Source organism: Choloepus didactylus, chromosome 21, assembly GCF_015220235.1.
Source record: "Choloepus didactylus isolate mChoDid1 chromosome 21, mChoDid1.pri, whole genome shotgun sequence".
NCBI lineage: Eukaryota > Metazoa > Chordata > Mammalia > Pilosa > Megalonychidae > Choloepus > Choloepus didactylus.
Window position 1 is genome coordinate 46,052,429 of NC_051327.1, and position 117,685 is coordinate 46,170,113.

Sequence of the window (117,685 nt, forward strand, 5' to 3'; positions counted from 1 at the left end):
GGACAAGGATAATGTTAAGTGAAGTCGTAATACTAGGGACTAAATAAAATTAAATTATTCCTCTTATGCTTTTTTAAAAATTACACTTTAAAAATTATGTGTTGGTTGTCCTAATGTGCTATTAGAGTGGGAAAAAAAAAAGATGCTGAATTACCCTGAGAATTTGAACTAGATAGAAGAAGGCCTGATGGCATCCAGTTTTCAGGCTTGCCCTTGAGTCTTCTTTCTCCACAACGCTGCACTCTGAAGCCCAAGTCCTATCATGGACTATATCCTATTTGTTCCACTTCAAAAAGGTTTTCCAATTCATCATCTCCTCTCTTTTGCCAGTGCTACTCCTGTAATAACAAATCTTGCCATCATTTGCCTAAAGTCCAATCTCTACATTCTGGTTCATCGACCATATCACCCACCAGTTAGATTCCTCCCTCAAACCCCAGACTCCAACACTAAGTCTGCTGTCAAATCTCCTGTTTCAGAGCATCCATAATAAGAGCCTGTCCTACCCCCAGCCCCCTGCCTAGAGATTCAAAGGCTTCAGCCTGGTGTGCGTGGCTTCTCGGTTTGGCCTTGCTCTGTCTCTGCAATCCTCCTAACTTCACGGCTCACCACCCCGCTGGAACCCCATGTTTCAGCCACACTGAACTCTTCTCAATTCCCCTAGTATGCCATGGCCTTGCACACCTCTGTGCCTTTGCACTTTAAAAAAACAAATAAAAATCCCCCCAATTGCCCAGAATTCCTTTTCCCCCTATTCCATCTTCCAAATTTGTACTCCTTATTGTCTGAGCCCAGATCCATTGTAAGCTTTCCCAGCCTCTCATGTGGCACTTGGCATGTATGGTGACAGCAGCAGTGGCACTGTGGACCATCATGAACATCTGATCACATCTGTCTCCCACAGCAGACTGCACTCCTTGAGGACAGACTCTGGCACAGTGCCTGATACAGTAGGTGCTCAATAAATATTACTTGAATGAAGGAACCACTTCCAGTCACTCAAGCTTTTTTATTCTGAGACTCAGGTTTCTTGTCCTCCCAAGGTACAATGTGGACACACTCGGGTGACCATGAAAGTGAACACACCCAATCCTGGCCACTGCCTGTCATTCCTGCTTCCATGGTTATTTCTTTAGTGATAATGGGGGAAAGCCACTAAAAACATTGCTGTTGACTGACCCAGTGCATTTCATCCATACATTTGTAGTAATGAGATTACCATGGATTGCCAGCATGATCGCATCAGATTTTTGGCAGTATCGGGGACAGTACAGAAAGGCTTTCAAGTGTATCTTCAATAATCAGCATTTGTGGTGGCAAAATACCAGTTTACAAAGCATGTGAGATTAATAAGTCACCATATTAGGGCCTCTTTATACAGAATACCGGAAGTGAGGGTTTAACTCTGTTCCATGATATAACAACAGTTTGGGCTTGAGTTACACCAGTCCCTAGGCCGACTGAGCACAAGTGTGGCTGGCTCAACTGAAACCCCCACAAGGGCATTTTCCCCCAACTGTGGGCCAGTGAAGTCTCCCCCCATAGAGAAAGGGGGGTGCACTGAAGTCTGTTGTGGCTGTGTAATTAAGCTCACTAGCATAAAGAGAAGCATTAGATAGAGATTTGGGAGAAAATGCAGTGCAGGTCTTTTTTTTTTTTAATTATTATTGACTTTTTAATTTTAAATGTTAAAAAATTTCAGACACTAAAATTTACTTTTTTTTAGTGTACAGTTCTCTGAGTTTTTATACACACATAGATTCCTGTTACCTCCAGCACAGACAGGATACAGAAAAATTCCAACATCCAAAGAATTCTCTTGGTCTACCCTTGGCATTCAGATCCATCATCACTCCCTGCCCTCAAACCCATGCTCTCATCTGCTCTCTTTTCCTATAGTTTTGCCTTTTCCAGAATGTCATATAAATGGAATCATATAGTATGTAACCTTTGGAGACTATAGGGTTCTCTGACTTAGCATAATGCATTTGAGATTTATCTACGTTGTTGCATGTATCTATAGTTTGTTCATTTTTATTGCTAAGTAATAGTCCACCATGTGGAGATACCACAGTTTGTTTATCCATTCACCTATGATAGGGCATTTGATTCTCAGTTTGGAGCAATTATGAATAAGTTAATATATATACTCATGTACAGGCTTTTGTGTGAATGTAAGTTTTCATTTCTCTAAGGGAAATACCCAGAAGTCATATGTTAAATGTTCCAGGTTTTGTTTTATTTTAAATATTTTCTGTTAAAGTATATTATACTGTAAAGTACACTAATCCTAAGTATACATCTTGATGAATTTTTACACATGTATACACTCATCTAACCACCATCTAAATCAAGATGTAGAACATTTCCAGCACCCCAGAAGGCTCCCTCATGCCCCTTCCTACAAAACCATACAGTCCCAGAGGTAACTACTCTTCCGGCTTCAATCACCATCAGTTTTTACAGCTCCCTTTTTCACTTGTGAAATTAAAAATAGTAGCTATTGAACTGCTTAGTAATAAATTGTAAATCTTAAATTTCTGCTAAGAAATCATTAACCACTTTCTGAATATAACCAAACCCAAGTACTTCCAAATTTCTGGATTTTTGCCATCCCAGGACCTCAATGCACATCTCCAAAATCCCTAAAAAGTATGGGGTGTCAGAGTTTCCTGGCTACTATGACAAATACCACACAATGGGTTGGCTTAAGCAACAGTAATTTATTGTCTCATGGTTTCAGAGGGTAGAAAGCCTGCTTCCTCCTGGGGTCAGTAGTTTTCTGGGCTGGTTTGCCGGCGATCCTTGGGGTTCCTTGGCTTTCCTATCACATGGAAATGTCCATGGTCTTCTCTTGTGGCCTTTCTCTGACTTCCACTGACCTATGAGTTCTTCTCTTTATGAAGGCCTCCAATAGGACTATTAAGACCCATTGTGATTCAGCTGAACACCCCTTACATAAAAATAACATCTTCAAAAGGTCCTATTTACAATGGGGTCACACCTGCAGGCACGCGTAAGAACATTTTTTTCTCTCTGGGAAACATAACTAAGTCTACCACCTGGGGGCAGCAGAGAAGATGAGAATGACAGGGAAAGGCGAATATAGAATGTATCAAGACTGAGTTGAAGTGACAGAGAACCCAACTCAAACTGGCTTTTTAATTGGTTTTGGTTAAGTTTGTTAACTTTCAAGTTGCAATAATAAAAATTCAAAAATCTGATAAAAATTTGCTGTACACATTATATACATGTTGCCAAAATCTGCAGTCATACAAAACATCACAAAGATTTAACTGACTCCCTGCATGATACCATCACACAGAAGGAGGAACTAATTGAGTAACATTCGTCCAAAGATGTTCAAAATTTTGTAATACTTTCCTCTCAGAGACAAGCATCCTTAAACTGTAGTCACCATATATCAGAATTTTCAAACTTTGTAACAGCAGTCAAACAATTTTAAGAAACTTAAACATGCACACACACACACACACACACACACACAATCCCACAAGAATTGGGAATGGAATTCAAACCCTCCAACTTCTTGCTATGCTCCAAAAAGCTGTCATCCATAAAGTAAGTTTAATTTGGTGCTTTTACTATTGGGAGATTGTCAGAAAGAAATGATTTAAAGACAATATCCTTTGATAAACATAAAGACTAATTATCCTTTTCTTTAAAATTATTATTTTTTCTTGAGAAAGCCATCAAAAAGAGTCCTGAGGATGCATGTGTGATGATTCTGGTAGGAATTATAGGTGGGCAGTCATTAATGATCAATGCCATTAAAGTTGTGGAGATTGCATAACACTTGAGCTCATGCACAGAAGATTCTGGAATGCTTACTATCTGAATTCAGAACCCTTAGCAATTGTCTCAAAGGGCTCTTCCTAGGAATATAACAGACTCAGGTCACAGCTTATGGATTTATTTTCATGTGTAACATGACCCTATTATGAAATGGAAGGAGAAAATAAAAGTACAAAGACCAAAACATTAAACCTTTAGCAACTTGTGCTACATCCCAATGTGTCATTTAAATAACTTCATTTTAACAAATATTAAATTCCTTCACTTCCATAGGGCCCATTATGTTTAATTTGTTAAAGCTGGACATGTTCCAGAATGATTATAAATGAAACCTAGATCCATAACATCAATAAAATCTATAAATCCAGTCTGAAACTAAGGCAAAAGAGCTTTAAAAGAACATGGATCACAGAGCACGGGAACAGAAATCAGAAATTGCTAATAAAAGTCCAGAGACCTGCTACAGTTTCCAGCTTTACGGAAAACGTCTAGCAATAAATTAAGGCTTAAAAACCCACTCAAACTGGCTCTTACAAATGGGGGATTTGTTATTTCGTGTAACTGAAAAGTCTAAGGGTAAAAGATCTTTCTCAATTCTGGCACACCTTGATCCAGGTGTTCAAATGATATTAACAAGGCTAGACCTCTCCCCATCTTTCAGGTCTGTTCTGAAAAATGACTTTATTATTGACTTCAATCAGAGGCTCCAGCAGCTCCAAGTTGAAATACTATGGTCTCTCAACACTTCAAGAAGTAAGTTCCAAAACTGAGACTCCAGGGCCTGTGCCCCTCCCTAAACCAATCACTATGCCCAAGATAATGGAATGCTCTGAATGGCTAGGCCTGGATCAAGTGGCTTCTTTCAGAGTTGGAAGAGGGAGTCTGCCCCACCTGAACTGTGACCTGAAAATGAGAGAGAGGGATGATTTCATAAAGAAAACCTAGTGCGTTATTATCAGCAGGAGAAAGCATGTATATTTGGTGTGCCAGTTTGAATGTATTATGTTCCCCAAACACCATTATCTTTGATGTAATCTTGTGTGGGCAGAACTATCAGTGTTGATTAGATTGTAATTCTTTGAGTGTTTCTTTGGAATGCACCACACCCAGCTGTGGGTGATGACTCTGATTGGATAATTTCCATGGAGGTGTTGCTCTGCCCATTTGGGGTGGGTCTAAGTTGATAAGTGGAGCCACATAAATGAGCTGATGTAACAGAAGAAACTCAGTGCAGCTGGGAGTGAACTTCTGAAGAGGAGCTACAGCCAAGAAGGACACTTTGAAGAAAGCACAGGAGCTGCAGATGAAAGACAGTTTGAAGATGGCCATTGAAAGCAGATTCTTTCTCCAGAGAAGCTAAGAGAGGACAAATACCCTAAGTGCAACTAAGAGTGACATTTTTGAGGAACTGCTGCCTAGAGAGGAACATCCTGGAAGAAAGCCATTTTGAAACCAGAACTTTGGAGCAGACGCCAGCCACGTGCCTTCCCAGCTAACAGAGGTTTTCCGGACACCATTGGCCATCCTCCAGTGAAGGTACCCGATTTGGACGCTTTATGGCCTTGAGACTGTAACAGTGTAACCAAATAAACCCCCTTTTATAAAAGCCAATCCATCTCTGGTGTTTTGCATTCTGGCAGTATTAGCAAACTAGAACATTTGGGCAGATGGCAAAAAACAAAAAATATTCACTAGAACAAGTTTCTAGTCTCTGTCCAGGGCAAAGGGAGCTAGTAGCCCCTCTTTAGACCCTGTCATCCTACTGCCATTAGCCCACTGGTGGGCTCTACCCTGATTCTGTCTTATCATCACTTTCCTTTACCATTCATCCTAGCTAAACCATGTCCTGTATCCTCCATATAATCGTCTTTCTGGGACAGTTACAATTTCAAATGTCTTGTCCTAGGCACCGCATAAAATTTATATTTAATAGATTACATATTGTGATTGTTTTTTGCTTTGGAAAATATGGTCATGGTATGCAGCATCCCAAGAAATATGTCCAAGAGAAACTGACATTGCGTCATCCCGCCTCACCCTTCAACCACCAACAAATGAGGTAAGTCTGAAAAAGGGCTGGGATGCTGTCCATCAGGGTTTCTTTACCTGATGAGTTTGTTCTTCCCTCTATCTAAAGCAATGATAAAGCTAAACCTCTAGAATCTGGAAACTTTGGCAGCAGCCCAATTAGTTATGTCTGAGAGAATTTATAAAGCAGTGGTGGATACAAAGACTGCAGCAGCCAGCTCTGCACTGCCTCTAGAGTGAAGACAAAACCAGGATCAGCCTAGGAAAGCGCAGACTGCCCAAGTAGAAGTCTCTGGATACTTCGGCAGGTGGACCACAAGATGGCAACAGCAGCAAAGCTGTCACCAAGTTCCAGCAAGAAAAGCTCAGGGAGGAGGGTGCCTCCAAGCTGAGACAAGAGGAATTCCCATAGGGAATTGTTTGGCAATGACCCAGTAAAACTTTGAGGAGCTATTTAGGCAGAGAGGGAGCCTAGAACCTTTTCAAGTAAAAATACCCTTCTTCATTCCTATTTTCTCCAGGAGCCATGGTCATATTTGGGAAGGGTGTTTGAAGGGACAGTGCGTGGAGGGAGATACCAAAACTTTAACTGGGATAAGGCCCCATCTTTTTGGCAGCAATTCCAAAGTCCAACTGGAAAAAGCAACTGGAGGAAGAACTTCATTATAGCCCGGTGAGGGCTCAGGAATAATTTAGCAACAAGTTGTAATAGTTGACTGTTCAACAGTATTTAAAAACAAAACCAAACCTAAGAAAGTTAAATGGAAGCTAGTGTTCATTTTAGAACAGGAGGAACAGAACTGGAGCGCCTTCTTGAAAATGTATCATCCTCATTTTTCTTTTCTAAAATTCAGGTTATATACATATGACCATATCAGCCCTGGATGAAAGCTGAGGGAATTCTATCAAACTGTAGTTCTGAAAAGGCATGTCTATAGGGCTAACCAAAGTAACACGATTCTAGTATTCATTAAATACATGTTTTTTGAACACCTACTTCATTTTGGGTTCTGTGCTGGGTACTGAGGAGAGAAAAGTGAACAAGGCAGACATTGTCCCTGCCCTGTCTTGTAGCTTTCTAGGGACATGCTTTGATACAAAGTTCATTCAGGCCTGTGTAGGCTTTCTTCTGTCTTCTCCAAGTAGTCAGATTTTTCAGACTGAAATAACATACTTGTCAGGTTTGGGGCAACCCAGCATCTTTTGAATACTCTTCCTATATTCCCACACTCTTCTCTTTGATACAATTCTTGATTCCCTAAGGCAGAGGTCAGTACTTAATTTCCCAGTCTTTCTTGCAGCTAGGGCCTGTTGACCTAAGTGCTGCCAAGTGGTGCACCCAAATGATTCTTTCATTCTAAAGACAGTAACCTGAGGAACATGCTTTATGAAGAATTCATTTTCAAGGAGGGTGGGTGGGGTGGAAGTATCTGGCTTTCTGGGCTGCAGTGATGAAGCTTTTGGCATCCAGTGTCCAGCAGTATGAGCTGCGGTGGCATCTCGTTGCAGCTGTCCACAGAGTGGTTTGTTCCCGTCTGTGGCGATTTTAGGTCTCTTCAGCCAGACCAAAGATACCCGTGAGCTACCTGAGATTCTTAATTGCTGATATTTTTACAACTAGAGTGAATTCTTTGCCAAGTACTACAACCAATATATACTCAAATATTTTGTAATGTACCAGATGCTAAGTTGGCCACTTTGGTGAAAATCATTTAAGACTTGTTACACATTTTACAGATGACAAAACTGAGACTCAAAAAAACACTTAATTCATTCAACAAACATTTATTGAAGGCCTACTGTGTGCCAGGCACTGGGAATAGAAAATTGAACAAAAGAGTTCCCTGCAACTATAAAATAGAATGGAATAATGCATTTTAAGTGTTCCTTTGCCAAAATAAGAGCCACAGTCCAGCAGCTGTCTGGAGAAAAGGACTTCAGGCCAGGCAGGCCCCATTTTAAATATAGAAAGCCCCTAAAAATAGCCACCCTGTTCCAGACTCAACAGGTGATTGGCTCAAAAGGAGGGGAGGGGCACTTAGGCCACAGTGAAGGAGAGCGAAAGGACAGCGCTGTTGTCCTTTTCCACAGCAATGGCGCTGCCTCTGCGGTCCTTGAGCCGGGGCTTGGCGAGCACAGCCAAGGGAGAGCACCGAGGGGCAGGAGGTCAGTGGGCCCCGGGCTGACCCCGTGGCGTCCTGACTTTGACCCCCCCCCTCCCCAACCTCCCCAACCTTCCGTCCTATCCCCCTCCACCCTCCAACCCCCACCCCACCAGCCTCTAGGTCCCTCCCGGGACCCGGAAACAGCCCCCGCCAGCCACCCTCTCCCCTTGGGCCCCACTTACCCTTCTACCGCTCTCACCCCACCTTCCCCTCCGCTCAGCCAGCACCTGGCGCCTCCTGACCTTCGTGCTCGCACTCCCGAGCGTGGCCCTCTGCACTCTCAATTCCTGGCTCCACGCGGGCCACTGTGAGCGCCCCGAGTTCAAACCCTACCACCACCTCCGCATCCGCACCAAGGTAGGGGGCCCTAGGCCTCGGCGCGCGGGCGGGCAAGGGGGCTGCGGCGGGGACGCCAGGCCGGCCCTGACCACCCGCTCGCCTTCTCTCCACAGCCCTACTCCTGGGGTGACGGCAACCACACCCTGTTCCACAACCCGAGAGTCAACCCTCTTCCCACGGGCTACGAGCAACCCTGAAGCCCCGGAAGAACCCCCGGGCGCAATAAAGGTGGTGGGGCCGGTAAGCTCCGACAACTCCGCGGCTGGCTGGCTCTGTGGGCGAGGTCGGAAGGCGCGTGCGCGGTCCTTGGTGGGCGTAGGGGCGCATGCGCGTAGTGCGGTTGGCGTTCCTCGTGCGTCCCGAGGCGGTAGCTTTTCCCGCCTCCCTTACTTGGGAGGTGCTCGAGGGAACAAGAACGTCCTTCATGAACAGGTAGGAGATTCTGGCTGTCACCCCCTTGCCTATTCATAATTAGGTCTCTAGGCTGAGGAGGGCTTTCATCTTCACTGAATCCTCACAGTGACTCTGGGAGGAAGATAGACTTTTGGTTCCCGTTCTCCCGAGGAGGCAACTAAGATTTTCAGCGATTAAATGGCTTAAGTTAGGGCATCTCGTCAAAGGCCCCACCAGAGCCCCCAGGTCTGCAGACCCTGAACTACCACTTTTTGTCAGGCATGGACTGCCTGAGCCTACAGTATATGTGAATCCCAGTTATTTGGAGATAACCCTGATTTTAAACATAGTGTCCATAATTCTACTGTGAAGCCTCATGATGTAATTCTGGATTTAGGTTATTTTGGTCATTCTCTGTGTCCACCTTCAATGGGTCTTCTGTATAAGTGTGTGAAATCAGATGCTCTTTTCTGGATGCCTGGCTCTCCTGGCTTCTGGGGACCCTGTTCAAGGGGCCATTGGCACATACAAACTCTAGACATTTCCTTCGCCTCCTAGGACAGTCTGCTGACTTGCCATTACCAAGGAGTCTGAAGCTTGTGCTGAAACCCCTCATCAATACATACCCATATAGAGCTTCCTTTGACCCCCTTCTCTGATACTATTCACAGCTCCATTAAGAAAAGACCCCAGTCACCTGAGAGAGAGAACTTTTTCTATACCCACAAGCAGGTTCAGCCAACTATTTCTAGAACAGCACTCAGGTCTCTGAATTAGAGCTCTTCCATACATGGAAAATGGGTTATAAACATCTTCATTTAATGTGACAGTTCTTATATGCAGGAAGATTCATGCTGGCATTGTGCTTGTTCCTGTACAAAGAGGGTTGTCGCTGAAGAAGCTGGACAGATGTGTAAAAATGTAAAACTCTCTCTACTCCTTGGGATGGTGGTTGAGCACCTGATAGGTGGAACAGGCCAGTCCAGTTAGACCTGTGTGGAAGTTGTTCCAATAGAAGTAGATTTGTGGGCCGTGAGGGTAGAAATTAGTGGGAAAGTACATTATTAAGACAAAGGCAAATTTGTAGCAACATCTTCAGCCTTGTTATCCAGCATTTGTTTGTAGTGACGTTTGAAGAAGCCAAGCTACAAGGGGAAATCAGAACAGCTGAAAGTCAGGAGTAGGAAGAAGCTGAGAAGGAAGAGTAGGAGAAGGGAACAAAGCTAACTTTTATTTGTGTGCTAGAACATTTATTTATGTGAACAACAGCTATTATACGTTGAATATCTACTGTGTGCCAATCCAATACTAGCCAGACTGCACACACAGTCTGTAAGAGTAGAGCAGAGACTTCCGAATCAGGCAGGCCTCTGCACACCTCAGCCTCATTTCTGCCTTGGATGTAGGCATTATTATCATTTCAAAAATGAGGAAACAGGCTCAGAGAGGGTGAGCAACTTGCCTAGCAGTAAACAGCGAGTAAGTAATAGCATCAAAATGCACCCCCACACCTGCCTGAATCCAGAACCTGGGCTCTGCCCATTGTCCTGCCCTGTCTGTTGGCGGGCTTGGGTTGGATACTGGTGGTGTCAACAGTGGCGTGAAAATACTCACCTTGTACAGCACGGCTGCAATGAGAGCCAGTAGCAGCAGACCTCCTATGGAGCTGCCCACAATGAGGGGGATGGGGTCATAGACCTCGTACTCTTCCAGCACAGTCTTTGTCTGATTTGAGAGCAACCCCATCAGAAAGCATCAGGCCTCTTTCTGGCCCAGATGCCTCCTGGGTTCCCCAACCTTTATCACCTTTCCCTCCTTTCCCCAAGCCCTGCTCCAAGGGGTGAGATGCAGAAGCACTCTTGGGCTTAGGGACAGCTGTCCTGCCCAGAGACCTTCATCCTTCCTCTCCCTCCAGGCCTTCAAACCCCCAATGAGGCATCCCAGATTTAGCATCAGGAGCCCTTTGACCAGCCGCTGCTGCCCGCTACCCAGTCACTACCTGGGCTCTCATAAATGCCTCCTGTCCCGGAAGCTGGGAATACACAGATCTGTTGAACGTGATTTCAGCCACACTCGTGACCAATACCTTCTTCTGCATTGTCTGCAAAAGAGAGGGGGGAAGGCTGGAGAACTAGCTCTGGGGAAGGCTCAGAGTTCAAGAAATGCCCTGGCTCTAGACCAGACACCAACTCATCAGACACTCCCTAAACCTGGGGGAGGGGCTCTGCTGTTGGGCCCTACACACCTGACTGACCCAGCCAAAGCTGAGGTTGCCCTTCAGGACGAAGTCAAGTTCCTCCTGGATGCCGAAGGAGGGGATGTCACAGCGGAACCTCAGGCAGACAGCAATGGAGCAATCCTTGTGACAAGAGAGGAATGAAGTTGGAAAGGGTCTTGACTTGGGAAGTACAGAGTAAGGAATTTGACCTCCAAAGAGAAGTCTGGCTTTTGTCCCAGCTATGGGTGGGTAACCTCTAAATCCTTGGATAGTTTATGCTAACGAGACGGCTCAGAGTGGGACTGGCCCCGTGGGTAGTCTTGGGGTGGGGCCGGCCGTCCATGTGATAGAGGGTTGGGGCTTTGAGCCCACCATCTGGGAACAGAAGGGAGGCTGGAAATCAATTCAATCAATCATGCCTATATAATGAAACCCCAATAAAAACCTTTGAGAGCCAGTAGCAGCAGACCTCCCATGGAGCTGCCCACAATGAGGGGGATGGGGTCATAGACCTCGTACTCTTCCAGCACAGTCTCTGTCTGATTTGGGAGCAACCCCATCAGAAAGCATCAGGCCTTCAACACCGAAGGTCGGTTGAGCTTCCCTCGTTGGTTATCCACACCTCCTAGGGTGACGCATCCTGACTCCACAGAGAGAGAACATTGGAAGCTTCACCTCTGAGACTCTTCTAGTCTCGCCCCATGCATCTCTTCTTTGGAATCCTTATTTGATTCCTCTTTGCTATAATAAAACTATAACCATAAATATAGTGCTTTTCTGAGTTCTGTGAGTCATTCTAGTGAATCATCAAGCCCAAGGGAGAGGTGGGATCCCCGAATTTGTAGCCAGTTGGTTAGAAGCACAGGTGGCCCTGGAAAGCCCCAAACTTGTGGCTGGTTTCTGAAGTGAGAGCAGTCTTGTGGGGACTGTGCCCTTGACCTGTTAGGACAAACTCTGAGTCATTACAGTCACAATTGCATTGCAGAGAGGAACCATGGGGGAAAATTTAGGTCTGTCAGATTTGAGATGGGGAATAGATGAGCAAACACAGGATGGATATACAGCTCTGCATTCTAGCAGTATGTTTCCCTTCACCCCCCAAATGCACAGTTGGTCCTGCAGTGCGGGGCTGTGGCCTTTCTTACCAGCAGGGCACTCTTTGGAATCTGGGCCAGGAAGTCAGAATGCTGGGGAGGTTCCGTCTCTGACACACAGGGGAGACTCTAGGAAGAGAGAGAAACACTTTTAACCACAGAATGATACACGTTTCACTGGCAAGAAGGTATGAGGTATTGGGGGATCTGACCCTGGGGAGAGGGAGGGAGGTGAAAAAAGGAGGGCAGACACCTGCGGAGGGGCCACCAAAGCCACATCCCACACAGCCACGCTGCCAAGCTGGATGGGAACCCGGAAATGGACGCTGATGGCCAGATCTCGCTGACTCAGGTTATTCACCTGCAGAAAATTGAGAGAGCTTTTTGTGCTCCCCAGAGCAGCCCAAATCCCACTTCTTTCCTGACCCCACCACTTGGCTCCTCTCCATCTTTCCACACCAACTTGCAAATTTATCAGCACCATGGGAGGGCAGACATGGGGGTCCCCCAGCCCCTCACGCGGTATCGGTGCTCAGCCTCTTTCCTGCTCCTCTGCTCAAAAGTTGAGAAGTTGAAGTACTTGGTGGATTCTTCCTGCCTGTAGAGAGAGGGTCTGTGGGTGAAAAACAGCCCTGAGACCATCCCCAGTTGTGCCCCAGCCTGCTGCTGAGGGCTCCGTTGGGCCCAGGAGATGACCCAAGGATGTAACGATCATCCTCACATCCCTCTCCAGCCTCAGCTCCAGCTGCTCCCTGCCCGATGTCATTTGCCCCAGTCACTTGCAATTACCAGGGTCTCCCCTCGATATTCCCTGGCTCTCTCACAGCCCCATGACTTTGCTCAAGGGCTTTCTTTTGTTTGGCATGTCCTTATCCACCCCACTTCTGGAAAATTTCACTTAAATCCCAACGCAGACATCACCTCCCATGATGTTTATAAACACTTTCCTACAGAGAAAAGGCTTTCACACTGCTTTCTCCAGTAGGTACGTGGATGGCCTCAGGTAATGCCGTGGCCAGAACAGATAAGCCTAAGGGGGCTCCAGGGGATGCTGGCTGGATCACTCAGGCAAAAATGGAGTGAGAGCCCCTCTGTGATGGGAATGAAGAAAAAAGATGTGGCTATCCCGGGGCAGGTGAATAAAGGTGGGGGAAGATGGAGCATGAACACCAGTCCACAGCGAGGGCATAAGCATGCCAGGCTGCACATGGGCATTCATCTGTCCATCCATCCATCGATCCATCCATGCCTTCATTTGGTAAACACTTACCACATGCAGGCCATGTCCTTGGCCTTGGAGAGTCAACAGGCAACAAGACCTAAACCCTCAGTGTCTAATATCTTAGGGCAATCAAGCAGACAAGCAGAGGGACCTGCATGTTTCGCCAGCACCTAACACACCGAAGCCAGAGCAGCCACGCAAGGACTCCCCGGGCCACACCAGCTCTCCCAACAATGTGACTGTGGGCTCATGGTTACAAACAGAGGCTCTGGAGCCAGACCACCTCGGCCCAGACCTCAGCTCCACCACTTCTTGCTGGAATCACTTGAGACAAGTCACTTAGCCCCTCCGGAGCCCTGTCGTTTCTCCCTCTTGAAAATCGGGGTGCTAATAATACTGCTGACCTCTTATCAGCCTCATGCTGAGGGCTGCCGGGTGCAGCACTTATTAAGTTCTCCACCCATGTCAGAGTTTAGCTTGCTCTTCATATGCTAGCCTTCCTCCCTGCTGCCCACCCCAACCCTTCTCTCTCTGCTTCAGTTTTCTCACCTTAAAATCTTCCAGTTCTAAACCTCCTTTCAAGTCCGAGTAAATAGCCCAGCTTTCCCCAGTCCTCAGAGTCGTACCATGTGGGGCCATGGCTACCATTCACCAACTGAATGACAGGGTCAAACTACTTAACCTCCTGGTTTCTTTCTGGGTAGAGTGAGGATAATAGTAACTACCTCATAGAGTTATTGGGAGGATGAAAAATGAAGGAATACATGTAAAGTGTGTAAGACGTTGCCTGGCACATCAGAAGTATATACGACTGTAAATTCTTATTATAAATGTCAGTATTCACCCATGGACAGAAGGGGAGATTCACACATGGAGCTTGGAAGGGCCATGATACTACCTGACCCCCTCCCCATTTTCTCTAAAAATTCACATGCAGCAGCAGCGACAGCAGCCACCCCTGCCTCAAAGCGATATTGCAAACTGCTGACCAACCTGCCAAACCTTTGAGGTTTTTTCATCTAGCCCAGTGTGAGGGGGCCCCTTGCTCCACCTGCAGCCTGCCCCACCCCAGCTCCGCGACCCGCCTTCAGAATGCAGAGCAGCTGCCGACTCTGTGGCCCACCTCGGCCTTGAGCGCCTGGAGACCTTCTCCGCAGGTCCCCACACCTCGGCTCTCCTCTGAGCTTTCTAGTGGCCTGACCTTCCTTTTCTTCTGTGTGGTGACAGACCACATCCTGTTTAGGCACAAGCTCCCCACTTCAGAGTACCCTGGGGAGCTTTGATCTCAATCTAGCAGCTTCGCTTCAGGCATGAAAGAGAGGATGGCTGCCTGTGCAAGGAAGCCCGCCGGTTGGAGGGAGGGGAGAGGAGGCCCGGATGCATCAAGCTATGTCTCCTGGCGCCCAAGCCAGCAGCCAATCCTCAGTACTGGGAAGAATCAAGAATTACTAGTAACCAGTATGTGTACAGAGCTGAAAGAGCTGGGTTGCTATGCTTGATTGGGTAACTAAGGGAATAATAAGAATGTATAAAATGCCAGAACAAATCTTCAAGGGAAAGAGAGGCCTTATGTCTTGGAAAGGTGATAGCAGATTGTTTCTTTAATCCCCTAGGAAACCAGTGTGAAAGAATCAACTGCAAACTCAATATCAGATACAGAGTGGGTCTTTTCTTTACTTCCTGCCCTCAAAAATATGACCATTAAATTTCAGAATCTACTAAAGTGAAAACTGCTTTGAAATGAAACCTAACAAATTGAGATTTTCACTGTTAAATAAAGATAATCACAATATTTTAAAATAAAAACCTTCCCATCAGTTAATAAAACAGAAAAAAAGAAAGGAGAATTACAGTGTAAATATATGGCTGGTGACCCCATTAACATTCCCATGTGAGGCATCAGAGGGGCCAGCTTGGGTGCCTGTCCTCTACAGATCGGGGTGCCAGCCATGGAAAAAGGGCAGAATCCAAGGGGAGGACCAGGGATTAAGCACCTGCTGATCACTGTGTAGACGGCATATTTCACCGGGAGCTCCAGCTGGAAAGAAGTCTTGCTGGTCACCGGCTTGTTATTCTCACTGGAGAAAAGGATAGGGGCCCGATTGGGAAGGGATCCAGGAGAAAAGTCTCCAGCCGGGGCCTGGGTACACCATCCCTGGGGCTGGCCCGGGCTCACCTGCTTGCAGTAGCTGTCAGAAGTAGCCTGTCTCCCAGGATGGCCTTGGAGGAGACATCGAATGTGACTATGAAGGTGCCCTGAGGGAAGAAGGAAGAAGGAATGGGAAGAGGGAAGGTCATGGGGGAGTGAGCAAAGGGGGATGGGTCAGGACAAGGGAGAACAGTAATGAGGATTTGGGGGAGCATGGACCTCTTTGCCCTCTTGGAAGATGGGGTGGTTGATGCTGCAGCTGCTGCTCCTGAGGCTCTCATTCTCAGTGGGTGCTGACTCACATGCCAGGCGCAGTGGGTGCTGATGGGGTTGGTTGTAGGGGAGGAGAATGGATTTTTAAAAGTTAACCACATGCATATATGGGCTTGATTAATCACTCTAAAATTAAGACATTCTGTTTATTAAAAGAAACTATAAAGAGACTGAAAAGACTAGTCACAGAATTGGAAAATATATATGAACACATATAACTGGAAAAAGACTAGTAACCAGAATATGTAAAGAGCTCTTACAAATCAATAAGAAAAAGATGGACACCCCAATTAAAAAAAAATAGGGAAAAGATTTGGGCAGTTGCTTCTCCAAAGAAGAAATCAAATGACTAAGAAATATATGAAAACATTCTCATTCTCTCTGGTAGACTGATAATGGCTCCTAATCCCTGGAAATCCCTGTAAATGTTACCTTATAAGGAAAAAGGGTCTTTGCAGATGTGATTAAGTTAAAGATATTGAAGTGGAGAGATGATCCTGGATTAGCCAGGTGGACCCTAGATGCAATCACATGTATCTTTACAAGAGGGAGACAGAGGGAAATTTGACTACACACAGAGGAGAAGGCAATGTGAAGACAGTGCAGAGAGAGATTTGAAGATGCTGGCCATAAAGAGCGATGCATCCACAGGCAAAGGAATGCCAGCAGCCACCAGAAGCTGAAAGAGGCAAGGAATGGACTTGCCCCTAGAGCCCTGAAGGGAGATGAGCACTTTCAACACCTGATCTCAGTGTAGCGATGCTGATTTCAGACTTCTGGCCTCCAGAACTGGGAAAGCATAAATTTCTGTTATTCTAAGCTGCTAAGTTTGTGGTAATTTGATATACCAAGTTTGTGGTTGTTTGTTCTAATGAGGAAAGTAGTACAACCTCAGTAGAGAAATACAAGTTAAAACCATGGGGAAACACTATTACTCACCCACAAGATTGAGAAAAATTAAAAGTCTTACAATGCTAAGTGTTGGGGTGGATGGAAAGCAACAGGAACACTCATACACTGCTGATGGAAGTGTAAATAGGTAAAAAAAAACTTTGGAAAATGCTTTGGCATTACTTAGTCAGTTGAAGATACATATATTCAATGGCTCAGCAATTACACTTGTGGTATATACCTTCCAGAAAATTATGCATAGAAAATATGCACCAGGATAGATATTCAAGATGTTCATGGCCAAGAGCAATGCAAATGACCATTAGTCAGAGAATAAGTAAAGAATTTATGGTGTATTCATGCAAAGGGATTCTATACAGCAATGAAAATGTCCTACAGCTACACAAAACAACATGGGTAGATTTCACAGCTATAACATGGAGGGAAAGAGGCAAGACACAAAAGAGTAGAGACAACATGTTCCCATTCATTTAAAGTTCCAATATTGACACAACTGAAGAGTAATATTTAGGGATGCACTCATGGGTGGGTAAAACTATAAAGAAACACAAGGGAATGATTATCACAAAGTCAAAATAGTGATTATCTTTGGGGAGAAGGTGGGGTTATGATGGGAAGGGCACATGGGGAGAGGGCTTCTGGGAGTACTGGCCATGTTTTTATTTCATGACCTAGATAGTGACTGCATGGATAGTTGCTTAATAATTATTCATTAAACTGTATATGCATTTTATGCACTTTTCTGTATACTTCATAACAGAAGAAGAATTAAAGGGAGCCTACTACAACCTAGAACAGGGGAGAGGACCCAGCCTGCTGGAGCCCAGGAGAACTGTTTACCTGCATCCTTAAGAACCGCCGATAGGACAGTCCTGGAGGGTAGTAGAAGTTGATCATGGTTCCATAGGAGTCCTCGCCCTCATTCCTCACAGTTACTGTCACATTGACCTCCAGTGAGCTCCCCACCAGCAGGGTCTGCAGGCTGAAGGGGGAAGGACAAGACCGAGAGTATGACTTCATTGGAAATAGATTTGAATTGGATCGGGTGCAGGGGCAGGATTATGGGACCTCATGACCTATGAGCTTATAATATTCCAATCAAAATAATTTCTTTGTTAGAAGGAGAGGCAAAGGAGAGCATGAGCACTTCTCATCCTTTGAGGGTGGGAGACTCAGAAGCTTGAGTTCTGGATAAGAAAGGAGATAGACCTCACCCTGAGAAGCTGAGGCTGACACTCAGGTCTGCTTCACAGGGGCGATCTTGACCACAGTTCTTCTCAAAGGGGAGCTGCACCAAAACAGAATATTCTCTTCCCATCTCACTTCTTCATCTTTCTCCAATCTGCTCATTAGAAGTACTCACAAACAACAAGTATTACTGAGCACCTATTCTGTACCCAGCACTATACTAGACATTGACAAGGAGTAAGGGTAGAAGGGGGAAGCAGGATGAAGCATAAAGGAAAGATAAGACAAATCCTTGACTTCAAGAAGCATAAAGTCTAGTTGAGGAGTCAAGGCCAACTCATACTAAAACCATTATTCAGCAAACATTATTAAGTGCCAAGAATGGGACAGGTACTACACTGGGTGGGGGATTGGGGCAGGTGGAAACTACAAGTGAATTAGACATGACTCTTGCTCTCAAGGAACCTATAATCTCAAGACACCCCAATGTAGATGCAGATTAGCATGAGGCAATATTATGATGGTAGAATACAGAGCCAGAGAAGAAGCAGCAGATACTGGGTGTGGTTTTCAAAAAAGAAGTAGACAAGATTGGGACTTTGAGGACTGGTGAAGGTCTTTGAGGTGGAGAGAAGAAGGAAACGTTTTCCAAATGAGAGCTACAACATGCACAAAGGCATGGAGGTAGGAATGAGAAAAGTTGAGAAGTTTCTACAAATGAGGTTTATGTTGGGGTAAAGTGGGTAACCAGCTGGGATGTGTGTAGGGCTTTAGAAGCTGGGAGGAGGTGTTTGGATTTGATGTAGTTGGTGGTCAATTAGGAGCCATTTAGGTTCTTAAGCACATGGGGATGTAATAAGAGTCAGCGCATCCTTGGGACTTCATAGGAAGACTCACAGAAGCAGTGAAGAGGTCCTGTGAGCCCACAGCCAGCATGGGACGAAGGTTCCAGGATGAGGCTATGGGCTCTCCCACCAGGGAGAAGTTGAGGCGTAGGATGATAGGGCTCACCGAGTCCTCCACACATTCCTGAGGGACAATGGGCTTCAAGAACTATCTTTCTTCTTACTTTCTGCCATTGTTGCTTCTCCTGCACTGCATCCATTCTCTGCTGTCCAGATATCCTCCACCCGTGCTGGCAAGCAGAGGTCTCCTGCCCCAATTTTCCTGTCTCCAGCCCCAGTTCTCCCACCTTCCCAACTCACTCAGCAGAAGATAGAGATGCTAGAGGCTAGCCTGGGCTCCTCCCTCCCCCCTTCCCAGAATCCAAAGTTCTCACTGGTAAAAGCAGCTTCACGGTTTCACAGTGCTCCCCCAGCCCCAGGGTTTTAACTCGCGTCAAAGTCCAGTTCTTGCTCTCATTGAAAATGGCACGAGAAATCAGACGGCCTGGGTCCAATGCCAGGTCATAACTGATGGAGCTTTTGACATCACCTGAAGTGGAAGGGATAGCCAGAGGATGGAAAGGCAGAGAGAACCTAGGATTTTGTTTTTCATGCAATAAATGTTTGCTGAGCACTTTCTACAGGGCTTGAACTCTACCAGGGGCTGGAGGCCCAAGAGGAGAAGAAGATGAACGTGGTCCCTGCCCTTATGAAGCTCACAGTCTAGCAAGGGAGACAAGTACATGGGCCATGACATTGGAGAGTGGTCAATGCGAGGACCAGCCTTCTAGTGTCCCTGAGAAGGGCAACCTCACTCAGCCCTGGAGCTTCAGAGATGCCTTCCTGGGGAGGGCCAGTGATGAGCTGAGGCCAAGTGAAGAGTGGGGAGGATGTCTACATCATGGGAATAGCAGGGACCAGAGGGACAGGGAGGCTGGCACACTTACAAAACAGAAATATCAGCCTGGCCAGAATGTATGGAGTAAAGGGAGTGGAATGAGGTGAGGCCAGAGTGGCCAAATCAGAGAGGGCATCAGAGGGAAGGATTTGTGGTTTTACAAATGCCAGGGGGAAGGCATTTGAGAAGAATAAAGTAGGGGAGTGAGGAGACCAGATTTGCATTTTCGGACCCCTCACTCTAGTTCCAGTCTGGAGAATGGGTTAGAGAGTGCAAGGATCCAGGGGGAAAACAGCTCCAAATTTTGCTACTTCCATCTAGGTAGGAAAGAGAAGTGGGAGACAGAACCAGCAGGCCTGGGTGTGGGGATAGGGAGAGAAAAGGCCCCCTGGTTCCTGGCATGAGCAGCTGTGTGGATGAGGAGGTGAGATTCAGATTCAGGCCCTGTCAGTCCTGAGGATAGGGCTGGGGGCCCCTGGGGCTGGTGGCGGGGTAGGAACTGGGTCCATTAGGAAGGAACTCACCCAGCCGGTCCAGGGAGCTTTTGTGGATAGTTAGACAGACTGTGGCGTCCCCCGCTGCCAGGGCGGTGCGCTCCTCTTCCCAGCACCTGTACACAGACTTCGCCACCTCCGCGGGGGTGAATCGCATGGCCACGCCGACTTTCAGCACCGGCCGGCTCCTGAGGGCGGAAGTGAGCAGGGGCTGCGGACCGGGTGGGGTTCTAGGTGAGGAACAGGGTCTGGAGGGGAGGGGGCGGTCACCTGAGCAGGAGCACTTGCCCCCGGGCCCCCACAGCCAGGTCCACCAGTCCATCCTGGGTTAGGTCCTGACCCCCGCTCAACGACTGCCCAAAATACTGGAGCCTGGGAGAGAGCGGGGGGCCTGTGATCCGCTGGCCAGAGAGGGAAAAGAAGTGGGAGTCAGGGGATGGTGACTGGAAAGGATTGAGAAAGGCGATCTGGAAAGGAGATCACAGGGCAAGGTGATCAGAGATGAGGGGGTCGGAGTGGAAAGTGGAGCGAGGGACTTGGGGGTCTCCTGCAGAGAGAAGAGGGCTCCTTTGGTCCAACCCCCTTGAGGGCACAGGTTAACTGGGAAATAAAACAGGAACACAGTAGATTTATTTAGTCATTTTCTGTGTTCATTGATAAATATATGACGAATGGAGTCCTTAACCATTTTCATTGTCTATCTTTCTAGAGGCCTGTGGAGTTGGTTTTATCATTTCCACATTTCATAGGCAAAAACTAAGGCTTAAGTCAGACTCTTTCCCAAGGCCCTATAGCTCATCGGGGGTTGGACTGGGGTCTGACCCCAAAGTCCGATGACTCTTCCATTCAGGGGCTCACAATGACTGAAGTCTGTTTAGAGCCAAAGGAGAGAAGAGAGATGAGTTGTGCTTAGCTGGGCCTGGGGATTCAGGGACATAAATCACCAGAAAAGGGAGGGCAATGGCAGCTGCAAAGGTGGAGTGGGGTAAACCTGAGACAGGATAACGAAGTGGGGTAAAAGAGGCTGAAGCCTGGGGGGGGGGGGGGGCTCACCTGGCTGTGGGAGGGGCTAATGCCCAATCCTGAGGTTCCATGAAACAGGTAGACAGCGCCCTGGTTATCTTGCTCCCCCGGGGCCCCGATGGCCACATCCATCAGCGTGTCCCCATTCACGTCCCCCATCACTGTCAGGGCCGCCCCAAAGCGGCCCCAGGGTTGGCGCTGCTCCCCGCGGAGAATGGCCTCACACTGCCACTTAGCACGCTGCAGAACAAAACCAGTGCCAGGTGCCAAGGTGGGCCACCCCTCCACCCCCCACACCCAGACCACCATCCCCAGCCCAGGCCCTGTCAGCCACTCACCCCTCTGGGGAAGGGGCAGACAGACACTTGACCTCCCTGAGTCTGTTCGTAGTAATGGGGTGCCCCGATGAGGACCAGGTCCGTGTTGCCATCTCTATCCACATCCACGGAGCAGAGGGAGGCCCCGAAGTAGGAGCCGATCTGGAGGGCAGAGCCTGGGCTCATCCTGCCTGCCCTCCCACAGACACCTCCTCTGCACCAGGTCCCGCCTCTCCCCAGGCGCCGGGACCTTCCCACACGGGCCCCCAAGCCCATTCATCTTTTCCCTCTCAGCCCTGCCTTCCTGCCCGCCCTCATGTTCCCCCCACCCCAGCTTCCTCCCCACCCTACCTGGGTCCCTGTGACTTCAGCCTTCGGCACCCATTGCCCAGAAGCCTGGGTGAAGATGACCGCCTTCCCGGTGTGCTGGTGGCGGGGAGCCCCCAGGACCAGGCTCTGTGCCCCCTTCCAAAGGGCCAGCTCGGTGGAGTAACCTGGGGTGGGGGGTCGGCCTCAGCACAAAGGCTCCGATCCCCTCCCCCGGGCTCCTGCCCTCCCCGGGCAGCTCCCACAAGCCAGCCTGTCCCACAAGCCAGCCTTTTCTCACCCAGGTAAGAGTCCTGCATGTCCACGTTCTCCTGAGACATGTTGATGAAGATGGGGCTCATATTTGGGGGGTACAGGAAGGCACCTCCAGACCAGCCGAAGCTCCCCACAGCCCCCAGAACTGGTCCATCCTGGGGAAGAGGATTCCAGGGCTGAGAAGGCTGGAACAAGCAGACGGCGTATTCCAAACAAATCCCTGTCCCCAGTGCTACTCATTATTTGCATTCCTCCTTTTCTTCATCCCCAGCCTTCACCAGCAGCCTCAATGCTCTCGGACTCTCTCAGTCTATCCCCACACTTCCCACCACCCTCACAGCTCTTCCTACCCCCCATATTACTCTCCTCTGCTTCATCTTCCCTTGCCCCAGAAGTAGATTTCCTCAAACCCAGACATGCAGCCACGCCTGCTGGAAAACCAAGGTGGCTCCCCGTCACCAAGCCTCCGAGGGTGGCATCAAGGACCTTCCCAATTAATCCCTGTGGAGTTACCTCTGTTCCTTTTGGCCTGGAACATCTCTTTCCCCTGCTCTGTTTCTAGAACTCACTCTTCTCTCTGGAAGAGGGGTCACCTCCTCTGTGAAGTCTGCCTCAGCTCCCCCAGAGTTGAAAGGTGTTTCCTGCTCTGCATTCTTTGTTGTCTTTTAAAAAACTTTTTATTATGGATGATTTAGAACATATACAGAAGTAGAAAGATGAATATAATGAATCCCTCAGTACCCATGGCCCAGCTTCAGTGATTAGCTCATAACCATCCTTGTTTCATTTCTATCAGCCACCTCTGTCCCCAGAGCATCTCAAAGTAAATCCCTCAGGACACTTTGAACAGTCTGTGTTGTCATTTCTTTGGTCTGTATGTCTGGTCCTTTGCACCTCTCCAGCCCTCTCCTTCCCTGCTCCCCATTACTCACTCTGCTCCAGTAATGCTGGCCTTTTTATCTCTCAAACACAGTAACCTTGCTCCTGCCTCAGAACCTTAGCACTTGCTTTCTCCTCTGCTTGGAGCAATCTTTCCCCAGATTTTTCCAGGGCTGGCCCTTTCTCATCACTCAGGCTCAGTTGTTACTCCTCAGGCCTCCTCTGACCACCTGCCTTTCTCTATCCAACACCCCATTTTAATGTCTTTGTGACACTTTGCATAATCTGAAAGTTGTACACTAGAATGCACATGCTCCCTGAGAGCAGGCACTTACCTATCCTATTCTCCGCTGTGCTCCTGACATCTAACATGCTGCCTGTATGTCTCTCCCCTACTAGACTGTGAGCTTGAGGTCTGCTTTCTGGTTCACTTCTGGGTCCCAGCTCCCAGCCCAGAGCCAAGCCCTGAGTTGGTGCCTGAGACCCGTTTATCCAGCACATGCTCTACGCACCATTGTGAGGACTGAGCTGAAGCCCTCTTGCGACATCTCATGCTGGAAGGAGCTGCTTGTCCTCGACTGGGTTCCTGTGGGGGGGACAGGTCACTTAGGCATCTGGAGGCTGTGAGACCATGAGGACTCAGAGCAGAAGGCAGAGAATGTGTTCAGGGGCTTGGCTTCCAGGGAGCAGTTTTTGGTGAACATGAAGATGGATGGGCTTTCAGGATTGTGGGGGCCATTGGGTCAGGAACCTTTTCCTGACCAGGCCCTACCCTCGATGGCAAAGATCTTCTCCTGCAGCTGTTTCTGGATGCTGCCCAGGGCTGCAAAGTTGTCCACCTTGAACACGTGGTCCTTTGGGGGCGCCGAGCCAATGGTGTTCAGCTCCTGCTTAGCAGCAGCTTCCTGGAAAGCAACTCCCACCTGCAGAAGAGAGGCAGCTGAGTGGAGGAGCCCGCAGGCTTTCTGCCTGGTGAGGCACAGGCTGAGTTTGGGGGAGAGGGAGTAGTGAGGAAGAAACCTCACCCCGATGGCGTAGCGGATGATGCCGGCTTTCTCAGCCTGAGGTATGACATCCTTGTATTCCTGGGGGTCTCTGTATTTCTGCCCATCAGTGATGACAATGAGGATCTTCTGGGCACGTTTGCGGGCCCCGTTCTTGCTATGGAATAGTTCTGTCCTGTCAGAGAAGAAAGCCAGATGACTCTACTGAGAAGGGATGGATTCTGGAAAGAAGTCATTTGCAGTCCTAGAAGCTCAGCTGGAGATGTTGGAACTCCTGGTACCCAGACTCTCTCAGTCTTGTTAAGAATCAGTTCAGCCTGTTTTGAAAGTCACATTGGCAATAATGACTAAAGCCAATAATCATGGTTTATTTATATGCTTATATAAAGTTACTTATATTCTTTGTTCCTTAAAGTCCATCCACTGAAGATGGTGGAATTGGGAGCTCTAGGTTTCAGGTTCATCCTCTAGGGCAGCTAGTAAACAGCCAGAAACTGTCTGAAACAACTGTCTGGGGGCTCTGGAGACCAGAATAACACTGTACACCATCCAGGGAAGAACAGAAGGAAGAGACTGATAGACTGTGGTGACGCTGCAGAGGCTGGTGCCCAGGCCCCACCGGCATGGCAGCCTACCCTGTGGCCACTCCCTGGCTGGAAATAGAAATCCTCTTTCCCAAGAATGGGGAGGGGGGCACAGCTGGTACTGATTGTGGCTTTTGATTAGTGAATTTGGATTGCTGGGTTCCAGCTCTGAGGACAGTTACATTCAGCCTGCCCAGATAGAAAGCAAGTGGCAGCCTCTGTTTCAGTCCCATCCCCAGCAGTGGGGGAAGTGGGACTGAATTAGAGACACAGTGCTTTCTTGGGGTGGCAGGGGACAGTTTGCTGAAGGGTGGCTCTTCCCTCAAAAGGCAGGGGTGGAATGGCCCAGCGCAGTTTGTGATTTTTGATTAGAGAATTTGGACTACTGGGTTCCAGCTCCGAGGGCAGCTGCAGTTTCAACATGCCCAGGACAGAAAGCAGCCTCTGTTTCAATCCCACCCCCAGCAGGGGAGGAAGTGAAGCTGAATTAGAGACATGGTGCCTTCTTGGGGACAGTTTGCTAAAAGTTGGCTCTTCCCCAAGAAGTGGGACGCAACCCAGTGCAGTTTGTGGCTTTCAATTGGGGAACTCAGATTGCAGGGTCTGGGACATGAGCAACACTTTCAATCTGCCCTGGCCCAAAGCAGCTGGCAGCCTCTGAAGAAAGAGCTAAAATTTAAGACCTAACTGTACACTTGGAGGGACTAGAAAAAGAACAGCAAACCAACACCAAAACAAACAGAAGGAAAGAAATAACAAAGATTAGAGCAGAAATAAATGAAATTGAGAATAAGAAAGCAATAGAGAGAATCAACAAAACCAAAAGTTGGTTCTTTGAGAAAATCAATAAAATTGACAAAGTCTTGTTGAAGAGACTGTTCTGTCCCAGTTGAATGGCTATAGTAGACTTGTCAAAAATCAATTGACTTTAGGTGTTAGCTGGACTGACAAAGAAACAAAGAGAGAAGATGCAAATAAGTAAAATCAGAAATGAGATGGGGGACATTATTACTGATCCCACAGAAATAAAAAAAATCATAAGAGGATACTATGAACAATGTATGCCAACAAATTAGATAGCTTAGATGAAATGGACAAATTCCTAGAAGCACGTGAACAGCCTACACCAATTCAAGAGGAAATAGATGACCTCAACAAACCAATCACAAGTAAAAAGATTGAATTAGTCATCATAAACCTCCTAAAACAAAGGAAAAGCACAGGACCAGACAGCATCACAGGTGAGTTCTACCAGTCATTCCAAGAAGAATCAATACCATTCCTTCTCAAACTCTTCCAAAAAATTGAAGAGGAGGGAACACTACCTAACTCATTTTATGAAGCCAACATCACTCTATTAACAAAGCCAGATAAAGATGCTACAAGGAGAGGGGATCCAAGATGGCAGATTACGAGAGACAGAGCAAAATTCTCCTCCTTGAAAAACACTGAAGGACAGAAAGTGCTCCAGAACAGTGGCTCCAGGGTTCCACTGGCTGGGCAGGCACTTCTACACCCATAGTGACTGTGTACTTGGAGAAACTAAGAGGCTGCATTCAGAGACAGGTGAATGTTCAGCCTGGAAAACCGCTGGGTAATGGGCAGCTGGAGCCACAGACAAGTGTGACGGGGAGTAGCCTTCCATGCCCCAGGCACCCTCCTCAGTCCCTGGCATGGGTGATAACCCTTCGCAGATCCACAGACAAGAGCACCCTGTGCCAGGGATGGGACTTTGGAGCAGGCAGGTGATCATGGAAGGAGGTAGTTTCCATGCCCCAAGCAGCCATCTTTGCAGCTGGCTGGGAGACACCCTTTCACAGCACCGCAGCCAAGAGCTTCCTTGGGGGAATTTGGGATTCAGCAGGCTTGTGATAATGCCCACTCTTCCTACATGGAAGCCCACAGTGTGCACAGTCTAGAGACAGGGGTGCCACACAGATGTGCCAGGAGCCCTCCCCCAATCCCAGGGACTCAAGGGCCCATGGCAGACAGGGACTACAGGGAATCTGAGCTGGAGGATGAGATGTGCAGGTCTGTAGCCCCAGGGTACTCCACTCGCAGCCCCAAAATGGCCAGGACCACTGTGTCCTGGAGTGGACTGTCTGCCAAACTACACAGGGCATGCCCCCCACCCACAGGGTGGTCCCCACTGGACATGGAAAATTAGTGCACTGATTGGACCTCCACATGGTTTGGGCCCCCAGTCAGTGCACAGATGAAGTTGGGGAGAACTGGATTGAGGGTAAGAGGTGGCTCAGGGACACCGTCTGCTGGTAGGTCAGGGAAAGTGCACTCCACCAAGCTGTAGCTCTGTCAAATTACAGATAAATTTTCAAATAAGCCTGCATATCCTAGAAGAACTCTATCAAGATAAGCAAATGCCAAGAGGTCAAAAACAACAGAAAATTATAAAGCATATGAAGAAACCAGAAGATATGGATAACCCAAATTAAGAAAACCAGAGGAGACACAGAACTTGGAGCAATTAATCAAAGAAGTACTCACAAACATCAACATCATGGCTCAGGATATAAAGGACATGAAGAAAACCATAGAAGAGCATAAAGAAGAATTTGCAAGAGTAAATTAAAAAAATAGCGGATCTTTTGGAAATAAAAGATACTGTTGATCAAATTAAAAAGATTCTTGAGACACATGATACCAGATTTGAAGAATCAGAGGAACAAATTAGCGAACTTGAAAATGGTGTGATGCAAAGTGAAAGCACACAAGAACGAATGGTGAAAAAAATAAAAAAATTTGAAATGGATAGCAGGGAAATGGTGAACAACATGAAGTGCACAAATATAAGAATCATTGGTGTCCCAGAAGGGGAAGAGAAGGGTAAAGGACTAGGAAGAGTATTCAAAGAAATTGTTGGGGGGAACTTCCCAACCCTGCTAAATGACCTAGATATGCAAATCAAAGATACCCAATGAACTCCAAATAGAATAAATCCAAATAAACCCACTCTGAGACATATTCTGATCAGGTTGTTAAATGCTGAAGAGAAGGAGAAAGTTCTGAAACCAGCAAGAGAGAAGTGATTCAACACATACGAGGGAAGCAACATAAGACTAAATAGTCACTACTCAGCAGGCACCATGGAGGTGAGAAGGCAGTGGTAAGACATATTTAAAATTCTGAAAGAGAAAAATTGTCAGCCAGAATTCTTTATCCGGCAAAGCTCTCCTTCAAAATTGAGGAAGAACTTAAAATTTTCACAGACAAACAAATGCTGAGAGAATTTGTTAACAAGAGACCTGCCTGCAAGAAATACTAAAGGGAGCTCTAGCAGCTGAGAAAAAGAAAAGAGAGAGAGAGTTCTGGAGAAAGGCACAGGACTGAAGAGTTTTGGTAAGGGTACCTTAACGGAAATAGAGAAAGGGGAAAAAAACTGAAGGAAAAGATGGCTGATTCAAGAACTGCCTTCACAGTAATAACATTGATTGTGAATGGATTAAACTCCCCAATTAAAAGACATAGATTGGCAGAATGGATTAAAATATGAATCATCAATACGTTGCGTACAAGAGATTCATCGTAGACCCAGCGACAGAAAGAAATTGAAAGTGAAAGGATGGAAAAAATATTCTATGCAAGCTACAGCAAAAGAGAGCAGGGATAGCAATATTAATTTCAGTTAAAATAGACTTTAAATGCAAGAATGTCATAAGAGACAAAGAAGGACATTATATACTAATAAAAGGGACAATTCACCAAGAAAAAATAACAATCATAAATGTTTATGCACCCAATCAAGTTGCTCCAAAGTACATGAGACAAACATTTGGCAAAACTGAAGGAAGCAAGAGATGTTTCTCAATAATTGTGGGAGACTTCAATACAGCATTCTCTCCTATAGATAGATCAACCAGACAGGGGACCAATAAGGAAACTGAGAACCTAAACAATGTGATAAATGAGTTAGACTTAACAGATATATAGAGAGCATTATATCCCAAATCACCAGGATATACATTCTACTCTAGTGGTCATGGAACTTTCTCCAGAATAGATCATATGCTGGGGCATAAAACAAGCCTCAATTAATTTAAAAAGATTGAAATTATACAAAGTACATTCTCTGATCACAGTGGAATACACCTGGAAGTCAATAACCATCAAAGATCTAGAACATTCACAAATATCTGGAGGTTAAATAACACACTTCTAAACAATCAGTGGGTCAAAGAAGAAATTGCAAGAGAAATTGCTAAATATCTAGAGATGAATGAAAACAAAAATACAACATATCAAAACTTATGGGATGCAGTGAAGGTGGTATTGAGGGGGAAATTTATAGCTCTAAATGCATACACTAAAAAGGAAAAAGAGCTAAAATCAAAGAACTAATCAGAAACAGAAGAAGCTAGAAAATGAACAGCAAACTAATCCTAAAGCAAGCAGAAGAAAAGAAATAACAAGGATTAAAGCAGAAATAAATGATATGGAGAACAAAAAACAAAACAAACAAACAAACAAAAAAACAATAGAGAGAATAAATAAAACCCAAAGTTGGTTGTTTGAGAAGATCAACAAGATTGACAAGCCCTTGGCTAGACTGGCAAAGTCAAAAAGAGAGAAGATCCAAATAAACAAAATAATAAATGAGAGAGGGGACATTACTGTGAATCCTGAAGAAATAAAAAAAAAATCATAAGAATATACTATGAACCACTGTATGCCAAACTAGATAATTTAGCAGAAATGTATGAACAAACTAGACTGACCAGAGAAGAAATAGAAGACCTTAACAATGAAATCACAAGCAAATAGATCCAATTAGTCATCAAAAAGCTTCCTACAAATAGAAGCCCAGGGCCAGATGGCTTCACAGGGGAAATCTACCAAACTTTCCAAAAAGAACTGACACCAATCCTACTTAAATTCTTTCAGAAAACTGAAGAAAATGGAACACTACCTAAATCATTTTATGAAGCCAATATCACTCTAATACCAAAACCAGATAAAGGTGCTAAAAGAAAGGAAAACTACAGGCCAATCTCCCTAATGAATATTGTGCTGGTTTGAATATATTATGTTCCCCAAAACGCCACTATCTTTGATGCAGTTTTGTGTGGGCAGGAAATGTATTGGTGTTGATTGGGTTGGAGACTTTTGATTGGATGTTTCCATGGAGATGTGATCACTCAACTGTGGGCAAGATCTTTCATTGGATAGTTTCCATGGAGGTGGGGCCCTGCCCATTCAGCGTGGGACTTGATTAGTGTACTGGAGCACTATATAAGCTCAGAAAGGAGCAAGCTTGTTACAGCCAAGAGGGACACATTGAAGAATGCATGGAACCTGAGAGAGGAGCTGTGGCTTACAGAGACATTTTGGAGATGAACTTTGAAAGCAGACTTTTGCTCCAGAGAAGCTAAGAGAGGACAGACGCCCCAAGAGCAACTGAGAGTAACATTTTGGAGAGCAGCTGAAGCCTAGAGAGGAACATCCCAGGAGAAAACCATTTTGAAACCAGAACTCTGGAGCGGACACCAGCACGTGCCTTCCCAGTTAACAGAGGTCTTCCGGACACCATTGGCCATCCTCAATGAAGGTACCCCCTTACCTTGGGCACTTCATGGCCTTAAGGCTGTAACTTTGTAACCAAATAAACCCCCTTTATAAAAGCTAATCCATTTATGGCATTTTGCTTAACAGCAGCATTAGCAAACTAGAACAGATTTAGATGCAAAAATTCTCAATAAAATAATTGCAAATCAAATCCAAGGACACATAAAAAAAAAAAAATCATACACAGTGACCAAATGGGGTTCATTCCAGGCATGCAAGAATGGTTCAACATAAGAAAATCAATCAATGTAGTACATTACCAAATCAAAAGGGAAAAATGAAATGATCATCGCAATAGATGCTGAAAAAGCATTCAAAAAAATCCAGCATTCTTTTTTGTTAAAAACACTTCAGAAGGTAGGAATTGAAGGAAACTTACTCAATATGATAAAGGTCATATATGAAAAACCCACAACCAGTATAGTTCTCAATGGTGAGAGACTGAAAGCCTTCCCTCTAAGATCAGGAACGAGACAAGGATGCCCACTGTCACCACTATTATTCAACATTGTGCTGGAAGTTCTAGTCAGAGCAATCCAGCAAGAAAAAGAAACAAAAGGCATCCAAATTGGAAAGGAAGTAGTAAAACTGTCATTATTTGCAGATGATATGATCTTATATTTGGAAAACCCGGAGAAATTGACAACACAACTTCTTGAGCTAATAAACAAATTTAGCAAAATGATGGGATACAAGATTAATGCACAAAAGTCCGTAATGTGCCTATACACTAGAAATGACTTAACTGAAGAGTCACTCAAGAAAAAGATTCCATTCCCAATAGCAAAAAGAGTCGAGAGGCTATTCTGGAGTTTTCTCTTATGCAAGCTCCAGCCAGACATCACAACTGGCCACAGCATGCCATACCCTTACCAAAAGTAGTCCCTAAACACCTAGGTCCCTACCTGATACTCTATAAAAGATACACTCACTAAGTTTTATCTTTCAGAAACTTAAATCCACCAGAGTGTTCCTATACCAGACAAGTCCTAAAACCTAGAGGCAACAGCTTCTTTAAGATCAGCTATCAGATGTGGCCCCTTCCTCAAACTGTTTTCACCCCCTTTTAATATGAACAAGTTAGGGTGCTCACTGCCTAGACACCCCTGAAGATAGAGAAAGAAATAAGTGAGAGGAACGAGTAGCAAAAAACAAGGTAAGATTGAACAAAGGTCTATGAATACTGAAACTTTATATAAATATAAAGTTGCAACTAAAAGAATATATATATATTTGGTTGCTGGGGATTTGGAATGACTGGAAGGAGGTAAATGACATGGTGGAACTGTAGCCTATGGCATCCCTTGGGATTTGCTCTACGGCTGCTCGTTGAATTATGCCTTGAAGGTCTTCACCCTTCTGTGTGTACCTTGTATTGCACAATAAGGAAAGAACTGAAATTGTGGAACTGTAACCCATAACAATTTTTGATATTGCCTATATGACTGATTGTTAAGCTGTGCATCGAGAGATGACACCTTTCTGTATGTATGTTACATTTTAAAATAATGAAAATGACTAAAGTTGTGGAACTGTGACCCATGCCATTCTTTGAGATTTGCTCTGTAACTGCTTGTGAAATTGTACATTGAAAGTTATCACTGTTATGTATATATGTTGAAGTTCACAATTTTAAAAAATGGGGAAAAAAGGACATGACTAAACATAATGTGTTATTCTTGGTTGGATATTGGAACAGGAAAAAGTGAAAAAATGGACAAAATCCAATTAGAGTCTGTAGTTTACTTAATAGTACTGTACCAATGTTAATTTCTTAATTTTTACAAATATACCATGATTATGTAACATGTCAACAATAGGGAGAGCTGGATGAATAATATAAACTAATGGTATTATTTATAGCAAAGCATAAATCTAAAATTATTTCAAAATAAAACATTTTTTAAAAGTAAAAAAAAAAAGGTGCTACAAGGAAAGAAAATCACAGACAAATTTCTCTAATGATATAGATGCAAAAATCCTCCACAAAATAGCTGGCAAATTAAATCCAACATCACATCAAAAGAATTATACACCATGATCAAGTGGGTTTTATCCCAGGTATGCAAGAAAAGCAATTAATGTAATACACCACATTAACAAATCAAAAGGGTAAAACCACGTGATCATCTCAGTTGATGCTGAAAAGGCATTTGACAAAATCCAGCATCCTTTCTTCATAAAAAAACTTTGAAAGATATCAACAGAATGAAAATTCCTCAACATGATAAAGGGCGTATATGAAAAACCCACAGCTAGCATTGCATTCAGTGGTGAGAGATTGAAAGCCCCCCTCTAAGATCAGGAACAAAACAAGGATGCCCACTGTCACCACTGTTATTTAACATTGTGCTAGAAGTTCTAGCTAGAGCAATTTTAGGCATGAAAAAGAAATAAAAGGCATCCAAACAGGAAAGGAAGGAGTAAAACCTTCACTATTTGCAGATGACATGATCCTGTATTTAGAAAGCGACCCCCCCCCAAACAAAACAACCAAGACAAAACCACTGGAGCTAATAAAAGTTCATCAAAGTGGCAGGATACAAAATCAACAAGAAAAAATCAGTAGTGTTTCTATACACTGCTAATGAGCAATCCGAGGAGGAAATCAAGAAAAACTTCCATTTAAAATTGCAACTAAAAGAATCAAATATCTAGGAATAAATTTAATGAAGGACATAAAGGACTTGTACACAGAAAACTACAAAACATTGCTAAAAGAAATCAAAGAAGACCTAAATAAATGGAAGGACATTCTGCGTTTATGGATTAGAAGTCTAAGTATCGTTAAGATGTCAATTCTACCCAAATTGATTTACAGATTCAGCACAATCGCAATCAAAATTGCAACAGCCTGGTTTGTAGAAATGGAAAAGCCAATCATCAAATTTATTTGAAGGGTAAGGGGCTCCAAATAGCCAGAAACAACTTGAGAAAGAACAGAGTTGGAAGACTCACACTTCCTGACTTTAAAGCATATTTCAAAGCTACAAGAGTCAAAACAGCATGGTACTTGCATAAAGATAGATATGTCAATCAATGAAATAAATTGAGAGTTCAGAAATAGACCCTCACACCTGTAGTCAATTGATTTTTGACAAGGCTACCATATCTACTCAACTGAAACAGAACAGTCTCTTCAACAAATGGTGCTAGGAAAACTGGTTATCCATGTCCAAAAGAATGAAAGAAGACCCCTATCCCACACTTTATACAAAAATTAACCCAAAATGGATCAAAGACCTAAATATAAGAGCCAGTCCCATAAAACTCCTAAAAGAAAATGTAGGGAAGCATCATCAAAATCTTGTGGTAGGCAGTGGTTTCTTAGACTTTATACCAAAAGCATAAGCAATGGAAGAAAAAAAATAGATAAATGGGACTTCTCAAAATTAAATACTTTTGTGCTTTAAGAAAGTGAAAAGGCAGTCCTCTCAATGGGAGAAAATATTTGGAAACCACATATCTAATAAGGGTTTGATATCCAGAATATATGAAGAAATCCTACAACTCAACAACAAAAAGACAAACAACCCAATTAAAAATGGGTAAAAACTTCAATAGACCCTGTTCCAAAGAGGAAACCCAAGTGGCTAAAAAGCACATGAAAAGATGCTCAACATCGCTAGCTATTAGGGAAGTGCATATGGAAAGCACAATGAGATATCATTTCACACCTACTAGATTGGCCACTACTGAAAAAACAGACAGAAAACTACAAGTGTTGCAGAGGATGTGGAGAAATAGGAACACTTATTCACTGCTGGTGGGGCAGTTTAATGGTTCCTCAGGAAGCTAAGTATAGAATTGTCATATGATCCAGCATTCCGCTACTAGGCATATTCTCAGAAGAACTGAAAGCAGGGACATGTACAGACATTTGCATACCAATGTTCATAGTGGTATTATTCACAATTGCCAAAAGTTGGAAACAACCCAAGAGTCCATCAACCGATGAATGGATAAAAATGTGGCATGTACATATGATGGGATATTGTACAGTGGTATGAAGGAGTGAAGTCCTGATGCATCCGACAACATGGATGAACCTTGAGGACATTATGTTGACTGAAATAAGCCAGACACAAAGGACAAGTATGGTGTGGTCTCACTGATGCCAACTAATTATAATGAGCAAACTCATGGAGTTAAAATCTAGAGTATAGGTTACCAGGAGATGGAATGAAGGTAGAGAATGGGGAACTGATGCATAATTTGTGCAGAATTTTTAATAAGGTTGATTGTAAATATTTGGAAATGAATAGAGGTGATGGTAGCACATTATTGTGAGTATAATTAACAGAATGAATTATTAGTGTGATTGTGGGTGAAAGGTGAAGTTTAGGGTCATGCATGTCACTTAAAAGGAAAGCTAGAGGATAAAACATGGAACTGTATAAAACAGTGAACCCTGTTGTGGATGATGACTGTGATTAATAGTACAAATATAAAAATGTTCTTCCATGAACTAGAACAAATGTACATCACTATTACAAGGTGTTAATAATAGAGTGGTATGTGGGGAAAATATAAGTAATGCAAAATATGGACTATATTTAACAGTAATATTTTAATATTGTTTCATCAATTGTAAAAAAAAAGATACCATAACAATACTAAGTGTCAATAATGAGGGGTATAATGGCTATGGGATTTTTCTTTTTGGATCAATGAAAATGTTCTCAAATTGATTGTGGTGATAAATGCACAACTCTGTGCTTACTCTGAAAGCCACTGATTGCACACTTGGATGGACTGTATGGTGTGTGAATAAACTGTTAACAAAAAAAAGTCCATCCACTACTAAATCTCATTCCTAAGAGGAAGCAGTATGGTTCAGCTTTGGAGTCAGACTAGCTTTGGGCAAGTTAATCTCATCTCCCTGAGCCTCTGCTTCTCTCATGCAAAATGAGGATAGTAATTGTGTGGTCATTCGTCTCCAACATTGGCTCCCAATGAACCACACCTGGTTTCCTTTCCACCTTGAACCTGGCTTGGCATGTGACTTGCTTGGACCAATAGCATTGCAATGGAAGTGACCCTGGCCTAATATGCCCAGGCAACATATGGAGTGACCACAGAGAGAGGGAGAGGCCCAGCCATCCCAGCTGAGCCCAGCCTTCCAGCCAACCCCAGGTATGGGATTCCCACCAAGCCACCAGGTAAGGGAACGAAGGTATCCTGGTGCTCCAGCCTGAGCTGCCATCTGACAACAGCCACATGGGAGGCCCTATGAGAAAATAGCAGAAGAATCCTCCAGCTCAGCCCAGGCTTGTGAAAATAAAGTTATCATTTTAAGCCACTAGGTTCTGAAGCCACTTGTTAGGCACCCATGAATAACTGAGACAGAGAGTATCAGGTTATCCCAAGGATGATATGAGTGCCATGCAGGTAAGGATTAATTATATGGTATATTATATGGTATATGGTCTATGTATTAATTATATGGTAGCTATTACAGAAGATTGAAAATTTAAGGATATGCTCATATAACTATGAATGTACGCATAACACATACATGTGTGGATAAATTTAGCACAGCAATCTCTATAATGCCAAAAATAAAACAGAAAACAACCTAAAGATTCAGAATTAGGGAAGTGGTTTAGCAAATCCTGACCCAGTCCCTTGGTGGAAAAGAACACAACCATTCATATAAAAACAAGGAAGACTGCAAATACAGAACAGGCATATACTACTAAATTGCTCAATGAAGAAAACAGGATGAAAATAGTTTCTGCTCTGGTAGTGACTATATACGATACAACCGAATAAAAACAAGGATGAAAATGACACGGTGTTCCACTGGTGGGATTTATCTGTTCATTTGCTACAAAACTGTGAGGTGAAGGCTAGGGGGGCTGTGGGTAATACTTATTTTTTCAAAAGTTTCCCTAACATCCTTGCCATTTTATCTCTTTTTTTTTTTTAATGTTATTACTTTTAAAAAAGAAACCCAGTCAGTGGGAGGTGGGGGTTGGAGCCGGGTCCAGCTTTGAGGTGGCTTGGCTCTGAGGAGTGGGGAGACCACTGGGAGAAGCAGTGGCATTCTGGGGGTGGGGAGCAGGACGGGAGTTGATGAGACCCACCCCCTCCCCACACCTCCTTTACCTTTTTCCTCCCCAGCCCCCCCCCCCCCCTCCCGGGACAAACTTGTCCAATAACCTGGGAGAACCTCAACAGGCGTGGAAGGTCCCCATATGGGGGACTTGAGATGGGAAGTGCCCCCGTTAGGCTTTAAACTCAAGGGACAAAGGCTTTCCTAGTCGCCCAGTACTAGGGGGCCGGCATTCAAGGCATAAGAGCACCGCCCCACCGCCCCACCCCTCTCCCCAGAAGTAAAAAGAGTGTCTGGCAGCAGCCTCCCTCGCTCAGCTCTTCTCCAGAATGACCGACAGTGCAGTGCCCATGGGGTACAGAAGTCAGGGCACCCAGACATTCAGCTCAGTTCCCTCCCACAGAACCCACAATCTTCTGTCCTAGCCCCCTGACCTAAGTCATTTTCTGCGTGGACCGCCTGGCGTCCTCCACGGTGCTGGAAGGCACTTAGTAGGAGCTCAGTTAACATAGAGAGAGGGCATCCATGGGCCAGGAGGGGGTGAGTGGGAGAAAGGCACAAAGAAGATGCTTGGCCAACTTAAAGGGTACAATCCCAAATCCCCGGGGTACCCAGGAAGCAAGCGGGGAGCCGGGATGGGAGTCCAGTTGGGTCTAAACCCAAACCCATGCCTCTGACTGCCCAGTGAGCTCCCAGGCTCCAGCCTCTCCGGGACCAGCAAAGGGGAAACACGACTGCAAAGGCGACCAGTCGCGTGGCAGGAAGATCTGGCAGAGTGCGAGGGGGCAGGAACGCTCCAGGGAAGAGCCTCTGCCTGCGGCCCCCACTCGCCCCTTTTTTATCCGCCTTTCCCCCAGGAGGCTCCCTCAGCCTCGGATACCCAGCACTGGGAGGGGATGTAGCAGCCGCCTGAGCAGGCAGGACGAGGAGGCACTTACACTACTTTCGAGATGCCGGTGGCCGTGTACGTCAGGCCTTTCAATTGCACGATGGGGTCCAGGAGGCGCCGAGGGCTCCGGGCTGGCCTGGAATCTGGGTGAAGGTGAAGTGGATCTCGAAGAGGTTCGAGTACTGCATCAGAGAGAACTGCAGAGAGCCAGAGAGGGGCCGCGGGGCCCGGGGGCTGCTTGTTTGTTTCAATAAACTTTTTATTTTGGAATAATCTTGAATTTACAAACCACTTTCCTTGAGTTTTTGAGCCCCTATAAATAATATACTGAAACCCAGAAAAAAAATTGGCCCCAAAATACCAAAAGAAAACTGGAAAATTGAAACCAAATAATCCTTCTTTCCAGTCTACAAAGCATCATACAGTCAAGGACAGTAAGTAACTATTAAAGTTAGATTGTGAACATTTGACATGACACCAATTTGTTAGTTATATTTCCTCACTTCTCAAGAATTTGTATATGCCCACTAGTTGCTAGGAAATGAAATAATGAGATAAAGAAGTCATGAATTACATGGAAAAAGTTAACAGACACCATCAATTACTTGACTGAGTTATCTTCAGTTAAATTTCCTAAGCAAAATTATTTAAAAATCCTTCAATGTTTTTATTTATTTTTGCCAGATATTTCACAGGTAATTTAATGTATAGCAGTAAAAATGATAATCATAATACTTTCTCACATTCATAAATCTTCTCAGACTTATTAGAAATGAATTCATTTGATTTCACAACTGTGACATAAAAAATGTACGGATTTTATCCTTCCTTTAACAGAAATCAAGACATAAAAAGGCTAAATGATTTGTTCAAGGTTGCATATTGAGTCAATGACAAAGTCAGAACTAGAATATAAGCTTTCTGTTTCTTGTTAGCTCTCTTTCTATCACATCTTTATATGTTATAAACCCAACAATACAGTTTTGCAATTTTTTTGCAGTTATCTTTTTTTTTTGTTCTAGTGCCATATATACAGCCTAACAATTCCCCTTTTAACCACATTCAAATATGTAGTTCAGTGCTGTTAATTACTTTCACAATGTTGTGCTACCAAAACTTCTCCCAAATAGAAATTCTTCATTTTAAGCCTCAATTCCCTATTCTGTACCCCTGCCCCATCCCCTGGTAACCTGTACAGTAGGACCTGTTTTTATATGAACTTAGCACACCCGAATTCAGACATATACAATTGGCAATAAAATAAATAAATAAATAAAGGCAGAGAGAGAGGGAATTAAGATTTTAAAAATTTACTTCTATCATTAATTTCTTTTATTTATTGTTGCCAAAGTGTTTATTTGCCATATATATATTTATATATATATATATATATATATATATATATATATATATATATATGTATGTAAAGTGTGTGCTAGGTATGTTCATATAAGAAATACTTATTAAATAATGGGGTTTGATGTTATGCCTGATTTTCACCTTACGGGAAGGGTCTTGGAACTAGTGGTTGCATAAAACAAGGTCCTGTTGTATTCTAGATTCTCCTCCCGCTGCTTTATAAGCAGCACGAACATTGTATTTCCTGTGGGGTGTGGCTGCATATCAAATGCCACGGGGTTTGTGGAGTTTCAAATCGACCCTGTGCAGGGACCACCCCTTGACCGTGGACACGAGCCTCAGGGAGGCACCCCTCCACTGAACCCCACCCCCGGCAATGCCAGCCCCTCCCCCCATGCCCTCACCCCGGCCTCGGGTACCCCGGCTTCACCTGGGTGTTGGTGCCCTTGAACTGGTCCATCACGGCTCTGACAAAGTTCTTCATCTGCTCAAAGTCACTTTGGTCAATGCTTCCGGAGCCGTCGATCAGGAAGGCAATGTCCGTCTCTTGATTTGGACACTCTGCAGGGAGGGAGGAGGAAACCCGGGACACAGCCCAGAAACCCTTCCTGCTCAACAGAGTCAGAGGGCCCCTCTTTCCCACCCATTTAGCCACCCATCCCCCTCCACAGAGGCACCCTAAATCCATTGCTCCAGCCCCTTCTCCTCTAGGCCAAGTCCCTGTTGCCCCCCTCCTCCCACGAGGCCTGGCAAAGGGGAGAAGCAAGTAAAGATCAGAGCCAGGTGGGCTCCTCATTCATTTACTCAACAAATAGTTGTTGAAAGCATCATTTGTCGGAGGTCAGATTTGGCAAAGTGGTTCAGAGTGAGTATTCTGGGGCTGGAGTGCCCAGGCTTAACTCAGGCAAGTTACCTAACATCTTTGGGCTTCAGTTTTCTCATCTGTAAAATGGGGGTGATAACAGTACCTGCCACGTAGGTTTGTTCCAAGAACCAAAAAAATCGCTATGTGTAGGAAGTGCGTTAGCCAGGGCCTCGCCCTCTGCAGGGTTGACCACTATCTCCACTGCCATCATCAGCCCTTCCTCTACGTGCAGAGGACACTTCTGCAGTGGCACGTGGCGTGGGGGTGGGGGGAGGAGACGATGGCTCTCCCCTGAGTCCCTTCTCAGGAATTAATCACCCAAGCAGGAGGGAGCTGCCTAGCCCAGCTTTACACCTCCTGCACCGGGAACAACTCATATCTAAACACTGACTCATAGTCTGAAGGGCCAGCCTGGCTCCAGGCTCCCCATGGGATTGGCCGAGGCCTCTGAGTCTGTTACCCAGGAAATCTGACCTAAGACCATGGCTTTCAAAAAGATCTCCTCCCTGCCCTCGTGGAGTTCACACTGTAAAAAGAAAGACCATAAGCTCATAAGTAAGAAACTTCAGGCTGACTTGAGATTTACATCAGGGACTGTGGCTTGTGGTGCTGGGTTCTTGTCCCCCACCAGCTACCCCACATCCGGCGTTGCTCCCAGGATGGTGGGTGGCCAGAAAGCTGGAACCGCAGGGCTGTGGCAACCTGCCTCCTGCCGCTGAAGGGTAAAATGCTCCCCTTCTTTCTCAGTTCCCACCCCTCCACCCCCATCATATCTGCTTAACCAGCTAGAGCTTCCCTCATTGTGAGAAGAAAGGGGAGATCACTTCCCTTCCCTACTTCCTCTAGATTTCCAGACCAGGCTGAGAACCTCTTTCTGCAGAAAGAGCCTCCCCACCTTCGTAGGAGCTTCCCCATCACATTTTGTATTTGTGCCCAGTTTGTCAGCTGCTGTGTGGAATTTCCCCCAGTGCTCTCCATCAGGCCCGCTCTGTGGCGAGTCCCATCATAATGCCACTTCTCGTTCTCAGTCCTTTTGTGCAATCCCTGGGCTTCCAACAGTAGGTGCCTGGAGGCACTGAGCTCCTCTTGAGAAACAGACCAAGCCAGCCAGGCAAGGCTGACTGAAGCTCTGGGTTCTGCCACTTTCTAACCATGGGATCTCACCTCTCTAAGCCTCAGTTTTCTCTGTCTGTAAAATGGGATCACCATTCCTGCCTCCCGGGGATGCCTGGGAGGATTCAATAAAGCAACACATGCAGGCATCCGGCATGCCTGGCTCACAGCCCACGCTTAGTGGACGCCAGGCCCTTTCACTTCCACTCAAACCTGCCTCTCCTGCCGTGGGGTTATCCTTTTGCTTCCCATTTCTATCAGGAATCCCACCTTATGAGAAGGCATTTACCTCCTTGTGTTTAAATGCCACCTCCCCTGGGTCACTCATCCCCTAACCCGGTTCACAGACTCCTGGACACACTCCTCCTACATTCTCTTTCCATCCCCCCAACTGTCTCCGCCCTCACCAGTCGGTCTGGGGATGTATCCCAGGGCCCTGGCACTGGTGACCTTATTTGGAAGAGGGCATTTGCGGATGTGATTAAGTTAAGGATCTTGAGATGAAGAGATAATCCTGGGTTATCCAGAGGCCCCTAGATGCAATCACAAGCATCTTTATAAGAGAGAGGAAGATGGAGATTAAAGACAGACAGACAGAGGGGAAGGCCATGTGACGACGGAGCAGAGAGTGACACAGCCACCAAAAGCCGGAAGAGTCAAGGAATGTCATCTCCCCTACAGCCTTCAAAACAGAGGGTGGTCCCGCCGACACCTTGCTTTCAGCCCACTGAAAATGATTTCAGACTTCTGGCCCCTAGAACTGTGAGAAAATACATTTCTGTTGTTTTAAGCCACAGGTTTGTGGCAAATTATTACAGCAGCCACAGGAAACAAATACAAGGTGTTTCTGCTGCCGCTTCACCTTCAAGCTTGAAAGCTCACCTTGCCTGGGGTCTTGGTCGCTCTGGTCCAAAGCACCGTTCCCAGTCAGCACCCTGAGTCACCCCCACCCTGGCACTCCCTAGGAGCCCTGAATCACCTGTGATGCCACAGATGAGGTCATTCATTTCCACCTCATTCCTCATCCAGACACACAGTCCTCAGCTGGGAGCTTAGTAATAGCTCTCATATATTCTGTACCAGGCACGTGGCTCTAAGTACTTCATATATATGAAATCCTTTACTTCCCATAACCACCCCTATTAGCCAGCCTCATTTGACTGGTGAAGAAACTGAAGCCCAGGGAGTGAAGTCACATGCCCAAGGACCCAGAGAACTTGAACTTGGGCACCACCGCTATGCAAATGGACTCAGAGAGATAACCACCACCGTGCCTGCAGGCTCTGCTCTCTGTTGCAGGCATCAGTGCAGGCAAAACTGTACATTGCATTTTCCACAGCCCTAAGGTTTGCTAGTTTGGAGAGCTGTGAAAGCTCGCAGAACTGTCTCCCACCTGGATTTGTCATCCTCACCACACGCCTTCACTTTCTTCCAAAAGTGTAACAAATGTCCCTGCACCTGTTGGCAACTGCAAAACCCTCATGCTTCCCCTCTCCAACCCTGGCAGCTGGGGCTCCCCTCTGTCCCATCTGAATCTTCACCCCTCCACCAGCTTGGGGCTCCTGCCCCTAGCCACTCTCTCTGCCTGGCCAGAACGGGCTCCCACCCTCTCTTGGGCTTGCTGAGGCTCTCTGAGCCCCACTCAAGCCTCCGGGAAGGGGCCATGTGCCCTGGGAGTTGAGTCGCAGGCCTCTTGCACTGCCCTCCCTGCAGCGCCCCGCCGTGCACAGAGTCGCTGTTTCAGGTGGACCTACCGGGCAGGGTGGCTGGGAAGGTCCGGATGAGCTGCAGGTGGGAGCCCAACAGGAGGCAGGAGCTTTTTGCATACATGTTCTCTCCACAGGCTCTGTGCATGGTTGGGCCACAGGCCTGGGGGCAGAGGCCTGCGTGGGCAAGGGGCCCTCCCAGAGCACCTGCTCCTCTTCTACTCTCTGCCCTTCCCCTCAGGACCCTCCTGAGACTTGGGGCAACTCACCAGCAGCCAGGAGGAGTTGGTGGCAGCTGCCAGGGACAGGCCCAGGGACATGTTCACGGCTTCTGGGGGGACTGAGGTCAGACACACATGGTCACACTCATGGGCACACCCTCATTTGTGGGGAGAGTCTGGGCTGGAGGCTGAGAAGGGACGCTCAGTCCAGAAGGGCGAGAGTCCCGCTTCCTGGGGCGCGACACTCACTGTGCAGAGGGAGGGGCTGGCATGTTCCCGTGGTGGCCACACAGTCGTACAGCCGTCCTGTTTGGTTGACCGCCACCACCTCCAGAGGGGCTCCCACCACGAGTCTGGGGGTATACCATGACATACAGTCGCAGAGGGGTGGGAGCAGAGGGCCCTCTGGGGTGAAGAAGTATCGGGAGATAGGGAAGCAGGACTTTGTGACTTCTTGACATTTGCCACTGGGGAGGTGCTCAAAAATCAGGGCCTATGTTTAACCCATATATGCCTGAGGAACATTCTGGGGGTTTTGTTTATTTGTTTTTGTGTTAAAATTCACCCAAAATAAAGCTATTCAAAACCAAAATGGCATTTCACAACCATGGGGAGGTCCAGGTGAATTCTAAGGTACCATCCTTCTGGGGGAACTGGATCCCCCCAAGTTCAAATGAAACGTTTCCTGAAGCCATAAGCTACCGCAACAAATAAGTGATTCTGTAATTAATTGGACAATTTCAATATAGTGCAAAGGATTTACATTGGACTATTTAAAGCAGCTGTAACAGAATCCACATCTATATGTATAGTCATATAAAGGCAATAATTTATTTGCAAAATTCTCCAAAAGGAAAAAAATTTTAATTTTGGGGAAAATTTTGTCACTACTCATAACCCCTCCCCCCATGACAAAACTAGTCAAATAAGTTTCCTTCCAGAGATCCCTTGCTTTAAGGAAAGTTGAAAACCGTATCGTCTGTCCAAGACTTGGCTGATGAAAACTGAAACAAAAGGTTGAAGAAGTTGTGATTTGGGACCTGCTGGTACAAATGAGTGAACAAACTTGTAGGCTGAGTGATTGGCCAGCTTGCTTTCTCTTTACCCCAACCCATTCCCGACATGGAGGCTCAACATTTTCAGCTGGGGGGTTACTGGTTTAGTGGGAATAATAACCATCATCCAACTGTATATAGTTTACTTTATTGTACATACTGGTGAATGGTGGTCAACCAGGAGTTTTATATTCCTTAAAAAAAAAAATGGGTGTGGAGGTGGCCTGAAAATGAATCAATGGCGATAGAAGTTGGAACATCGGCTACCTTTGGATTTGCTGCTGGGTGTCAGGTGATGGGGGTAGAGAGCTAGGGACCCTCTACAGTGTGGGAAGGACAGGGAATATTCTGTCTTGATCTAGTGGTGCATCTGTAGATTCATAAAATTAATTGAGTTGGAAACTCCAGGCTCCAGGCTGGTGCACTCTAGTCTGTTATGTTTCAAAACAGACAAATGGAGAAAAGGCAAAACCCTGGCAACCTGGCACAAACTTCTGTCTTCCCTGGCCCGGGAAGGATAAGTGTGCCCTGGATGCTTCCTCTAGACCAAAGGAAACCCTCCTGTCCCCTCAGGCTCATGCATGGCCAGCGCCCCCTCTCCTGTGAAGTTTTCTGAAGCTTCCCCTCCTGGGCTGGACCTCTCCCCTCTCCTGTTGCTGCCAGAGGTGAACTCCTTGAGTGCCTGTCTCTAACACATGAGAACGGGAGCTCCTGGAGACAGGGCTGGGTACAGAATTTAGGGGTCCCCATGCAAAATTAAAATGTTGGGCCTCTCATTCAAAAAGCAGGAAAAAAGCTTTCCCCTTTCCTCTGCTCTCTCTTTCCTTTTCAAAACCTGCCATGGTGCTTATTATTTTCTATTGAGTGTCACACTCCTGAGGGCACAGGGGTACCACATGGGACTTTGCAAACCCTCACAAGGGCCCCACCTAGCAGCTGCAGGAGGGGCACCACTGGACTCTGATCTTTCTCTGTTCATGTTTAGCACTCCCCACCCCGCCCCAGATTGGAGGATGCAGGGGTAATGGAGAGCAGAGAGGGATGGGAAAAAGTGAAGCAGGTGGTCAAGAACTCACCCTGGGGAGGTATGGGGAGGTGGGGGACCACGTCTCCAAAACCCCAGCGAATCTCCCTTGTCCCACCACTCTTTACAAATCCAAAGATAAAATTAAGAATGTCACGAGGGTGACCAAAGAGAATCAAACCCTCCAAGTGCAGGCATCTCCATCGGAGCGCGGGCCCTGGGAATGGTTCTAGTGGCATCCAGGGGACCACTGGCCCTGCCTGGGGCCAGATTCAAGACTTCCTTACAAGGCCATGTCTTGCCCAGAGTTATGTGGCCCTTTCTGGGATCACGAATAATGTGTAGTAGTGTCAGAAGCTTGGGAGGAGTCAAGGAAAGGCTTCTCATCCATCCTGCGCCTCTTCCAGAACCCCTCCTGGGCGTGCCATGTGGGCCATGGATGGGGTTGGTGGAAGCGGGCAGGTGGGCGAGAGAGCGGGGCTTACCGAGATGGGCCAAACTGGGCTACACTCTGCCCAAAGCTGGCTCCGTCCTCTTGGAAGAGCGTGGGCTCCTCCACATCCAGGTTGAATCCATGAGAGCAAGGGAAGCAAGCAAGACTGAAGAACAGGAGGGGCTGGGGGTTAGAGAAGCCCCATCCCGTCTGTCCCCCTGACCTCTTAGGGTCTGAATGTCTGCCTGGCTCCCTACCTTCCAACTTCGTTATTGAAGCTGGCCACCTGTTTGCTTCCCGCCCCTCTCCCTCCCTGAAAACCAACCAAACCCCAAAGCCAAGGGCCCCGATCCAGGGAATCTCTCCTCCAGGACCTCCAGAGGACAGCCGCAATCTGAAATTAGGCCGCCCATCCAGTGTGTTAGATCGGGAGTGCCCCGTAAAGACAAGGTGGCCATACAATTCATTGTCTAAACTAAAACTTTGCCAGGGACATTAGGTCCCTGTTCCAGCGTCTCCTTGTATAGACGGGGATCCAAGCTCCGGAAGAGATTTAGGATTCTTTGATTAATCCTTTGTAATTATTTGTTTTCCATGTCTCCCTCCCTTGGTGGCAGCCTAAGGGGGCTGGGACCACGTCTGCCCTGTCTTCTGGTGCCTGCTGCAGGGCTGGGCACTTAGCGGGTATCTGTTGAGTGTGGACTGACTGAATGACCACAGAGCCGGGATCCAAACCCACACTTCTGATAACCTTCCCCTCCCTGGAGACAGGGCCAGACCCCTATATTTTAAGGACTTTTTCCGACTCCCCCACTCCCAAGCAGCCATCCCTCCTCCTCCTTCCTCCTAGAATTCCCAGCTGTGTCGGGAAGCTCTAAAGGGGGCAGCTGTCAGCTCAAGCAGTGACAGGCAGGGTTCAGAGGCCTGAAGTGGGGGTTTCTGGGCAGAAGTGCAATGTCGGGAATTTGTTCAGGGTGCTGGGACCATCACTGGGGTCACTGGGCCATGTGCCTTGCCTCCTACACTTTCCTGCCTTCAAGCAAATCTGTCTTCTGATCCTTGAAAGCAGCTCCTATGTTCTGCTAAGTGGCAGGATACCAGGGCTCTCAGCCCCAAGCCCCCCAGGGCCCAGGCAGGTAGTATCAGTGAGTGAAGAGGGTGGGTGTGATCCCCAGGGGATGGGGGAGCTTTGAAGCTTGTGCCCTTCCTAAAGGGAACAGCCACTACTAAGCTCCAGGACCCAGAGCTGCCAGACCCTCCCATTTCTCCAGAGAAGCTGGAAATAATTATTTGGGGGGGGGGGGGCGGCTTGTGGGGTGGAAACTGACTTCTAAATGACACACAAAGCTTGAATGTGGTCCTGATACAGTTTCCAATCTCTGGACTATTCTTTTGGGAACGGTGGGACAGCCTCCCTGAAATAAAGCCTCGGGTGAACCGAGATCCCAAAGAGGTGGTATCCAAGTGTATTCCTTCTCTGTTCCTTCTGTGGCCTCCTCCTCCCTGGGGGATGCTGGGACAGACTCCCCTCACCCCCACACAGTGCCACACCAGGAGTGAGAAGGAGGGAGCATAACCTACAAGCCTCTTGAGGTTGTCTCACCTCTGCTCAGGACACACCTTTCCCCAGATTCCAGGCCAAAGCTCCTCTCCAGGAGGATCCTTCTCTGCCTTCAGCTCCTCTGGAGAGCTGTGTAAACTGACCACTAGCCCCCAGCCAGAAGGATGACCCCACGCAGCTCCTCCCCAGCCCTGAGGGGCCCACTCACCACCCAGGAGCAGCAGAGCTTGAGAAGCCATCACCGAGCAGCACACAGAGGGAAGTGGAGGGCTGGTGACAGAGCCCAGAGGGTGCTTAGCGTTTAGGGGGTAGCTAAAGTAATGACTCAGGGCCTCAAAGTGCAGGGGGAGGGGCACAGCAGGGAAGAGGATTTTGGTTAATCATAGAATGGGGGCAGGAGGCCAACGACAGCCTTGGCTTCCCCTTACCACCTACTTCAGCCTCGCTTCCGTCTACAGGATCTGGCTGTCCCAGTGGACCACCTTCCCCAGCCCTTTGAATCAAGAGGATACCCAGGGGGTCACTGTAGCTCTCTGGGACCCTGGAAACCAGGCTGATCACAGGTGGAAGGGGAGGAAGCAGAACAGAGAGCTGGAGCAAAGATGGGAGCCTAGAGAGGGTCAGACCATCACCTTAGATGGCAATGCGGGGCATGGTGGGTGGGGGTTAGGGGCGAGCTGGGTCAGACCCCCATCAAAAGGAGAATGAGTAGCCAAACTATGATAAATTCATACTATGGACTACTATCCAGCAATTTAAAAGAATGAATGACAAACACATGCCACAGCATGGATAAATCTCAACAAGTTTATCTTAAGTGAAAGAAACCCAACTCCAGAGTGCATGCCGTAGAACGGGCAAATCTAGCAAACTATCTATGAAGAGAGAAATCAGAAAAGTGATTGCTTCAGGTGGGATGGAAAGGAAACATTTAACACCAGTTAAATTTAACCTTTAACAACATTTAATATTTTGAAATTTGTCAAAATTTGGAGGAGGGAAGGTAGATACACAGGTGGTTGTTATTTATTCTCTGTAGTTTTCTGTGTTTGAAATATTCCAAAATTAAGCATAAATAAATAAATGTTTCTCAAAAACATGAAAAAAAAAAAGTCCAGCTATAAAAACCCAGGAATAGGCTTAGAAGGTCAAAATATATGGCAAAATCCCTAACTATGGCATAAATTGTTTTATGTATATATGTGATGGTTATTTAAAACAATTAAAAATTAGATTGTGTCAAGTACAAGCAATATAAAATAATTTCCTAAACAAAAATTTTACTTCACATAAAATTCCTCTGAGCTGATATTTAACAGACAGAGGAAATTCATTTTGACGCAATGATGTTACCTTTTTGGGTTCTGGCCGCTGACTTTGAGACTGATGTACCTACTTCCATATAAAGACTGTCAAGGCCAAGTTGAGCAACAGACGTTTCCCTCTTGTGCTAAGAAGTCTATAGCAGGCAGCACCCCTATCATCAGCTCTGTGGACTCAAGAACCACAAAATAATTTGTGTTTGGAGCCACACAATAATATATATATATTTTTTTGATGATTCCCCTTAATCCGGAAATTTAAAGATCCCTTCATTTCCTCCATCTTCATTACACTTCGTCTTTTGGACATGACCTTGAATGACAGCACATTTCTTACATGATCTTTAATTTTGGACTTCCCTCCCCAAGTGATGCTTGATGCTAATTTTGCTGATTTCAGTAACTCTAAAGGCTTCTAACTTTGCCTCAATTGTATTATTGCTTATCTCAGCAAAGTTTTTTGTTTTCCACTCACTTTTAGTGAACACTAAGGGCAAAATGCAATAAGATTTTTAAGGATTTGCAATTTGTGCATGATTGTTCTGTAAACCCATAACCTCTCTAATAAAGAAAAAAAATTCTCAGAAAAGAAAAAACAACATATTTAATAATACTTTCAAACTGGTTTGAGGAAAGATATTTTTGCAAACTTTCACAAGAATGATTCATGTCTATCCCAACAATTGATCAGATTAAGTTCCACATCCAGTGTTTTGGTCTGTTTTGCTTTTTTTCCTACTCCTTATTTCAATTAAACAAGAAAACCCTAATTCATAATTATAGGTTACCAGAAATGGCAGTTGTACTGAAGGCTGTGTATGATAGTTCTGGATTTTCAGGTACAACATGAACCTGTAAGTTATGGTGGTGCTGTCAACCGAGAAATAACAAACCAAGCTGCAAAGCAACAAAGACATTTATTTGGGATCTTAGAATTGCAAGTTGGGGAGAACAGATTCAGGTAGCAACCCAAATAGTGTCTCGTTTTGGCTTTTCCAGGTAAGGGTTTTTTAAGAAAAAGAAGATTAGATAAGTTGTTATATAGTCCCTCAGGTTAGTGTGTGTGTGTGTGTGTGTGTGTGTGTGTGTGTGTTTTATGGTGTTTGGATGTCCTTGGGGTGTTAAGGAACACTGTTGCTTGAGGCTTTGCATACTTTGGCAGGGTGTGATATTTGAGTGATTTTTGCCCAAGAGTAATCTCCAGAATGAACCCCCAACTCCATTATAAATCTCTTAGCCATAGTAACTCTATTTTGTTTGATTTCTTTTAACATTTCCCCCTTTTGATCAAGATCTTTCTCTGAAAGCATCACTGATTAACATTTGGTGTTTTTTTTTTAGTTATATATTTTATTAAATGAAGCTTTATTTTGAGATGTGTGTTGATTCACATGTAGTTGTATCTTTTTTTCCATTTTTAAAATTGTGAACTTTAATATATAACTTTCAATGTATGATTTCACAAGTATTTAGAGAGCAAATCTCAAAGAAAGTCATGGGTCACAGTTCCACAATTTCAGCCATTTCCATTATTGTAAAATATAACATACATACAGAAAGGTGTCATCTCTTGGTGTACAGCTCAACAAGCAGTCATACAGGTAATTTCAAAAATTGCTATGGGTTACAGTTCCACAATTTCAGTTCTTTCCTTATTATGCAATACAAAGAATATATTGAAAGATGAAGACTTTCAAGGCACAATTCAATGAGCAGCTATGGAGCAAATCCCAAGGGATGATATAGGCTACAGTTCCACCATGTCATTTACTTCCTTCCAGCCATTCCAACACCCCAGCATCCAAATATATATATATATAAAGTTTCAGTATTCGTAGACCTTTGTTCAATCTTATCTTGTTTGTTGCTACCCCTTCCTCTCACTTAATTGTTTCTCCATCTTTAGGGGTGTCTAGGCAGTGAGCACCCTGTTCTAGTTTGCTAATGATGCCAGAATGCAAAACACCAGAGATGGATTGGCTTTTAGAAAATGAGGTTTATTTGGTTACACAGTTACAGTCTTAAGGCCATAAAGTATCCAAGGTAACGCATCAACAATCAGGTACCTTCACTGGAGGATGGCCAATGGTGTCCAGAAAACCTCTGTTAGCTGGGAAGGCACGTGGCTGGTGTCTGCTCCAAGTTCTGGTTTCAAAATGGCTTTCTCCCAGGACGTTCCTTTCTAGGCTGCAGTTCCTCAAAAATATCACTCTTAGTTGCACTTGGGGTGTTTGTCCTCTCTTAGCTTCTCTGGAGCAAGAGTCTGCTTTCAACAGCCATCTTCAAAATGTCTCTCATCTGCAGCTCCTGTGCTTTCTTCAAAGTGACCCTCTTGGCTGTAGCTCCTCTTCAAAACATCACTCACAACTGCACTAAGTTCCCTCTGTCCGTCAGCTCATTTATATGGCTCCAGTGACTCAACTTAGACCCACCCTGAATGGGTGGAGCAACACCTGCATGGAAATTATCCAATCAGAGTCATCACCCACAGCTGGGTGGGGCTCATCTCCAAAGAAACACTCAAAGAATTACAATCTAATCATCTGCCCACACAAGATTACATCAAAGATAATGGCATTTGGGGGACACAATATATTCAAACTGGCACACACCCTAACTTGTTCATATTAAAAGAGGGTGTCAACTCAACATTTGGTATTAATCCCTCGATGCCAGGGAGGCTCATCCCTGGGAGTTATGTCCCATGTTAGGGGGAAGGTAGTGAGTTTCTTTGCAGTTTGGCTTGTGGGGAGGCACATTTGAGCAACAAGGAGGTTTTCAGGGTGTGGCTCTTAGGCATTGATTGTAATTAGGCTTAGTTTCATCATTACAGAAATAAGTTTCATAAATGCAAGCTTCAAGATCAAGAGCTTAGCTATAATAAGAAAAAGGATTAGCATGATTTGAAACATGATGTGAATCCAGTCTCCCCAGGATCTAAGATTTACCCAACTAAATAAGTCCCAAGCTCAGGGTTTCCTAGTTCATGTAATATCTTCTCTTTGATGTCTTTAATGTTTGGTGACCTTTTTCAGATTGGTTTACATAGATACAACATTGTTATCCTAAGAGAGCTCATGCTCCACCTTGTCGAGCTGTAAGGATATCAAGTGCTCTGTGATTTTGCAGGACAACTTTTGCTAGGCTGTCTACCTTGAGTTGTAGGTTCTCTATTGCCTTGATGGTAGTATTAAAGATGCCTCAAGAGTTCTGGATATGTCTCAAATGTATTTTTCTACTTGGGTAATTCCATGGAACCAAGTAGAACTTCCTAGAAAATTGCAGCCTGTACCAGGTCTTAAAATAAGTGGGTTGGATTCTGTGCTGTCTCTTTTAGGTCTGACTTGATAAGCAAAAGATCCTAAGTTAGTTAAACCCTTTGTTTCTAACTGTCCCTCTTCTCTGGATCAGGAAGTAAGGCTTTTATTGTGCAGGTCCCACTCCAGGCTGGTGGTAAAGATATTTATGCATGTTTTTCCACATAGGAAGAAATAGCCTGTGCTGTCCAAACTGATAATTAAAGTTTTATCTTTAATTTAGCAGTTTGGTTCCTACCTTACTCAACCTCCATATATGGAGGCATCTGCATTGTCACAGGCAAAGTCTAAAAATTTGTAGGGCCTGATAGAGTATGAACAATGGACATTGTGTGTAGTTTATATAATACATTTTGGAAATGGTTATAATGGAGTGAAGGGAGGTTAGGAACTTGTGTCCAAGTGATGCTTGAGAATGGGTCTAGAGATACAACATGATTGTCAGTTATAGATAAGGGCTACAGTTGCATTCCAATGCCAAAAAAAATTTCCAGGGGTAGAAGAGGCTGTTTCACTTAAGTTGAAGTAATAAGCCTCAGATTCATCTTAGCAGCATTATATTTGATTATTGTGTCATCATAGAAAGTCTGCCATTTACCTTCCTCTTGGTGATAATACAGAGCTTGATTGCAGAGTTTGGCTGGAATAGTGCATGGTTAAGGTCCCATGCCATTATGCAAAGACAAACATTCATTACAGTTGGGGTAATTTGTGCTATGGGGGCCCATTTCTCTTCAAGAGTAAAGCATGTCCAATTGGGGTGAGCATTTCAGACATTTATCTACTGAGTGTCCATCCCTTTTGTCCCATACTTGGTCTGTATGAAATATGCCTACCATGTTTATCCAGGTTTCTATGTCTATGGGTTCAGCCAATAATTGGGATCCTTCCATGGAGTCTAAATTAGTGCAGATCCAGGAACTTGATTGCCTAGATCAGCAGAGTTTCATGTGGCTGGGAAAAAAAGGATGGTGAATGGCAAGGGACCAGAAAGAGAGGGTTAGGATGAAAATGAGGAGTTTAAAGGGGGAAGGATTCATTACAGGAGTGACAAAGATGGACTGGGGGGTACCAAAGAAAGGGTAAGGGTGAAACAAAAATGTGAATAAGAGAGCTATTGGAATAATAATGAAGATTATAGACTTCCTGGAAATGGCAGAGTAGGTGAGGTGGAACAGGCTTCTCCTTCTCTGTGCAACTAACTAGAAAGGGGCAGGAGAACACCAGGGACTGTGGTTCTGGGATGCAGCCAGCCCCAGAGGGTCCCCCACAGTATGTGGAGGGGACCGCCAACAAAAAACGGAGGAGAGATGGTGGCTGGAGGGACAAAATGAGTGTGTTCCCTGTCCAGACTGCACCTCCCAGGCCAGTAGCAGCAAAAGTGCCACTGGGCAAGGGAGTGAGCAGTAACTCTCCATTCCTGTCCACCTACCTTGACTGTTTGCTGGGTGGAGTGTGTGTGTGTGTGTGTGTATGTGTGTGTGTGTGTGTGTGCGCATGCTCCTCCACAGACAGACAGAGGGGAGCTCCCATGTGGAAACCCAGCAGGTGGCAGTTGTTTCCCCCCCATGGATGTCCAGAGGGGGTGTGCAATGGCGAGGAGGGGGGAAAGGAGAGGTGCCATACCAGCAATTGGGGGCAACTGCCATATCCCAGAGACTCCTGGGCACAAGGCAGGCAGAGAACCAGCAGGCAGGGCCCCTTTCCACCTGCGGGGTGCCCTTGATCAGTTTCCCTACCTACCTGCTGGGGGCCCATGTTGCAGCCCCAGGACTGGGATTCCCTAAAGCGCATGGAGATCCGGTGCTTTGATTGGTTCCCCACCTGGTTTGGACTCTGCCCACCACAAAGAGGAGTTTGTGGAAGACCTACTTGAGAGCACCACCTGCTGGTAGATTAGGAAAACTGCACTCCAGCAAAACAAATTTTATATAAAGGCTCAGTTAATTCTGCACTTGCAAAAATAACCCTATCAAGATGAGCAAATGCCCTGAAGCCAGCAGAAAATCACAAAGCACTTGAAGGATATAGAAGATATGGACAAGCCAAATGAACAAATTAAAAAGTTGGAAGAGGCACAACATTTGGAGCAATTAGTCAAAGAAGTACACACAAATATCAATATTATGGCTCAGGATATAAAGAACATGAAGAAGACCCTAGAAGAACATAAAGAAGAATGTGCAAGAGTAAATAAAAAAAAAAAATAGTGGACCTTATGGAAAGAAAAGATACTGTTGATCAAATTAAAAATTTTCTTGAGACACATAACACCAGATTTGAAGAAGTAGAGGAACAAATTAGTGACCTTGAAGATAGGGTGATGGAAAGTGAAAGCACAAAAGAATTAATGGTGAAAAAAAAATGAACATTTTGAAATGGATCTCAGGGAAATGATGAACAACATGAAGTGCACAAGATAAGATAATAATCATTGCTGTTCCAGAAGGTGAAGAGAAGAGTAAAGAGCTAGGAAGAGTATTTGAAGAAATTGTAGGGGAAAACTTCTCAACCCTTTTAAATGACATAAATATGCAAATTAAAGATGCCGAACAAACTCCAAAAAGAATAAATACAAATAAACCTACTCCAAGACATATACTGATTACATTGTTAAATGCTGAAGAGGAGAAAGTTCTCAAAGTGGCAAGGGAGAAGTGATTCACCACATCAAGGGAGACAACATAAGACTATGTACTGACTACTCAGCAGGCACCATGGAGGAAAGAAGGCAGTGGTATGACATATTTCAGATTCTAAAAGAGAAAAACTGCCAACCAGGAATTCTTTACCCAGCAAAGCTTTCCTTCAAAATTGAAGGGGAGTTTAAAATCTTCACAGACAAACAAATGCTGAGAGAATTTGTTAACAGGAGACCTGCCCTGCAAGAATTACTAAGGGAGCTCTAGCAGCTGAGAAAAAAAGAACGGAGACACCTGGAGAAGAGTACAGAAGTGAAGAGTTATTAGTAAGGGTAATTTAAAGGAAAAAAAGAGAGAGGGAAAAAAATAGATCTAACAACTAAAAACCAAAGGATAAGATGGCTGGTTTAAGAACTCCCTTCACAGTAGTAACTTTAAATGTGAATGGATTAAACTCCCCAATTAAAAGATGCAGACTGGTAGAATGGATTAAAAAATATGACCCAGCAACATGCTGTTTACAAGAGACTCATCTCAGACCCTGTGACACAAAGAGACTGAAAGTGAAGGGATGGAAAAAAAATTCCACATAAACTGCAATCAGAAAAAGCTGGGGTAGCTATACTAGTATCAGACAAAATAGACTTTAAATGCAAAGATGTCATAAGAGATGAAGGACTCTATATATTAATAAAAGGGATAATTCACCAAGAAGAAATAACAATTTTAAATGTTTACACACCCAAACAAGGAGCTCCAAAATACATGAGAAAAACATTGGCAAAACTGAAGGGAGCAACAGACATGTCTACAATAATAGTGGGAGACTTCAATACACCACTCTCTTCTTTAGATAGAATAACCAGAGGACCAATAAGGAAATTGAGAATATAAACAATACGATAAATGAATTAGACTTAATAGACATATATAGATTGTTACATGCCAAAATATCAGTATATATATTTTTTCTCTAGTGCATATTGAACTTTTCCCAGGATAGATCATATGCTGGGGCACAAAATAAGTCTTAATAAATTTTAAAATATTGAAATTATTAAAAGCACATTCTCTGACCAAATGGAATGCAACTGAAAATCAACAACCACCAAAGAACCAGATCTTTCACAAATATATGGAGATTAAACAACACACTCCTAAACAAACAGTGGGCCAAAGAAGAAATTGCAAGAGAATTGGTAAATATCTAGGGATGAATGAAAATGAGAACACAACATATCAAAACCTGTGGGATGCAGGGAAGGTAGTGCTGAGAAGAAAATTTATAGCTCTAAATGCATATTTCAATAAGCAAGAAACAGCTAAAATTAAAGACCTAACTGAGCAACTGAAGAGGCTAGAGAATGATCAGCAAACTAACCCTAAAGCAAGTAGACAAAAAGAAATAGCAAAGATTAAAGCAGAAACAAATGAACTAGAGAACAACACCCCAAAAAAAAAAAAAATAGAGAAGAAATAAAATGAAAAGTTGGTTCTTTGAGAAGATCAACAAGATTGACAGACCCTTAGCTAGACTGGCAAAGTCAAAAAGAAAGAAAACACAAATAAACAGAATCAGAAATGAGAAGGGAATAATTACTACAGATCCTGAAGAAATTTAAAAAAATCATAAGAGGATACTATGAACAACTATATGCCAACAAACTAGACATTCAGAGGAAATGGACAATTTCCTAGAAACACACGAACAACCTAGACTGACCCAAGAAGAATTAGAAGACCTCAGAAAAGCAATCACAAGCAAAGAGGTCCAGTCAGTCATCAAAATTCTACCTACAAATAAAAGCCCAGAACCAGATGGCTTCACTGGGGAATTTTACCAGACTTTCCAAAAAGAATTAACACCATTCCTACTCAGACTCATTCAAAAATTGAAGAAAAAGGAACACTACTAACTCATGTTATGAAACTAATATCACTTGGATACCAAAACCAGATAAAGACACTACAAAACAGGAAAACTATAGGCAATCTCCCTAATGAATATAGTTGCAAAAATCCTAAAGAAAATACTTACAAATCAAATCCAAAGGGACATTAAAAGAATTATACTCTTGACCAAGTTAGGTTCATTCCAGGCATGCAAAGATGGTTCAACATAAGAAAATTGATTAATGTAATTCAAACACGTTAATGAATCAAAAGAAAAAAACAAGTGATCATCTCAATAGACACTGAAAAAGCATTCAACAAAATTCAATATCCATTTTTGATAAAAACACTTCAAAAGGTAGGAATTGAAGGAAACTTCCTCAATATGATAAAGGGCATATATGAAAAACCCACAGCCAGCATAAATGGCGAGAGACAGAAAGCCTTCCCTCCAAGATCAGGAACGAGACAAGGATGCCCACTGTCACATCTATTATTCAACATAGTGCTAGATGTTCTTGCCAGAGAAATTCACCTAAATAAAGATATAAAAGTTATCCAAATTGGAAAGGAAGAAGTAAAACTGCCATTATCTGCAGATGAAATGATTGTATATTTGGAAAATCCTGAGAAAACGATGACACAGCTACTTGAGATGGTACACAAATTCAGCAAAGTGGCAGGATAAAAGAATAATGGGTAAAAGTCAGTAATGTTCCTAAACACTAATAATGGCCTAACAGAAGAGAAATTCAAGACAAAAATTCCATTCACAATAGCAACTGTGCTTGTTTGGATATATTATGTCCTCCCAAAAAGCCATGTTCTTTCATGCAATCTTGTGGGGGCAGATTTATTAATCTTTTGATTATGGTGGACAATTTTGATAGATTATTTCCATGGAGATGTGGCCCTGCCCAGTCAGGGTGGGTCTTGATTAGTTCACTGGAGTATTTAAGAACTGACACAGACTCAGATGCTTGCTGATTCTTGGAGACACTTGGACATGCTTGGAGACATTTGGAGATGCTAATCTAAGAGAAGAAGTGCAGAGTTTGCCCCAGAGAAGCTAGGAGGGGACCACTAGCCATCCTTCAGTAATGGTATCCTCTTGTGGATGCCTTAGTTTGAACACTTTTATGGACTTAGGACTGTAAACTTGTAACCAAATAAACCCCTTTTATAAGAGCCAATCCATTTTCTGGTATTAGCAAACTATAAATTTCCCTCTCAGCACTGCCTTTGCAGAATCTCATAAGCTTTAATAGGTTTCTGTTCTCATTTTCAGTCATTTCAAGATATTTACTGATTTGTCTTGCAATTTCTTCTTTGACTCACTGAATAAGAGTGTGTTGTTTAATATCCATATATTTGTGAATTTTCCAATTCTCAGGTTGTTATTGATTTCCAACTTCATTCCATTATGATCAGGGAAAGCGCTTTGTATAATTTCAAACTTTTTAAATTTATTAAGATCTGTTTTGTTCGCCAGTATGTGGTCTATTCTGGAGAATATTCCATAAGCACTTGAGAAGGATATAAATCCTGCTGTTTTGGGGTGCAATGTTTTGTATATGTCTGTTAAGTCTAGTTCATTTATCATAATTTAGTTTCTCTGTTTCCTTATTGATCTTCTGTTTAGATGTTCTATCTTTTGAAGACGGTGATGTGTTGAAATCTTCCATTATTATTGTAGAGAGGTCTATTAGTCCCCTCGGTTTTACCAATGTTTGCCTCATGTACTTTAAGGCACCTTGATTAGGTACATAAATATTTATGATTGTTATTTCTCCTTGATGAATTGTCCCTTTTATTAATATAAAGTGTTCTTCTTTGTCTATTTTAACATTTTTACATTCAAAGCCTATTTTGTCTGATATTACTATAGCTACTTCAGCTTTTTCTTTTTTGTTACAGCTTGTGTGGAATATCTTTTCCCATCCTTTCACTTTCAACCTATTTGTATCATTGGATCTAAAAAGAGTCTCTTGTGAACAACATATAGATGGATCATATTGTTTTATCCATTCTGTCAATCTGTGTCTTTTGATTGGGGAGTTTAACCCATTAACATTCAATGTTATTACCATAAAAGTAGTCCTTACTTTGACAAATTTACCCTTTGGCTTTTATTTTTCAGATCTATTTTTTTCTTCTTTGTATCCTTTCAGTTGCCCTTAGTGATAATAGTAATTTCTATACTCTCCTCCAATCCTCTCTCCCCTGTCCGTTCTTTTTTTCAGCCAGCAGAACTTCCTTTAGTATTTCTTGCAGGGCAGTTCTCTTGTTAACAAACTCAGCTTTTGTTTATCTGTGAATATTTTAAATTTTCCCTCATTTTTATAGGACAGCTTTGCTGGATAGAGAATTGTTGGTTGAGAATTTTTCTCTTTCTGTATCTTAAATATATCAAACCACTGCCTTCTTGCCTCCATGGTGTCTGATGAGAAGTCAGCACTTAGCCTTATGTTACTTCCCTTGTAGTTGTGCCAGTTTGGATGTATTATGTCCCCCAAAACACCACGTTCTTTATTGCAACCTTGTGGGAGCAGACGCATTAGTGTTAATTAGGTTGGAGTCCTTCAATTGATTGTTTCTATGGAGATGAGACTCAATCAACTGTGGGTGAAACATTTGATTGGATGATTTCTATGGAGATATGGATTCTGCCCATTCAGGGTGGGTCTTGATTCAATCACTGTAGTCCTATAAAAGAGCTCACAAATAGAAGGACCCCAGGGCAGCTGAGGGGGACATTTGGGAGAGATAAGGTCTGCTGGCAAAGCTAAGAGAGGAACTGTGCTGGTTTGAATGTATTATGTCCCCCAGAAAAAGCCATGTTCTTTGATGCAATCTCCTGGGGTGGATGTTTTAGTGCTGATTAGATTGGAATACTTTGAGTGTTTCCATGGAGATGTGACCCACCCAACTGTAGGTGATAACTCTGATGAGATAATTTCCATAGAGGTGTGACCCCACCCATTCAGGGTGGGCCTTGATTACTGGAGCAGTGTATAAGCTCAGACAGGAGCAAGCTTGCTACAGCCAAGAGAGACACTTTGAAGAATGCTCTGGAACTGAGAGAGGAGCTTCAGCTTACAGAGACATTTTGGAGATGGCCTTTGACAGTGGACTTTTGCTCCAGAGAAGCTAAGAGAGGATAAATGCCCCAAGAGCAACTGAGAGTGACATTTTGGAGAGAAGCTGAAGCCTAGAGAGGAATGTCCTGGGAGAAAGCCATTTTGAAACCAGAACTCCAGAGCAGACACAAGCCACGTGCCTTCCCACCTAACAGAGGCTTTCTAGACACTATTGGCCATCCTCCAGTGAAGGTACCTGATTGTTGATGCATTACCTTGGACACTTTATAGCCTTAAGACTGTAACTGTGTAACCAAATAAATCCCCTTTTAAAAAGCCAATCTGTTTCTGGTATTTTGCATTCCAGCAGCATTAGCAAACTGGAACAGGAACCCAGATGCTTAGATGCACAGGAACTGAAGAAGCTAAGAGAGGACAAAATACCCCAATTGCAACATTTTGAAGTATGCACAGGAGCTGAGAGAGGAGCTGGAACACAACCCAGGATCAGCAGATACCAGCCAAGTGCCTTCCTAGCTAACGTAGATTTTCTAGATGACATTGGCCTTCCTTTGGTGAAGGTATACTCATGCTGATACCTTAATTTGGATATTTTTATGGACTTCAGACTGTAACTTTGTAACAAAATAAGCCCCCCTTTATAAAAGCTTATCCATTTCTGGTGTTTGGTATAACAGCAGCATTAGCAAACTGGAACAGTAGTGAATCACTTTTCTCTTGCAGCTTTCAGGATTCTCACCTTCTCTTTGGCATTTGACAGTCTGATTAGTATGTGTCTTGGAGTAAGTCTATTCAGATTTATTCTATTTTGAGTACATTGAGCTTCTTTGATTTGCATACATATGTCTTTTATAAGGGTTGGGAAATTTTCAGCTATTATTTCCTAAAATATTCTTCCTAGTCCTTTTCCCTTCTCTTTTCCTCTGGGACACCTGTGATGTATATATTTGTGCACTTCATGTTGTCAATCATTTCCGCAAGACCCAGCTCAAATTATTCCATTTTTTTCTCCATTTGTTCTTTAGTGTATTTGAATTCAGTTTCTCTGTCTTCTAGCTTGCTGATCCTTTCTTCTGCCTTTTCAAATCTGCTGTTGTGTCTCTAGTGTGTGCGTGTGTATATATATATATATAAATGCAATTTTATTGACATATATTCACATACCATACACTCATCCAAAGTGTATAGTTGTTCACAGTATCATCAGATAGTTGTGCATTCAACACCACAATCAACTTTTTGATCATTTTCTTTACTCTAAGAAATGAAGATGGAAATAAGAATAGAAATAAAAATAAAAGTACAAAAGAACAACCCAAAATATGTCATACTCCTTTTACCCCTCTATTATTCATTTAATTTTTGTACCCCTTTTTTCTACTCATCTGTCCATACACTGGATACAGGGAAAATGAGCCACAATGTTTTCGCAATCACACAGTCACAACATATAAGCTATATAGTTATACAATCATCTTTAAGAATCAAGGATAGTGGATTGCAGTTCAATAGCTTCAGGTATTTCCTTCTAGCTATTGTAATACACTGATAACTAAAAAGGGATATCTATAAAATAAAATGCATAAGCATAACCTCCAGAATGGTCTCTCAACTCCATTTGAAATGCCTCAGCCACTGAAGCTTTGTTTCATTTCTCTTCCCCTTTTTGGTCAAGGAGGCTTCCTCAATCCCACAATGCTGGGTCCAAGTTAATCCCTAGGAGCCATGTCACATGTTGCCAGGGAGACTAAAATCCCTGGGAGTCATGTCCCATGTGGGGGAAAAGGCAGTGAGTTTATCTGAAGTGTTGGCTTAGAGAGAGAGGCCACATCTGAGCAACAAAAGAGGTTCTCTGGGGGTGACTCTTAGGCAAAATTATAAGCAGGCTTAGCCTCTCCTTTGTGGTAACAGGCTTCATAAGGGCAAGCCCCAAGATCAAGGGCTTGGCCTACTACAATGGTAGTCCCCAATATTTGCAAGAATATCAGTAATTCTCCAGGTGGAGAAGTTTAATATTTTCAATTTTCCCCAGTCTCTCAAGGGGGCTTTGTATATACATTTTTATTCTCTGCCCAAATTACTCTGGGATGTATCAGGTCTCCATGCTAACCTATACAAATCAACCAGATCTCACCATCTATACAAGGTCCCATGTAATTATGGTGTTTGAATAAACTGACCACATAAGTTGAATTATATAGCATGCTATAGAAAATACAGATTTTCCACCAAATAAACATCTCTTCCTTTGGTCTCACATAGAAGTTGAACTTTCAAAACACAGTCAGTATCATCCTTTTCCCTTTAGTCTGGTTTACCTTACTCCTAACCAAGTCCATTTTGTTCATATCTCTAATTAAAGTCTGATCTCTTTTTCAGCTTCTTTAACATTTCCTGTATGGGGTAATGCTGACATTCATAGCTGCTGAACTCTGGCTGTGATTCTCAGGTGTCACACAGATACCCAAAGTTCCAGGAATGGACCAGCTTATACACAAACAGCTCATCATCTCAGAATTTAGAAATAACCACTGAAACTCATGAATAGGTGTGACTGCTGTGAGAGCTTACAATCTAGGGACCTTTACCATAAGCCTCCCCCTGATAACCTATGCTCTCAAATTCAATTCTCAGAGTTTGCACATTATAGTTAATCTATATTAGTGAGGTGTTATAATGTTTATCTTTTCAATTCTGGCTTATTTCACTCAACATATTGTCCTCAAGGTCCATTCACCTCATTGCATGCCTCACAACTTCATTTCTTCTTGCCATTGCTCAATATTCCATTGAATGTTACACCAAGGATCACCATTTCATTTATTGGTCGAGGTACCCTTAGGTCACCTCCATCTGTGGCAAATTGTAAATGCTGCTGTCATAAACACCAGTTTGCAATGTCCATTCATGTTCCTGCTCTCAGTTCTTCCATGTACATACCCAATAATGGGGTTGTAGGACCATATGGCAACCCCATAGTTACCTTCCAGTGGAACCGCCACATGATCCTCCAGATGAGCTGCACCATTCTATGTCCCTACCAACACCTCTTCTCAAGCACTTGTATCCCTCTGTTAGTTTTTTAAACAGTTTTATTCACACAACATACAATCCATTCTAAGTAAACAATCAATGATCCCCAGTAAAGTCACATAGTTATGCATTCACCTCCACAACCTGAATGAGGACATTTCCATTTCTTCTGCAAAGAAAGAGGGAAAGGAGAGAAAAATGAAGAAAAAAATATAAAAGATAGAAGAAAAATAAAAATAAAGTAAACATGGTGAGAGGGATAATGCCTCACTAATATGGACTAACTACAATGTGTAAACTCAGAATTGAATCTTAGAACATAGCTTAACGTGGACACAATAATTGTAATAGTCCCTAGATTGTAAGCTCTTACAGCAGTTAACTCTATCCCTGAATTGTAAGGCCTATCTCTAAACTTTAAGATGCTGATCCCCTAGCATATGTTGTCACAGACATTGGGACTGGCTGTTTGATGTGCTGAGCCCTCAAGCATGGGACTTGCCCTTATGAAGCTCATTACCACAAAGGAGAGTCTAAAGTTGTATGTAATGGTGCCTGAGAGTCTCCCCCTGAGTGCCTCTTTGTTGCTCAGATGTGGCCCTCTCTCTCTCTAACTGAGCCATCTCGACAGGTGGACTCACTGCCCTCCCCTCTACGTGGGACCTGACTCCCAGGGTTGTGGATCTCCCTGGCAATACAGAGTATGACTCCCGGGGATGAGTGTGGACCCGGCATCATGGGACTGAGAGTATCTTCTTGACCAAAAGGGGGATGCAAAATGAGACGAAATAGTTTCAGTGGCTGAGAGATTCCAAATGGAGTCGAGAGGTCACTCTGGTGGACATTCTTATGCACTATATAGATAACACCTCTTAGGCTTTAATGTATTGGAATAGCTAGAAGTAAATTCCTGAAACTACCAAACTCCAACCCAGCAGTCTGGACTCCTGAAGACAATTATATAATAATGTAGATTACAAGGGGTGACAGTGTGATTGTGAAGACCTTGTGGATCACACCCCCTTTATCTAGTGTATGGATGAGTGGAGGAATGGGGATAAAAACTAAAGGACAAATGGGGTGGGATGGGGGGATGATTTGGGTGTTTTTTTCACTTTTATTTTTTATTCTTGTTCTGGTTCTTTCTGATGTAAGGAAAATGTTCAGAGATAGACTGTGGAGATGAATGCATAACTATGTTATCATACTGTGGACAGTGGATTGTATATCATGGATGATTGTATGGTGTGTGAATGTATTTCAATAAAACTGAATTTAATAAAAAAAAATAATAAAGTAAAATACAATGAAAAGGTCAGACAACAACACCACAACCAAGTATCCCATATCACTTCCTTATAACACCCTCTTAAAAGATGTTTAGCTTTGGTATATTGCCTTTGTTACAATTAATGGAAGCATCTTACAATGTTGCCAGTAACTATAGACTCTAGTTTGCATTGATTGTGTTTTTCCCTTGTACCATGCAATTTTCAACACCTTGCAATGTTAACATTCATTTGTTCTCCACCTTTAAAAAGCATTCTTGTATTTGTACATTTAATCACTATCATTGACCAATCTGGGTTTCACTAAGTTACACAATTCCAGTCTTTGTTTTTTATCTTTCCTTCTGGTGTCATACATGCTCCTAGGCTTCCTCTTTCAACTGTACTCACACTCATCTTTGTTCAGAGGACTTACAATATTGTGCAATCATCACACAGTATTATGCTATCTATTTCTGAATCTATACAGTCAATCCTGTTTACCCTTATGTACTTCTTCAGCATCAAATGTACAATTTCTAACCTCTTTCTATCTCCTGATAAACTATGTTCTCAAATTTAACTCTCAAATTTCACTCATCAATGTTAGTTCATAATAGTGACTCCATAGAGTACCTGTCCTTTTGTTTCTGGCTAATTTCACTCAAAGTAATGTCTACTGTCTACTATTTACCATTTTGACTTTTAGAATTTACATGTCATATTTTATTTTATTTTATTTTGTTTTATTTTCCCTCTGTAACAGTAACCTTTTAAATATAACCTTGAAACTGTAAGCAGGCAGGAAATTGTAAAGTAGCCTTAAAATGTAACCTTAAAGCAGCTTTTAAATGTAACTTTAAAAAGGGAAGTAGGCAGGGTGTGAGAACTTTTGGCCTCAAAAAGGAGAAATATGTTAATCTAGGAACATTTACCATAAGCCTACCCCTGGTAACCTATGCTCTCAAATTCAATTCTCAGAGTTTGCACACTATAGTTAGTCTATATTAGTGAGGTGTTATAATTCTGGCTTATTTCACTCAGTACATTGTCCTCAAGGTCCATTCACCTCACAACCTCATTTCTTCTTATCACTGCTCAATATTCCATTGAATGTTACACCACAGACCACTCAAAGGAGAAATATGCAGCAATATGTAAATGTACAGTCCACACCCAGATTTGAATAAGCTTTCATCTAAGGTCCCCAGACTTCCTAGAAATGAATAAGACCTTTTCATCTATCTTCCTAGGCACCCAGAGGCACCTAATTCCTGAAGGAAATAGGAAATAACTAAATTACTAAAGTTTTCCAGACCTCAGTTAGCTGTTAACTAAAATATTATCTCTCTTTGTCTCTGACCTGCATAAAAGCCAATTGAAAAATCACTTTGAGGAGGCTGATTTGGAAAATCTTCCCCTGTCCTCCTGCTGGCATAAATAAACCCTCTTTTTCTCCTCAGCTTGGTTCAGTGTAACTTCTGTTGGCCACACCAAGCAACAAACCCAGATTTGGGAAGTGCCCCTTTTACACTGCTCTCTCTCTCTCTTTTTACTCTCACTGATAGTCTTCATTTCTACTCTATTCTCTAGACCTCTCTTTCCTGTCCTTTCCTATCTGCTTGTAGTGCTCCCTTTATTGTTTCTTGTAGAGCAGGTCTCTTTTACACAAACTCTCTCAGTATCTGTCTGAAAATATTTTAAACTCTCCATCATTTTTGAAGGACAGTTTTTTCCAGATATAGAATTCTTGGTTGGCAGTTTTTCTCCTTCAGTATCTTAAATATATTATGTCGCTGCCTTCTTGCTTCCATGGTTTCTACTGAGAAATCTGCACATAGTCTTATCAAGCTTCCTTTGTATGGATGGATCACTTTTTTCTTGCTGCTTTCAGAGTTCTCTCTTTGTCTTTGACATTTGATAATCTGATTATTAAGTGTCTTGGAGTATGTCCATTCAAATCTCTTCTGTTTGGGGTATGCTGCACTTCTTGGATCTGCAATTTTATGTCTTTAATAAGGGATGGGAAATTTTCAGGGATTATTCCCTCTATTATGGTCTCTGCCCCTTTTCCCTTTTCTTCTTCTGGGACACCCAAGGCATACATATTCATGCACTTTATGTTGTCATTCAATTCCCTGAGACCTTGCTCATATTTTTCCATTCTTTTCCCCATCTGTTCTTTTTTATGTAGGACTTCAGATGTCCAGTCCTCTAGTTCCTGAATCCTTTCTTCCACCTCATCAAATTTGCTGTTGTATGTCTCCATTGTGTTTTTCATTTCTTCTATTGTGCCTTTCATTCCTTTAAGTTCTGCCAATTGTTTTTTTCAAACTTTCAAGTTCTTCCTTATGTTCACCCAATGTCTTCTTAATGACCTTCATCTCTTTCTCTGTATCTTCCCTCAACTCATTGATTTGATTTTTTAATTGATTTAGCATATTTGTTTGAAGATCTTTAATTAGTTGTTTCAACTCCTGTATCTCATTTGAAGTGTAAATTTGTCCCTTTGACTGGGCCGTATCTTCATTTTTTCTAGTGAAAATTGTAATTTTTTGTTGTTTAGGCATCTGGTTTCCTTGATTACCCCAAACAGGTTTTCCTAGACCAGACAGGCCCAGGTCTTGGGAAGAGGATGCAATCAGTACCAGGTTTCCCTGAAGATGAGACCCAGAGGTTGTCAGACTTTCCTGTGAGGCCTCTGGATGATGTGCTTTTCCTATCCTGCCCAGCAAGTGGTGCTTGTCAGCCCACTGATCCCCACTGGCATAAAGAGGATCATTGCCTTTAATTCTCAGTAGACCCTGTCCCTGCCAGGGGCTGAGAATGTCAGAAGCCAAGCTTAATCTGTTTCTGCTTTGCTTTTCCCCAGGCCCTAGGATCTGAGTTCCCTGCCTCTACCTTTACTTAGGAAAGATAAGCCTTTTAGGGATTTATCTCCTACATTTGAATTCTTCCTTTGTCTCTAACTATCTTAACTCCACCCTTGTCTTGGTCAGCGCTGACAATTGAAAATGCCCGAGGCTTTCTCTAATGAGCTACTTAGAATGAGAGAAAGAAGGGAAAAAGAAAGAAATCCCTTTTTCAGAGTCAGTCCCAAGGCCCCCAGTTACCAGTTGTGCAAGTTTGGATATATTATGTCCCCCAAGAAAAGACATGATCTTTTATTCCAGTTTTGTGGGATAATGGGATTAGGTTGTTTCCATGGAGATGTGACACACCTAACTGTGAGTAATACCTTTGGTTAGGGTGTGACCTCTGATTGAATGTATCCATGGAGGTGTGGCCCCAGACATTCAACATGGGCCTTGATTAGTTCACTGGAGTCTTATAAAAGCTCACAAATAGAGGGACCTCAGAGCTACAACTGAGAAACACATTTTGAAGATCACAGTTCAAAGCTGACACTGACATTGTAGAGAACTCCATTTTGAAATGCAACCTGGAAGCAAGCAGATGCCAGCCACACACCTTCTGAGATAACAGAGGCTTTCCAGATTCCAATGGCCATCCTTCAGTGAAGGTACCCGATTTTTGGTGCCTGGGTCTGTGTGACTCTTTTCTTACCACACAGCCCTTTTTCAGTATTCTGAGCTCAGCCAACTCCAAAAGCCTCTGATTTTATTTATTTATGTGGATTTTTTTTCTGTCAGTCCCACCTCCTCTCTGCCATGAGCAAAATCTGTGTTCCTTTCCTGCTTGCTCCAGGTTTATCTGTGCTCAGAATTTGTATTCAGTAGTCCAAATTCATTAAATAAAACCACAGTTGGAGCTTGGTTGAGCTACCTTCCCTTCCTCCTAGTAGACTGCTTCTTTTTCCCACAGGGAAGTGTTTCAGCTCAGTGTGCCATGCTGGTTGGGGGGGACACCAACTCCACAGTTTTGGGAACTTTACCTACAGTTTTATGCTGAGATCTCAGCCATTCCACCCATTCCAGACTGGTGTACAATGTGTGTTTGGTCGCAGATGTTCCCCAACATTTGTTCCATACTGTTTACTAGTTGTTCCTGGCTATATGCTAGTTGTTCCAGAGGACTAACTAAATTCCACACCTCCCTATGCTGCCTTCTTGCCATGCCTCCCTGTAGTATATTTTTGATGCAATTTTATTGAGATATATTCACATACCAGGTAATCATCAAAAGTGTACAATAAAAGGTTCAAGGTATCATCTTATAGTTGTGCATTCATCACCACTATCAATTTTTGAACATTTTCATTACTCCAAAAAATAATAAAAATAAAAATAAACACCCAAAACATCCCATACCCCTTATTCCCCCCATTATTTATTTATTTATTGCCTTTATTTTCTTACTCATCTCTCCATACACAGGATAAAGGGAGTGTCAGTCACAAGGTTTTCACAATTACACAGTCACATTGTAAAAGATAGATGGTTATACAATCATCTTCAAGAATCAAGGCTACTGGATTAAAGTTCAATGGTTTCAGGTATTTCCTTCTAGCTATTTTAATACAATCCATTTCTAAAAACTAGAAAGGGATATCTATATAATGCATAAGAATTACCTCCAGAATGTCCTCTCAACTCTATTTAAGTTTCTCAGCCACTGAAAGTTTATTTTGCTTCATTTCTCTTCCCCCTTTTGGTCCAAGAAAGCTTTCTCAATCCCACAGTTACAGGGCCAGGCTCATCCCTGGGAGTCATGTTCCCTCTTGCCAGGGAGATTTACACCTCCCACATGGGGATGAGATGAGGGCAGTGAGTTTACCTGCAGTGTTGGCTTAGAGAGAGGCCATATCTGAGCAAAAAAAGAGGTTCTCTGGGGGTGACTCTTAGACATAATTAAAAGTAGGCTTAGCTTCTCCTTTTCAGGAATAAGTTTCATAAGGACAAGCCTCAAAATTGAGGGCTTGGCCTATTAAATTGGCAGTCCCCAGTGCTTGCAAGAATATTAGGAATTCCCCAGGTGGGGAAGTTTAATATTTCCACATTTTCCCCAGTGTCTCAGGGGGGCTTTGCAAATACTTTTTATTCTCTGCCCAAATTACTCTGGGATGTATCAGGGCATCACACTAACCTGTACAAACCAACAAGATCTCACTCCCTACTCAAAGTTCCATGTATTTATGGTGTTCAAATAGGCCAACAAATTAAATTAAATAGCATGCTCCAGAAAATATAAATTTTGCTCCAAATAGACATCTTTTCTGTGCCAATTTGGATATATTATGTCCCCCCAAAAGCTATATTCTTTAATGTAATCTTGTGGGGGCAGACATATTAGTGTTGAATAGGTTGGAATCTTGTGATAAGTATTTCCATGGAGACATGACTCACAACTGTAGGCAAAACATTTTATTAAATTATTTCCATGGAGATATGGATCCTGCCTATTCAGGATGGGTCTTGATTTAATCACCGGAGTCCTATAAAAGAGCTCACAAATAGAAGAAGCTCAGAGCAGCTGAGAGAATTTGGAGAGACGCTTTGAGATGCTGACCCAGAGTTCACTTCGGAGAAGCTAAGAGAGGACCTTGACACTTAGATGCACACAAGCTGAAAAAGCTAAGAGAGACAAGCCCAAAGACATTTTGGAGAAAGCCATTTTGAAATGCAACCCAGGAGCAAAGGAACAACACACACCAGCCACATACCTTCCCAGCTGAAAGAGGTGTTCTGGAATGAACATTCTTCAGTGAAGGCATCATCTTGTTGATGCCTTAGTCTGGACTCTTCTAAGGCCTCAGAACTGTGACTTTATAACACAATAAATCCCCTTTATAAAAGCCAATCCATTTCCAGTATTTTGCATAATGGCAGCATTACAAACCAGAACATCTTCCTTTTTTCACACAGAAGTTGAAGTTTTAAAACACAGTCAATATTGTCCTTTGTCTTTTAGTCTGATTTTCCTTAGTCCTAACCAGATCAATTTCATTCATATCTCTAATTGAAGTCTGATCTCTTTTTCAGCTTTTTTAACAATTGCTGAATGGGGTAATGCTGACTTTCATAAGCTGAACTCTAGCTCTGAATCTGCACAGATACCCAAAATTCCAGGGAATGACAAGATTTTACACAAAGAACTCAGCATCTCAGAATTTCAAAATAACTGTAATGACTCAGGAATAGATGTAACTACTGCAAGAGCTTACAATCTAGGAACCTTTACAATAAGCCTTCCCCTGATAACCTATGCTCTCAAATGCAATTCTCAGAGTTTGCACATTATAGTTAGTCTGTATTAGTTAGATATTATATTTGTCTTTTTGTTTCTGACTTATTTCACTCAACATTCTGTCCTCAAGTTTCATTCATCTGGTTGCTTGTCTCACAATCTAGTATGTTTTTAATTTCATCGACAGTATCTTTCATTTCCAAAAGATCTGCTATTTTTCTGTTCTCTTTCAAATTATTCTTTATGTTCTCCTTTTGTCTTCTTAATATCCTTTATCATCTAGCCTTCTCATTGAAATTAAATATGTCATGCCACTGCCTTCTCACCTACATGGTGGCTGCTGAGTAGTCACTACTTAGTCTTATGTTGTTTCTTTTGTATGTGGTGAATTGTTTTTCTCTTGCTGCTTTCAGAACTTGCTCTTTCTCTTCAGTATTTGAAAGTCTGATCAGAATATGTCTTGGAATGGGTTTATTTGGATTTATTCTATTTGGAATTTGCTGACATTTATGCTTTGTGTATTTATATTGTGTAGAATGTTGGGGAAGTTTTCCCCCAAAATTTCTTTGAATATTCTTTCTAGACTTTTACCCTTCTCTTCCCCTTCTGGGAACCAATGAGTTATATATTTGTACATTTCATTTTATCTATCATATCCCTGAGATCCATTTCAATATTTTTAATTTTTTCCCCATTCTTTCTTTTGTTCTTTCATTTTCTGTTCTGTGGTTCTCAAGGTCACTGAGTAGTTGTTCAGCTTCCTCTAGTCTTGTACTATGAGTATCCAGATCTTTTTACTTTGGTTCACAGTTCCTTTTATTTCCATAAGATCATCTATTTTTTTATTTACTCTTGCAATGTCTTCTTTATGTTCTTCTAGGGTCTTCTTCATGTCCTTTATATCCTGTGCCTTGCTCTCACTGTTGGTCTTTAGTTCTTTGAGTAATTGCTCCAAGTACTGTGTCTCCTCTGATCTTTTGATTTGGGTGTTTGGGTTTGGGTTATCCATATCATCTGGTTTTTCCATATGCTTTAAAATTTTCTGTTGTTTTTGGGCTCTTGGCATTGTCTTTACTTGATAGTGTTCTTTTAGGATATGAAGGATTATTCAAACCCCAGTCTCTAATTTGTCAGATCAACAGCTTGGTGGCGTAAACTTTCTCTAACTAACCAACAGATGGCATCCACGAGTCACCTATTCCCCTCAAGTCAGTTCTCCCCAACTTTGTCTTTGTGGTGTGTGGGGGTCTGGTTCTTGTGGGGTCCAACTGGTGCACCAAGTTTGGGTGTGCTGTCCGCCCTGAATGTGGGGCATGTGTCTGAGCAGTTAGGGAGGAAGGGCAGCTTTAATAATCAAACCTCCCAGGTGTTCCTGGAGATTTAAGGCTGTTGCAAGAGTCTAAACCTTCATTTCAGTCTCGCCACAGATTGTCTCTGCCACTGACCCACAAGTCCTTGGTATTGGTGTAGGGTTCCTGGGATTTCTGAGTGGGTCCCTCTTCCCAGCCGTGCCCTTCCAGGGCCTCTGCTGGGGGAAGGCTGTGCTACGTCACAAGTGCACGCTGTCCCTCAAGGGAAGCCCTGGGCTGCCAGGCCGTGCAGGGGTATTCTCAGCCTGCTGTAAAGACGGCTAAATGGGGTATGTTAAACTCCCCCTTTTTGCATAGCTCCACCTTCCCAGCACCGGGACAACCACTGTGGGTGAACAAAAGGCCACTGTCCCACCCAATATTGTGGCATGTACGCAGTGTTGCGGGAAACACTTCCCGTCACACTGGGTCCCTTGATGTGGCTCTGGTCTGTGGCTCCGGCGCCAGGCAGGAGCATTGCCAGCCCGCCAGGAAGATGGCTGCAAGGGGTGTGGGTTTTTTCTCCTTTTGGCTCACCTCTGACCTCCTCACTCCAAGACAATTAGCAGTGGGTCCATGAAAGGCTATCTTTCACACCAGATAATGAGGCATTCGCACAGCCCATTCCTACCACTCTTCACTGTGTGGTTCTCGCTGCAGTACCTGCAGCTGCTTTGGGGTTTTTTTAAAAAAGAACTAGTCTGCCTCTAAATGCCAACACACAGTTTCCCCACACTGCAGCATGGCTGCCGGACATTCAGCAGGTTCACTCACTCATTTCAGAACTCAGACTCCCAGTTTCACCAAGCACTCGTTCCCTGTGGATTTAGCAGAACTTGTCCAGATGGTGCATCACTGGAACTAGTGTTCTGGGTCACTCTCTGACTTTTATCTAGTACTTTTCATGGAGGTGTTTTTTGCCCTCTCCTAGCCACCATCTTAGGTTCTCCCTCATTGAAATTATTTAGGAGATTTGTTTAAACATCTTTGATTAGTTGTTTCAAATTCTGTATCTATGCTGACTTTTTTTTTTTTTTTTTTTTTTTTTTTTTTGATGTAATGAAGGGCTTTACTTGAAAGGTTAACAAAATGAAGAACTCCAAAACCCAACACATCATTTAAATTGTTACTTTTTTGGAAACAGACTACAGATAGTACCACAAAGTATAAAAAAATGCAAAAACAGCTCATATGAATTTTCTAACCTCTGACAATGTCATTGCTCAAGAATATAACTAAATTTCTTTTGAGGTATTTTATAATTTGGGTTTTACATTTAAAAAGTTTTTAAAAAAAAACTCTACATAAACATGAATTCAGTAATTACTTAATCTTTTCTATTTATATTCTGATAAATTAATTGGCACTTAAAATAGCTACATTTTATTCATAAAATATCCAAATTAAAGGTTATACTCCAGAAATAGTATTTAACTTCTAAAATAATTGTTTTAACAGCAACATGCTTACAGTGGCTCAGTACTGCATATGATGAAGGTATTTCAGGAAAATGTGCTTACAATGGGCATAGCTATATTATAATTTGAAAACTTACATATGAAAAATAACCAGTCTACTCTTAAGGTTTCACTGATTCCACTAATTCAATTTTGAGGATACTAACAGAATTTTATATCACATTCCATATGTGATGATTTACATAAAAAAGTAAATCTTTTTAAAAAGTTTAATAATTCAAACCAAAACCTGCTATAAGCTAAAAAAGAAAAAATTCACTTAAAAACTATTTGAAAAAAATACACTTAACACTAGATTACCATTCTGAAGCTTTTTATGACTTTGATGACATGTTATTTTTAAGCAACTGAAGACTTGAACACCTTTATATGCTTCCAAATACTGTTGACAATCTTGTTTAATACTGTATTAGATGCCATTAAAGAGAGCCTTGTTCTCTGAATAAGCTTCCTTGTTATTGTGGGAAATACTATAAGGCATGAGCTTAAAATGCTGTGACACTGAAATACTGTTGGCTTCTGGAAGAATCTTCTGACATTTGGAATTCTAGTTATACATCTGAGGAGTCACTCCAATCAGTCACAGTTACCAGGCTGCTTTTTAATGTGCTTGATTCATTTTCTTGAAGTCCTTCTCCCTTTGGCCCTCTAGCATTAGATGCACCCCAGGCACTTGGTATGTGAGTAGAATTTGATTCATTCTTCACCAGTGGAGGTTCCTTCTGTTCTTTCCCAGTTTTTTCCCCCAAAGATTTTTCTTCCTCTAAGGATGATATGTCCCAGTCATCCTCATCCACATCTGCACACTTTAGTCCTTCTGGTATTTCTTCTTCTTTGATGAATGCCTCAGCAACATTAATACCACCAACTAGTTTATTAACATTTCTGTGATTTGTAACTGTTTTTTCAACTTTTTCAGTTAGTGTTTTAATGGCGGTTCCTGCAGGCTTGGGAGAAACATGAGAGTCCTCAATTTCACTCTCTTTGGTCCAGTCAGTGTCACTTTTGGCAGTATTCATTGCAAAGCTACCCTTGTTGCTTTTAGATGATTGCAGAGGAGGTAAGTCTGGGGATGCATATGTCTGTACGAAGTCATCATCATCCAATTCCTCCTCTGAACTAAAGGGAGGGGTCGTAATAGTAGATGGCTTTCTGGGAAAATTATCTTCTAGGATATTTTTCCGAATTTTTGGAACAGATGTTCTATCAGTAAAAACTGGTCTTTGTCTAATCAAATGTCTGCTTTTGGAAGAATGTTGCATTGCTTTGGATCTTTCTCCAGTTGCAAGGGTATCCATTTGAGAAATACTGCATTTATCTGAAGACAGTAATGTTCTCTCCTCAATTTTACAGCTGACCTGATATTCAAGGAATTCTCGAATTTGCTGAATGTTAGGTATTTGTCTTTCTCTTTCATGTCTTGCTGATTCCACATTTCTCAGCACTCTATTCAAGTGATCACTTGGGATACCACGTATATCTGTATTAATTCCCAAGGTTTCCAGTTTCTCCACCAAGCTCTGTTCCAAGACAGTTCTTATTTCCTTAGTGAGGGAGGGATTATTCTTCAAAGCTTTCCTTAAATGTACCTTGCTGTTATTTAATTTGAGTTCATTTTCCCTTACTTTTTCTTCCTCTGAAAGTTCTTCTATTGGTTCCAGTATGTGTGATGCGAATGCCTGTTCATGTGCTATTGTTAGACCTGATTTAGCATCCAAAGTCTGTGGTGCTGGAGCATTCACAGGTACAGCTGGGGCAGGTGTCTTAGGTTCAAAAGTTTGCCAGGCTAAAGGATTCCCTTTGGGTTCACTGACACTGTTTAATGGTTTACTGGTAAACTCTTTAATCTGCTGCCTCTGAGTAATAATCACCTCATTCTGTTCCTGGAGTCTCTGGCCTAGCTCTTCTATTCTTTTCTTGTAGAAAACATTACTTGCATTTAGATCATCTATCATTGAGGTTCGAAGTTTCTCTATATGTGAAAGGAGCCGACCCTTTTCTTTCTTGTGTTCTTGATGAAGGGCTTGAACTCGAGCTGTCCACTTGCTTTCCTGACTATCAAGAAGTTGCATCACATTTTGGAAATCCTGAGGATACTGAGGACGGTCTTCTTTAAACTCATGTGCATCTTTTAATGTGCCTATGTTTGACTTGATCTGCATATTGGACTTCTGTATTTCTGACAATTGATATTCTAATGCTGAATTCTTGGAAGTTAGTTCTTTAAACTCCTTCATAAACATCTCCTTGACTTTTTCCATCTCATCAACTAGTTTCTCCTTTTCTTCTTCTTTCCATCTATCAAACAACTTCAGAAATTCTTCCTCTTTTGTTTTTTGCATTTCATACTCCTTAGAAAATCTGACCGCATGTGCATGCTGTGCCGCCTCTAACTGAGATTTGGTGAGCTGCAGCTGTTCCTTCAATATGTTGATTTCATCCTGGAGCTTATCGGTCTGCACCTTTTTCTTATACTCAAGGTGAGAATCTTCAGGATGGCGGCGTTGAATATGACTTTGCAGGAAAGCTTGGTTCATAAAAGCCTTGTCACAAAAATGACACTGGTAATAGCTGGCTTTGGCCTCGATCATCAGCTGCTGGGTGGAGATCATCTTTTTCCTGCGTTTACACTCATCCTTGAGTAACTTGATCTCCCCCGCCTGTTTGGTGACCAGCTTCTTGCTCTGCTCGCAGTCGGCCAGGGTCAAGCGCAGCCGCTCCTCCAGGGTGTGCAGCTGCGAGGTGAGGAAGTCCTGCGAGTGCAGCAGGTACTCAATCGTGAGCTGTGCCAGGCGGATGAGTTTCAGCAGCACCGGGTCCACGCTCGACTGGCAATGCGGACACTTCTCGTCCTCCAGCTTGCAGAAGGTGATGTTCATGATGTTCTCCTGCAGTGTGAGCACGTCCACGGCCCCCGCCACCTTGTCCACGTCGATGGCGCTCAGCCGCCGCCAGTCCACGTTCTCCAGCCGCGGTCGGAATTGGAAGAAGGGCAGGGACCCCGAAGCCGCGGTGGGGGGAACACAGGCCATGGCGGCTGCGCTCGCCGCGCCCGCCGCAGAGGCGGCAGTGGCCGCCGGAACCTCCGGGCCGCTGGCCAGCGGATAGTACACATGCTTCTGGAAGGGCATGCTTGGAAGCTAGTGCGCCGCCTCTGGTTGCATCCAAGGAGGGGGGCTGGTCTCGCCAATCCGGGCCGCCGCCGCCACACTCCTTGCGAGCTGGAGAAGGCCGGGACCCCGGAGGCGGCGGCGGCGGCCTAAAGTCTGGGCGTCCAGGCCGTTGCTATGACAGCGCCCCCGGGCGTACCGGCAGCAAAGGGCGCCCGCCCCGCGCGAGGTCAGCGCGCGCCCAGGGCCCTTACAAACTTATATCCGGGCTGCATTCTGTTTTCCGGAAAATTGAAAACATTTCTAGCAGCTCCTTGCAGATTTCGGGCCTCTCATTCTTGGGGTTTCTTGGGGCTGCCTGTGGTTACCACAGAGAAGGATGGCTGAAGAAAAGCCAGGCATTCCTCAGTGGCCAGCGAGGCCCTGCTTGGACCATCAGGAATTTTTTTTTTTTTTTTTTTAATTTCCTGGTAGCTAGGTGGACTGTCAGTTCCATCCACTGGACTGCAGGCTCAGCGGCAACAAGGATTGTGCTCCCTCTCGCTCACGGTTATATCCCCAGCATCTAGCTGCGCGCTCCTCGGCGGGCGCCGGGCGCTGCAGGCAGATGGGGACGACAAAGGGGATCCGGACTCCAGGGGCGCAAGTCGCGCAGGCGGTGCCCGTGGAGGCGGAGGAGAAGCAGAGCTAGTAGAGGCGAGCCGGCTTTTTTTTCCAGGGCGCAGGATGAAGCCTGTCTCGTCTGGGCAAGTTGTGGCTAGGCGGGACGACTGGCGCTGCTCCCGGGCCTCACAGACTCCGGGCCGCGAGTGCCTCGGGATCCCCCACCCCCCTCCCGCCCCCCCTCCCCTCCGCGTTCTCCCTCCGGCCTCTTCGCTCCTCGCCCCGGCCCCTTCTCTATGCTGACTTTTAAATTTGATCATTTGGCTTGGCCATATCTTCTTGTTTCTTCGTGTGCCTTGTAATTTTTTGTTGGTATCTGAGCATCTGATTATCTTGATGAGATTATTTTGAAAGTTAGTTTCCCTTTTGTGCTTGTTTGAAATGGTTATGTACCTCAGAAAAGGCCATGTTCTTTTAATCCATTCCTGTGGGTGCAGACCTATTGTGGGTGGGAACTTTGGGTTAGATTATTTCAGCTGAGAAGTGACCCACCCCATTTAAGGTGGGTCTTAATCCTTTTACTGGAGTCCTCTATGAAGAGAATAAAAGACAAAAAAAAAAAAAGTGAGAGAGTTCAGAGGGAAACACCCAGAGAACTTGAAGAGAAAAACTCTGGAGATACTAAGAGAGGACTCACAGAAGCTCAGAGAGGAGGCCAACGGAACCAGAAGCTGAAAGTAATGAGACCTGGGAGTGACCCAGAAGATCAATCTCACCAATCAACAGTTGAATCAGGATAATGCCACATCTAACCAGCAAGGCAAGCACCAGGCCAACCCAAAGTTGCCAGCCTTGGGGGGTGGAGGATGGGCACCAGAAGACATGGTCAAATTCACTCACTGCAATTTCTCAGTCATAGTTTCTCTGTTCCTCCATCCAGCTCTTCTGTGGATGTTGAATTGGCCCTTCCCTGGTCTCCCTAGCCAACTGCTTTGGACAGTTTCCTGCTTGTTCTCTAGGTGTTTTGAGGGGAGGAGTGAATTCTGCCTCTCCTTATTCCACTTTCTTCCTGGAAGTTCTCTCTGGGCTGACTTTTACAATGGGGATTTATTAACTTAAAAGCTTACAGTTCTGAGGCTGTGAAAATGTCCAAATCATGGCATTAACAAGTGATTCTTGCTCCCCAAAGCCTGGCTACTGGTGATCCTGGACTCTTCTGTCAGATGGCAAGGCACGTGGTGGCAATTGTTGGTCTCTACCTTCTCTTCCAGGTATTGTTGCTTCAGTTTCTGACTTCAGTGGCTTCCTCTCTTTTTCTGTAGCTTTATATCTCAATTTCTGTGTCTTTTTTTCTGCCTGAATTTCATCCTCTTATAAATTCTCCAGTAAGAAGATTAAGACCCACCCTGAATGTAGTGGGTCACATCTTAACTTAAGATCTTTCTCACCAAAAGATCTTACTTACAATAGGTCCACACCCCAGAAATGGATTAGCTTTAAGAACATGATTTTCAGGGGTCCATTCAGCTTCAAACTACCACAGGGCCCTTTCCAGAAAGGTTGGAGTACATCTTTATGAAGATGTCTTTTCCAACATACAGAGTTTCCAGGCTGAAGATTGTAGTTCTGAATAGCTTCATTCATCTCCCAGAAGTATGCTGTAAAAGGATTGTTCTAGCAGAGTTTCATTTTTCTTTAAGGCTTTGATTAGTTCTTAACAAGAGGTTAGCATACCTCCTTTTATGATGAAGGACTCATATATTCCAGAGTTTATGTTCATAAATCTCCCTGTTATAATTTCAAGTGGGTTTAACTTACGTTTTCCAAAAGGAGTGGATCCTAATTTAATAAGACTATAGATAAGGCTTTTGGCCATGGTAGATTAAGGGATTCCACATGTAGTGGTTTGAAACTGAATGTGACCCAGAAAATTATGTTCTTAAAGCTAATCCATTCCTTTAGGTATAAACCTATTGTAAATAGGACCTTTTGATTAGGTTACTTCAGTTAAGGCACAGCCCAGGGTGGATCTTAATTCTCTTACTGGAGTCCTTTATAAAAAGAATGAATACAGCATAAGAGAGAGAAAGCCTTGAAAGCAAGAAGCTGAAAGCAACCAAATCCAGGAGAGAAGGGAGAAACCAGCAAATGCTGTCATGTGCCTTACCATGAGGCAGAGCAGTCCAGGATCTCCTCCACCGGCCTTTAGTAAAAAAAGCACTGTCCTGATGGTGCCCAGATTTGGACATTTTCACAGCTTCAAACCTGTAAGCCTGTAAGCTAATAAATTCCCACAGTTAAAGCTAACACATTTTATGATATCTGCTTTAGCAGCTTAGCAAAGTAAAACACCATGAATTCATCAAACTGAGTTTTTTAATGCAATTTTATTGAGATATATTCAGATACCAGATAATCATCCAAAGTGTACAATCAATGGTTCAGAGTATCATCATATATTTGCGCATTCAAATTGTTTTAATTACGTCATTTGTTCTTTCTTTTAAGCCTGAGTATTGGGGGTGACAGGGATAATGAAAATGTTGCTAAATAGGCCATATTTTGTATACCATCTTCATAATTTGTCCTGTAAAGTGGGTTCCTCCATCCTTGTGAACTTCCAAGGGAACGCCCCAATTTGGAGTTATTTTTTCTAATCGTACCTTTGTAATGGTAGCCACTGTAGCTTGTCTACAGGGAAAGGCTTCAGCCTAATGGGGGTACAGGCAAATCATTATAAAAGCATATTTATAGCCTTGGGATGGGATAATTGAATAAAATCCAACTGACAAATTTCAAAAGGTCCAGAAGGTAGGGGAAAATGTTCTTGAGAGCAATGCAAATGTTTTCCTGGATTGTGCTTGGGACAAATTAAACTATTGTGACATATTTTCATAGCTATTTTAAGGGATGGCTTCCAGAAATATTACTTTCCTCCACTTACCATTTTATCAATATTCCCATGAGTCATATTATGAATAATTTCCAAAATTGTTTCTTAGAGGCAATTAGGAAGGACTTGTTTACCATCAGGTCCAAATCATTATTTAATTGCAGGCTCATAAAATGGCCAAGGGTTTTCCATTACAAGAAGTAGATTTTTTTATGTTGCCAATAGAGTTATTTGGTTCAAAAGTCATTATAGAAACAGGAATAGGATTATAATTTATTGCTGCAGCTTTTGCAGCTGTATCTGCTATGTGGTTGCCAGTGATTTCCTCCATGTTTGCCCAAGAATGTCCAGGAATTTTAATTACAGTCAAAGCCTTTGGTAACAGTACAGCATCCAGCAATTCTGTAACATAAGAGCTGTTTTTCTTTTTAATTTGCCCTCCATTGGAGGTTAAAAAACCCTTTGTTTCCATAACATCCCAAAATCATGAGGCATACTGAGTGAGTGTATATATTTGCTGTTTTTCCTTTTGTGAGTATATGGGTCTTGCGAGGGCAAAAACCTCTGCTTGCTGGACTGACATAGCATTAGGTAAGGCATTTGCCCCTATTATCTCATGGTTAGAGGTAATAGCATATCAACAGGACAGAGCTGAGTTACCTTGAAGGTGGGAGCCATCTGTATACCTGAAAACATCTGCATTATTCATTGAGGTTTCTTGCAAATCTATTCAAGGGGTTAATGATTAGCTAGTTAAAGCAACGCAGTCACGAGTTTTGTCAGAAATAGTAGGGAGTAGCAAGATTAAGTTGTGACAATGAATAAAAGAGACATTGGGAAAATAATGTAAAATAATTTTGTAAAAAGTTAATCTATTGGTAGAGAGATGCTGAGTGTGATGAGAATTAAGAAGGGCTTCAAGAGAATGAAGGACAAAAATAGTCAAGAGAGATCCCATAATTAATTCTTCAACTGATTCTAAAAGCTTTGTCTTTGCAGCAATGGACCTCATGCAAAGGCTATGGCATCCAATTGCACACAACCCTAGAGGTCGATGGTGGTCTCCATGCTTTTGGGTAAGGACATCTAAGGCATTTCCTTCTCCTTCATGGACAAAGAGGGAAAAGGGTGATTTGTAATTAGGGTGTCCCAGAGCAGGAGTGCTAAGCAAACTATGCTTTATTTCCTTAAAGAAATTTTGACTAGTTTCATCCCAAATAAAGAGCTCAATTTCTTCATATTTAAGCAAGGCATACACAGGTTGAGCCATGGAAGAAAAACTAGGAATTCAATTTCTACAGTAGCCTGCTAAAAATCCTCTTAATTGATGTTTGATTTGGGGAGGAGGAAAAGTTAAAATGCTTTGGATTCAGTCAAAATTTAAGAGGAGGCCCAGGGAGGGGTTGGTGATTAAATGTCCTAAATATTTAACTTGTTGGGAATTAGATTATAGCTTTCCCTTAGATACTTTATGTCCTTTTGTTGCTAACTGTTTAAGTAGGTAGATGCTGTCTTGGAGATGGTCCTTTTTAGAAGGGGAGAGTGCCAGTTTGGATACATTGTGTCCCCCTCAAAAGCCTTATTCTTTAATGCAATTTTGTGGGGGCAGATGTATCAGTGTTGATTAGGTTGGAATCTTTTGACTGAGTGTTTCCATGGAGATGTCACTCAATCAACCATGGGCAAAAATGTTTGATTAAATTATTTCCATGGAGGTATGGACCCCACCTATCCAGGGTGGGTCTTTATTTAATCACTGGAGTCCTATAAAAGAGCTTACAAACAGAAAGAGCTCAGAGCAGCTGAGAGGGACATTTTGGAGAGAAGTTAAGAGCTGACACACTTTGGAAATGCTTGGAGACATTTGGAGATGCTAGCCCAGAGTTTGCTCTGGAGAAGCTAAGAGAGGACCCCAACACTTAGATGCACAGGAGCTGAAGAAGCTAATAGACACCCAGAGACATTTGGGAGAAAGCCATTTTGAAGCCTAACCTGGGAACAAAGGAACAGTAGACACCAGCTACATTCCTTCCCAGCTGACAGCGGTTTTCTGGATGCCAACGGCCTTTCTTCAGTGAAGGTACCCTATTGTTGATGTGACAGTTTGGACACTTTTATGGCCTCAGAACTATAAGTTTGTAACTTAATAAATCCTCTTTATAAAAGCCAATCCATTTCCAGTATTTTGCATAAAGGCAGCATTAGCAAACCAGAACAGATTCTAGTACCAAAAGTAGGGTATTGCTGAGTTTGCAAATACCAAACATGTTGGGATAGCTTTTTAAATGGATAGGAGGGAAATACTGGAAGAATTTTCAGGAGCATGATATAAAAGGCCTAGATTGCTTTGAAGAGACTGTTGGTAGAAATATGGACTCTAAAGATACCTCTGATGAGGCCTTGAGCAGAAATGATGAATGTGTCCTTGCCAGCTGGAAGAAAGACGATCTTTGTTTTAAAGTGGCAGAGAATTTGGCAAAATTGAGTCCTGGTGTCAGACAGAAAGCAGAATTTGAAAGTGACAACCTGGGATACTTAGCTGAGGAGATCTCCAAACTACATGTGGAAGATGTAGCCCGGTTTCTCCTTGCACCTTCAATAAAATGCAAGAGGACAGAGATAACCTGAGAATTGAACTCTTGGTTACAAAGAAACCAGAAACTGATAGTTTGGAAAATTCAGGGCTCCCAGAAAGTGAGACCCCAGAGGCTACAACCCCACTTGAGGATTTAACCAAACATGGAACCCAACTGCCATTTCAGTACAAGTCTTGATTGGAGATGGAGTTATCCAGAAAGGATTTGTGGAAAGTCCTATTGTCTAACAATTTCAACCCCTGTGTGCTTCCTGCCAGGCCAACAAATTTTTTGAGAGAGTTGTATAAATGGAGCCACTGCTGGTCTGGACTGGAGGGTACAGAGAAGGAACAAATTGAAGGAAAAATTTCTTCAAAGTCTCTTTTCCACTGTTCCAGGTTGTTTACAGTAATTACAAGTACCAGTATCCTGAACCCTGGTGTCTAAAGTGTTCATTGGGGGCTTATTTTAGCTGCTGTAATTGGAAATTCATGGTTGTGCTAATTGTATTTGTGCTGTTTTAGCCTGGGAAGATTTCTTTTTCTCACCCTTTTTAAAAGTGTGATCTAATTGATCTGTAAAGTTATCAAGTCATTAGGTTCCTTAGTGGCCCAATTTATTTGTTTTCATTTTAGAGTGGTACTTAGATCTTCTGAAAGGCTGTTAACAAAAGTAGAATTGAATAGGGTAGAGGTTTCAGAGTTAATATGGTCAAGACCTGAAAGGAGTTTTCAAGCCTGTCATATATGGGCTCATCGAGCTGGGGGGTACATCGTTGGATATTTGTCCAATCAATAACTTGAGGGAAAGCTTCAGGTGTGACCTTGTGAAGCTCCTTAGCTAGCTTAAATGCTTCCATTTTGCCAGTAGCTCTTCATTTTGAAAAGGCATTAAAGGGATCTTTCCAATTAGCTTTGACTACCTAGATTCTGTCATGACCTTCCCTAGCAGTCATAAGAATTAATTGGTAGAGGCCTGAGTATCCAGGCTCGAAAGTCTGAACAATACGATTGAATTATTTTGCAAAACCTACTGTGTCTTCTGTAGCATTTGGAAAATCTTTAATAATTGCCCTCAATTCAGTCTTTGTCCATGAAGTATATGTAACAGATGAAACCCCTGATCCTCCTTCATTTGGCTTAGTTTTGAAAGGCACGAGATGAGGGGGTTCAGGGGAGTCACCCTAGAAGGGGAATTTAGCTAAGCTAGGACATAGAGACGGAGGGCAGGAGGAGGTTAAAGGAGGGCTAGAATGGTCAGAGTCAGGCATTCTGGATAATTTTTAGCTTGATAATGTGCTTAGGTAAGTCTTTGTTAATCTTTGTTAATTTAATATTTGCTTCTTGAAGAGAGGCAATTCTAGAATTAGTTATATGTTTGGAGGCTTCCAAGTACCAATTAAAAGTATCCCATTCAGGTTGCTTAGTTTTAGAGCCTCTATTTTCTAGTTGAGCAAGCAAATATACCAATTTAGTCATATCAAAGGATCCCCATTGTGACTGAGATTTTCTCTAGTGCACCAGAGTCCAGTGGGATAAGAATTTACATGAGGCAGGACCATAATGTTTGTACAAGAAACCAGCTGATGTGCTGGATGGTGATTGTGGTTGTTTGAAGCTGTTATGTACCCCAGAAAAGGCCGTGATCTTTTAATCCATTCCTGTGGTGTAAACCTATTGTGGATGGGACCTCTTGATTAGCTTATTTCGATTGAGATATGACCCACCTCATTCAGGGGGGTCTTGGTCCTCTTGCTGGAGTCCTTTATAAGAGGATAAAACACATACAGAAGCTGAGAGATGAAATTCAGAGAAACACCCAGAGAAGTTGAGAGAAAAAGCCATAGATGGAGAAGGCAGAAGCTGAAGCAATGAAACCCAGGAGAGAAGGACCAGCAGACTTCACCATGTACCTTGTTATACGACAAAGGAGCCCAAGTTTGGGGTAACCGGTCTTCAGAGAAGGTATCATCCTGTTGATTCCTTAACTGGGACATTTTTATGGCCCTAGAACTGTAAATTTGTAAGCTAATAAATCCCCATTGTAAAAGCCAGGACATTTGCTGGTATATGGCATTTCGGCAGCTTTAGTAAACCAAAACAGCAGTGCACCATGAGAGTTCTTAGTGGATTGGAACCCATTCTTTTAGTTAGTTCTGATTGTGGACAACCCTAAAGCCTAAGTCTGAGAGTAACTGTCTGGGTTTGGGGCAAGTATGATGCTTTATGGTATGCCTTTCATGGGGTACTTGTTTTGCTTGACAGACAGCCTGTGCGCTAGTTGTCGGACCTGCAACCAGGTGTCACTAGTTGTACAGAAATTGTCTTGAGGGTGGTGGGCAACCTTGTGTCAATCTAGCCTGTGCATGACCAACTTACCACACACAATCAACTGCCTCCCCCTTCTATTTGCCTAATTCAGAGGGTCTATGTCTACTCAGCTGGAGCTCCTTGGTGGCCGTGGCAGTAGTGGAATCTCCCAGGGCAGGTCTGTCCCGTGTTGAGCCCCAGCTCAGAGCCAGGTAGCATGATGACCTTGATGCTCTAATGGGTGGCACCTTCCTAGGGGCAGCATGACCCAGAGCTGGGACTCCAAAGTGCTCTCATACACTAACCATAGGCAACCAGTGCCTCCTTCAACACAGGCCAGTACCTGTAACCTGCATATGGGTTCACTCCAGTGACCTTCCCAGGTGGGAGAGGGGCCACCAAGGGATGCCCTTTCTCTATCCTTGCCCTCCCACAGCACCATCAGCTTCCCACCAATGTCAGGGCTGAGAATAGAGTGAGTAGATTAAGATTTCAGATTACCTCCAGCACAGGGATGTTCATGATGTCCCACCCCAGGTCTCAAGGCTGATCTGAATCTACCATGATCAGGGTGTCCAGGGGGGGTCATTGTCCAGGACTTACATCCACAAAAGGCCTTAATTTTAGACCTCTGGTGTATTTTCCAATAAGTTCTCTATATTTTTTTGTGCATGTGCTAACTTGTTAATGCAAATCTTTAAAATAATATTTTTAATATTATATTTGCATGCTGAGCTGCAGTGGCATTGGGGCAACACCCAGGCCAAGGGAACACTCCTCCCCACCAGCCAGCAATGCCAACCAACACCATGAGCCAGGATTGTGAATTCCAATGTGTAGACGTTTCATTCCCATGCAGTTTGGGAAAACTGAACTGAGATTCCCACAATGAAGCTAAGAGCTAATACTGACATATTTTACCAGAAATGAGGATCATAGGGAGGCACAGAGCACCTTACACTGTTTGCTCTGAAGCCCACCTTCCAGAGATGGAATTGGACTAGTAACACTGGGCTGAAGGGTTCGAATGAGAGTAATGGGGAGCCATGGAAGATGGATGAGGAAGAGTGGCCTTGTTCAGTACTGTGTTTTAGAGATTGTTAGTGGCTAGTGGAGGAAGGGAGACTGGAACCAGGGGCTTTTTGTCCATGTATTTCTAGTAGAAATTCCAGATCAAATCCTTTGGGAGGTATGGCAGGGACCCTGTGCTGGGGGTCTCCGGTTGGAACCCTGAGGAGATAAATGGTCCCTCCCAGGCAAGGCACTTTGTGCAGTCACACTACATTCTCCCAAAGAGAGAAAGCAGCCTGGTCCCAGCCTCCCTCCTGGGGAAGGTTTCTTCCTTCTTGGGCCTGGCTTAGGTGAGAGTAAGAGGGCTGATACACCTCTCAGGAGAGAGCAGAATCAAAGGAGAACATAAAGTAGTTTCTTATTGGGCAACTGGGGTGCCTGATGCCCCATTTTCCGGGATTGTCTCTCCATTTGCTCCCTCCATCATTTCCTTGTACTGGCGTTTGAAGAAGCCAACCTGTAGGGGAGGGAAGGGAAGGAAAAGAAAATGAGGAAGTCCAGTGGAAGAGACCACCACTCCCAGAACCCCCACAAAGCACTGTGCTCAGAACTTCATATGCATTGTGTTGTTTAGACTTTACCACCATTTTGTTAGTTGGGTAGAAATCCCTCTGGGTTAAGAAACCAAGACCCCAGAATAAACCAGGAAGTGGCCTCTGGTCACAGAAAGAATCAATGATGATGTCAATATTAAAACCTAGTTCTGTGCTTTTATATTATGATCTCCTGTCAGGAGAAATATGGAGAGGTGGAGAACAGAGAAGAAAGGGAGAGAGATTAGAGAAGGCCTGGGAATCAGATAGGAAGGTACAAACATGGAGGGGAGTTGGGGACTGGGGATGTCATAGGTGGGGTCTCCTCCATTAAATGACCTAGTAAGGAAGGGTGCCCAGTCTTGCCTGACTCCTAAGTGAGCTCTTTCTTGTGCTGTGGGAAGAGTGGGATCAGATGCTTGTGGTGTCAAAAGTGGGCTAAGATACCTTGTATAGCGCAGCTGAGATGAGAGCCAGGAGCAGCAGGCCTCCTATGGAGCTGCCGACGATGAGGGGGATGGTATTGTAGACCTCGTACTTCTCCAGCACCATCTCCATCTGGAGTGGAGGGGTCCACATCAGAGAGCATCAGGGGTCTTGCTGGCCCAGATGCCTCCTGGTTCCCCCAACCTTTATTCCCTGTCCCTCCTTCCCCCAAGCCCGGCTCCAAGGGGTGAGATGCAGAAGCACTCGTGGGCTTAGGAACAACCTCCTGACCGAAGACCTCACCATCCATCCCCCCTCCAGGCCTACAAAACCCCCAACAAGCATCCCAGATTTAGTGTCAGGAGCCCTTTGACCAGCCGGCTGCTGCCCACTACCCAGTCACTACCTGGGTTCTCATAAATGCCTCCTGTCCCGGAAGTTGGGAATACACAGATCTGTTGAACGTGATTTCAGCCACACTCGTGACCAATACCTTCTTCTGCACGGTCTGCAAAAGAGAGGGGGAAGGCTGGAGAACTGGCTCTGGAGAAGGCTCAGAGTTCAAGAAATGCCCTGGCTCTAGAGCAGACACCAGCTCATCAGACACTCCCTAAACCTGGGGGAGGGGGCTCTGCTGTTGGGCCCTACACACCTGACCGACCCAGCCAAAGCTGAGGTTGCCCTTCAGGACGAAGTCAAGTTCCTCCTGGATGCCGAAGGAGGGGATGTCACAGCGGAACCTCAGGCAGATAGCAACGGAGCAGTCCTAGGAGCAGACAGACAGCAACAGGCCAGACAGAGACTGGTTTGAAGGGAGAAGACAGCATTAAACTGCCCGAATTGAGGGGCACAGCCACAGTTGAATATGCGAGGGCTGTTCAGCAGGTGCCCATCTGAATGCAATACAGTCCTTAATTAAATTCCTCTGACACGTGGCTTGAAGTGGGGCCGCCCAGAGCCATCCTCACCAGCACAGGATTCTTCCGAAGGTGGGTCAGAAAGTCGGACTCTGTGGGCACAGTTTTCTCTGAGGAGCACTGAATTGATGGGTTCTAAAGGTGGACACGGAGAGAGTGAGCCTCTCAGTGGGATGTCGTGAGGGCTTAGTGGGGGACATGGGGAATCCGGGAAGAGGGCATTGGTAGAGGGACCACACGCAGTCCTTGAGTACCTGGGGGTGGAAGACTTCCAGGTCCTTCCACACGACCACCCGGTTCAGCTCCACGGGTACCCAGAAGTGGATGCTGACGGGCAGGTCCCTCTGTCCCAGGTTGTTCACCTGCATGGAGAGCAGCAAGGCCAGAGCCGTAAGTCCCTGGCCAGACCCCAGGCCCTCCGCCATCTCCAGCTCCTGGGCCCCTGCCCCAGCCCAAGCTCCTGGGTCTCCACCACTTGCCTGGTACCGCTGCTCGGCCACACTGCTTTCCTTCTCCTCTGAGGCTGAGAAGTTGAGGTACTTGGTGGATTGTTCGTGGCTGGGGAGAGAAGAGGCCTGCGTGGAACTGAAGTTCCAGGGGACCTCCTAAGGAGGCTCAGGCTGGGAGCATGTTGGACAGGTGGTCAGTGGGGTCTTGGGGTGGCCCCAGATAAGGTCAGAGGATAAGTAGGGGTTAGGGAAGGCTTTACGGGGGCAGGCATGGGCTTTGAGCTGACTGCAAGGTGCTTCCAGAAACTGCAGCCAAGGGGACCAGGCGGGAGGTACAGTGATAGGAGCTGAGAGCTATGCCACTGACTGGCTGGGGAGAAGGGGCGGGGTCTGCCCCTCTCTGCACCCCAGCTTTCCTTTCAGGCCTTCATAGGCACATAGGACACAGCAAAGCTTTGGGGAGACCCAGGCTGATGCGGTGGACCAAACGCCCACTAGATGCTGCCCCTTCCTGGACTCCCACAGGCTTTTCCTGTTGCCCTGACTTTCCTGGGCATGGGGAATGGGGGTAAGGGACAGTCCCATGGCAGACTTTCCACTGAGCCTTGGTTTACCAGCTCCTGAGACCTGCCCAGACCTATCCCTGGAGACCCAGTGGCTGGCCTGGCCCCTCACGTGGATGGCTGGTCTCCCCACTGCCGTCCCTGCTCTGCTCCCCAGGCACCTCTCCTTTGTCCACATGGCCAAAATTCTGTCCCACCAAGTCCTACTCTGCAAGAGCCTCCCCACAAAACACCAGAGCCTCACCCTGACCCCTCCACGCACCTCCAGCCTCAGAGCCACATCTGCTGAGCATGCCTGGGCTGCAGGACCACACAGGCCCAGACATGGGCATGCCTTTTCTGGTTGTCCCCTGCAATAACGTGTGTGAACCCCCGTGAACACTCCTGCAGGCAAGCCCCAAGCATGCCCCTGGCTGGGCTGCAAGCACCCAAGTGCCCAGGTGCAAAGGAGAGTGTGAAACTCTGGGTGGGAGGAGAATTTTCAAGGGGGTCCATGGGCAGCACTGGCAGGAGAGGGCACCCAGGCTAAGCCACATGGGCCACTACCTGTCACAAATGTAAGTGCACAAGGGATTTCTGCCTGTTTTAAATGACACATAATAGGGGCTCAATACACCTGTATTGAACATCAAATGGGTTTCTGGAAGGTAACCACAGCACTGTGCCTGGCACATGGCAAGGAAGGTACTCCCTGGTGTTGCTTCTTGGCTCAAAGACTTGATTCAGATGACTCCCTAGGACCAAACCCCTCAAGTTGAACACTTCTTCGGCAGCATTTTAAGGTCTTATCCTTTTACCCAGTGTCTCCCTGACACCCAGTCTCTGGAGCAGACAAATCATCTCTCTTGTCCTTTCCAAAGGGAACTTGGAAAATGGGGGGAGGGGAGTGATGGAGTGCTCCTAAAAGTCCTGCATGGGTCAAATCTGTTCCTTGCAATCAAAGACTAGTCCTGTCCAACTACCAAGGTCTGCTTTGGGAATTCCTGCTGGCGGAACCCAATGCTGAGCTTCTCGCTTCTCCCCCCGTCTCCTGGAAACCCACACTGCCTCAGGGTACAGAACCACTGAGTGGCCCTGGATGAGAACCTGGCTTGGAACAAGGTAACCTTGCTCCCCCAAAAGGCTATAAGAGCCCTGAAGACAGGCACCTGTCTCCTATTTATATCTCTTAGGGAACCCAGGACAGTCTGGGGGCTTTTGAGAAAGCTTTCAGAGAACTTAACTCCTATTAAGTGTAGGATATAATGATAATATCCCAATGGTTATTACCAGAGCTAGCCCACAATAAAAACTTGTTCATTAGTTAATAAGCACTCTAGCAGCTGCATCTACCAGTTGGAAGGGTAGAGACAATAAAGCCTGAAGATAGCTCGGATGTCCAGTGAGGATCACCCCAACCCCCGAGGGTGGCAGAGAACACTTTGGAGATGGAGATGTGGCACCTGCTGACCACGGTGTAGACAGCATATTTCACTGGGAGCTCCAGCTGGAAGGTGGCCTTGCTGGTCTTGGGGGTGTTATTCTCACTGGAAAAAGAGAAGGAGGAGCCCAGTTGAGAGGGGCCCCAGAGAAGGAGGTGGGGGTGGCAGGCAGAGGTGGGAGGCCCAGCTCACCTGCTCACATTGGCCACCAGAAGCAGCCGAAGTCCCAGCATGGCCTTGGGGGAGACGTCAAAGGTGACCGTGAAGGCCATCTAAGGAGGAGGTAGGAAGAGCAGAGGGTCCACAAAGGGGCAAGGCAAGGTGGGCCAAGGGGATTAGGGGGTGGAGGAAAGCCAGGCTGACCTGCATGCCCTGGCGGAAGATGAGGTGGTTGGTGCTGCAGCGGGTGCTGCGGAGATCCTGGTGGCCGGCTGGGCTACTGTCACAGGTCAGTCGCGGGGAGCGCAGGTGCAGCTGGTTCTAGGCGGGAGCAGGAGGGAAAGAGCAGCTGAGCAGCTGTTCGTGTTCCAAAGAGACCCCATGGAGTGACACAGCTTCCTGGAATCTATCTGAGAGTTATGTTTCAAAAAAGATCCTTAGACAGTCACTGGCCAATTTTCCTCCCAAAGTAGAAATCCAAGTTGTGGCTTTATTAGAGAGTTCCCCCTTTTTATTTATAGCTATCTTTAAAAAAGCTTTTTATTATGGACATTCCCAAACATACTCAAAAGGAGAGAGAACAGATAAATGAAGCCCCATGTACCTATCATCTGGCTTAAATTACCAGCATTCTTCTTGATGTATTCAACGGTTCTTCACACACCCCCACACTTGGTGAATATTTTAAAACAGAATTCAGACATCACATCGTTTCATCCAGAAATACTTCAACATACATCACTAACAGATAAGGATTTTTCAACATAACATAACATAACATTCTATAACAAGATCACGACCACACCCAACAAAATTAATAACAAATCCCTAATATCAGTACCCAAAATGTCATATCAGAGCTTATTTGTGAAAATCAAGATCCAAACAAGGCCCACACATTGCATTTGGTTGATACATTGAAGAATGCTTTCAATGACAGGGCACTTATGCCTCACAGAACTGGAGGCAGTTTTTTAGTACATTAAGTCAAAATATGCTCTCGCTGGGATTGCTAGACAAGAAGAGACTTAAGAGACATTAACCAAATGCAATGTGTGAATCTAATTTAGATCCCAGATCAAATATGCCAGTTGTAAAAAGACATTTCTGAGACAATTAGGGAAATTTGATTATGATCTAATATCAATGTCTAATTTCCTTGGGTGTGATAATGGCATAGGGGTCATGTGAGAAGACAGTTCCACTGCTGAGAGCTATAGAGTGAAATAAGGAGGGGGTTCAATGACATGATGTCTAAGATTTGTTTCAAAATACTTCAGCAAAGGGAAAAAAAGGACAGGTGCAGCAAATGTGGCAAAATGTAATAATTGTTGAATCTGGGTGGTTAAGGTTTTGGGGGGGTTGCTGAGCTCCTCTCTCTATTTTTTGTACATGTTCAAAATTTTTCCTAATGAAATTCTTGTTAAAAATCTGTTTCTCTTGAGCTTCCATGATTGATAATGAAGTCTCTTTTGGTTTCTCCTGATTAGTATCATTTTACTATAGTAAAACTATAATCGTAAGTAGAAAAAATCTGTTTCTCTTTGACTCCCTGCCGTCCTAGTTTTTGTAAATAAACTTTCAGGGGGTGGGGGGGACACAGCCACGCTCGTGCATTGTCGATGGCTGCTTCCAAACCACAACAGCAGGGGGCGCAGCGCGACCACAAAGCTGAAAATATTTACTGTCTGGATCTTTGTAGAAAAAAAGTTTGCTGACTCCTGATCTGACCAGTAAATTCAATGCTTTCTTCTACAGAACACTGTTTAAACACTGTGCCATTATCACATCCAAGGAAATTAGACATTGATATTAGATCATAATCCGATTTCCCTAATTGTCTCAGAAATGTCTTTTTACGACTGGCTTATTTGATCCGGGATCTCAACTAGATTCACACATTGCATTTGGTTATGTCTCTTAAGTCTCTTTTTGTCTAGCAATCCCAGAGAGAGCATATTTTGACTTAATGTACTAAAAAGCATTTGAGGGCCAAGTATGTTTTTCTTTAAGAGAAGAATATGGACATGATGTAAATACAAAGAAATTGAAGGCAAGCCCCCATCTCTCTCTCCATGTTAACTCACCCCGGATGGTCAGTGTCCCGGGAAGACGACACCCAGAGCTGGACACAGAGTGAACCAAGGCCAGCCCCGGACGGTACAGCCACGACCATCCAAGCAAGATGGGCCAGGACCAGCCCGAGCTTTGGCGCCTGCCATAGCAGCCTGCGCCGATCCCAGCCCTCGGCCACCTGCTTCCCGGAGCTGGACTACCTGGACCCCTGCCACGTGTCGATAGGATAGCCCCGCGGGGTAAGAGAAGGTGACCGTGGTTCCGTAGGAGTCCTCGCCCGCGTTCTGCACTGTCACCTCCGCGTTCAGCTCCAGGTTACTCCCGACCACCAGGGTCTTTAGGCTGGGTGTTGGGTGGGGGTGGGGGAGGAGATGAGTCTGTGACTAAGGCAGGGCTAGAAGTGGTCTGGGTGGGGGTGGAGTGAGAGATGGGGGGTGGACAGGCCTCCCGGGCTCTTAGCACAGGGCAGGAAGGTTAGGGGGAGCTGAGGGCGGGATCCCCAGGTTTTGCAAGGGATGCTGGGGTGGTGGGCAGGTGTAAGCCAGTGGAGGCTCACCTTGACCTGACAGAGATGCTCAGGTCATCCTCGCAGATGTGGTCGGCCCCACAGTTCTTCTCAAACGGGAGCTGGGAGGGAAAGCAAAGCAGGGTTTCCCGGAGACCTGGGCCCTCTACCCACCCACTCTGGGACCCCCTGAGCCCGGGACTCACTGAGGCCGTGAAGTATCTCTGGTTGTCCAGGGCCAGCAAGGGCCGGAGTCTTCTGAAGGACGGGTTGGGCTTGCCCTCCAGGGAGAAGTTGAGACGCAAGGTGATGGGTGTCACCGCATCCTCCACACAGGCCTAGAGAAGGGACATTGACAAGAGTTAAGGAAGACACCCTCATGAAGGTATCAGCCGTGCCCCAGCCTCCTCACCTGTAAAATGGGCTAATAATGGTACCCCCTGTGCCCATAAACGCCCGCTATTTTTATCATCCTGCCATGCCTTCTCCCCCTCAGAATCTCTGCTTTTGCTGTCCTCTGCCTGGAACACTCTCCCCTCAGACAATGTCTATTCAAACTTCACCCCTTCCAAGGGGCCTCCCTACACTTTGTTCTCGACCCTGGCTTTATCTTTCTTTCCAGCATTTATCACTACCTGACATCTGTCATCTAGGCACTTGTTTGGTTTTGGTCTTCCCACCACAGGCTGGGAACTCCCTCAGCACAATGCCTGCTTTGCCTACTTCTACGTCCTCAGTGCCTAGAAGAGGGCCTGCCCCCCAGGAGTGGCTCAATAAATGTTTGTCAAATGACTGACAAAAAGAATCCCAGCCCACAGTTCCATAATTCCCCAAAGCAGCCATACTCTCATCCCTGCAACCCTGCTGTGTATTCTGTCATTCATTCCTTCACTCACTCATTTGGCTATTAAGCACCTCTGACATGCCAGATCCTGTGCAGGGGCTGGGGCCATTTTTCCCTGCCCACCCTGCTGCAAGCCTCAGAATCGCCTTCATCCGCATCACTGTTGTCCCAGGCCCCCAACGCCCCCTCACCAGGAGGAGCAGCTTCACAGTCTCACAGTGCCAGTCCAGCCCAAAGACTCGGACTCGAGTCAGATTCCTGGTCTTTGTCTCCTCGAAGATGGCACGAGGATTCAGGCGGCCAGGGTCAAGGGTCAGGTCATAGGTCACGAAGCTTTCAAGGTTCCCTGGAGGGGAAAGAAAGTATGGTGGCTTGGAGCCATGTACCCCCAGAAAACCATGTTCTTAATCTTAATCCTTACTGTGGAGGTGAACCCATTGGAAATAGGACCTTTTGATGAGTTTGCTTCAGTTGAGGTGTGGCCCAACTGAATCAGGATGGGTCTTAATCCTATTACTGGAGCCCTTCATAAGTAGAATGAAATTCAGACACACAGAAAGAAAGCCACAGCGATTAGCAGAAGCTGGAAATCAATGGAACCCAGAAGAGAAGCCAAGAAAGGCTGCCATGTGCATGGCCATGTGACAGTAATGCCAAGGACCAAGGATCACTGGCAGCCAGCCCCAGAATGCCACAGTCTTCTGGGAGAAAGCATCACCTTGATGACACCTCAATTTTGGACTTCTAGCCTCAAAACCGTGAGCCAATAAATTCCAGTTGTTTAAAGTAACCCATTGCATGGTATTTGTTTTATCAGCCAAGAAAGTAATACAGCAGAGGATGGGGAGACCTGAGAGGGCCAGAAGCTCCTCAGGTGGGCAAGGGGCAAGGCAGGAGAGAAAGGAGTGGTGGGCTGGGGGGCTTCGGGGGTCAGGGAGTCCCTGGGTTGGAGGGTGGGGGCACTCACCAAGCCGGGTCTTGGCACTTTCATAAATATGAAGGCAGACCATGGCAACACCCAGTTCCTGGACAGGGGCTACCTGGTCACGACACTCAAACACGGACGTGGCAATCTCTGCAGGTGTGAAGTGCATGCTCCCCCACACCTGGAGCACAGGTCTGGTTCTGTGGGCAGAACACTGAGCTGAGGACAGGTCCTTGCATCCTGGGAGGGAATCCTGGGGCTGGACGGCTGCAGGGAGGGGGGTTGCTGGGTGTCTGAGGCTGGACCCGGGGTGGGTGTCTGAAGAAGGCTGTTCTCACCTGAGGAGCACGGCATGCCCCTGGGCCCCCACGGCCAGATCCATGAGTCCATCCTTGGTGAGGTCCTGACCCCCACTCAGTGACTGCCCAAAATGCTGGAGCCCAGGGGACAGCTGGGAGCCCGAGATCCTCTGGCCAGAGAGGGAAAGGAAAGGCAAGTTGGGGCAATGGAAACAAGTTGAAAAGAAGTAAATAAGAGGGAGAGGGAGGTAGGAATGTGGGAAACAGAAAGAAGGGGTGAGTGGTAAAAAGTTATCACCAAGAAGTGCCCACAGAGGGGGTGGGAAGGGGGGGAAGTGACGATTGGTTAAAGGAAAGATTCCTAGGAAATGAATGAAGGGTTGGACTGGTGCCCTGAAGTTCCGTCATTCATTCAATTAGTCTCAGGTTCAAAATCTGGCTCCTCCACTTCTGAGCTGTGAGACGTTGGGCCATGATTCAATCTGTCCATGCCTCAGAGATTATGGGTAATGATGCCCCAGAGTTTAGCTGTAAGCATTAAATGAGTTAATTGGTAAAGTTCTTAGAACAGTGCCTGGCACGTGGCCAACAGTGAATAAATTATGATGATGAGTATTAGGGCTGGAAAGGGCCTCAGAGAACCGTTTACAAATGAGACAACTAAGACCCAGAGAGGAACCTGCTCAAGATCACACAGCTAGGAGGTGGCAGAATTGCAGGGCCCTTCCTTGATTTTTCTTTTTCTTTACAAGTGGATGGCGCTACAATTCACATACCATTAAATTCACCCTTTTAAAATATACAACCAGTGCGTTCACAGAGTTGTGCAACCATCATAATCAATTTTAGAACATTTTAATCATCCCCAAAGAAACTCTCTACCCTAAAGTAGTCACCACAACCCCTTGACTCTAACTTCCTCCCACCCCAGTCCCTAGCAACCACTTTCCGTCTGTGGATTTGCCTATCCTGGACATTTCATATAAATTGACTCATACAAAATGTGACCTTTAATGTCTGGCCTCCTTTACTTGGTGTGTTTTCAAGGTTCATCCATGTTGTCACATGTTTGAGAACTTCATTCCTTTTTATAACTGAATAATATTCCATTGTATGGATAGAACACATTTTACTTATCCATTCGTCAGTTGATGGACATTTGGATGGTTCCCACTTTTTAGCTGTTATGAATAATCTGGCTATGAACATGTGCATGCAAGTTTTTGTGTGGATGTATGTTTTCATTTCTCTTGAGTATATACCTGGGGCTGGAATTACTCTTCATATAATAACTCTATGTTTAACCTTTTGAGGATCTGCCAGACTTTTTCCACAGCAGCTGCACCATTTTACATCCCCACCAGCAGTGTATGTGGGTTCCAGTTTCTCCACATCCTCACCAACGTTTGTTATTATCTTTTTGTTGATAGCCATCCTGATGGGTATGAAGAGGTATCTCATCGTGGTTTTGATTGGCATTTCCCTAATGACCAATGATGCTGAGCATCTTTTTGGTTGCTCATTCACCATTTGTATGTCTACTTTGGAGAAATGTCTATCTTTAAACTGGGGCTTCCTTGACTTTTGTCAAAGGAAGCAGCCCTCCCTTCTTAGGGAAACTGCCCCATTGGGTGGGGGGGCTCTTCCTAGACGAACACATGGTTAGATTGCTGATGGCAGGAAGGAATCAGATCATACAACATCCAGGGAAATGTAGGGGAGAGCGGTCAGGTAGACTGAGGCAGCAAGATCTAAACTGATGGGCAATGGAGCCGCTGAGAACCCGAGCACTGGTTTAGAAGTCATGAAACTGAAGCTTCCTCATCACTGTTTCCAGTCCACATTTAACCTTGGACAAGCCAAGTCACTTATTTTCTCTGTGACTCAGATTTCTTCTGTAAAATGGGCTTCCTGAGGCCTGGCCTAGATGCCTGGTAAAACTGCTGGGGGTATTAAAAGGCCTGGGTGGGGAACAAAGCAGGGTACCTACCAGACAATGTTTCCATTTCTCAAATTCCATGGATTTGTCTTCCTGCCTACCATGTGCCCAGTGCTGGGCAAGGGCCATGAGTTGAAGTACAGGCGGGGTGGGGTGGGGGTTAATTTCCAAGTGGCAGTATGGGAGAGCAGGAGCAAAGAGGAGGTTGCCATAGCAACGGGGGGGTGAATGGCCTCACCTGGCTGTGGAAAGAGCTGATGCCCAATCTTGAGGTTCCGTGAAACAGGTAGACAGCGCCCTGGTTCTCCTGCTCCCCCGGGGCCCCGATGGCCACGTCCATCAGCCTGTCCCCATTCACGTCCCCCAGCACTGTCAGGGCCGCCCCAAAGCGGCCCCAGGGGTGGCCCTGCTCCCCGCGGAGAAAGGCCTCACACTGCCACCGAGCACGCTGCAGAACAAAACCGGTGCCAGGTGCCAAGGTGGGCCACCCCTCCACCCCACACCCACACCCAGACCACCATCCCCAGCCCAGGCCCTGTCAGCCACTCACCCCTCTGGGGAAGGGGCAGACAGACACTTGGCCCCCCTGAGTCTGTTCGTAGTAATGGGGTGCCCCGATGAGGACCAGGTCCGTGTTGCCATCTCTATCCACATCCACGGAGCAGAGGGAGGCCCCGAAGTAGGAGCCGATCTGGAGGGCAGAGCCTGGGCTCATCCTGCCTGCCCTCCCACAGACACCTCCTCTGCACCAGGTCCCGCCTCTCCCCAGGCGCCGGGACCTTCCCACACTGGCCCGCAAGCCCATTCATCTTTTCCCTCTCAGCCCTGCCTTCCTGCCCGCCCTCGTGTTCCCCCCACCCCAGCTTCCTCCCCACCCTACCTGGGTCCCTGTGACTTCAGCCTTCGGCACCCATTGCCCAGAAGCCTGGGTGAAGATGACCGCCTTCCCGGTGTGCTGGTGGCGGGGAGCCCCCAGGACCAGGCTCTGTGCCCCCTTCCAAAGGGCCAGCTCGGTGGAGTAACCTGGGGTGGGGGGTCGGCCTCAGCACAAAGGCTCCGATCCCCTCCCCCGGGCTCCTGCCCTCCCCGGGCAGCTCCCACAAGCCAGCCTGTCCCACAAGCCAGCCTTTTCTCACCCAGGTAAGAGTCCTGCATGTCCATGTTCTCCTGGGACATGTTGATGAAGGTGGGGCTCATATTTGGGGGGTACAGGAAGGCACCTCCAGACCAGCTGAAGCTCCCCACAGCCCCCAGAACTGGTCCATCCTGTGGGGAGAGGATTCCAGGGCTGAGCAGGCTGGAGCAAGCAGACAGCATATTCCACCCTGAAATGCCAGCTGCCAGCTCCACACACACATGGGACGCCCACCCCCACCTCCCCTGCCCCCTTCTTTCCCCCACCCCCCGTCGCCAGCCTGACACAGGACCCCTCACTCACGGGCATGAACACAGCACTGAAGCCCTCCTGGGACATCTCCAGTTCGAAGGAGCTACTGCTCACGGACTGTGTGCCTGAGGAGAAGGCAGGACACCTGGGTTCCAGGGGAGAAGGCTGCATTTGGGGGTTCCAAAAAGAACCCCCTGCTTTGGGAAGGTCTAAAGTTGGAGACTGAGACCTACAGGGAGAGGTTGAAGCTGCAACATTGGGTCTGGGTTCAAAAAGGAAAAGTCTTTTCAGCTGAGGATTTCTGAATTGAGTAGTTCTATCTCTGACTTACCTTCAATAGCAAAGATCTTCTCCTTCAGTTGGTTTTGAATGTCCCTCAAAGCATCGAAGTCATCCACTTGAAATATATGCTTGTGAGAGGGTGTCGATGCAATGTCGTTTAATTCCTTCCTGGAATGCTCATTTTGAAAAGCTGATCCCACCTGTGCCCGGCAAAAACCAACTCAGTGAAAATAATGATAAATTCAATATGCCTACAGCTTGCTGGGCACCACATCCTCCAGTAATATCCTCAATATTATCACACCCAATGTACAGGTGGGAAAACTGAGACCCAGAGAGCATGAAGGACTTCAGGGTAAAGGACTGTGGGTTCCCCGGGCTGGGAAAGGGTTTTCATCCTGAAGGCAGCAGGAACCCAGAGAACTGGGGATTCTTTCCTGGAAAGGGAAGTTGCTTTGAGAAGACACAACTGGGAGGAAGTGGTGGGAAGGGCCACGTCCTACCCCTATTGCATAGCGGATGATGCCCTCCGCCTCGGCCATGGGGATGACATCCCAGTAGCCCAGCGGGTCGCCTTGTTTCTGCCCATCGGTGATGACGATGAGGATCTTGGTGGCACCCCTGCGGGACCCACTTTGGGCAGTGAACAGCTTGTTTCTGTCAGGGAAGAAGAGGGACCAGAGGCCTGTGATCAGAGCCGCTGGGGGCCCCTGCTGCCGTCCCCGCTGGGTTTCGGTCCCCGCCTGTCGCTTCCTCATGGAGATGGGTGAGGCCCACAGGGATGCTTTAGGAAAGGTCCTGGGAGAAGTCGGGACTCACGTGGCCTCTCTGATGGCTGTGGCCGTGTGAGTCCACCCCTGCAGCTGGGAAACACGATCCAACAGGCCCAGCGGGTCGGAGCTGCGTTTGAAGTCATTGAACGTGAAATGTGTCCGGAATTTGTTGGAGAACTGCATCAGGGAGAACTGAGAGAACAGTGTGGGCAGGGGCTGAGACATGGGTCCCAAAACCCAGAGGCCCCGCCCCTGTCCTACCACACCCCAGCTCCATGCCGCTCCCCACACACCCTGAGGGCACACCTGGGTGCTGGGCTTCTGGAACTGGCTCATCTCAGCCTTCACGAAGCTTATCATTTTGGCAAAATTTACGCTGCTGATGCTGCCCGAGCCGTCAATCAGGAACACAATGTCCTGCTCCTGCCTTGGGCACTCTGGGGATGGAGGTGACACCATTTCTCTAAGGGACACTCCTCAGGGCCCAGGACCACAGAACTCATCTCCCCACCCCAGTCTGGTGACAGGAGCCCAGCCCCAGAGCCCAGTCCTCTCCATCCCTAACCCCGTGCCTAGAATAGGGTCCTCAGCCTCCCACAGCTGTGAATTAGCTGCTGGTGCCCACACACCTGGTTGGTACAGAGTGAGAGTCCCCTTAGTCCAACTGTAAATTGCTGAGAGCCTCCTCCTTCCACCTGAGGGTCCTTGCCCTACCCCACGCCAGCCTCCAATATCCCCACAGGCCAGCACCGAAGAACCCTGGTCTAGCTCATGGCCAGCATCCATCCTCATGGGTCAGTGCTGAACGGTACTCTTCTTCAGTATTTTTTATGTCGCCCCTGGTGACAGCCACACACTGCCTGGTCCTGTTCTCAGCTTGAATACCAACCCCACTCGCCTCCTGGGTGAAAGCAGAATCTTCTCAGAAGAGAAGTTCTCTGGGCTCCTGGAGGGGAGCTGCCGATTCTAGCTCCCGGCTCTCCCTTTCTACCCTAGCGAGTACGTGTCTTGGGGGTGGGAGGCTGCTGTGGGCTGGGTGGGACAAAGCTCTCTGCTCCCCCTCGCTTTCCCTTCCCCATCAGCACAGGGAAGCCAGGCCCTGGGCCCTAACAGGCACCAATCCGCAAATACACCCCCACATTTCTCAGGCTGTCCACACCCTTGCCACGCTTTTCCAGCCCACTGCACAAGTCAGTCGGCTACACCCAGGGTGCATCAGGTCAAACCAATTCCCCTTCTCTCTAAAAGTGATAGCAGCTGACAGCTAGTGATCCCTTGTCACACACCAGGTGCTCTGCTGGCCCCTGATCTGGTCATCTATGTCACTGTCACAGGGTTGGTGTGTCATTATCCCCATCAGCTAGACAAAGAAACTGAGCCCAGAAAGGGTGCTGTCTCAAGAAAAATCCCACAGCACAATAGTGATGGGGCAGGCTGGGAAAGCAGGCAGAGGCTCCCCGGCTCGTGTTTGGAACCACTGCCCCATCCAGGAAACTTTTCCCCAGATTCCCCTCTTTCTTATACACTCTGCAAAGAGTGTCTCTGGTCCTACCGCACCCCCAGCCGGAGATGTGTGGACTCCTTGCAGGACACAGGAGCCCCCAACACTCACCCTGCAGGGCAGCCGGGAGCCTCTGGGCCTGCTGGGAGGGGGAGGTCAGCAGGAAGCAGAGCCCCTTCAAGTGCATGCTCTCCCTGCAGGCCTGGTGCACGGTGGGGCCACAGGCCTGGGGACAGAGGGCACCCGTGAGAAGGACTGCCCCTGCTCCTTCCCACCCTCCCATCTCAGCAACTCCCCTTTCTCCAAGACCCCCAGCCCCAGCACCTCCCCTCAAGACCATCCTGTGATCCCAGGATGACTCACCAGCAGCCGGGAGGGGTTGGTGGTGGCCGCCAGGGACAGGCCCAAGGACATGTTCACAGCCTCTTGGGGCACTGAGGGGACAGACATGTACACGAGGTCACGTCAGGGGGCTGAAGGGTGTAAGAGCTGGGCTGGAGTTACCCTGGCCCTGGGGAACAAAGAAATCTGACAGGTAAAGGGGGGCTTCCAGGTGTTGACAGAGCCGCAGGCGGTGGGGGCTGGGAAGTGGGGGATGGCGATGGGAGGAGAGGCCTCGGTGGGGTCAGGAAGCCCTGCCCGAGGGTGAAGGGTCTGCAGCCAGCCTGGAAGCTGGGGAGCAGGACCCTTAGCCCCCAGCCCTTCCACAGACCCCCCACAGCCCAGGAAGGCAATGCAAGTGGAGTCCAGGTGTGTACACCAGTGGGCCCCTCAACTGGGTCCTGGAGGGGACCCCGGGACTCACCCTGCAGGGGGACGGGCTCGCAGGTGCCCGTGCTGTAGTCACACTGGTAGAGGCCCCCCGATTGGTTGGGAGCTTTGATGTCCTGGGGGGCTCCAACCACCACCCTGTGGAGAGATGGGGAACATTGCAGTTGAGTGTGTACACTGGGGCCTCAGTTTCCTCGTCTGTAAAATGGAAATGAGTTCCACATGGGGAAGGATTTTGGCTTGTCTTATCATCTGCCGTATGCCCAGCTCCTGAGACACTGCTGGGCATATAAAAGATGCTCAGTTGATATTTGTTGAATGACTGGTGTGTACCACATTAGGTACAGAGGCTGTTGTGAGGATTGAATGAGCATCTACAAGGAATGGGCTTGGCCCAGCACCCTCAATAAACATTAGCTGCAATTGTCGCGATTACAAAACAACTGCTACTTTCGGTCCAAATATTGTGAGCTAGGGGGAGCTGCTACCCCAAAGAGAGAAAGGGAAGTTTGTGAATGAAGGGTGGGTCTAGGGAGGGACACGATCCTTGAGGAGGGAGAGGGGTTGATGAGAACCAGTGGCAGTCATCCCCCCATCCTCACCAGGAGCTGGCATACTGGGCCACACTGTGTCCAAACCCAGCACTGCCCACACGGAAGGTTGTTGGCTCGTCTGTGTCCAAGTTGAAGCAGCGAGAAGAAGCTAAGGCTGGGGAGGGAGCAGGAGACACTTTAGAGAAGGGTCTTTTTCCCACTTCAGTGCCCCTGGCTGCATCTCCCAGACCCCCAGCTCTCCCTCTCCTCTCTGGATCCAGTGCCCCCCCTGGACAAGTAGGGTGCAGCCTCCTTCAGAGCTGTTGCTCTTCTGGAGATGGCTGAGAAATAGTTCCTTGCCCACTGATCTGTTATCAAGTTTCAGTTCCCCATTTTTGCAGAGCAACATGAAAGCGCTGAAGTCTTCCTTCTCCGCCACTACCCCTGGGGCTTCTAGGAGGCAGAGTCCAAGAAAACTTTGGACAGAGCACAGGCTTGACTCGTTCTGCCCACTTTAGACATCTCAGGATTGTCCAGGCAATCTTCTGACATCTCTTGAACACCCCCAAAATTTATTCCTCAATATCCCCTCCCTGCACAGACTCAGCCTCCCCAGTCCAAAATGTGTATCTTCTAGTCTCTCTCTGGCTGTACCCTGATCCTCCAGCCAGACCCCCCAGTGTGGGAACCTGGCTTGCCTGAACCCCAAACCCACAGTATCCCTTCTTCGGGGCTCCGGCTCACCCATTAGCAGGAGGAAGGCTGTCCTGGTGGTCATGGCTGGAGCGTCAGACATGGGGTTCTGTGCTCCAAGGCTGCTGGGAGACAGCTGGACCAAGATACTGAGGAAGCAAGTGAGCAGAGAGGTGGTCAGGAGGCCAAAGTCTGGGAGGGAAGTTGTCATTATGACTCAGAGGTGGAGGGCGGAAAATGCGGCTGAAGTGAGCAGAGAAGGGGGCCCGGACAGCCCACACTCTCCCACTGAGGGAGTCTTTCTGATCGGAGATGACTGGGCTTGCTTCTCTTGACTCTCGCCTATCTAGGCTTGAGTGAATGCAAATCCCCTGCCCTGGCCCACCCCCTCCCAGGTTCCCTCCTGGTACAGGCAGAAGACTCCCCTCAACCCTCAGTCAGCCTGGGGTGAGGTCAGGGCTTTAATGGAGACCCTGATGGGAACCTTCCACTTCTGACCTTGAAACCTTGGGCCAGGGAATCAGGTGTTTGGTCCCTAGGGGGAGCACAGAGTAGGTATTCATTCATTCATTCATCATTTATCCAATAAACCTAATCCGAAACTGATAATGCAAGCCCTCTGCCAGATGGGTCAGAAAACATAAACCACAAGGCCAAGCCCTGTGGTCAGTGGAAAAGACTAATCTGTAAATAGCAAGATTATTGCTAGGAGACAAGAAGCCCAACAGGGTGCCTAACCCCAGCTGGGGATGTGGGTTTCTGAGAAGGCTTCCTGGAGGAGGTGGCACTCAAGGTGAATCTTGAAGGCAGGAGAAGTCTGGGGACTGCAGGGGAACATGTTGAACATGTTTTTGAAGGGGTAGCTGAGTGTGGAAGAGGCATGAGATAGGAAGGCTTATTTCGGTAACTCTGGGTCAGGGATGGGAACCAGAGAGGAGGTGGGAAGTGGTAAGAGATGAGGGCAAGGCAGTGGAGGAGGAAGGTAGGGGGAAGCAGACACCAGGCCCTTGGGTAAATTTGTTTTATCCCAAGAGCAGAGAACAGCATTAAAGGTAATTAACAGAAGACTAAATTGAATTTGCACTATAGAAAACCTAGCTGTGCAGGCCTGGTTTCATTTGGAACAACCTGGAAACAGATCTGTCAGAAGGGAGATGATAGGGGACTGTGGGGTGCCAGTGGTCATGGGGATTGGAGGGATACTTGGGAAATGGAATCAAAAGGACTGTGGGCAAAAAAAAAAAAAGGACTGTGGGCTGATTGGTCACTGAGGAGGAGGACGTCGGTGATGGTCCCTGAGCCATCTTCCATCTTCTGGAGGTGGAAGAGAATAGTGGGCGAGGTCAACATTGGTTTTGAGAAGAACCAGAATGTAATATTTAAGTGCTTGGACTCTTTCACATGCTCTAGGACTTGGTTTCCTCATCTGTAAAGTGGGGGTAATAACAAAAGTACCCACCTCTGGTGTGACTGAGAAAGTTGAGTTAGAAAATGCAAAATGCTTAGAAGAATGTGGTACAAAGAGTAAGAGCTTTGATTATTGACTTATCATTATTATGCTGTGATGATTATCGTATTGCATGCAAGGCATCTGTGAGGCTCCCCAGTTGTGCTGTGCAGTCAGCAGTTGGGTGAATGGGTTTGGATCTTGAGAGAAAAATCTGGCCTGGAGGTTAGTGCTGGAACCATCAGCAAAAGACCTGGATGATATCCTGGTGTGTGACAAGGGAGGAGCAAGATAGGGTTGGGGCAGATCCCCAGGAAACAACAAGGCTAGAGGCTATGAAGCCTGAGAAGGAGTCTTCCAAGAGAGAGAAGGGCATCATGAAGGGCAGGCGGAGAAAAGGAGTGTAAACAGCGTCATGGGCTACTCAGATGTCGAGTGAGGTAAGCAGTGAGGATATAGTAACAGAAGCCATCCTGGAGAGGGCTGTGCCAGGGCACTGGGGATGCTGGGGTGGGCTGAGGAGGGGCTGGGGATGAGGAAGGTGGATAGCAGCTTCACCTGGAGAGGAGCAGCTACAAAGATGGGTGGAGAAAGGGTCCTGGAATACTGAGGAAAAATTGAGGGAGAGAGGGTAGAGGGTTGACTTCCAAGAAGGGAAATGACAGAAAAACTAACAAGGAGGAAGAAGTGGTCTCACAGCCCAGATTCTGGAGAGCATGAAAGACGTATGGGAAATGACTCAGACAAGGAGACTGGGAGTCTCAAGCTTGGTCTTGTGGCCAAGAGTGAGCACCAGAGAAGCCTCCATTCTTCAAAGACACCATGAATCCTGGCCTTTCCATTGATCCCTTTTCCTGGGCTTGGGTTCTACCCTTAGTGGGTGAGGGAGGAGACAAAAACACTGGGTGAATATTGCATCGTCCCATTAAGATGGAGGAGCGAGATGCTTCAGGGCTCTGTCCTCCCATAGAAGTTTTGAACAACCATCAAGAACTGATAGAAACCTCTTCTTAAACATTCCAGAAAAGGATTGCAGTGACAGGGCAAGTGCCAAATCAAGAGCCAAAGATCACAGAAACAGAACTTTAAAATTCCCTAGAGGGATTCAACAGCACATGGGAGATGGCAGAAGAAAGAATCAGTGAAGTTGAAGATAGGAGAGTTGAAATCATACAGTCTGAGGAACAGAAAAAGGAAGGAATGAAGAAGAGTGAAAAGGCCTGAGGAACCTGTGGGACACCATCAAGCATACCAATACATGTACTGTGGGAGTCTTAGAAGAAGAAAAAAGAGAAAAGGGACAGAAAGAATATCCAAGGATGTAAAGTCTGAAAACTTCCCAAATTTAGCAAAACACATGAATATACACATTCAGGAATCTCAATGAACCCCAAACAGGATAAACCCAAAAGAACCCATGCTGCAGCATATTAAAATCAAACTGTCAAATACCAAAGATAAAGATAGCATTCTGAAAGCTGCAAGAGAGAAGCAATGTATCACATACAAAGGAGACTCAATAAGATTAGGTGCCAAGTTCTCATCGGAAACCATAGAAGCAAGAAGTCAGAGGGATGACAAATTTAAAATGCTGGAAGGAAAAATTGCCAACCAAGAATTCTATATCCAGCAAAAGTGTCTTCAAAAATAGGAGAGAGGTTAAGACAGTCCCAGATAAACAAAAGTTGAGGGAGTTCATCTACCACAAGACCAGACCCACACGAGATGCTAAAGAGAGTTCTGCAGTTTGAAAGGAAAGGACAATAGCCAGTAGATGGAAGCCACAAGAAGGAATAAAGATCTCCAGTGAGGGTAATGACATGTGTAAATATAAATACTAGTACTAATGTATTTTTGGTTTGTAATTCCACTTTTTACTTCCTCCAGGATCTAAAAGGCAAATGCATAAAGAATAATAATAAATCAGCAGTTTTGGACTCAAAATGTGTAAATGTGTAATTTGTGACAAGAACTATGAAAAGGTGGGGGACAGAAGGTATGGGAACATGGTTTATGTATGCTATTGAAGTTAGGGTGGTGTCAAAGCAAATGAGATTGTTACAGTTTTAGGATGTTAAATGTAAGCCCCACGGTAACCACTAATAAAATATCACAGAATGTGCAAACTCACAGGAACCGAAAGTAGAGTATAGGTTATCAGGGGTGAAGGGCAAGGGCAATGGGGAATTAGTGCAAAATGAGTGTAGGGTTTCTGCTCTCCAATGTTCAGAAGATGATAGATAGATAGATAGATAGATAGATAGACAGACAGACAGGGAGACCAATAGATGGCAGATAGTTAGATACCTAGATGGATGGAAGAAAGGAAGGAAGGAAGGAAGGAAGGAAGGAAGGAAGGAAGGAAGGAAAGAAATGGCAAAGGTGACAAAATGTCAATATTGGCAGATCTGGGTATCTGGGCAGGTGAGGGTATGTTGGAGTTCTTTATATGAGTTTTGTATTATTTTTACAACTGTCCTGTAAATTTGAAATTTTTTCAAAATTAAAAATTAAAAATAACTCACAATAAGATACCACTTCACACCTCTAAGATGGCTAATATTTTTCATGCAAAATAGCTAGTTGGTGAGGATGTGGAGAAAACGGAACCTTTGTGCATGCTGGTGGGGATGAATAAATGATGCCTCAAAAGTTAAACATAGAATTACCGTGGGACCCAGCAATACACACAAAGAAGTAGAAACAGGAACTCAAACAGATGCATGTACACCAATGTTCACAGCAGGATTATTCACAAGAGCAAAAAGGTAGAAACACCCAAGAGTCCATCCACAGATGAATGGATAAACAAAACATGGTGTATGCATACAATGGAATATTATTCAGCAATGAAAAGGAATGAAGTGCTGATCCCTGCCACAACATGGATGAATCTTGAAAACATTATGCCAAGTGAATACACCAGACACAAAGGACAAATATTGTATGATCTCACTTTCATGAAATGTCCAGAATAAAAAAATTCAGAGACAAAAAGTAGATATATGTATGTGTGTGCATTACCACAATAAAATGCTTTAAAAAACAGGTAAACAAGAAAGGGTTCCTCAAAGAGAGGGAACAACAGAATACTCCAAATTAGAAGTTTTACAAGACAGCAGAATGACCCAAAGAAGGAAATAATTAACTCTGCTTTGGTGAGTCTCAGGAGATTCTTTTAAAAAAAAAATCACCAGGTGTTGGGGTAGGTACTGTAGGCTTCTGCAAAATAGCAACTGACTCCTTCTAACCTTTTTATCCTCAGCACTCTGCAAAATGCCTGACTCAAGCACAATAAATATTTGTGGATGAATGAAGTCGATGAATGACAGCATATTGCCCCAGCAAAGGAAGGAATTTTTGTACAAAGGACCTAATATCCCTAATCTCAGTCACTATTGCAGCTCAGTTATGTGCCTGAAAAATAGTATTTTCTGCTTTTGGTTGCTACAGGCATTAGAAGTTGAGGACAGGGTGGGTGTGTTTAACAGTCTTCTTCGATGAAGAATAAAAGGTCATACCCTCTGGACAAGAGCTCATTGAGGGCAAACACCATGTCTCATTTCTCCTTGCTACTCCAAGGATAGGCATTAGGCCTAGAGGAGACAGAAGCAGGGGTTGTGTATGGAGGGAACGGTAGTGGGAGAATGGATGGGTGGGTGGATGGATGGGTGGATGGATGGACAGGTGGATGGGTGGAGTTGGCACAGATTTGAAGTTAAGGGACCAAGAGCTTACGTAGCCCAGCTCATCCTAGGGCCTGCTCCATAGTTGCATAATTCAGAAAACTCCCTCAGGACAAGGCTTAGAGGATGAATCAGCCTTTCTGAGAGGCAAACTAAGTTGGATTGGGGCAAATTGAGGGTAACTAAAACAAGGAATTTGTTTAGCTTGAGTAAAAGGCTGCTGAAAAAAAATGAGAGCAACCTTAGAGAACTTTGCAAACGTGTACTTACTTAGTGCCACCTTGTGGACAACATTAGTACTGCAGTGGACTCATCAATCTTCAGTATCCTCCTCTGCAAATCCGGAGCAATAATATTCTCCTCACCCAGCATTTGGGGAGGACACAAAGAGAACTGGGTTGGCCTTAAGGATAGGACTCACCCAACCCTGACTTAGCAAGCATCTGGCCAGGATCCGCCCCCTCAAAAAAGCATGGACCCACAAACAATGGGACAATTGCCCCTGAATTACAATATTTAAGCCGAGAAGCCCATAAACCAGAAAAGACTGCAGTTTCTGCCTATTCCACCCTCAAATTAAAAAGGAAGTGCAACTCAACAACGAAAAGACAAACAACCCAATGGAAAACTGGGCAAAAGACATGAATAGGCAGTTTTGCAAAGAGGAAATACAAACGGCTAAAAAGCACATGAAAAGATGTTCTTCTTTATAGATCTTCACTATTAAGGAAATGCATATGAAACCACAAAGAGATATTATTTCACACCTACCAGAATGGCCGCTATTAAACCAACAGGAAACTACAAGTGTTGGAGAGGATGTGGCAAAATAGGAACACTTATTCACTTCTGGTAGGAATGTAAGATGGTACAGCCGCTGTAGAAAATGTATTGGTGTTTCCTCTGAAAGCCAAGTATAGAGTTGCCCTCCGATCTGGCAGTCCTGCTACTCGATATAACTGAAAGCAGGGATGCCAACAGGCACTTGCACACTGAGGTTCATAGCAGCATTATACACAATTGCAAAAGATGGAAAAAATCCAAGTGTGCATCAACCAATGAATGGATTTTTAAAATGTGATATATATATATATATATATATATATATCTATATATGTATATGTATGTATATATATATGATGGAATATCACTCAGCCATAAGAAGGAATGAAGTCCTGAAGCACATGACAACATGGATGAACCCTGAGGACATTATGTTGAATGAAATAAGCCAGACACAAAAGGACAAATATTGTATGATCTCACTAATATGAACTACATAAACTCATAGACATAGAATCCATGTTACCAGGAGATAGAATGAGGCTAGAGAATGGAGAGCGGCTGCTTAAGATGTGCAGAATTTTTGACTAGGTTGAATTTAAATGAGTGGAAATGGATAGAGGTGATGGTAGTATAATATTGTGAGTATAATTAACAGTGCTGAATTGTGTGTAAATGCAGTTGATAGAAGTCTAGAGTCATATATGTCACCAGAAGGAAAGCCAGAGATTAAAACATGAGGCTGTGTAACTTAGTGAATCTTGTGGTGGACAATGACTGTGATTAACAGTACAAATATAAAAAATTTCTTCCATGAACTAGAATAAATATATGAAACTATTACAAGGAGTTAATAATAGAGTGGTATTGGGGGGGGGAACACACCTATTGCAAATTATGGACTGTAGTTAACAGTAGTATCTTAATATTCTTTCATCATCAGTAATGAATGAACCTCACCAATGCTAGGGGTCAACGATAAGGGGGTATAAAGGGAATAGGGTGTTTTGGGTTTTCTTTCTAGCTTTTTCTTTTTCTTGGAATAATGAAAATGTTCTAAAATTGATTGCGGTGATGAATGCACAATTGTGTGATGATGCTGTGTGCCACCGATTGTATACTTTGGATGGATTATATGGTGTGTGAATATATCTCAATAAAATTTCATTGTAGAAAAAGTAAGTGCAAGTCCACAAAGTTCTGGTTTTCTTTCCAATGACTACTTTGATATGTTTTTGGAGATGTTACATCCTTTCCCCACTACACACACAGTTTTTTTTCTTCATTTTGTTTATGCCCCAACTTTGATGGGACCTGAAACCCAGGGGAGATTGCTGTCCCAGCATAAGTATCACGAGCTCCCTTTCATTCTCCAATGTCACCTGCCTAAGAAGGCAGGGCCGGCTGGGGCAGGCAGCCTGGGGTTAAGCAACACGGGGATAAAATAGTGAGTTGCTATAGATTCCTGACCAGGGAGGCAGCAATCCCCAGGTGAGCATCCCAGCACCTGTAGCCCCACACACACAAACCCACTCCCCCTTATTTCAAGTGGGTACAAGACTTGGCTTTTGTTAAAAAGTTGCCAGTTCCCTGGGGGGGGGGGGGACACAGAAAAAAAGATAATTAGATTTCTGAAAATGCAGAAGTGGTGGGTTTCCTTGATGCTACTTCAAGATGAGCTTCTTTCATTCATTCATTTGACAAATATCTGCTGAGCACCTATTCTGAGCCAGACACAGTTCCAAGCACCATAGATACCACAGGGGAGAAAAGCAGACAATCCCTGCTCTCACAAGCCTGACGCTGCTGCCACTGTGAAGAAACAAACTAGAACATTCGGTCAGATGGTGGTAAGGGCTGCAAAGAGAAAAAATCAAGTTATTCAGAATGCTATTTTAAATGGCAATTGCTTTTGGTCTGGTTTCTAGAAGCAGAATCTGAGATGAGGATCTGAGTACACATGATTTATGGGAGGCGGCTCTCAGGAGAAGGGGGTGGGTGGCGGACTGAGGGAAGCAGAGGAAAATGCTCAGCAAGAATAAAGTCTCTCCTGGAGTCTCACGGCAGCCGGATGCCCTGTGGAGCTTTGCACCTCAGAATGGGTCCCCCCTTAAGGCCAGGGCCTGGTCTCTGCCACCCTGTGTCAGACATTGACCACTGCCCGCCCTTCCACCCTCCGGGGATAGAGGCTGCTCTTAATCTCCAGAGAAGACTCTCCAGAGAAGGGACCAGCTGCGAGCCGTCAGCAGCCAACATGGCACCTGAGAAGCTGGTGCTAACCCGGTGGAGGAGCTCTAGAGGGGCCCCGATAGCACTGGTGACTGTAGAATGGTTTAAATGTAATTTCTTTTTAGGGCAAAAAGAAGGATAAAGGGGGTCTCAGGAAGGTGGGGTGAAAGCACAGAACAGGGCAGATACCCTGTGTCTAAGGGACAGTGTAGACCAGGTGGGGCTGTGCCTGGTGTTCCGGTTTGCTAATGCTGCCATTATGCAAAAAAAAACAGAAAATGGATTGGCTTTTATAAAGGGGGTTTATTTGGTTACAAAGTTACAGTCTGAAGGCCATGAAAATGTCCAAATGAAGGCATCAACATGAGTATACCTTCACCTAAGGAAGGCCAATGGCGTCCGGAAAACCTGTGTTAGCTGGAGAGGCACGTGGCTGGCGTCTGCTGATCCAGGTTGTGTTCCAGCTCCACTCTCAGCTCCTGTGCGTTTTTCAAAGTGTCTCTCTTGGCAGCAGCCCTCCTTCTGTCTGTGAATTCTTTTACAAGACTCCAGTGATTCAATTAAGACCCACCCTGGATGGGTGGGGTAACACCTCCATGGAAATTATCTAATCAAGGATCTCACCCACAGTTGATTGAGTCACATCTCCATGGAAACACTCAATCCAAGGATTCCAACCTAATTAACACTAATGCATCTTCCCACACAAGATTGCATCAAAGAGCATGGCTTTTTGGGGGACATAATACATCCAAACAGGCATGCCTGGGAAGGGCTAGGTGGAGACAGCTGTGTGAATCGGAGAGGTGGGCAAAGCAGCTCAGGGCATTTGGTGTCCACCTCTTGGTCTTGGCTCGTAGCAGGGTTGCTTTTCTCAGCAGGCACAACCAGGAGCCCCATGCATGCAATTCGTGTTCCCTGAGCCCCCCACTGAGGGGCCTGGTACTGCAAGGAGAAGCAAGGGATTGGGGGGCAGGGGGGCAGATAAGGAAAATGATTTCAGCAATTGTTCTACAAAGTCTGTGCCAAAATGGCAATGCTCTCAGTGGAAGTGGGAAGGAAATCACTTTATTTATCACAGTGACCAGGCCAGCAGATTTAGAAAATGTGATGTTTAATAGACCTGTTAGCTCCTACCTGTTCCTGAAGGTGTTGGGGTACAGGGAAATGGGTTTTTGAGAGCTCAGTCATCCAAGCTGGGAAACCCAACATTGATTATTCATTCATTCATTCACTCAATAAATATTCAGCAATTGCTGTTACGGATTCCAGGTCCCATTCTGGGGTCTGGGATGTAACATGGGCTCCTACCGTAGGGAACACATGGTCCCCAGGGATAGAAACTCAGATTGCTATTGCAATGTATAAGCGGTGAAGGTGCTGCAGGCTGGGGAGCCTGGGGATCTAGAGGCAGTGACACCTAAGCCCAGCGGAGAGGCAGGGGAAAAAGGAGAGAAATGAGTTCCAGACAGAGCACAGGTGAAGGAGCACAGTTGGGGACCACACCTGCTGGTCTGCCCCAGACTGGCCCCTGATGTCCCAGGGTCATTATGAATTGTACCCTCTTTCACTGGTTTGTCACCCTGAGTTTGATGCATTTGAGAAATATGAGGTGGAGAGGGTGCAGCAGGAGCAGGTGGTAAATGGCAGAAGCAGGCAGGGCCGGATCACCCAAGACATCAAAAGTCAGAGGCAGGAATGCCACTGGGAATGGTGGGGACTGGAGAGACCCGGAGAGTCGCGTCCCACCCAACAGGGCAACCTCGGCTTCACAACAGCTTCAAGTTACCAAACATTCCAGTTATCAAGAGAAGCCAGGAATCTGGATTTCACTCTGAAATCTCCCAATTTGAAAATGTCAGCCACTGGTCAAAAATCCAATGAGCTCCTGTTTCCCCAGCAGCCCCACAAGATGAGGTAGAGCTGGCAGCTCCGGGCCTTGAGGCCTTTCTTCTCCAGCCGAGAGGACACGGCTATGATACGGAGACCTCTTGTAGACAGTCATGTCCTCATGTTTCCGGTTGCCTGCTGGCAGAACCTACAATCTAAGAGCATCAGAGTTGGCCCAAGACAGACAGCATACAGAGGTGGTTTGTAATGTCCTTCTTCTGGATAACACTATACAAACTTTCAAAGTTAATAAGCACGAACAGGGGTAAGTTCTGTTGGATATAGTCTTCAAGCATCTTGACTTGATTGAGTGAGACTACTTTGGTTTACAGCTGGCTGATGACTCCACAGACAATGCAAGGTGGCTGGATCCAAACAGACCAATAAGGAAGCCGCTGAAGAGAGGACCGCCTTACAAATTTTTTGTAAGTGACCCCAACAAGTTACAAGAAGAATATGCAAGGTACCAGTATTTTTTTGCAAATTAAACAAGACATTCTTACTGAAAGATTACCCTGTCACAATACTGCTGCCCGTTTGACTTCATTTGCTGTTCAGTCTGAACTTGGAGATTATAATCAGTTACAGAACCTGCCAGGCTACCTCTTCAATTATTTTTTCATTTCTAACCAGCCTCAAGATTTTGAAAAAGAAATTACAAAATTACATCAGCAACATACAGGCTTATCTCCTGTAGAAGCAGAATTTAATTACCTGAACACAGCACGGACCTTAGAACTCTATGGAGTTGAATTCCACTATGCAAGGTGAGACAGCGACCTGACAAAAATATTCTTAAATATCTGGCTCCCAAAAGAGGAAATGAAAAAAACAGAAAGAAACTAGGATCAAAGTAACAATGAAATTATGATTGGAGTGATGTCAGGAAGAATTCTGATTTATAAGAACAGAGTACAAATAAATACCTTTCCTTGGTTGAAGATTGTAAAAATTTATTTTAAGTGCAAACAGTTTTTTATTCAACTTAGAAAACAATTGCATGAATCTAGAGAAACCTTGTTGGAATTTAATATGGTGAATTACACAGCATGTAAAAATTTGTGGGAAGCATGTGTAGAACATCACTCATTCTTCCATTTGGACAGACCACTTCCACCTCAAAAGAATTTTTTTGCACATTACTTTACATTAGGTTCAAAATTCCAGTACTGTGGAAGAACCGAAGTCCAGTCAGTTCAGTATGGCAAAGAAAAGGCAAATAAAGACAGGATATTTGCAAGATCACCAAGTAAGCCCTTGGCACGGAAATTAATGGATTGGGAAGTAGTAAGCAGAAATTCACTATCTGATGACAGGTTAGAAACACAAAGCCTTCCTTCACTGTCTCCACCTGGAATACTTTATCATCAAAATTCTGCATTCACACAAGAGGGAACCCAATTACGACCACTGTCAGCTGGGCATTTGTTAGACCATGTGATTCCCACTTCCCCAAGTGAAGTATCTGTGCATCACAGATCTCCATCAGCAACACAAGCTAACAGCATCATTCTGGAATCATCACATCACCAGAGATCCCTGGGGATGGGCAGCCTCCAGCTTTACCACCCAAACAATCTAAGAAAAACAGTTAGAACCAAACTCATTATTCACACTCTCAACAAGATCTGGAAAACCACACTAATGAAACTTTTGATGTTCCATCTTCCCCTGAAAAATCTACTCCTACTGGTGATATTCCACATGATAATCTTGTTCTAATCAGAATGAAACCTGATGACAATGGAAGGTTTGGATTCAATGTAAAGGGAGGATATGATCAGAAGCTGCCTGTGATTATGACCCAGATAGCACCAGGGACACCTGCTGACCTCCGTGTCCCTCGATTGAATGAAGGGGACCAGGTTGTACTGATCAATGGTAGGGACATTGCAGAACATACCCATGATCAGGTAGTCATGTTTATTAAAGCGAGCTGTGAGAGACTTTCTGGTGAACTCATGCTCCTAGTTCAACCTAATGCTGTATATGATGTAGTGGAAGAAAAGCTAGAAAAGGAGCCAGACCTCCAGTACATTCCTGAGAAAGCCCCAGTAGATAATGTCCATCTGGATGACCACTCCCTGTGGAAGTCAACGATCCAGCTACCTGACGGGATTGTCACTGGAACAGTCCTAACACAATTTGATCAACTGTATTGGAAAAAACCTGGAATGACAATGTCTTGTGCCAAATTACCTCAGAACATTTCCAAAAATATATACAGAGATATTTCACCTTATGATGCTACATGGGTTGTTTTAGAGGGTAATGAACACTACATCAATGCAAATCATAGAAATATGGAAATCCCTTCTTCCAGCATTATAAATCAGTACATTTCTTGTCAAGGCCCATTGCCACACACTCATACAGATTTTTGGCAAATGACTTGGGAACAAGTTTCCTCCATGGTTGTAATGTTGACCACACAATTTGAATGTGGAAGAGTTAAGTGTCACCAGTATTGGCCAGAACCCACAGGAAGTTCCTCTTACAGGTGTTACCAAGTCACCTGCCACTCAGAAGAAGGAAACAGTGCCCATGTATTCAAGAAGATGACACTATTTAACCAAGAGAAAAATGAGAGTCGTCAGCTCACTCAGATCCAGTACATAGCCTGTCCTGACCATGGGGTCCCAGATGACTCAAGTGACTTTCTGGATTTTGTTTGTCATGTACAAAATAAGAGGGCTGGCAAGGAAGAACCTATTGTTGTTCATTGCAGTGCTGGGATTGGGAGAATAAGTATTCTTACTACTATGGAAACAGCCATGTGTCTCACTGAATGCAATCAGCCGGTTTATCCACTAGACATTGTAAGAACAATGAGAGACCAACGAGCCATGATGATCCAAACCCCTGGTCAACACAGATCTGTATGTGAAGCTATTTTGAAAGTTTATGAAGAAGGATTTGTTAAACCCTTTATGACATCAAATAAATAAGAAAAAAAAAGGATGGGGATATGTGTTGGAAAACCACTTTCCATTATATTCATTGTGCCAGAATACTCCTTGCAGGAAATGACATCTAAAGAAAAAAAAGAACTGACAAAAACTTTGAAAACTTCAGCACTATTGCACTTTATGTTAAAAAAAAAAAAAAAAGTCACTCTCTCGAAAAAAAAAAAATTCAAGTGGACGTAGGACTGGGTTTGGCCCCAAGGGTTGACTGTTTGAAATCCCTTTCCTAAACACTAAGTGGTGAAGAGCCAAGGATTTCTAAAACAAAGCCCTTTGGCTCTCCCCAAAGGATGGGAAATGCACACTGGCAGGACACAAGTCTCTGGTAAATCTCTTGAGAGAAAGAGGGGGTAAGACCTTTCTAGGACCTTGCTCATGAGTCTGCAGGGAAAGCAGGTCACAGTTATTGCGCTATAAAGTCATTCTGCTGTCGGGAGGGACGGACAAAGTCTAGAACCCTCCCCACGGTGCTCTCAGAGGTCAAAGAGTAAGATAAATCCTTGGAGACCTACCCAAGTGGGCTCATCAGGAAGGTCCTGCAGATGGAAAAACCATATCTGCAGCTGGAGCCCAACTACTTTCCATTTGGGATGGAGTGGGGAAGACAAGAAAAACTGACCACCCACAGGATGGATGAAGGGTACCACTCCCAGGGCCTCCATTTTGGCCATCATGCGGGAGGAGATTGAGGATGAAATGCTAGGAGTGGGAGACGGGGCAGTGCCAGCAAGAAGCCTTGGGGCTTTACCAGGAGTTCAGGTTCTTGGACCTAGTAGGGAACAGAACCTTTGGAACGTCATGGTGTTAGTTACAAGCCAGGAGCAGCTGCTGTAAAAGAGGCTCAGGATAACAATGAAGACATATGTGCTGGTTTGGATGTATCATGTCCCCCAAAACACCATTATCTTTGATGCAATCTTGTGTGGGCAGAAGTTTTAGTGTTGATTAGATCGTAATTCTTTGATTGAGTGTTTCCATGGAGATGCGACCCACCTAACTGTGGGTGATAACTCTGAATGAATAATTTCCATGGAGGCTTGGCCCCGCCCATTCAGGGTGGGCCTTGATTAGTTTACTGGAGCACTATATAAGCTCAGACAGAAGGAGCGAGCTTGCTATAGCCAAGAGGGACACTTTGAAGAACCACAGGAGCTGAGAGAGGAGCTTCAGCTTACAGAGACATTTTGGAGATGGCCTTTGAAAGCAGACTTTTGCTCCGGAGAAGCTAAGAGAGGACAAACGCCCCAAGAGCAACTAAGAGTGACATTTTTGAGGAGTTGAAGCTTAGGGAGGAACGTCCTGAGAGAAAGCCATTTTGAAACCAAAACTCCAGAGCAGATGCCAGCCACGTGCCTTCCCAGCTAACAGAGGTTTTCTGGACACCATTGGCCTTTCTCCAGTGAAGTTACCCAATTGTTGATGTGTTACCTTGGACACTTTATGGCCTTTAAGACTGTAACTGTGTAAGTAAATAAACCCCCTTTTATAAAAGCCAATCCATTTCTGGTGTTTTGCATTCCAGCAGCATTAGCAAACCGCAACAACATAGCTGTTCATTTCTCTCTCCAATGACTGTAGGAGAATAAGCCGTCCTGGGTTAACCTGGCAGTTTTCCAGAGTCAGGACCCCCCAGACTCTTTCTGCCTCGTTGCTCCAACATCCTCAGGTACTGAGGCCCAAGATGGTGCCCTGCCACGTTTGCATTCCAGCCAGCAGGGAGGAAGGGTGCCTTTCCTGGGTTTGCCTACCTGTCACAGAGAGTTATAGTCCTGTTTATTAATGACCCTGTAGCTATATCCAGGGTAATTTGCTGCTTGAAATTATTTGCTTTTCTAACCCATCATAAAGCTCTTATCTGCCTGAATACAACTCAGCATTCAATTCAAAGATGCCACCCTGGACTCTGAGCTTGCAGGATTTATCTGCCCACCCAAGAGCAGGTAATCAGGAGTGAGAGGGCCTCTCCCTTTCTGGATCAGCTAAGGATTTCTGGAGGTAGTGAAGACTTTGATCTTTCAACTCAAGAAAGAAGAAGTGTGTGTGTATGTGTGTGTGTGTTTTAATAAGAATTTTTGTCTTTAAATAAGGAGAGGAAATTGCATAAAATTGGCCGAAGGTGATCATGTCTTGTGACACCCTTGAAGATACAAAGGCCACTATCCCATTAGACACCCTTCAATAATATTGAACTTTCAATAATATTGACCAGCAAAGCACATGTCCCCAAGCTCCTGCCCACCTTCCTGGCCTAGGCCAGTGCTACCCTTTGCCCAGAAACCTCTGCCCCTATTTGAATTGGATGTTGCCTCCCCTGGGGAGCCTTCCCTCACCTCCTGAAGCAGGACTAAGCTCTCCCTCCCATCTCTCGTGGAACAGGCATCCATCTAAATCATGGTGACCTTGTATTTGGATGAACCATGATCATAGGTCAGCAGTTTCATAGGGTCCAACGTGATATAACAGCCACTCTCTCCCCCCACACCTCTCAAGCCTGCTTGCCTTTCTTCCTAGGATGGTGGAAAAAGAAAATCTTTGGGGCCAGACAGAGCTGAATTTGAATCCTAGCTCCATCCCCTCCTCGGCTGTGTGACCTCAGGTAATTGGTATGAACTCCTGGAGCCTCAGTTTCCTCAGATGTGAAATTCGGATACTAGTAAGTAGCAAATGGCAGCCACTCTGCAGGACTGGTGTGAGAAGCAGAGAGGAGAAGCCGAGGCCGTGGCAAAGATCTGTGAGGCCGGCGCTAGCTCGCAGGGCTGGTGTAAAGTGAGTGTACTCCCTCCAAGGAGGGCGGGATACCTGGAAACAGCTCCCAGAACTTTGGGTGCACAGATCCCTTGTGGCAGGTGCCCTTGGGGTCCGCCCATGTTCCTTGCCACGGCTGCTCACTGGTCACTTCCTCCCGGCAGCGTGTCTGTATTTCTCTCTCCGGCCGCCAGAGGCCGCTCCACCCACAGCCACGGTCGGCCAGCAGGGCCGGGAAGCTGAGGCCCCGCCAGCCAAGAGCAGCCAATCAGCCAACAACTGTGCGGCCCTGGGGTTTAAGTACTCCAGGTTCTTCTCCCCTCGCTGGGCTTGGGCTCCAGGATCCCACGATGGTGACTGCTGAGGACACACCTCTTATTGGCTGCCCTCCCCCAGCTCCTGCCCTGCCCCTGGTGGCATTTCCCGCGGCCACCTCTTAAATGAACTCCTTTCCCTCAAATCCTTCTCAGGATTTGCTTCTGGAAAAACCCAAACGTCTAGGAAT

The 117,685-nt window shown here is 45.1% G+C and overlaps 4 protein-coding genes and 1 pseudogene across 6 annotated transcripts; 2 read left to right on the forward strand and 3 right to left on the reverse strand.

The window, feature by feature from the left end:
* Window positions 1-7,911: 7,911 nt before the first annotated feature.
* Window positions 7,912-8,790, forward strand: LOC119517552 (cytochrome c oxidase subunit 6A2, mitochondrial). The gene is made up of 3 exons (XM_037814373.1): window positions 7,912-8,010; window positions 8,230-8,366; window positions 8,462-8,790. The coding sequence occupies exons 1-3, from the start codon at window positions 7,938-7,940 to the stop codon at window positions 8,543-8,545; spliced, it is 294 nt and encodes a 97-aa protein (XP_037670301.1). The 5' UTR covers window positions 7,912-7,937; the 3' UTR covers window positions 8,546-8,790.
* Window positions 8,791-9,467: 677 nt separating this feature from the next.
* ITGAD (integrin subunit alpha D) lies at window positions 9,468-52,723 on the reverse strand. Its single transcript, XM_037813821.1, is given in 32 exon segments — window positions 9,468-9,886; window positions 10,356-10,466; window positions 10,741-10,842; window positions 10,987-11,100; window positions 12,105-12,182; window positions 12,307-12,414; window positions 12,573-12,651; window positions 15,270-15,353; window positions 15,452-15,531; window positions 15,644-15,745; window positions 17,450-17,591; window positions 17,824-17,897; window positions 18,695-18,826; window positions 19,077-19,231; window positions 20,104-20,261; window positions 20,344-20,474; window positions 21,127-21,336; window positions 21,435-21,575; window positions 21,765-21,907; window positions 22,021-22,150; window positions 23,387-23,460; window positions 23,647-23,797; window positions 23,900-24,053; window positions 37,039-37,133; window positions 37,136-37,186; window positions 38,779-38,909; window positions 42,081-42,195; window positions 42,302-42,372; window positions 42,503-42,606; window positions 44,818-44,931; window positions 46,535-46,596; window positions 52,709-52,723. Coding segments are annotated over 32 exon segments (3,492 nt in total). The 3' UTR covers window positions 9,468-9,805.
* Window positions 52,724-71,700: 18,977 nt separating this feature from the next.
* On the reverse strand, window positions 71,701-75,811 carry LOC119517564 (zinc finger protein DZIP1-like). Its single transcript, XM_037814389.1, has one exon. The coding sequence runs from the start codon at window positions 75,005-75,007 to the stop codon at window positions 72,428-72,430; it is 2,580 nt and encodes an 859-aa protein (XP_037670317.1). The 5' UTR covers window positions 75,008-75,811; the 3' UTR covers window positions 71,701-72,427.
* An 8,250-nt stretch (window positions 75,812-84,061) lies between these two features.
* ITGAX (integrin subunit alpha X) lies at window positions 84,062-101,645 on the reverse strand. Of its 3 annotated transcripts, none has more exons than XM_037814934.1 (30): window positions 101,486-101,645; window positions 100,811-100,916; window positions 100,243-100,346; window positions 99,801-99,871; window positions 99,549-99,663; window positions 98,243-98,373; window positions 97,983-98,095; window positions 97,667-97,820; window positions 97,213-97,363; window positions 96,933-97,006; window positions 96,631-96,760; window positions 96,375-96,517; window positions 96,045-96,185; window positions 95,733-95,942; window positions 93,595-93,725; window positions 93,299-93,456; window positions 92,523-92,677; window positions 91,694-91,825; window positions 91,539-91,609; window positions 91,183-91,324; window positions 89,111-89,227; window positions 88,940-89,019; window positions 88,769-88,852; window positions 86,794-86,872; window positions 86,569-86,676; window positions 86,366-86,449; window positions 86,050-86,163; window positions 85,804-85,905; window positions 85,419-85,529; window positions 84,062-84,895 (listed from the first exon to the last, which is right to left on the reverse strand). In XM_037814934.1, the coding sequence occupies exons 1-30, from the start codon at window positions 101,643-101,645 to the stop codon at window positions 84,797-84,799; spliced, it is 3,570 nt and encodes a 1,189-aa protein (XP_037670862.1). In that variant the 3' UTR covers window positions 84,062-84,796. The 3 variants fall into 3 exon arrangements, with proteins under 3 accessions (XP_037670862.1, XP_037670861.1, XP_037670863.1); XM_037814933.1 differs by having other exon boundaries at window positions 97,983-98,128; XM_037814935.1 differs by lacking the exons at window positions 99,549-99,663; window positions 99,801-99,871; window positions 100,243-100,346; window positions 100,811-100,916; window positions 101,486-101,645 and adding an exon at window positions 98,566-98,774 and having other exon boundaries at window positions 97,983-98,128.
* Window positions 101,646-111,582: 9,937 nt separating this feature from the next.
* On the forward strand, window positions 111,583-114,417 carry LOC119518231 (annotated as a pseudogene).
* The last annotated feature ends 3,268 nt before the right edge of the window (window positions 114,418-117,685 follow it).

Excerpts from the sequence above, each read along its gene's own strand:
- LOC119517552 (XM_037814373.1), top strand. The coding sequence starts at position 7,938 with ATGGCGCTGCCTCTGCGGTCCTTGAGCCGGGGCTTGGCGAGCACAGCC. Across the intron at positions 8,011-8,229 it reads AGAGCACCGAGGGGCAGGAG|CCAGCACCTGGCGCCTCCTG; the intron begins GTCAGTGGGCCC and ends CCCTCCGCTCAG. Across the intron at positions 8,367-8,461 it reads ACCTCCGCATCCGCACCAAG|CCCTACTCCTGGGGTGACGG; the intron begins GTAGGGGGCCCT and ends TTCTCTCCACAG.
- LOC119517564 (XM_037814389.1), bottom strand. The coding sequence starts at position 75,007 with ATGCCCTTCCAGAAGCATGTGTACTATCCGCTGGCCAGCGGCCCGGAG.
- ITGAX (XM_037814933.1), bottom strand. The coding sequence starts at position 101,645 with ATGACAACTTCCCTCCCAGACTTTGGCCTCCTGACCACCTCTCTGCTC. Across the intron at positions 86,873-88,768 it reads GTCTACACCGTGGTCAGCAG|CCACGAACAATCCACCAAGT; the intron begins GTGCCACATCTC and ends TTCTCTCCCCAG. Across the intron at positions 84,896-85,418 it reads TCTCAGCTGCGCTATACAAG|GTTGGCTTCTTCAAACGCCA; the intron begins GTATCTTAGCCC and ends CCTCCCCTACAG.